Source organism: Leptonotus elevatus, chromosome 10 (assembly GCF_054856555.1).
Source record: "Leptonotus elevatus isolate MCC_2025b chromosome 10, RoL_Lele_1.0, whole genome shotgun sequence".
NCBI classification, from domain to species: Eukaryota; Metazoa; Chordata; class Actinopteri; order Syngnathiformes; family Syngnathidae; genus Leptonotus; species Leptonotus elevatus.
In genome coordinates, this window is record NC_141248.1 from 8,434,681 (window position 1) to 8,539,070 (window position 104,390).

At 38.6% G+C, this 104,390-nt stretch overlaps 5 protein-coding genes across 8 annotated transcripts in view; 2 read left to right on the forward strand and 3 right to left on the reverse strand.

Moving 5' to 3' along the window:
* lrrn1 (leucine rich repeat neuronal 1) overlaps positions 1 to 10,700 on the forward strand; it is an 11,912-nt gene extending 1,212 nt beyond the window's left edge. The window contains exon 2 of the mRNA XM_086088147.1: positions 7,675 to 10,700. Coding sequence (XP_085944273.1) covers positions 7,821 to 9,974 — 2,154 coding nt within the window. The 5' untranslated portion in view covers positions 7,675 to 7,820 and the 3' untranslated portion in view covers positions 9,975 to 10,700. The remainder of the gene's footprint in view (positions 1 to 7,674) is intronic.
* An 18,051-nt stretch (positions 10,701 to 28,751) lies between these two features.
* On the reverse strand, positions 28,752 to 31,916 carry avpr2b.1 (arginine vasopressin receptor 2b, tandem duplicate, 1). Its single transcript, XM_086086865.1, has 2 exons — positions 31,049 to 31,916; positions 28,752 to 29,008 (listed from the first exon to the last, which is right to left on the reverse strand). The coding sequence occupies exons 1-2, from the start codon at positions 31,914 to 31,916 to the stop codon at positions 28,752 to 28,754; spliced, it is 1,125 nt and encodes a 374-aa protein (XP_085942991.1).
* A 324-nt stretch (positions 31,917 to 32,240) lies between these two features.
* On the reverse strand, positions 32,241 to 42,040 carry trnt1 (tRNA nucleotidyl transferase, CCA-adding, 1). The gene is made up of 8 exons (XM_086086937.1): positions 41,895 to 42,040; positions 41,588 to 41,717; positions 39,553 to 39,746; positions 37,961 to 38,099; positions 37,761 to 37,887; positions 37,474 to 37,667; positions 34,866 to 35,119; positions 32,241 to 33,462 (listed from the first exon to the last, which is right to left on the reverse strand). Exons 2-8 carry the CDS (start codon positions 41,715 to 41,717, stop codon positions 33,217 to 33,219), a joined length of 1,284 nt encoding a protein of 427 aa, XP_085943063.1. The 5' UTR covers positions 41,895 to 42,040; the 3' UTR covers positions 32,241 to 33,216.
* Positions 42,041 to 42,047: 7 nt separating this feature from the next.
* Positions 42,048 to 44,599, forward strand: arl6ip5a (ADP-ribosylation factor-like 6 interacting protein 5a). The gene is made up of 3 exons (XM_086086939.1): positions 42,048 to 42,283; positions 43,704 to 43,921; positions 44,048 to 44,599. Exons 1-3 carry the CDS (start codon positions 42,105 to 42,107, stop codon positions 44,212 to 44,214), a joined length of 564 nt encoding a protein of 187 aa, XP_085943065.1. The 5' UTR covers positions 42,048 to 42,104; the 3' UTR covers positions 44,215 to 44,599.
* A 3,485-nt stretch (positions 44,600 to 48,084) lies between these two features.
* Positions 48,085 to 99,795, reverse strand: frmd4ba (FERM domain containing 4Ba). Of its 4 annotated transcripts, XM_086087110.1 has the most exons (25): positions 99,595 to 99,795; positions 97,990 to 98,275; positions 76,871 to 76,936; positions 76,446 to 76,540; positions 76,250 to 76,342; positions 75,970 to 76,054; positions 75,145 to 75,201; positions 74,865 to 74,887; positions 70,347 to 70,430; positions 69,160 to 69,225; positions 68,274 to 68,331; positions 67,996 to 68,082; positions 62,962 to 63,038; positions 62,334 to 62,472; positions 59,384 to 59,525; positions 59,172 to 59,305; positions 58,729 to 58,845; positions 58,229 to 58,457; positions 58,068 to 58,124; positions 57,837 to 57,972; positions 57,225 to 57,389; positions 54,990 to 55,750; positions 54,773 to 54,899; positions 53,045 to 53,201; positions 48,085 to 49,053 (listed from the first exon to the last, which is right to left on the reverse strand). In XM_086087110.1, the coding sequence occupies exons 3-24, from the start codon at positions 76,934 to 76,936 to the stop codon at positions 53,072 to 53,074; spliced, it is 2,928 nt and encodes a 975-aa protein (XP_085943236.1). In that variant the 5' UTR covers positions 97,990 to 98,275; positions 99,595 to 99,795; the 3' UTR covers positions 48,085 to 49,053; positions 53,045 to 53,071. The 4 variants fall into 4 exon arrangements, with proteins under 4 accessions (XP_085943236.1, XP_085943234.1, XP_085943233.1 ...); XM_086087108.1 differs by lacking the exons at positions 97,990 to 98,275; positions 99,595 to 99,795 and adding an exon at positions 79,546 to 79,795 and having other exon boundaries at positions 53,055 to 53,201; XM_086087107.1 differs by lacking the exons at positions 97,990 to 98,275; positions 99,595 to 99,795 and adding an exon at positions 79,546 to 79,795.
* Between the last annotated feature and the right edge of the window lie 4,595 nt (positions 99,796 to 104,390).

The following is a 104,390-nucleotide window of genomic DNA, read 5'->3' on the forward strand; positions in this document are numbered from 1 at the left end:
CTTTTGCTTACAAGAGTATGAAAACCTAGAAATGTTTTTTATTATACATTTAGAACAGATATCATATGCATGATTAATTGTGAGTTAACTATTGAAGTCATGCGATTAATTACAATAAAAAAATTAAGAAAAGATTATTAAAAATTAGGAGCGTCAGGCGATTACATTTTGTTATCGTAATTAATTGCATGACTTCACGAGTTAACTCATGATTAATCACAAATTTTATATCTGTTCTAAATTTACAATAAAAAAATATAGGTTTTCATACTTTTGTTAACAAAAGTGGAGAAAAAAAATTTAACTAATAGAAATAGTTCAAATGAATATTTCACGTCTATAACCGTCAATGGCAGTGAATGAGTTAATCATATGCGCTTTGCAAGCAGGTGTCTGCATCTATTAGGATGTTAGGAGGCAGCAGGGCTCATGGGGGCTCCAACTCCCAATTCTCCCTATACTGCCCCAAGCAGCATTTAGGTCTCAAGGGTGTTTGGCAGAGAGAGATAACAGTATGGTGGGGGAAGCTGGGTTATTGAGCTAAAGCCTCTAACCATTATTCATATAAGAAGGGTTAAGGTATTAGCCTCTTTGTCCTCTGTGTGCTTGAGGTCTCAGAAACAACAGATGTAGTTAAAGTCCAGTTCAGATCATCTCTTTTGGCATTAATGCAGTCATTCGAATGGTTAGATAGTAAATACAGGATGGTTTCTATCCGCACTACACGTGTGTGTGTGTGCGTGCGTGCGGGGGTGTGTGTGTGTGTGTGTGCGTGTGTGTCAGTCCCATCTGGCTCAAAAGGTGTCACCTGTGCTGATGTTTGGTCATCGGTTAACAAGTGTCTGGGTGGTGTGAGTCAAAGTAAATGGTACTTTATTTATGTAGCGCTTTACATTCAACTACTCATAATGCAACATCGAGAGCAGCTGGGGGTTCAGTAACTTGCTCAAGGATACTTCGACGTGGTCACAATGGCATGGGATTGAACCCACATCTTCTGGATTGGGAGACAAGCACTCTACCACTGAGCCACACCACCTCAATTTTAGTATTTTTATCTTCATTCATTGTAATGTCTTGTGTTTTATAATACAATAGTGAAATATATATATATATATATATATATATATATATATATATATATATATATATATAATGTGTGTTAGTGCTGTGCAATATATGGACAAAATGTTATATCCTGATGTAGGCAAGTGCATACAGTACCTTGATAACAATATATCCCAATATTAAGGATGAGTGCTTTTTATAAATAACCGCCAACAACCCTCACACACACACACAAAAAAGACAGATAATTTTAAAGAAAGACCTATACATCTCACTATAGAATTTTCCCTAAAATTGCATGAAATCTATGGCAATTTTCTATTCTTCTGATTTCAAATATAGTTCCTAACTGTAAAATGGCCACAATAGAGCTGCTGATACTGGTTTTGTCGCTAGTACGGATATCTTTACATAAGGCATTCGCTTATCCCTACCCAATATTTTCCTTCAAAATTGCATGCTATTAACCTATAACCCAACCCAAAAACCTATAAATACGTTTTTAAAATAATTTGTCCTGCACTCCCAAAAACGTATTTATGCGTTGTTGTTTTTTATGCTAGAGCATACAGAAGACCTTGATGCAGCTTCTGACATGAATAGGCCGCTTAAAGCAATGGTAGTTATCACAAACAACAGCCAGCAGGTGGCAGAAGAGTATAATAGATCAACCAGGGCCATGTTGCAACAAGCTCTTTTCCCAGTGTTTTCAACAGGCTTGTGAATAAAACTTAGCTATATTCTACTGTAATACTAATTGCTGCAAAACGGAAACCAATACAAGTATACTTGTTTTTTTTCCTGATGAAAGAAGAGAGTTTTCATAGCAATAGAACACAATATTCTGTGGGCCTTGCAAAATCAGTCAAAGTCCAGTACACAGTTAGGCAAGGCAGGTGCGCTCACACAAAAAATATATATATATTAACAAAAATGTAAAAGGAAAACAAGAAGTTTTGGAAACACTAATAATCCAAATTAACCAAAGTAAAAAAAATAAAAAAATAAACACATTTAAAATAACACTCAGACTAAGTAACATGAACAGAGATGAATAAATGAATTGTTTTAGTCAGCTGTGATATCTCCAAAACACTTGTGACTCTATTGTACATAATCAGTTGTACATAATCAGAAGATGAATGGATGTAAATTTAAAAAGTAAAACTCATATACGATATCAATTTATTGAACACAAGGAAACTTTTCAATGCAGCCATTCATACCTAATTTCAATATTCAAAACCATTTTGATTGTTTCGAATGTAATATCTTAAAATTATACATTGTGGGCTCTCAATAAATATAAACTATAATCATCAAAATAACAATTAAAAAAATCTGTATTTTACTCTGTGTGTAGTAAACTGATATAATGTACATTATATAAGTTCCACTTTTGGAATTGAAATAATAATAATAATAATCATCTGTATATTTTTTATTATTATTGTTTAAATTTATAATTACAAACCTTGACTGAAACTTTGCAAATGGTATCTTGGACACTCAAAGTTTGAATGTATTTTCATATTAAATATTAACTGTTCATTTTTAGTGCCAGGAAATCTTGATCTTGACACTCTTTGACTGGTATGTTATTCACTTATAGGTTCATAAATAAATGAACAAGAGCAAAAGAGAGCTGCCAAACATTGCTCCATCATCAAACATTAAATTGTCTTCAATATCTCAGACAAACTAGTTACATAAGACAATCTGGAAGAAACATAAAATAAGCACTATTTTTCTGAGATTTGTTTTGTTTTTATTAACTAGCACACATGCATGCGTAAGTACAGTATGTAACTCAAAAACATCACGCATGCTGTACTTCCCCACATTAGTCTACTGAGACTGTACGCTTTATAGTGAGCAAGGCAATTAAGCAGCATATAATCAATAGCATGAGTGTTGTTGATGGTTAGTGGTCTTGTTGTCTTCAAGCAGCGGGATTTAATTGCAGTCACGTGAAAGATGGGAAACTTTGTTCTATGTAATGAATGTAGGCTTGGCCAAAAGGTTCTCTTATATAAAAATGATTTTGTACAGATATACAGTGACACACTTTAAGATTGAACACGACTTCTATTTATTTTTCAGTGCGAATTGTATACTGCAGTTGACATTGTGTCTAAAGCGTCAATGCTTTACCCGAGTTAGGTTAAAAGCATCTATTGTTTAATTTAAACCTCTGTGTTTTCAGTTTCCTGCCTTTGTGTCTTTGTGTGATGTTGTTTACGTTTGAGTATTCTGTCACCTGCTCTGTGTTTAAATGTTTCCTGTGGCTTTGGGAGTTAGATCACAATGGACTCGTCATGATTTGTTTTTGCGAAATGACCTAATTGGATATTTCAAGTACTTGCAATTGAGCTTTTGTTGTTGTTGTTAAACTATAGTTCTATCTGAAACATGTTTTTTGTTTGTCTAATATGCTACTGAGTGGGTTTGAAGAACTTTTTAATGTTCTGCTGTATAAAGGGGAGACAAATGACAAAATATGCTGCAATCGTTTATCAAATATGGAGAATATATGATTAACCTGTTCAAGGTTCAAGGACGCATTTGTCGAGGAAGGACACATCTGTACTTGCTCCTGCACACGCTTGTGACTTCTAACTATTTTGTTGACATTGGGATTTTTAACTACATTGCTGCAATATGCCTGGCAGAAAAAGAGAGGAGATAAAATCTTCTCTTGCAAAACTCAAAGAAATGGTCACCAAAATACTTGAAATGAAAAAGAGCATTGAGCCACTTCTGCAGGAAATTCAGCAGTTGAAGAAAGAGACACAAGAAAAAGATCGACGTATTGTCACCTTGGAACAAAAAGTGGATGATTTGGATGTGATAGTTACAGGTATCCAGATTAAACCGCGCCGCAGCCCTCGGGCGAGAACTGCGGCCAGCGCAAGTGCAGTTGATTCTGACCAAGTTTCAGCGAATTAAACTCTGAGATTTGGGATTAATTGTGGATCCAGCGCACATCCAGATGTGCTTTTCGCTTCCAACTGGGGGGACACGACCACCGGCAGTTCTGATCAGGTTTGTTGACAGGAAGAAAAAAATTGCTCTTTTGGGAAATTGCTACAAGTTTAAAGATAAACATGTCTACGTCAATGAAAATCTCACTAAACGAAATGCTGATTGCCAGAAGGGCGCGACAATTAAGAAAGAATGGATTTATCGAGAACACATGGACAAAAGACTGTCGGATCTTCATCCAAACAAAAGAAGACTCATCTTCTCAGAAGAAAATACGGATCGTGAAAAGAGTGGAAGAATTGGCGGATTTTGAGAGACAATAACTGCTATAAGTAACTCACATCATTAAATTTAGGATTATGTCTTACCCAAATGAAATTATTGTAACATATTACTAATTAACCCAAAACTGGAGCTGTCATGATTTGAATTATGTAAATATAGCATATGATTACTTGCTGACGCTGCCAAGGTTAACTCTTGCTTATACACCTGCATTGATAACATGTATTGCTGTTCCTGTAGCATTGAGAAAAAAACTGCTGAAATGTAGTTTAGGAACAATAAAGTCAATGCATTCCAATTTGTAGCCATTAGCACATTGCTAAGGATGACCACAATGTATGTTTTGGATTTAATTATCCATTTCAATATGTGAGTAGATAAATTCAATGTGTAAATTGGCAACCTTTCTGGTAAATTGGTTTATATTTGAACACATAAAAAGTTACTATAAATCCACATGAAATGTGACTAAGCTGCACTTGACACAATTGTTTACACATTTGCTTTACTTTGTTCCCGCTATTCTTAAATGCATTGTGTATGCACACTTCCTATCCTGATTTTTATGAATCAAACCAAAAATAAGCCTCTTTTATGTTGGCATATGCATGCCACTGCTATATACCGGTATCATCTTTGACTAATAAATTGTAACATATTAATGTTGGCCATTTACTTACTTGAAATATTACATCACATGTCAAAAACAATCCCAAAATAGCTAATAGCTCTGATTTTAATTGCATTATGCCACACACAAAAAAGAAAGGAAAAAACTAAATAAATAAACAACAAACAAAACAACTCTGCTTTCAATTACAGTAAAATGTGTCCGGTTTCTATCCTCTGAGTTTGCACCTTTTACATTTACCTAATGCAAAGTCGCAGTAGCCTCACAACATACTGTACAGCCCTTTAGCTTGGAGACTAAGCACGTCACCAATGCTGCTCCTGCTCCCATAGGGACTTCCGAGTGTGTGAGGTGACTGCTCCGGCCTTCCTGCCGCTGTTGCCAGGCAGGTTCCATTCAGGAGAATTAGTCAGCTCTCTTGCTGGAAAGCCTCTTAAGGACTATCTTCTTAAGATTACGTTAACCATGGGACTGTGTTGCTGCGTATCTACACTGCACTGAGAAGGTTTGCTTCTTTAGTAAATACACCTCACTGAGTAATGAGATCTCTCAAGTGTTGCTGCTGTTAATGCAAGCACAGTGAGTTTGTTAAAGATGTGCTGGTAACCTAATGGGAGCATATGTTGTTCTGGAATCTGAATATACCTTTCTGTGTTGACGATGCCTTTCCAGATGCGGACTCATGTGCAACCCTATACAGATGCAGGCTTATAAACTGAGTGCTGATAACAACTTGGGTTGTCCTTGTCCTTGTCCTCCAGTATAATATAGCGCCCCCGTTTTCCACAAAGAACTTGGAATCGTGATTGGTCTGACCACAAAAGAGGTTTCTTGGTCTGCTTTAGAAATGGCTTCTTCTTTGAGTCGAGTTTCATCTGGCACGGTGGATTGTGTTCACCCACAATGTTTTCTGGAAGTATTGCTGAGCCCTGTCTGTGATTTCTCTTACAGTAAGCATTCCTGTTTGCGGTGCAGTGCCGTTTAAGGGCCCGAAGATCATGGGCATCCAGGATGATTTGTCGGCCTTGACCCTTACACACAGAGATTGTTCCAGATTCTCTGAATCTTTGGATGATGTTATGCACTTTTTTTCACAACCTTTTTTTAATTTTTCCGCTGGTAAACACCTTTCTGATATTTCTCCGCTATCTTTATGCGCAACATTGGAGGAATTGGTGATTCTCTACCCATCTTTGCTTGTGAGAGACACTGCCACTCTGAGAAACTCTTTTTATACTCCAATCAAGTTGCCAATGGACCTCATTAGTGGTAGATGGTCTTCCAGCTGTTTTTTTTTTTTTGGTTTTTCAAGTTCAATTGACTTGTCCAGCTTCTTATTGTTACCTGTCCCAACTATTTTTTAGATTTGTTGGCACCATGAAATTTACAATCAATATATTTTTCCCTTAAAATGATACATTTTCTCAGTTTAAACTTTTGACCTGTCATCTATTTTCCATTCTGAACGAAATATTGAAATTTGGCACTTCCACATAATTGCATTCAGTTTTTATTCACAATTTGTATAGTGTCCCAACATTTTTGGAATTGGGTTTGTATATTAATATTATTAATTATGGAATTCTTCTTAAATATCAAGGACATGATAAAAACATTGAATTAGAAATAATATTTTGCGGAGGCAATAACTGGTTAAAAATGATTTAGTTTATTAATGAAACCAACATGTGTTACACAAACATTGACATCAGTAAGGATGAGATGAAAATATGTTCATAATTATAATTCAATAATTGTAAATATAAATTAAAAAGATTTTGAATGGTCTTAAAGTGCAATAAGTCAGGTCTTTCATAAATGTAAGAAAATACTTTTAAATTCACGTGAACAGTAAATTTCAAGAAAACAGTAAAATACAAAAAAAAATTGGCCTTAAAATTCTATTTTCTTGTTAATTTATGAGAAAAGAGATATTAAAATAATTGATTCACGGTTTTATGAATCAATATCAGCCTTGAAAAAGAAAATCTATTTGATATTTGTTATTCAATGTATTTAAAAACCCAGTCCTAATGTTTATCCAGATGGGAATTCAATGGAATTACTTTCAATTATATTTTTTAACACATATTGTATAAAAACATGTCATCTGTCTAAATGACGTATGATATTCCTTCTCTAGTATTCCTCCTGTTAAAAGCCCATCCTCTGTGAACCATAAGCGCCAGTGGCAATGCCGCTTATTTTGAACTCTTCAAATTCAAAATCACAAAAAGTTACAATGGAAGTTAATACTTATGCATGAAATAATCCAACACATATTTTTTTCATATTGCCCTAAATTCTGTACTGAAGCTGTTGCATTCAAATTTTAGTTTTGCATCTTTTCACGCTAACGTCTTCTGTGTTTAATGATGTGCAGTGTGGTGGTGATGTTCAGCTCAGAAGTTAATGATCAAGTCCTTATGGGCCTGCTGGATAGATGAAAGCTCTCAAAGGATTTTGAGCCATTTCCAAGTAGTTCACAGCAGTGTTTTGCACTTGCATCATAATGAGCTGACTTGCAGTCTCAAAACTGTTGATGCTGCACATAATTTATTGACTTACAAGGAAACTGGGGTAGCAGTTGTTCTTCTTTTCGCTACCTGATATCCACACATGACATGCTTGACTATTCAATTAATTTTTAATTAATTTTTTTTTTTAAATCACCCCAATTCATATCTATTTTTCTTTCTTTTCAGATTATTATTCTGCATAATCCTGCTATTCAAGACATCAATTGGCTTCACCTCCTGGCGCGTTCACTTGACTCAAAGACATATTCAGTGCAAGTCTGGTTGATGACCGTTAGGTACTCTCTTCAAAAGTCATCTGCCCCTCTTGCAGCATGGCTAGATGGGGATTGGGGCGCTTTGGTCCAAGCCAGATGTTTGCTGTCCTGATTATGGTATCAACAAGTATATCCCTTGTCCAAAGTAATGACTGTCCCCAGCTATGTGTGTGCGAGATCCGACCCTGGTTCACCCCACAGTCCACATACAGATACGCTACCACTGTGGACTGCAATGACCTGCACCTGACACGCATCCCTGCCAACCTCTCGAGTGATACTCAGGTTCTCTTGCTGCAAAGCAACTATATTGCCAGGACCAGTGAAGAGCTGGAGCAGCTGTTCAACCTGACAGAGCTGGATCTATCCCAGAATAATTTCAGTAACATTCAAGATGTTGGCCTCACAAATATGTCACAGCTCACAACGCTTCATTTAGAAGAGAACCAGATCACGGAAATGCCTGATTACTGTCTACAGGACCTCAGCAATCTGCAGGAGCTCTACATTAACCACAATCAGATCAATGCTATTTCTGCCAACGCTTTCTCTGGACTCCATAATTTGCTAAGGCTTCACCTTAATTCCAATAAGTTGAAGACCATCAGCAGCCAGTGGTTTGAATCTACGCCCAATTTAGAGATCCTTATGATTGGGGAAAATCCTATTGGTGGAATTACAGATTTTAACTTCAAGCCTCTGGGCAACCTGATAAGTTTGGTCTTGGCGGGTATGGATTTGACAGATATTCCTGGAAATGCCTTTGTGGGCCTTGACAAGCTAGGAAGTCTCTCTTTATATGATAATAAGTTAGAGAGAGTGCCTCAAAAAGCCTTTCAAAAACTGCCTAACCTCAAGTTCTTGGATTTAAACAAAAATCCAGTGCACAAGATTCAGGAGGGAGATTTCAAGAACATGTTGAGGCTAAATGAGCTGGGTATAAACAACATGGATGAGTTGGTTTCTATAGACCGCTACGCTCTGGATAATCTTCCTGAGCTCACGAAACTGGAGGCAACAAACAATCACAAGTTCTCTTACATCAACAGTCACGCCTTCCGTGATGTCCCAGCCTTGGAGAGTTTAATGCTGAACAACAACGCGCTAAATGCCCTCTACCAGACCACCATAGACTCGCTTCCCAACCTGCGTGAAATCAGCATCCACAGCAACCCCTTTCGTTGTGACTGCATTATCCACTGGATGGGCGCTAACAAGACTACCGTTCGTTTCATGGAACCTTTATCCATGTTTTGTGCCAGGCCGACGGAGGTCAAGGGTATGCTCGTGCAGGATGTTATGCAGAAGAACCTAGCAAACCAATGCTTGCCAATGATTAGCCATGACACTTTCCTCAGTCACCTCAACATAGACATTGGCGCTAGTATAGACTTGGACTGCAGAGCCATGTCCCTGCCCATGCCAGAAATCTATTGGGTGACACCAACGGGGACCAAGGTCATGATAGACAGCCTATCTGATAAGTACAGCCTCAACAGTGAAGGCACATTGAGAATTTCCCACATTCAAGTTGAAGATTCTGGCAGGTACACCTGTGTGGCTCAGAATTCACAAGGAGCCGATACAAGAGTTGCAGCCATACGAGTTAACGGCACTCTGCTCGACAGCACTCAGCTCATGAACATTTACGTCAAACAGACGGATTCCCACTCAATCCTGGTCTCCTGGAAGGTCAACTCCAACGTAATGACCTCGAACCTGAAGTGGTCATCTGCCACCATGAAAATAGACAACCCGCATATTACGTACACTGCCAAGGTTCCTGTGGACGTTCATGAGTACAACCTGACTCATTTACTACCAGCAACCGAGTATGAGGTTTGCCTCACCGTCTCCAACATCCAGCAGCAAACACAGAAGTCATGCGTGAATGTAACGACAAAGCAAACCGCCTTCCCTGTGGAAGTGTCTGACCAGGCGACCAACGTGGCTCTGGCGGCAGTTATGGGGACAATGTTTGCAATCATCAGCTTGGCGTCCCTCGGTGTGTATGTCGCTAAGCGCTGGAAAAGGAAAAACTATCATCATTCCCTGAAAAAGTACATGCAGAAAACCTCATCCATTCCCTTGAATGAGCTGTACCCCCCTCTTATCAACCTGTGGGAGGCGGACAGTGAAAAAGAGAAAGAAGGCTCCTCTGAGAGCAAACCGAGCCAGGTGGACACCACACGCAGCTACTACATGTGGTGAGAGCGACAACTCTTTTTTTTTTTTTAGAGACATGTCCGAAGCACATAAGTGCATGTAGAAGTGAACTACCTTGTATTTTTTATTCTTTATTTTGCTCTTTGGATCTCTCAGACTCAACATTTCAGCTCCTTAGTTTCACATATTGTCTTTTGAATTCCTGTCTTTTTCGACAGACATTGGCAGCTTTCGTTGTCCTACTTAATGAAGTAGACACTTTGTTTTATTATGTTTATTTATGTTTTGAGAACACAGCATGAGTATTGTCACAGATTCAGTAGATGTGCTAAAGCCACACTATTTTTTTTTTAACTTGTTTCTCTAGCAGGAGTTTAAAGATGTAATCATTCTCATGTAAATCTGCTTCACTATTGACTGTTGTGCACTGAAATATATCTATGAACTCAAATATAAGCTGACAAAGTATGTAAAGACTTTATATACTGTCTATTGGATAATGTTAGCTATTTCTATGTAATGTTGTATCAACGATTTTGTTTACTTTTTGTACATTGATAATCACGTTTGATTTACACTTTGTTTGCGGAGCAACTACCGTAAACCAGCAATAGAAACATGAATGTTTGAAACTAGCTAAATTGATGTAAGGCTTTCTACATTTCTTGACTACTTTTTATCTTGCTAGAATATGTCTACAATCACTTGCTTATCATTGTTTACACACATGTTTATTGAAGAACACATGAAATAAAATTTTCTTTCATCTTATTTTTCAAACCCTGATTTCAACATTATTTTATTGTACAAGCACCACACTGTCTGTTATAGGGATGGTACATACACATACACAGGGTTCCCGCCGGGTCTTGGGAAATCTTAAAAGCATTGAATTCATGAATTTGGAAATAATACCATAACTCATTCAAACCCAAAAATTTATAAATATGTTTTTTAACCGTTTCTCTTGCACTCCCCAAAACATATTTATACGTTGTTGTTTTATTTTAATGTTTGTTTTGTATGCTAGAGCATACAGAAGGCTTTGATGCTGCTTCTGACCTGAAGAGGACGCTTAAAGCAATGGTAGTTGTTAAAAAAAATGACCAGCAGGTGGCAGCAGAGTATAAGAGATCAACCTGGGTCATGTTGCAACAAGCTCTTTTTGCCAGTGTTTTTAACAGGTTTGTGAATAATGATGAAAGCTATATTCTAATGCTAATTGCTGCAAAATAGAAACAGATACAAATATACTTTTTTTCCTGGTGAAAGAAAAGGCTACATCTTTTCTTATGATAGATTCCATTTTTTTATAGCAATAGAACACAATATTCTGTGGGCAAAATCAATCAAAATCCAATAAACCAGCTGGGAGCGAAGGGTGTTGCTTCAGTGAAAATGGCTGGGAGCGAATGAGTTAAAAAGGCTTGAATTCTGATATATGTGTCTTAAATTTGATGCTGTATGGGACTTTTCCGCATCACATTTCTCCTCATAAGTGTCATTTGTCATTTAGTTTAAATAACGTAGCCTAAATAAACAGGGTGGAGGAGTCCATCATTGAGAACACAGCCCCAGGTCAAAACGAATATTCACTGAAGATCATCACTACACAGATGCCATTTTTTTTGTTTTCTTATTTTTCATACCTTGCTGATATGGCTTGGTATTAAGTTTTAATTTGTTTTTGTAATGTCTTAAATAGGTCCTAAGTTTTAACTTGACGAAACCTGTAGGAACCCTGCCACAGGAAGCAAGTGGAGGTTTAAATGCTGCAAACATTACAAACATATTTTTTATATCTTTATAGTAATGTGATGAGAGTAGCTGAAGGTGCCAAATTACAAACCAAGTTTTTATTGGAAGAGAGGACTGAAAGTGAGGACCACCACATGTTTGTCTGCATAGCAATTATCAGTGTACTTACAATATTCTAGCCAATGCAGGAATATATTATGCATTATTTCTCAGAATACTTACTAGGCCTCGGTAGTCAACATGGTTGGCATTTGTTGACATGGTATAATAATGAATTGGTATTTCCAAATTTTACTTTTCAAGGGAAATTCAACAATCCACATTAGACTCAAAATGACACAGACCGAGGTCCGTGTTAAAATGTAGACCAGTCAACTTTAGCAAAGGTGGATTGATTTGCACCCAAGCAATGTTGGAGGGCCATTATTGTCCAAGTGAGAGGAGGAGACTCCTTTGTAGGAACACAAGGTTGGGATTTTTTTCTTCCATCAATAAACAATTTTGAATTGCTGAAACCCATTAATGTCAAGGTCATTTCGCGAGCCAATGGCTTTTCTTATTGCAATTATTTCGACTCCATGCTGCTCCTTGCACAGAGTAGCTACGACAGATGGTGAACCAAAATAGTGACATTAAGAGCTACTTTCACACTCATGCCACACAGTTTTTTTGTTACAAGCTTTAATAACAAGGAGACAAATAGTACGATCAATTAACTTTTTATTATTATTGAACGCCAAAAAACAACAAATGGTTCATAACTGTCAAACGGAATTATTCATTTTCCAACTCAAATGAACCTGGAGCCTGGAGTACTTGTTGAGGTGGCAAAATGGCAAACTTCCTTTAATTGGCTCGAAGGGGGAAGGATTTCCCCATATATTTTCGGAATGCTGTGCAGCGCTTTCTTCTCTGTTTGAATATTAATCTCGTGCTATCAAACTTGAATGAAATGGTCCATTAATAGTCCTAATAATACATATCGTCACCCTCTTAAAATAATTGCCCAAGTCATTTTTTTGCACACAAAAAAAAGATTTAAATATATCATAAATATCGAATAATTCAATTTTTTGTTTCCTGACAAATCTGTGGGAGGGGGGGGGGGGGCTTGAGTGATTATTTTAAGGTGTCAATATGATTTTTATTTTTATATTTATTTAACCTTTTTTTAACCAGGTAAAATGTTTGAGATCTAATTCTCATTTACAAACATGACCTGGACAAGAAGCCCAAACAGAGCACATACATCACAATACAAATAAAACAACAAAGCACAACATAATTATAAAAAATAATAATAATAAAACAGGAGAAGGGCACTTATACTTATAGGAACAAGAACAGGTGTCGACTACAATTTCCTGAATCTTGTTTTTAAACAAAGAAACTGTCGTCTGTAAGATGACTCTGAGTTTGTTCTGTAGGGTGTTCCAATCATTTGCTGCTGCGAATCGAAAGGAATTACGGCCAAATATAGTAAGTGTTTTTGGAGGGGTAAACTTAATAAACTCACTAGACCTAGTACTGTAAGTATTCTGAGCAAGATGAAGAAGTGATGACAGGTAGGATGGTGTCATGCCAAGAAAGGTTTTATAGATAAAATACAAACCAGTGATAAAGCTGCAGTGTTTGAAGAGATAGCCAGCCCGCTAATTTGTAAAGATCGCAATGGTGAGTCTGAAATTGGGCATTTGTCACAAATCGGATAGCTGAATGATAAAGGGTGTCCAGTTTTTTAAGAGTGGAGTTTAGTGCTATTCTGTAAATAAGGTCTCCATAGTCAAGATTAGGCAACAATGTCATCTTCACTAGCATGCACTTTGTGGCATAAGTAAATGAGGCTTTATTGCGAAGATAATCTGGCTTTAACCTTAGCTTGCAAGTTACTGATATGTGTGGCAAATGACAGTGATGAATCCAACCAGATACCTAAATATTTATAAGAAGTGACAAATTCCAAATTTGATCCGTCAGCACAAGTAATATTAGGATGACTATTTTTTTCAAAAAGAAATCTTACTTAATTATAAAGAAATATAGGCCAGGTAGTAAGCTCTATCGCGCATGCTGTTACTATACAAAATTTGAATATTTTGGAGTGAAGCCCACCTACTGCCCAAGTGGGGCCCAACAAAGAAAGCCCACTCTAAGCCCATGCCCAGCCAAAGCCCAACTAGACCAAGTGGTGCCCATCTGGGCCCCAACTGTACGTGTTTTCTGGGAAGTAGCGTTGGGTTGCCAAAGATGAACAAAAATGACAAGAACAAATAAAGTTTGAGAGAGCACAGTACAGAGGCCACCATCCACAGCACCATCATTTGCTGTCTCTGGGTTCCATCTTAAGAAAGCATGGGATTTATTTCCATTACTATGCTGATGATATACAGTCGATGTGTGGCATTAAAGAAGAACATAGCATTTTCCTTCAAACTGCTTGTATTGTGTCTCTTATTTAGTCTTTGTTTAACCAGGTAAGGTTAATTGAGAACAATTTCTCATTTACGTTCCCACCCTGGAGGCCATTCAGGGTCCAGTGTCTTGCCCAAGGATACGTCGACAGCAGACAGCTGGAGCTGGGATTCGAAGCATTGACCATTCTGTCACTGGATGACCCGCTCTACCTCTACCAACTGAGCCACAGCTGCTCCTGTCTTGGAGACATTGAAACTTGGACGTGGATGGCCTTGCAACGTAACGTACTTTGGAGTCAGCCAGTCCTCCCTCAAACTTCTCTACTTGATTCAAAATGCTGCAGGAGCACATACACAACTCCTATTCAGACCCCCCAAGTTCATTTTAAATCTATAACGCCAAACGTATCATATTCAATGCAAGACAGTTTGAGTCCTCTATTTTATGAGTATAATATTTTTTTTCCATTAAAACCCTGACATATATGATCTGACTCATGCATTGCACGGATAATCCATTAGAGGGCAGTATCATCCAGCTGATGGCTTTTCCAGTGAACTTGCAAGATCGCCCCAATTGAGAAAGGAGAGACACCTATGCTTATTAATAGTGGGAAATGTTCTTTCTGATTTTTGCAAATCCCAATATAATTGATATGTCTGTTTATTATAATATTTTTGACAGTTACAATGTACAAATTTAAAGCATTGTAACCGGATGTATCAAATATGACATAATCAAAAGTCATATGTCAAAGTTCCATCCATCCATCCATTTTCTGTACCGCTTGTCCTCACAAGGGTCATCGAAGGGTATGTCGAAGTTGATTCTTAAAAAATTAAAATAAAATAAAAAATAAAAAATTATATATATATATATATATTTGTTCAAAAGAACCATAAATACTCTATTTACAAAGAAACTGAATTTCTCTCTTTTATTTCATGGTTCAAGCTTTATAGAGTTAAATTTTGCTATTTGCGTTCAAATCTCATGACTTACCCAGTGTCTCATTTGTTTTTACTGCTTTTTATTTTTAAATTATGTTGTGTCTTATGTTGGATTAGTGTTGCTTTTAAGTGCTCTAAAAATTGAACTGAGTGTACAGTATTATTGCTGTAATGGCCTACTTCACCTAATTGTGTGGCCACTAAAGCCATACAAAATGTGACCTCAACAGTTTACCTGCAAGTCTCCGCACGAACATGCACTGATGATGCTAAGTAGTTATAAATTCTCTTTAATGGGATCATTTAGTGTGCAGCCCACAACAGACCATAAAGATCATCTCCATGGAGATGTGGTGGGCACGGACCCTATAAATCAAAGTGGAACAAAGTCACATTAGTGATGCTTAATTAGGTGATGGCAATGGCAGCTGCAGAATTTCATGATTTTTTTTTTCTCCCAATGGTGAACTGTATGTTTGCAATTCTAAACTGAAGCCATGTATTGAATTGAAGAGAACAACGTGAACAAGCATGACTATATGTAGCTTTCACTGTATAAAACATGTTTGTTCTGAAAGACACCCCGGCAGGATGCGCTCACTGACCGCCACCTTGGCTCGCCGCCTCTCAGGAAGAGGAAGCAGCATCCAGGAGGCTTCTCTGCGAGGATGATTAATTCTGAAGGCACCTCCTGTCAGGAAGACCTTTCTGCTGATAGAAGCAACGTGTTCTGTCAGGCCTTTGAAATTCAAATGGCGTCTTTCACTTTTAGGTCTCGCTGACGCCTTTGAAAGTCCTCATAAAAGCAACACAACGGAGATGCGGACGACATGGGCTGAATGAGAACAAACAGACATGATCCCATTCCAGCCAAAAATAGATAACAGTGACAAAAGATGCAAACACGTAATCATCAAACTATTTGGCACACGTGTTACTAAAATAGATGACTAGGACTATTTTTGCGCAAATACTGTCATGTTTAATATATAATTTTTTCTGACTCCCCTTTTTATTTTTGAAGTGGGAGAATAAAGATGTCCCAATAAAATATAAATAGCTCACAGACATGAATTGGAGGAAGTAGCTGTATTCTTGAAATGTGACTTATGGACCGGTGTCAGCTCATCATGGCGCTATGGCGCTGCCCTACTGCTCAGCTGGGTCACATTAGCAGACAGGGAATTGATAAAAAAGTTTTTGCTATTTGGTATGGTGCAAGTTAGGTATATAGGCACAAGGTTTCCCCCCCCAAAAAACCCACCACAAACAAGTTGGGATTGCCCCCTAGTGGCCGATATGCACAAAGTTGAAAATGGCCGACAATAAGGATGAGAAGATCATATCTCAGCAACCACTTTATCTATGGACTTTGGTGTAATAAATTGATTCCTGAACTCATTATTCTATTTGAAGGTCATCGTCAAGGACATTGGCTATTCTCTCTGCACATATTCAAAATTTAACGTCAAACCCAGATGTTCAGGGCAAAAAAATAAAGTACTTTCCACATACTTTTGGGTGGAGCGCATGCATCACCTAACGTTAACCTCGTTCTGCAATAACTTCACATTTTTAAACAACAATAACAATATTCATACTGGGAAATGACAGGGTTCAATGTCAGAAGTATTGTATGCAGTAAATCAAAAGAATGATCACCTCACAGCATTTCAACCCTTAGCCTTGTAGAATAGATTACATTATTGTTGAGTTTTGCATTTAAATGACTTTAGGCTTCAGCATATTTCATGAAATAAAATATTTGATATATGGCTCACTCTTCCCAATAAATCAAACAATAAACATGACTTTGAAAATTCACTAAATCACGTTGATTTAATGAGCTGTCATCCTCCATTTGGAATGGATGTGCAACTGTGTCAACTGTGCTGTCAAAGTGTAACATGAATGGCATTTAGATGGCTCAGTGAACGATTGGTTTGCCCTCTATTAATAAGATGGCATGGTTATGCCATCTCAATTATTCTCAATGATGGTCTGTTTGTGCAGCATCTACGTTCACAGGTTTAGTTCCAGGATACATGACGGACAAATTGCCAAGCCAGCTCTGTGGCACATCATTTATATAAACATGCATTTATATCTATATACAGTATATGGAGAGAGCCATATTAGAGGTGGACGATACGTATCTTGATACATGAGGTGTACTACGATTAAAGGACTTATTTCAGATCACTTGTGGTTGTGATTCATGAATAAAATCCAAATCTTAAGAAATGTCTGATGCCACATGGAAATGTAAGAAATGTCCTAGATTAATTGGCAAATAGGAAACTCATGGTATTCCAGAAGAAAACAATATCACCTTCAATTATTCAGCAAGAAATTTGACAGTAAATGCAGTAAGTGATGAATTATTTATGTTGCCATTTATGCTGCGCGCATGAGTTGGCAAGATGGAACATTCATTGGACCATTGTTTCCTTTTGTTTACTCAGCATGAACAAGCACAACTTGTATCGACTCGGTAAAATTAGTTAGACCCAATACAAGAATTGCATACAAAATAAATGAATCTGCCTCTTACTTTCAACTGACACTGGTGTTTTCATTTGACCCATTGAGCAAATGTAACCACAGCGTGTGTTTGTGTGTGCAGGTGTCCTCTTGGTACGGTTCATTTTTAGGGATTTGGCTGTCCTCTGTAAATGTGCATTAAGGCTAAAAAATTATTTAACAGAGGACCATCCTCACTACGTAACGGCCTGAGGAACATTAGAGTGGTTGACAGATTTGAGACGAAGCGATAAACATTCTTCATGGTCGTCATCGCGATGACAACATTAAATTGAGGGTGCTCAGTGCACGTCAGCTTTTATTAACAAATGAAGCACTTTGCTCTCCTCCACTGTGACAATACCAAAAGTCACTCCTGTCACTGTACCCCATCACTCATGTTTTGAATGTCTGCTGTAAAACTTAGTGGCCCCAAAGCCACTATCGGTGTTAGCTTGTGTAGAACACTAAAAACCTTTTTTCATCACTTCTAAATAGCCTATCCTCATTTTTTGCTTGTACGGTTCAAGTACATGTCAGAGCATGCACTTTTTTCCCCTTTACTTGAGTACGTAAGTAACTATTTGAATTAGTACTTTACTTTTGTCAGTACTGGATGTCCGTATACTTTCCATCTCTAATTGCTGGTATATGTAAAAGTGAAAAAGAAAAAAAACAGTGGTCCACAAAAAGTTTTGAACCTCAAAGAACTGCAATACGCAGTGGCGGCAAGTGGAATTTCCGGCGCACACGCGCACTGCTAGCTAGCTAGCTAGCTACTGTGATGCCTCCTGTTTTTATGGTTAGTGTTTATTTCGTCTTGGAGAGGTTTGGTGAGTCCTTGCCACAAAATTCAATCATCTCTTTAAGTGCACCTCTGCCTTATTAACGTGATTAAAAACAAAAACAATGAAATATAGCCCAAATTATAACAAATAATAACTTTATTAACCTGTTTTTTTTAATGGCCATTCCTCAATATTAAGAACACAGAGTACGTTCTTGTGACGCAATGAATAGGGTCTTGGTAAGCCCGGTCTCAAGAACGTACTTCCCAAGCACGCATATCTCGCTGGCGTATTTCCGTAATTCATCGCAGTTATATCATGTGACTTGTTTTCAATGAATGTGCTACTATTTCAATGTTTCAAAATGTGTTTGAACAACATACAACGGTTAAAAACCTTACTTACGTCCTTGTGATTTCGTGATACGTCATCAATGGCGGCCAAAGTAATGTTCCAATCGAAAGTATGCATAAGCTGGATGTCATTCTTTTTTACTAGTTTAAACCAAGGATGCATCGTTTGTTGCTTGGTGAAGGCTTGGCTGGGAAAATATCCCAACATGCATTTCGTACTTCAAGGAACGAATGGCAGCGGAGGAGCATCACGTTTGTTCTTCTTTCATTTCCTGCAGACATAAGCACGGCATGTGCATTGCTGCAAGTACAGTATTCCCTCCCCTTTTATGAGCGTAAATAATAATAAATATTTAATGTGTAAAGTACATCTTTATTAAATCGAGTCCTTTTATTTACACAACTTGGTTTAAGAACTGCAATTTACAATATTATACATAAATATATTAATATATATTAAATATGATTTACTATATATTCAAAGATAATTTTTATAGATTTACCACATATTCAGGAGAATTTAGAACAAAACCTGCAACTCACATTGGTGTCTTTCTGGAACTTTTTTACAATATAATTCCAATTCCAATATTTCCAATATAATCCTAAATTGGATAAATCCCATGTATAATTTCAAATGATACTTCTTTAATATATGATATAATTATATAACATTTAGTCACGTGGTACACAGTTACGGCAAGGAAGCTCGCAGTAGGAATAACATCTGGGTATTCCGCCCGTTATTTGCTCTACCTTTATGGCTTTTTGCGTACTTGCAATTGATGACGTTTCATGAGATCACAAGGACGTAAGTGTGGACAAGAATGCATATTGAGAAACGGCCAATATATCACAGAAAATATTTGAAGTGCATCAATTTACCTCAAATTTAACAAATAAATAAATGAAAGCGCCATTGCCATCTGCTGCAGTGGATGTGCACAATTGCACTTTATTCTTGCGTTTGGGAGGAAGTGGGGGGAAGTTCCCCTGGTCACTTGATGAACTCGTGAGTAGTCACTTGATAGATGAGACAACACTGACACCTTCTGGCTGTTTCAGGGAAGGCCACCTTCTTGAGCACTGTTGCTAGAATCAACACTTCAAATAATTTTTGCTACAATTAAATGCAAGTGTTTTATATTTACACCAGTGGTCTTCAGTCAGGCCCTGCAAGACTTTTTTTTTCTGCTGGCCTAAACAGTATCAGCGGTACAAAGTCCTGACTTCTTTACTTGAAGAGGGTTTTGGTCATAATTCAGAAAATAGGCAGGAGTGTCATAAAAATAAATGTCACTGTGGTCTTATAATTCACTGCTTCTGACATCAGCTGTAATTGTGTAGCCTACTATAGTAATTTGCATTTTACTGGTACTTCTTGAATGTCGGTGTTTAAGTGGCTGTCTTCAGTTTCCATGGTGAGATACCCGTAAATTAGACTTGTTTGATGGAACCATTAGTCTTTTCAATCCTTTCATGACAAAGGTCACGAATCAATGCATGTTTTTGCAATGAATTATTTTCTACAAGTGTATTTATAGAAAAATGAGGCGCAGCAATTGAATTAACCCTCTTTGCTTCAAGGTCAACATAGGATAATTGACACAGAGCAATTATTTTCATTTTAAAGGTCATTATATGCTTCACATAACCAATTTCCCCTCCCTAACTAACCATCACATTTTCCACCATTAGATTCTCTTCGCTGATGGAGAAGACCGGCCTCAACCACAGGTTGTGACCAATAAACGCAATAGTGAATAAATGAACGAGATAAATCAAAGTGCAGAAATATTATAATTACAACTGAAATCTACACAATTCTAAGATTGAAAAAGGATTCTTTCAACTGTTCAGTACAGGCGTGTGGTCAAATTGCACTACCGCCATCATTAATATTCTTGCCACTCTTCCGACTGTGGCCGTTTATTGAATATTACGTCCACATGCTGTTAATTTATCTCCAGCTGTGTACAATTGGCTCAAAGAAAAAAAAACAGGCAAAGAGCACAATGAAACATGACATCTCGGATTCCTTATGATGGGGCTGCAGCCCATCTGTAAGAGCCAGAGAATGGTGGGTTTGAGTCCCCTTGTGGATAAAAATAGCAATTAGTTGTTGCTCGTTTGCTTGCTGGCTTCTGCCAAGGTGCCCTTAAGCAAGCCCACTTTTTGGTGGTGGAGTGGTCAAATCGAGGTCTTCATCCCACATTGCACAATTACGCACATTCGATTAATTGTAGACTCTAAATTGCCTGTAGGCATGAATATAAATTATAATGTACTCATTACTGAACATGAAATGATGCACAGTACCAAAAGAGCACATCGGATACTCTTTTATTAATTTAATCTCCTGCTAGGCTTCCAACCTTTTTTAAACTCTATTGGATCATTACCGGCTGAGAAACAGACCCTCAGAGACGAATCACTCAGTGTTTGGACAGATATTTTTTTCTCCCCTTGACATAGACCATATGGACTGTATACATTCTCTGTATATATGCTGATGATGCTGGAGGGCTACTACATTAATAAAAACATCACGCAATCATACAGGTGGGAATCAAAACATGCAGCACACTGCCTGCACAAAATCTGTAAAGCATGTAGCACATAGGTCACACATCACAAACAAAAACGCGCTATATTTGTATTGATTATAATTAAATTGAACAATGGACAGATATTCATGACCTATGTAGGCTAGAAAATTAACTCATTCACTGCCGTTGACGGCTATAGACGTAAAAAATTCATTTGAACTATTGCTATTAGTTTCACATTTTTCCCACTTTTGTTAACAAGAGTATGGAAACCTAAAATTACATTTAGAACAGATATAAAATTTGTGATTAATCGTGAGTTAACTATTGAAGTCATGCGATTATTACAATTTTTTTTTTTAAATAATCGTCTGACGGCCAGAATTTTTTTATAATATATATTTTTTTTATTAGGGGCATCAGGTGATTAAAATGTTTAATTGTAATTAATCACATGAATTCACTAGTTAACTCAAGAGTAATCAAGAATTTTATATCTATTTTAAATGTACAATACATTTTTTTCTAAGTTTTCATACTATTGTTAACAAAAGTGGAGAGAGAAAAAAAGTGAAACTAATAGAAATAGTTCAAACGAATTTTTGACGTCTACAGCCGTCAATGGCAGTGAATGAGTTAAACAGATCCCATACAAACACTGCAAGAACATTAACAGTCTACTTGAGGAAGAGTTCATCATTAATACATAAATGACTAATATTCATTTTATATCTACATCTTCAAGTATAATTTTTTTGAGTGCCACTAAAAATCTCATCCAGGCGTCAGAGTTACTCTGATTAATGGACCCAGAGAGCCTAGAATGAATGAATAACACGATTCCTGGGAACAATTATTTTGAGGTGAGGAGTCTGAATTAAACATTGCTTTCGTCATCTTTGCACATTTTGAATTTGCAGGACACACTTAGGCATTTGTGTAAACCAGTGAACATCAAGTTGCTCCCATCTTATGATGTGCAAATTGTGAATGTGAAAATCACTTGCGTCATTCCAGGAATATGGCGTGACATGTTTGAATGTTCTTCATTTACCATAATTTTTTTAAATTATTTATGGACCGCTAATTAATGCCACTGAGAAAGAAATAAGAGGGGGGTGGGGTGGGGTGGGAAGCATTTGCCAGCTAATTCTTATAAAATGTCATTGAATTACTGTAAAAATCTATTACAGTATATTACTTTATAAAGTAAAAAAATATAGTAAAATAAGAAAATTATTACTTCAAATAAGCAAAATTATCTGCCAACTGAACAAGAAAATTGTACTTAAATTTACCTGGAGGATTTTGAAAAATAAGGAAATAATACTATGCCCATATCAACCACAGCGGTCTTCCAAAAAGTATTTTTAGACTAAAAACAAGTAATATTTACTTTTTTCAAGCTGTAATAAATATAACTATTTTGTGTCAAGCAGGTGTAACAGGTCCCATTTTCACTGTCTTTGGTATGACGCAGCCAGGGCTTGAAACCCACAACCTCAAAGTCTGAGGGTAGGCACTCTACCACTACCACTGAGCTTGCACTGAATACAGGAAAAAAAGAGCTCAGTAAATATAACGAAAATAACTGGCTGTTAACACTCAATGCCAAGACTGCTTGATCAAATAAGATAATTAAATAATAAATATCTTAAAATAAGCACAATACAATTTTATTTTAAGTAAAAATAACTTGTCAAAGCAAAGTAAGGAAATTTTGGTTAAATAAAAAAATATATATCTTACTTAAGATTTCAGTTTTTGCAGTGTATATATATTTTTTTTTACAAGTATTTACTGTATATAAATTACAGTTACTTACTGTATTGTTATGTATGTACTGTTATTTATTTTTTTAAACAGCAGTTCACTGTAATCTAGTTTACAACTGTTTCTTGTATTCTAATTTAATATAAAAATGACATTATGTCATCAAATCCATCCATTCATTTTCTTAACCGCTTATTCCTCACAAGGGTCTCAATGGTGCTGGAGCCTATCCCAGCTTGCTTTGGGGAGTAGGCGGGTACACCCTGAACTCAACTGGTTGCCAGGTCGAAGGTCACACAGAGACAAACAACCATCCACACTCACAATCACACCTGGGACAATTCAGAGCGTTCAATTAACCTGCCATGCATGTCTTTGGATTGTGGGAGGATAACCCGGAGAAAACCCACACAGGCACGGTGAGAACATGCGAACTCCACCCCGGACTCGATCTCACGCCTTCAGCACTGGGAGGCAGATGTGCTAACCAGTCATCCACCACAGTAATGTTGCCTGTTTATCAGAGAAGTACGATGTGAAGATGCTGCAGACTGCCCCCGCGCTAAAATATTTCTCACCAATTCGCTGAATTCTTGTCCTTGTTCCATTGACAGTCCAGGGTCCTCTATTTGCGTCTTCTCCTCTAGAGAGTTTTACAGTATTTACATGTAATCCACATATATACTGTACATGCCAAAACATAGTTGCTGTCAAATTTACAGTATTTGACCACTACTTTGTTATTACCCATGATGCACTTTGTTTCACCCGTAATGCATTGCGGTTAATATTGTAAAATTGAAAAACAAGATCATGCTGTAAATTTGTACTGTAGATTTTACAGAAAATTGTTACAGTGTAAATCATTTTTTTCTTATAGTTGAATATACAATAATTACATTAATTAATATTTTTAATGTGGTTTTTTTCCCAGCGCAATACCTATATAATACATATTTCTATTACCCTTTTTTTTATTTATTATTCTTTGTGATTTGTGGGCAGTAGTCTTGCACTGTGTGCCAGCCACCACTGCTCTATTTATAACAAACCTATTTTGAAGCATAAAAATCAGGGGGGAAAAAAACGATTTTTATTCAATGTACTGTAAATTCCTATATGTTGTCATTCAAAGTGTAGTTCATCAGAACACCAAATAGTTGTGCATTCAAACTTCGACATGTGTCGGGTTCAAGAACATTTCAGAAAACTATTGACAGTAGCACAGTTCCGCAGGTAATTTGTAATTGTGTTACCACAACGTCTTTGAGTTCTTGTTAATTTATTCAAATGAGTTTGATGAAGTATGAGTTTGATGAGCCACTGTAAAAACAACACACCCCCATTTGACCAACCAATCAGCCTTGGTTAGTGCAGCCCGCCCCCTCAAAGTTCCAGCCTGGCTCAGCAAGACCCTGCTGCTGAGATAATACTGGGATGCCCCCTTGGGGAATTTAATAACCCCGGAAATTGTTAGTGGTGGAAAAAAGCACAAACTGAACTGACTTACCAAGGTAAATTGAAAAGTTCTCCAAAAGTTCCGGCGGTGGTAAAGCCCCTCTGAATTAGATTGTGAAGACGTTTTGCCTCTCATCCAAGAAGGCTTCATCAGCACAGTTCAGTTGATTAAGACTGCGCTAGTCTGCATTGTCACTCGCCAAGTTTTAGTTGAAGTAGCATGAAATGTCAAATAAAAGTACTCACGTGGAGGAGAAATTGTAGAAATCGGACTTCAAATGTCGTTTATTCTTTTAAAGTTCTATCGTGAAAAAAGGTAACAACGATTTTTTTTTTACATCTTTATTGGTGTAGATCCACAACATTAAAAATCTGATCATTGCTACGTCATACATACAGAGGCCATAAAAGTGCAGAATCCAAAAAAGCAAATCCACAGGTGAGAAACTAATAAATAAGATAAAAATCATATGCAATATAAATTTTTAAGACTAAATCCATTTTCTTCTCTTTTTTTTTTTTGACGAGTGACATGACCAATGAGGTTTTTTAAACTTGATCTGTCCATTTTTCATGCTTTGACTTGTGAACAAAATTTTTTGATATGCATTATTGTGGCAGTGAACTCAACTCACTTCACACCAAGCAGAAGTTTGGTAGCTAGTGAATAATTCTTAAAAAATAAAAAATAAAATATAAGGAGGCTTCAAGTTGTTTATTTCCACTCCCAGTTGAGGCTTGCTTTAAAAATAACATAACACAAAGAATTACACATCAGATTTAACTTAATATAATATATACATTGCAAAAAAACAATTTTTTTTCTGACAAATACCATCGGTATTGCTGTGTTATAACCAGGGGTGGGTGCGTTAATTAATTTTGAGTGTCCATCATTGGGCAGTCGTCAACGGTCGGGTCGGGACACCCTTCCGTCATCGTTAATATTTCAAGCCGCCGAATCAAATTGTAATTGTCAATCCATCGACGTAACCAGGCATCTGTCATTGCTAAATTAGAACAGCTATTTTAAAACCGACAGTAAATTTCATGGGCGCAGTCCGTCAATCGTCAGTCTGTCCACGTTATTTTAACCATGCTTCCGTCACGCTAAATTACATTTTGTCACCACTATGTTTTATTATTAGTTTCCTCACTAATTAGATGTCCTTTCAAAATAAATGTTATTACAACGAATGCTACTATCTATAGGACATTACAGAAATTGAAATTTTCACTTTTTAAAAATTGTTCATTCGCAAAGAAATTAGGGTAAAATTATGAATTTTTACAGTTAATTTCTCAGTAAATTAAATTTTTACATTTGATTCCATTAAATAACATTTAAAAATTTTAACAATCAATATATGTATTTCCAATGGAGGTTTTTTTTGTAAAAGAACAGAAATATTGTGTGTTTTTACAGTTACAGTGATTTTATGTTATTTTACATTTGACATGTAAAATCAGAGTTTATTTTTGTAAATTAAATGATATTTTTAAAATGCAGGAAAAAAACGAATATTCTGTTATATTACAGTTTTTTTTTTGTTTTTTTTACAGTGTACAGTATGTGGACACGGTCATTAACTGCCATGAATAATGTCACACATGGCCAACAGATTAAATACTTCCCCTTTTTAGGACCCTTAGCTGTCCAATAATCTGTTTGATGGAAAATGATGCATAGATAAACACTCGATGTCTCATCCGTGCTGTGAGCCAATGGGAAGAAACGTAGTGCAGGGCGGCCATCTTGGGACAGAGCTGCTCGATCACTCATAACATTAGTCAACGGTGCATGGACTTTAAAACCACTGTAGATGTCTCAACTCTACCAAATTCTCAACCAATTTTCATTTTTGTTGTTAGAGATGACGCGAACAACTATTCCGTGTTTTAAAGAATAAATACATTTAAAAATTCTGCCTGAATCATAGACACTCTAATAAGGTTTGTAATAAACCAATCCGTTTTTAAATCCGTCAAGAATTCAGAAGGACTAACTTACCACGTAAACAATTTCAATCTACACTTGTAGCCCTTACTATCGCAAAATCGGGCTGGGGGGGGGGGGGGGTTGTCTGGGGGTTTGGGGGCCTGGGGGCGGCTGGAGCTGGGTTGTGGTGGATGGGGAGCGGTGCGGTCGTGGGGGGAGCGGGGGCTGTGAGCCGGTGGGGTGCCTGGCGGGCCGGCCGTTTCCCGTCCTGCTGCGTTGCGTTGGGGACGCGGGCCGTGTTGGGGTGGGGGGTGCTCCTGGCTCCTGGGTTTGCTCTCCGGGGGTTGTCCCTTGGCGCTGCCGTGGCCTGGGGGGCCCTGATGTATTGTGCTTGCTCTGTCCTGGCCGGGGTCGACGGCTTACCTCTTTGGTGGAGGTTTTCATGCATGCCAGATCCACCACACCAGCATCTATCAAAATTCAAACACAATCTGCTTCCTCCCCTGGCCGTTGAATCGATGTAGGCTGGCGTCTGTGGATCTCACTCTGCTTCGTTTGTCCTTCCTTCCTTTCCTCAGTCTGTCCTTTGGTCTCTTGAGGTCTCCCTAATTTGTTGGAATTTAGATGTTTCTGGGGTTGGTGAAAGACTCTGGTTGGTAACCCGGTGGGTAGTAGGTAATGTCTGGTCGCTGCTGGATTTCACTTTCCTTTCTTTTCTTTGATCCTTCCTCGGGTCTCCTGACAACCTCACGACTCTAGCTGGATTCTGAAGTATTCAGTTTAGGGGAACGGTATGGGATTTTTAATAGGTTTTAGGTGAACTAATGATTACACGCTCACACGCACGCACACGTGCACACACACACACGCACGCACAAATGCACACACGCACACGCACATACTCACCACGAAAGAAAAAATAATAATAATAAATTAAAAAAATTACAAAATTAAAATATTTTAAAAATTGTTCAGAAGGACTACTTAGCTGTAACGTTACGTGCCTGATGTAAAATGAGCACTAAAGTAATAATTGCATACTACCTCAGTGACTGTTATAGATTTTTTACATTGTTGTGTTTTATATTTCCGCACTTTTTAAGACTTGTAATTTGATGATACAACACTATGTTATTTGACACTTTGTATGTTGTTTGTATGCAATTTTAACTTGCTCTGTTATCTTATTTTATGGGGACTACAGATGGAAACTAGCATTGTGCTAAATCTGGTGCAGCCATCTTCTTAATGTTACTGCACACTGTCCTTTTAATAAACTCAAACTTCCGGCAATGCTTTTTCTGTCAATTGTTTGAAGTTTCTCGTCATTCGTTAATTATCAACAAAACAGATGTCCGTCATTGATGGATTGACAGACCTTCCATCACTATTGACGGAATACCCACCTCTGGTTATTCTTCTTCACGCAACGGACATTTGAACACAAACATTGGAGCAATACATATAGACAGATTAAATAACAATACACATATTCTTTAGCTTCTGCAAAGAATGGCCGATATGACCCGAAGGCGCACATACCAGGAGCAGCACAATTTCCATTGAATCAAAGCAACAAATTTGGCAAAAAAAAATAAACAAAACTGTTCAATTCTTTGCGCTTTTTGAAAATATGTGTTCTTTTTCTTATTAACTCATTCACTGCCAATGACGGCTATAGACGTAAAAATTTTATTTCAACTATTAATTTCACTTTTTTTCCCACTTTTGTTAACAAGAGTATGAAAACCTAGAAACATTTTTTTGTTAATTTGAACTGATATCAAATTTGTGATTCAGGTGATTAATTACAATTAAAAATTCGAATTGCCCCTAATTAAAAAAAAAAGAAAATAAAAGATTATACAAAATTATACAAAATTAGGGGCGTCAGACGATTACATTTTTAAAATTGTAATTAATCGATTAATCACAAATTTTATATCTGTTATAAATGCACAATAAAAAAATCTAGGTTTTCATACTCTTGTTAACAAAAGTGGGAAAAAAAATATGAAACTAATATAGTTCAAATGAATTTTTGACGTCTATAGCCGTCAATGGCAGTGAATGAGTTTGATGGCATTTAAATTCATTACATTGACATTTTCCTTCTGACAATGTCAATCAAATTGAAATCCTTAAGCATTTAATGTATTTGTAAAGATACACTTTACTGAAGCCTAACCTAATTATACCGCGCATGGGTGGCAATCACATCATAGTCATTGTTGCCATGTCATAAATCAGGAAAACTTCTAAATGACTTTACAAGGTTGACAATGTGTGGTATAGGCTTTAGACGTTGTTGTAATATTACATGATCCCTTGTTGTGCTGCCACAAACACGTCTGAGCAAGGTAAATATTTGGAGTCTGGTAAATTCTTGAGATTGATGAAAACGGAGCTGACCATTGTGGCTTCTTCCTGCATGGACTCCCGCCGATGAGACTGGCCTGTGGACAATAGGCCCGACAACCTCTTGGGAAACTTCACACTGAACATCAGGTAGATGCAAGGATTTGCGCAGCTATTGAGGCTGGCAAGAAGCATCAGGATGGTGAAGGTGGCATCTGGTAGCAAGATGAAATTCAAAAAGTAAACGTGACAAGGCAGCTAGCTACGCATGCTGTAATTTGTCAGGGTCATATTTTATGGATGGCTATTCCATTTTTTCCCCCTCTTGAGTAGTCACCGATATTAAGTCAAATTAATCAGCTAAATCCGATACCATTAGAACCCCCCTATAGGCTATCCCAATATATCAATCAATTAGTCTTTTTTTTTATAGCCTATCACCTTTCATACATTCTAGGTACCAGACAATTTAAATGTCCATAATACAATAAAAAGAACCCCCCCCCTCCCCCCAACACACACAAAAAAAACATGGCGGGGCACAGAGAAACCATGTGAGGAAAGGCACCCAGGAAACACTGGAGCTAAAAACTAAAAGACAACAAAATAAAAACAGTTAAAGGCAAAAAAAATAAAAAATACAGAATAAAAGGCAAAACCAAAGTTAAAAGACAATATGACAAAATTAACTGGGAATTAAGAAAAACAAAATAAAAGCTGTTAAAATGATAATTTAAATGCCAAACTAAAAATGTATCTTGAGCCTCCTCTTAAAAATATCAATAATCTCTGCGGACCTTATACCATGTACCATTTCCTTAAAATTGCATGAAATTATTGGGAATTCTCTATTCTTCAAAATTCAAATTTCTAGCTCCTGATTGTAAAATGGCCACATGCAGGCGGTCGACACTCTGGTATCTGTTGCAAGTACTGATACCTTCAAATAAGCCCGGGTTTCGGACCGAATTTATTTAAAAAAAAAGAAGAAAAGACGTGCAAAGAAAAAAACAAATCAACAACACATTTGGAAAATCCCCTTTGTGACTTTGTGGCCCTGTGTGAAAAAAAAAATGTTTAAAAAAATGGTACATTTCCAGCAGCTGGGGCGCCAGAAAAATACTGAAAAATACCAGAAAATTAAATTCTCGTAAAATTATAATTAATAATTAAAGTACAGTTTTTAACTGTAATTTTAACAAGATAGTATGGAATATAACAGTATATGACAAAAAAATAAAGTGATTAATCTTAGATATTGGGTTTAAAATTGCAACAGTTAACTGTTAGGGTAATTTTTACCCCTTACGAAGCTCTCAAAATGCTTTACTTTTTGAATACCAGTAGTCACCCACCTTTTGATGACACAGCAATAGGAGTTCAGTATTCGCTCGATGATAATTCACCAAGGGGATCGATCCCACAACCTCAGGGATACCAGACGGCCACTCTACCACTGATTCAATGTATAGTAGGTAGTGCTGATTACCCAGCAGAAGTGGCATTCATAAATCCAATTGATTTGCGTATTCACCCTCTCAAGCTTTCTATTACCATTTTCTTTTACAAGAAAGTAATTGTCTGTTATTTCACAGTATTTTTCTGGCGCCCCAGCTGCCGGAAAATTACCATTTTTATTCTTCTGTTATTTCATATTAGCGTTTTTTTTTTTTCAAGAGAGAAAGTAATTGTTTGTTATTTCACAGTCTTTTTCTGGCGCCGCAGCTGCCGGAAAATTTAAATTTTTATTATTTTTTTTTACAAAAAAGTAATTTTCTGCTATTTCACATTAGCATTTTGTTTTTGTTTTTTAGGAGAAAGTAATTGTTTGTTATTTCACAGTATTTTTCTGGTGCCCCAGCTGCTGGAAAATTTAAATTTTTGTTTAAAAAAATGTACAAGAAAGTAATTGTCTGTTATTTCACAGTATTTTTCTGGCGCCCCAGCTGCCGGAAAATTGCCATTTTTATTTTTCTGTTATTTAATATTAGTTTTTTAATTTATTTTTTTCAAGAGAAAGTAATTGTTTGTTATTTCACGGTATTTTTCTGGCGCCCCAGCTGCTGAATTTTTTAAATTTTTGTTTAAAAAAATGTACAAGAAAGTAATTGTTTGTTATTTCACAGTATTTATGTGACGCCCCAGCTGCCGGAAAATTGCCGTTTTTGTACGTTTTTTTTTGTTTTGTTACAGTGTATCTATTAATTAACTATGTTATTTATTTATTAGTTTAGCCTATTTAATGACAGCCTTACTTCCCGTGGGCGCCTCTTGGTCCCACACGGACCACAGCTGCACGGTGAAGAAGGGCGTCCAGCAGATGATGTAAGTAAGCACAATGACCACAGTCATCTTCACAGTTTTGGCCCTGGCCTTGGACACTCCTGCCCCGCTGCAAGATCGGGAAGACATCCCCTTCGTGCTCGCGTCTTTTTCCACGACGTACTGCGACTTGAAGTTGGAAGAGTAAACGGCGAGACAAATGCGCACTTGGCACACGACGACGGAAAGAACAGGTAAGACAAATATGACCAAAGTGGTCCATGTCACGTAGGCTCTCAAGCCCCACGGAGTGACGAATCTGGCCCAGCAGTCATACACGCCCGGAGCCACTTCGAGTCGAGAGAAAATGAACACCTGAGGGATGCCGCCAAGAAAGGAGACGCACCAAGCGGCGCACACGGTCCTGTTCCAGCGCGCCCGGTGCCTCTGGAAGGTGACCATGGGATGGCAGATTGCTTGATAACGGTCAACGGTCATGGCGACGATCATGTAAGTGGAGGCAAACATGCCGACAACCTGCAGGTACTTCACCGCGCGACACAAGGCGTCCGGACCCACGAAGCGGTCGGTGATGTCCCACATGAGCTGCGGGCAAACTTGGAAAAAGGCGACCACCAAATCGGCGACGCACAGGTGGAAGACGAACACGCGCATCCTGGAGAGCTGCTTCCTTCTCTTCCACAACACCAGCAAGAGCCCGAAGTTGAGGACACCGGCGCTGATGAAGATGACGGAGAGGAGCGCTACTTCTACTCGAGCCAAGCGCTCGTCCCTTGGTTCGTTCTCAGGGTGCGACTTGTCCAAAGGGAGTTTGGTGAGGTTGTCGCTCGGCCAATCCATAGAGGCGCGTCCCAGGTGACCGTATATGCGTCAACTGGATTAGGAGCGGTCAGATCGAGTGTTGCGCATTTTCAGTCGACGCATAGAGAAGTGATAGAAGATGACACATCCATGTTTTATATCTTCTCTGCAGGTTGGAGGAGGAGCAATGCCTCACAATCAACTGTTTGTCTCTCTGAATGAGGATTTACAACATATATGTTGCTCAATTTACCAAATCCTGCGCACCGACAGAACTGGGATTGTTTGTGGCATTTGCAACAGGAAGAATTGCAATTATTTATTTGTTCATTATTGCTTTATTGGTATATACTGTTTTGATCAATCCATATCAATTTCACACTTTATTTTACGATTTAATTTAAGTGTGAAATAGAAAAAAAAAATACTACCTATTTCCGAGCAAACCACGCCAACTTCCGGTTCAGGCCACGCTCCCGCCAAATACATACAGATAATTTTGATGTATTGAAAAGATACAGTACTCGCTCATCCTCAACATTAGTTTCTAATATTCTTTATGAGAGGTTTAAAGGACAAATTTGAAAAAGCTCATAAATCTAATAGACGAATGGAATGACGAGAAATCCATTGATAAGGAAATAAATATGTTGCTGTGTAAAACTACTCATCAAATAACACTATTCAAATTAATTTATCTCAGGTGCAGGACTGTAGTGACAGCAAATGACTTATATGCTGCCACAAGTTTCACTTTTCTTTTGGACAAATGGTCATCAATAAATTTAGAAATGCAGATAGTTATCAGTGTCCTCGAGGACACATTCTAAATTACACACAAATAAATACATCAAATAAAGTTGGCCAACAAAAATATTTCCAACAACTGATGGATAGAACATATTCTTTATAAATGTCAGACTATTTATAGTATAAATCAAACACTGGGCTGTGTTGAGTATATAGCCTGTAGAACACGAGAGTGGGAACAAAATCTTTACAATGATGCTTAAAACATTCAAACTAACCATTACTTGCCATTTAACGAATTGGAGGAAACGGTAGACAAATATGCAAATTAAATGCAACAAAAATTACCAGTAATGTATTCTGCACTGTGATGCTGTTTGCTGCATTTTTATGTGGATGTATAAAAGCCGCCCTGTGGTATCATTATGAATGAAATTGCATTCATCAATAAGGATGCATGTCTCCGGTAATGTTCATTTGCCATATACGGGAGAAAATTCAATACTAAATGCAAGCAGTGCCATTACGGGCTTGATTTGAAAGATTTCAAACTGGTATTGTCAGTCACAGACGCACATCCATGCGCACATTAGGACTCCACGTAACTGAGAAGTTCTTCCTTGTCCATCTGATAATGACTTTTCTTCCAGATGTTGCGAAGCTTCTGTAAAGTTGCCCCGATCTCCTTGCCCGTGACGACGCCCATTTTCCTGAGATCATGTCCGCTGATAGGGAAGCGAGGGACGGTCCACATTTGGAGTTGGGCCAGCAATTTGGGCTCACCTTGATATTTTAGCAGTTCACACACTTTGCAGCGAGTATCCAGTTCGCGGCTCTGTAAAAAACGGTGACAGAATTCCATCAATGAAATTGTTCTCAATGGGATATAAGGCACAAGAATGAGATTTCTACATATCTTTCACAATTAAAAGCTCTCACATTTATTTCATGCTGCAAACGCCGTCAGATCGAAATGCTATTCAAATGAGGGGGTGGTCCTAAGCGTGTTTTGGGTTGGGCTCCGCTGTTGCAAACTGCCGAGAATGAGCGGCTCGGCAAACAAGAAAGTCTAGCTGACTTGCATGGAGAGCTCCAGCAATGGACGACTATCTTGTCTACTGTCACCACAACTTGTTGTCGAGCAACTCAAGTCGCAAGTCGTGGTGACAGTGGACAATATAGTCGTCCATTGCTGGAGCTCTCCATGCAAGCCAGCTAGACTTTCTTGTTTGCCGAGCCGCTCACTCAACCAATGAAAGGCAGCTTGCAACGGCGAAGTCCAACCCAAGACACGCTTAGGACCACCCCCTCATTTGAATAACATTTTGACCTAACAGCGTCTGCAGCATGAAATAAATAAAGTGAGAACAGCGTGTTTTTATTTATTGATTGATATTTAATTCCATTTATATATATTTTTTATCTCGTTTTTATTTTTTTATTCAGGGATATATATATATATATATATATAGTTTAATTCTATTTTTTTTTATATCCATTTTTATTCATTTATTTATTTTTAATTTTAGCAGTTTTGGTCCTTCATACCTCGCTGCTTATGCAATTCCAAATCTAAAATGACACATTCGAAATTATAAAACATGCTGCATTTGTAATTGCTTATCATCAACGTTGTCAGGCTGAAACATCCTGCGGCGATTTTGGTCAATTCCAAAAAAAATTCACAAATCGATACTACTGGTTAGTCCCCAAGCGGGTCTGTTATTTTTACAAAGTACTGACCAATCAAAATAGTTGAAAATGGCTTTCTCTCTCTTTGACTCTGCAATTTGATGGCTCAACAAACATGCCATTGTTTTGTTTTCCTGAAAAGTGTTGCTTTTGGAGATGCGGGTTTTCTGCATGACGTCGGCAACGTATATAGTCATTTGAGTGCACTTCCGTGAGAAATCCTAGTGCAGCATAACATCTCACTGATATAATAATAGTGTTCACTCATCTCCCTCTGTGCTTATTTTTCAAGCGCCGTGTGGCAAACCGCTACCGTACAACTGAAATGAATTTCAAACAGATGATATGCTTCATGTTTGTGGCAAACTCCACATGCTTGACAAAACATGACAGCAGTGAGACACATGAAAGCCTGAAAAATAAATAAACAGACAAAGAAGTGGATAACGGAATGGTGGCCACATGAGGCAATACTACGATATAAGCAGACATTTGCAATGGCCTTTTGTCGCACACCATATACTATATCAAGAAGCTCAAACTTACATCTATAATGAAGTCTGTAAAGGTTTTGAGGCCATCTTGCTCGTCGTCACTCTTGCAGAGATCTTGTCTGTATTTGACCAGAAACAGAGCCAGAGTTTTCTCTTCTTTGGACACCCGCAGTCGAACGTCCATCTTCTCGACCTCCTCTGAGCGGCGGCAGAGAGCTGCGAGGATGGTCATGGGTTTGGGAGCGTGACCGTTCGCATTCTGCCACACCCGCTTCATTTCAGCAACGTTGCCGTCAGGAGGTAAACCTGAGGACGGACAGGGAGGAGAGTAATGATCTCTTCATCATCATTAGGCACAGTGAACGTCTGCTTTTCACGACGGGGTCGGGAATGCGCCCTAATGTTACCATTTTTGAGCTCAGTTTGAAGAACCGATGAAAACTGGTCCTCTTAAACCACATCTGACTAAAGTGTGGAGTAAAGACAGTTTTTAGGGCCCAAAAAGATAATGCACTGAAAAGCACTTCAGCTTGAGGAATGAGAATTGATCCACTGCTCAGTCAGTCCCAGCTCCACTCAAACGCCCACAGTGTGAAGAAATGCGGTGCTCAATTGATTCCTCCAATTTCGATTCAAATGACACATGCCGGTTTCATTGAGTGCTTTTAAAGAATTTTTCCATCACTTAATCAAACAATGCAGCTCCTTTCAGAGTGAAACTAAATGAGTGTAGGACTCGACACCGTTCTATTACACTATTGATTGTTGACTCATTGCTTTAGAGCTCGTTTCATGGGCACGTGTCATATGTTTGAATCTTATTTGATTGCCTTTTCAAAAATTAACCAGATTGTACAAATTGGTGCATCCAATTGGGTTAAGCAATTAGGTTAACTTTTGTTCCCATGTTTTGCCTGATTAGGAAATTACATCACCTCGTTTAAGACCGTTTCTTTACTTTATCTTTTGTTCTTTGTTTTTATTTCCTACCACAGTAGTTAGAGTTTTTCTTCTTTTAAGTTAAGTACATTTTCCCAAATTGATTAGAAAATGAACATGCACAAAATCAAAACCTGATTGTGCACTGTGTTTGTGTTTTATCAATTTATATTAACCTCTAAGCTGAACAAAGAACTCACAAATTGTTAAAGGGCACAACCTTCATTTTTTTTTTTTTTTAAACCTTTTGTCCTTTTTAAACCTTCATTTTGATGACTGATGTATCGAGGTTAGTGTCTGTTATCCTGATAAAATTATCCAAAAAATGATGTGGTGCTCTGCAGATTAGCTCAAAATTTATTTAAATATTAAATTTGAGTCTCCGACAATAAATGCATCAATTAAGTATTATTAGATAATTATTAATTTAATAATTAATTGAACCGATTTACCCTACCTATGGCAGATTAAATTCTCCTGGCAGGTTGATGCAACATTTCAAGAATACATACTTGAAGGCACGAGTGCTACATACAGTAACTGGCAAGAGTGAGACTTAACCAAATCGCTTACGCCTAACACAAAAGCTGCAGTATATCCCTAACTTTTTGTGAGCAGTTTGTGTCACCGTAACCAATTTTTGATTACCTTGCTCCTAAAACAAAACCTTTGGACGAGAATAGTTTTAAGCAGATGGCATTTGGAAACACATTGCTTTTATGCTTAAACGGAATAATTGGCCATTAAGAACATTTTTGCTTGACCATAATCCGACCAAATCATACATATTTTATACATCGTTAAATAAATAAAATACTGCATAACATTACAGCTCTCTTAAGAAATTCGAGCAGTACCTCCATATTTTGCAGGAAGGTTATAAATTGAATGCATGTTTTCATTCAAATGAATCAACACGAACCAGAGATGACAATCACAAAAGTTATATTTCAATTAGAGCTGTCAAATAATTAAAATTTTAACCAGATTAATCACATTTTAGAATTTTGATCAATCACGATTAATCACTTCATTAAAAAGGCTTTTTTTTTTTTTTAATGTGGCCGCCAAATTTAAAGAGCACCTGTTATGTGTTAATTTTTTCGGCATTTATTGTTATGAGGATGTCTTCAAAAATGTGTATCCACTACACACGCTCATTCTCTTTTCTAATCAGTTAATTGTGCTTTCTGCATTCCCTCATATGTCATTCGGATTTGTATTCTCCACGCTTTTTTGCCATGCAATAACTCACACATAATTCTTTGGATTTACACCGTTCAAATTTAAAATTTCTACAAAAATTCAAACCATCCTGGGTATATAGATCGTCTGATTCCTCATTACTTACAAGTTTTCGCACAATTGAACGTTAAATATCAACTTTTCCGCATTCATTTTCAATAGGACAGACATTGAAATGTTTCTGTTCTTTCCAAGCCCACTTCCATGCATGCAACTTATCATCATTACCAGCTGTCAAATACTGCTCAGTGGCGCAATTGGTAAAGTGCATTGTCCAGTAGGTCATGGGTTCGAATCCCACGTTAGACTGGCTGCAGTTGAAGTTTTCCTTTTTTCATTTATCATTCAACTACAATTAATAATAATTTTCACATCATTTATCTTTCAATTTACTTCACAAGCATTCCACATGCATTAAAATATTAGCATTCAGCTATTAGCATTCATTAATGAATTAGTATAATAGTACGTCTCACCAATGTAATGTGCCAGCCCCAAGCTGTACATCATCTCCAGCAGCTCAGCAGCATGGTGGCCAATCGCAATCTTTTTTAGCTCCACCCAAATCCGTTCCCCTGAAATGCCGGCGAGCCCAATGCTGTGGGCTCGAATGGCCTCCAGCGTCTCAGGTTCATGCTCATCGGGTGTCAGAGCCACCTTTCCATAGAATCTGTTAAGAATATAGACAAGACAAAATAACTTCCTTATCGTTTTTCATACCATGCGTATGACCAACATGCCTCCTTTTGTTAATTTCAATCACCTGAAATAACGCAGTATTCGTAAGTAGTCCTCTTGGATTCTCTGTTCTGCACTGCCAACAAACCGGACTGTTCGGTTCTGGAGGTCATCATATCCTTTAAAGTAGTCATATAACGTGCCATCTAGACCTACAAATGGATGGCAACAAGTCAACAAAACCAATGTGAAATTTCAAATCCAAAGTATAGACAGACCAATAACCTAAAAACATGGAGTTGATCGTTAAGTCTCGTCTCTCAGCATCTTTCTGCCAGTCAGTGGTGAATTCCACTTCAGCATGACGGCCATCTGTCTCAACATCCACCCGCAATGTAGTCACCTCAAAATTCTCATTGTGTAGCTGGAAAAAAACAACAACAAATGAACATAGGAAAATTAAGTGCTGGCGAAAGCATACCAAATGTTGAGGTCCAATGATAATTAATTCTAGGGCATCTTTAATCAGCAAATAAAATAAAAAAAAGGCGAAAGTACACATTAACATGAAATACATTTGAATTTAGTAAATGAGTACTTCCTACCAAAAAAAATGTGTTTGTCAATAAAGACTTTAGGTTTGCAGTTTACTAAATGTATAGTTCATTTAAATGCTCTAATACAGGAGTGGCCAAGTTTGGTCCTCGAGAGCCACTATCCAGCTTGTTTTCCATGTCTCCCTTCGTCAGCGCAGCTGAATCCAATGATCAGCTCATCAGCAAGCTTTGCCGAAGCCGATAACGATCCTGATCATAAATCAGGTGTGTTAGTGGAGAGAAACATGGAAAACAGGCTGGATAGTAGCTTTCGAGGACCGAACTTGGCCACCCCTGCGCTAATAGATTATGCAATTAATTACCAGGATCATTTGGAAGGTTAGATGTGAATATTTTTAATAAAATGGCAAATATTTCTCCCAATATACAGGATACTTTCATTTGTCCAATTCCAGCTAGGAGATCGTTATAGGGAAATAAAAGCGATTGGCTGGCAACCAGTTCAGGGTGTACCCCGCCTACTGCCCGAAGCCAGCTGGAATAGGCTCCAGCGCCCCACGCAACCCTTGTGAGGACAAGCAGTTAAGAAAATAGATGGATGGATTATTACTATTATTATTTTATTTTTTCCACATTATTCAGCAATTTTGAGTTTTGAAAATCGTTTTCTTTCTTTGAAGATGCAATGTCAATGATTGCGCAAACGTCGTTTTTGAGGATGACGACAACACAGCATATCAACAAAACTCATTGCTTCATCACCGCAAGCACGATCCCATTTGGCAAAACAAAAAGCAAAAGACAACTATAATAAGTAACAAAATATAATAATGTAATGATTCCAAATAAAAGAGAATGTAATTCATAATGAAAGATAACTCTAAAACATTGCATATTATATATTAAAAGTGCTGATTTCATCACATTTATTTATGAAATTTGTAGGTCCATTTGTATTTTTGTGTCCAGACTAAACACTGGGCTGTAGAATACACATTAAAATGAATTTTAAAAACTAAATACGCAAGTAAAATGAAAGAAAATATCAAGTCAAGTATATAGTATTTCATTTTGATTCATATTTTATTTATATCTGTTTTTATCTATTTATTTATTTAGTTATTTATTCCTTCATTAATTTTTTTCTTTTGGCAGTTTCTGTCCTCCATTCAGTTTGGAATTTGAGTTTAGTTTATTAAAAGGACAGTGTGCAGTAACATTAAAAAGATGGCTGCACCAGATTTAGCACAATGCTAGTTTCCATCTGTAGTCCCATTTTGCCAGGCGATGAACAATTTCATAGTGTATACTGAGGCTTACTCTTGCTGTAATGGTCCCATGCTTCTCTCCTTTATTGTTGATCATCCTGATTCCCGCAGCTTGGAACATGCGCTTCATCTCCTCAGGTGTAGCAATGGTGGCAAAATCCACATCCTCAGGCTGCTTTCCAGTTAACAGGTCCCGTACAGCACCTCCAGCTATTCTCAACTCATATTTGTTCTTTTTAAAAATTTCTGAAAAGATCAAACACAGAAAATTATACAGGATGGTGTAGATGTTGGCCAACCCAACCATACATCTATGTATTTGCTATGCTGCTTGTGAGATTCATGTTTAAGCTTCAGCATATCGCAGCTGACACATCAACGTTTACATGTATGAGTAATTTAGAGCTAAACATGAGAATACTGTACATGATTTACTGTATGTATTTTGAGTGGTTATATTAATTAGCTGCTATTTCTAATGTTTGAAGGTTGATGAAGGAATGGAGAATTAACTCATTTGCTCCCCAAAACATATAATTACGTTCTGTTTTAAATGTTGTCAAAAGTGTCTCAAAGACGTGTTTATATGTTTTTATACAGTTTTTTAAAATACGTTTTTGTTGCAGCCACAACTGCAAAGAACGGATGAAGAAATGGTAGTTATTACACAAACGGCCAGTAGCTAGCAGCAGAGCAAAGGAAATAAACCAAGGCCAAGTTGAAAAAAACCTCAATTACTCACAATTCTAAATAGATTTGTGAATAATGATGAAACTTAGCTATATTCTAATGCTAATTGCTGCAAAACGGAAACAGATAGAAATATACTTCTTTTTTTTCTCCATGCCTTTTCAGGCTAAATACTTTATTTTAGTATGTAAACATTTTGAAAATGTTGCTTTAAATTTTTGAGTAGCCCACTCTGCAGGTATGTGAAAATTGAGCCATATTCGTGACGCCATTTCAAGTCAATTTGATCTCCTCTCAGAAAAATGTGCTCAGGCTGGTTAAAAATGGGTTGTCCATGTCAAATTTAAAATTTTAGGTATGACGTACAAGAGCATCTCCTCTGTTGCCTCTTTTTCCATTTCATGAGTTGCAAGCAATACTATGATAATATCTCTCCCAAGCACTGTTTACTAAGTTATTTGAAAAAAAAAAAGTGTTGAAAGGTAGCTTTTTATATATATATATATATATATATATATATATATATATATATATATATATATATATATATATATATATATAAACATATCAACTAATTTTGATGTACATTGTCCCCTCGTTTTTCGCTGGGGTTAGATTCCCAAAAATACCTCCAATAAATTAAATCCGCAAAGTAGTTAGATTTATGTTTCACATTTATTATAAATGTTTTTTCTTTCTTGTTTAAACATTCTCAATATTCAAACCTTCTTAAATTTTATAAAATAGGTACATTACTGTCAAAAATAATGCATGCAAAATTGCACACAAAAATCTGCAAAACAGCGACGCCGCGAAAAGTTAACCGCGTTATAGCAACTGTACTTGTACAATATATTTGAGGACATGCTTAAGAAGTTTCCTCCAATTTGTACGATGCCGACAAAAATGGTACAATGACAATATTTTTGATCATATCATATATATTGTTGACAATAGCATATTTAACAAGATGACGTCTTCATTATTCTACTTTGCGTGACTGTTTTTGTGAGACCCTGGGGAGATGTGAGGGCCTCTTGGGGACAACTCCTGCTAGCGATGGTATGGGAGTCTATTAGCCAAATAGCTTGTAAAATCAGTGCCTCTTTTTCATAATTCGGTCCACATTTAAGGAAACGGTGAGCTCTCAAGGTCTCGGAAAATTGATCACAGGACATTCTATTGTTTTCAATGTGAATACAAGGGGTCAATTTTGCCCACCTTTTGAAGTCTATAAAATGTTATAGCTTCCTTAATTTTTTACATATTGCCAAAAAATCATTTATTCAAGCTGTTTTCAGTGACATTATTTGGTTTAGTTGATTATTATTATTATTTTGTCACCTCACTACATTATGTGTGAAACAGCCAAAGACCACATGTCCTGACTGTCTCACCTGCCAGTTCGTTCAGTCCATCGGTGAACAAAACCTGGAACTCGCTGCTCTTTAGTTGCATCGTGAAAAGACTCCTCCACCAAAAACACGTCCTACCAGTCACGCTTGGCCTCAATATTCTGCTCCACATCTGTGAGAAGAAAATTACAAAGCGTGTTTGATACTGGATTAGCAGCGGGGGCAGCACGTTTGTAGTCATGCGAGTGACTTTTGGCAGTCACCCACACAAAATACACTACTTTCACTCAAAACCTTGAAGACAAATAAAGTGTCTACATGTATGCGCATATTAGAACAAATTGGTTACCTGAACCGAGCATTTAAAGTCCTTCACGCTCAGTAGTTTGCATCATATTTCGGACATTTAGCCAAACAGGAAATGTTGTGACGTACAGTGACCACTAACCAATAGCAGCGCTTACTTGGAGGTCTCAATAATCTCGCGATACCAGAGTTTTTTTTTTAAACGCGAGTTCTCGTTGCTTAGCTGTCACATTAGTAAAGTGAGTAGAGTGCAATGGCAAAAGTGGAATTGACGCCGCTAAGGTCGTGGGACGACTTTTTCCCCGGGCGGGATAGATTTGCCAAACCCGATACGAAAGATATGGTCAGATGGAATAGCAGAGTTGTTAGCAACTTGCTCTACTATCAAACTAATTATCTCGTGGTGTCTATTGGCGTTTTCCTTATTGTCGGGTAAGTAACGTTGCATCTGCTTAATCGTGGAAGCAATCAAATGCGTCTATATCTATTATGTTACTCTAACAAAGTAAATACTTAATAACTCAATAAGTCAAATGCCACACCAAGTGTTTTTGTGATGACAGCTATATGTTACCCATACATATATTTTCTATTACGCGTATCTGTCGTCATTTCCTTGACGAGTGACCTGCTGGACGCTTTCCCAGCATGACTTGGGCCAACTGGCAGTCGATTTAGAGTAAACTAGTATCCTATCCTTACCTAACGTGCATTTTAAAGGGTGGTTTCATTTTAAGGATTAGGCGAATTCGCTTAAGGGCTTTACCGTTAACACGGTAAGTTATTAGTGTAAACAAAAATCGCAAGACAGCAGCTAATTACGGACGAAATACAATAGTCGTTAATCTACATTTACGAAAAGCATACTCATCTACGACGTGTTTCTTACATTAAGGTAGCCAAACTATCACATTGCCTTTCAGAATCACGTGATTCTGTTCAACACCACTTAAAACTAAAACCTCACAGAATTACGTTAACTAAATGTTTATTTGTCAGACACATGAGACAAGCAAGCTCTTGCATTATTATGAATACAATTTACATGAATTCTTTATTTCAGCCAAATAGCCTCAACTCAACATTATTTGTAGAGAACTTTTAAAAACAAGCCTCACCTAAGAACAATTAAGAGTCTTCAGTAACATGCATGCTTTTGCAATGTGTGAGGAAGCCAGGGTATCTGAAGAAAACCCAACAATTCAAACCTGGCCCTCTCGAATGTGAGGCAGAAATGACCACTTTTCACACCGTGGTACCATAAAATAACCTGCCAATAAGTAATTCTCACTCAGCGTTAAACCAATTATAGCATAGCAATATATTGTGCAGTGTGCTTTGGATTCAAGTGCATTTTTGTAGTTGCATTTATTATACTGTATAAAGCTATCTTCTTGGCAGCTTGGCTTAAGTCAACACTGTTAAGACAAAGTGTGGTCTGTCAAGCTTTGTTTACCGATATGATGACGGTGCTCTTAGCAACACCTGTGAATGCCTCATACGTTATTTATTTAGTCAGATGTAAAGTATGAGTGATAGAAACAGGTTGCTTCACCTATGGCACCATTCCTATATTGAGCAATCCGGTCAGTGAATCAAAATTGAGTGGCTTTCGATGTGAACACCAAGATTGAACTTTGACACAGTGACCTTTTAATCTCTAATCTTCTTTAAACTTTTTTTTCCTTCAATTTTAACAAATGATTACAACATAGTCGACGTACCGGCTGTTGGTTTGTTGTTGTAATGTGTCACTCTCACCACTTAGTAGCGCAAGCGACCAAATTACAATCCGCTCGTCAGCGAGCAGAACTGAGCAGCAGTGTCTTTTCTGTCTGTGTCTGCACCGCAGGCTCCTGAACCCTTCAGGGATGTTCACCGCCGTGGCTGTGGTCTCGGGGGTCTTTCTGTGCTCAGTGTGGGCTGGAGATAACGGAAGCATCATCGGGAACTTCAAAAAGCAGAACCCCACAGTTTTTGTGATTGCTGTCATGGTGGCCAGCTGCGTGTTAATATCCATTCTGGGGAGCGTCATGGTGTTCATGACAGCAATCACTTTACCACTCACCTGTAAGTTACAGACAGTCATTACGATCAGCGTTTCCCAAACTTTATTGAGTCAAGTTTTTTTGGGTGGGGACAAATGTTTCAACAAAATCAAGAAGTTAACTCTTTTCCCAACTCTGACCCTTCTAGTGATACTGGCCCATTCTTCTTATCGCCTCCGCAACATGAAGAATAAACTGGAGAATAAAATAGAGTGCGCCGGTCTCAAAAGGTCACCAATGGGCATCATCTTGGAGTGTCTTGGTCAGCAAGAGGAGAATTTACAAAAGATCCAGCTCTTTCTGGAGTCCAAATGAATGAATGAGTGAAATGAGAGAGAGAACAACACTCTCCTGTTCATCTGTTGACCAAAGATCTTGACTCACTTGTGTCTATCTTAACCGGAAAAAGAGAATCAAACATTATGCTATACCCAAGGGGTATTCCACTCCTACTAGACTGCTCCCTAATTCTAATCTCTCTTGTATTACTGACCAGCAGATGTCAACCCTGGCAATTTTCCCTTAAGTAAAACTTTACTACAAGGCACCAAAAATGCACACGAGACACACTTCTCCGCCAAGATACTCTTAAGGACGGTATTGTTTCAAGTATTTGTAACCCCACATCAAGTTTGCCTTAGTACTCATGTGAATAGCGAGTAGCCAAGCTCAGATTCTTTGCAATAAAAGAGAAAGTACATTCTTTGTTTGGAGCCGTGATGAATAGAAAACATGAGTCACATCACTGTGTCAATGTTTAAAAGTGAAGACTTCAAAAGGGTCTGAGGTCTTAAGCCAAATCCATCAGTATTCCTTCTGCACCCCCGAGTCTTTCATCTTGACAGGGCCCTCTGGGTGACTGATTAGCTTGGCTGATGTTAGGCGATGGGCTCCTCCACATTTTAGTGCAGAGCAGTGATCGGTGTGTGAATTCATAAAATGCACCTCCAAATGTCAATGGTACACTGTCGGCTTGTTTATTCACGATGACTAGTGTCGAAAGGCAGTGTTAGGGTGACACTGACAGTGTTAAATGTTTTACTCCTCATATTCAAAATTTGTTGACACACTTTGTATGAAAAGTGGGGCACAGTACATTTTGAATCTTTAGTTCACACTCAAAAATACTTTTTTTTTGGTATTTTATTTATTGCTTCTCCAAATACAATGACATTAAAAGGTGTGAGCCATTTTACTGGTCAAGAAGAGAGCCCCCCCCCCCCCCCCCATTTTTGTTGTCTAATAAATTCATAGCTGTGGAGTCTTTTTACTTGCAGTGGACCTTCGTTTTCCTTTCCTAATCATTTTCCTCCACGGAACATTATTTATTGACTTTGTAAAAGTAGGCACGTTCAATATGATAAATTGTGTATGTGTAAAAACACTTAATATAATATGTTGCGAAACTTACCTTGCATGAATGCAAAAGGTGATGTATAACAATTTAGTTATTGTTATTATCAATACAAAACAGCAACAAAAATAAGCAGTTGAAGGGGAAGTCAACCCCCAAATTTTCTTTACAATAATATGTTCTATGCAGCCCCACTAGTATGAATAGAATATGACTAAAGCACAAAATCCACCCACATTTGTCCACCTGTGGGTCAGCCATTTTGCCACTTGCTGTAGACAGAAATTGGCATCACAGTTGCTCAGGGTTCAGGTTAACGACCAATCATGGCTCGGCTTGTGAACATCACATGATGACCCAACACAGAAAACAGTGTTAGTTGAATTTTGAGTGATATGAGTTTTATAAATAAACACAAAATACAAACTGCAGGGATGAGTCTCATATCTAATCTTTATTAGGGGTCATGGGATACTATGTGACTAATGTTTAGTTAAAAAAATAAACTAAATCTCAACCACGAAGTATTCCAGTTGAAAGTAATTCGTTTCTGTGGACATGATGGTGAATTTTGGGTTGAGAGATACACCAAAAATGTTTCAAGAAATAACTGCCCACTCCAGCTCACAGGTGGTTAACAACATGAACCCACCAACTGTTGTTTCTCTATGACGTGACGTCATCCATATTGTGCAATTTGCAGAAATGAAGCGCTGCTGGCAAGAAGCTCAAGTAAAGTCATGTCCCAGCCCAGCACAGTGGAGGTTCTTGTTCTCTTTAGTACAGCTGCTCACGAGCCTAACAGCACGTGTGTGGTGCACGCCCGACATGTGTCTTATATGCACAACAGTGCATGACAGTATTCTACTGCACGATATAACTCGCACTTTGAAATAAAATGTCAACGGTAGTAGTAAATTGCTCCAAACCCTCAACAGGGTGCCTCTATTCATCAGCCCCAATAGCTTCAAGGTTATTACTCTATTAGAACAAACTGATATATCACAATGGATTTATTTAAGTGTTTGTAGTACTTCAAAACGACCCTGAAAAAAATGGTTTTATAAATATTTTTACCGGATGTTTCCTACGTCAATTTGAAAGATATTAGCTAATGGAGCAAAAATGACCCTCATATTTACGGGGTTTTCGAATCTAGCCAATTGCGCGTCATGTGATAGCGTGTCGTAAAGCCAATCACAGGCTGGGATGTATGGGACAGTGTGAAATGCTTCATATGATTGGCGGAGCCAGGATACATAGATGGCTGATTTTTCTTTCAGGTCAAGTATTTTAATCGTTTTCATGTATTTAAAAACAAAAATAAAGACCTTGTTTTGAAAATGTATCGAGTAAAAAGTACAGATACTCCCGTTAAAATGTAATGGATAAAAGTAAAAAAAAAAAGAATACTCAGGAAAGTATTTCTTTTTGGGTTTGTCTCTCCTTGTTTTGGTTAGTTTGACAAATTTATTTTTTTGAACATTTATATTGTGTAAAAAGACTGAAGTAGTAGATTTATAGGTGGGACTGTACATGTGGTGTTAAATGAATGTACTAGACTACGGGTATATGTTTACATGTATTAATTCATATATTGTGTGTATGTAAGAGAAGGAAGGAAGTTTTACGTAATTTACTTAAAGAGAAGGGGTGGGAGTAAATAAGTTTGACTTTTTCTCACTCCTTTTTCAATATCCATTGATTGTTTTCTTTTCTATTGCTTGTTTTCCTTAGATTTTTATTTTCTTTCTTTGATTATTGTCACTTATTCATGTGTTGAAATGTCGAAATATTCAAAATAAACATCTCAATCAATTAAAGTACAAAGTACTGATACAAACTACTCAAGTAAAGTAACAAAGTATCTGTACTTCGTTACTTCCCAATCCATCTCTGATTGTTTTCAATGTAATAGACGAGGGGAAGCACATAATAAGTCCTTGTTTATGTAGCGGAGGGTCAGCTGGAACAGCCCGCCAAGTGTCTGTCTGCAGCTGGTATGAATCAGTCGAGGCCCAGAGACAGCTGGATGCCAAACGCGATCCCTGTCACTGCCTCTGGGTAAATTCAGGGAGCCGGGATTGTGCGAGACCTCCCTTGAGCTCCATCAAGCAGTATAACGCTCAGGGCCACTACAATCCAGTCAAGCTGCTCAGCAGTGTCAACCAATTCACACTTGTCGCGGTGGAAAACGTGTGTCAGTTTGGGAGGGAAATGAGGTGAAAGGTTAGAATGAGAATGGGGGAGGATCTATACATGTGTAGAGCAGATTTCTGCCTGAAGGGAAGGTTCGGTTCACGAGCCTGTCATTCACTGGGAGGACACACTAAGTGCTTAATGCCCAAAGTGGGTGTGGTGAGTTTTAAAGACTGGTTTGGTGGGTTATGTGCTGAAGAACACAAGAAACCAGCCTGGTAAAACAGCGGCGTGAAAAGAAAAGACAACAATCAAAACACAGCTTTTGCTCTAGAACGGAAAGACAAAGATTTTCACATTTATCTTTGCTTCTGATTGAAGTAGGTCGTCTTTCACGATCGCAGGTTCAAACTAATTGAAGAATAGCTTGTGAAAAATGGATTTCCTTTCTTAAAATCAATAGAATGCCGGAACTGAGAGTATAGGGTTAAAGCCAATATAGTGAGCACCTCCTTTTCCGTGTGGCACCACTAATTGCACATTTTCCAAGCCTATTTAATTAACTAGACTGGATGAACAGACATTCAATTAGCTAATTTAATGGATTTAGAATTAATCCTGCATTCCACCCCCATTCGACTGGATTAAATTAGTTTTTGTGGATCCGTGGGTCCTCTCAACCAAACAATGTATTGTAGTCCAAAAAAATCTGATTTGTTTTATTCAAACAGGTGAAATTATACAAAATCCTAAGAACCAGCTTAACATTTACAACATATATTACATGCTTTTCAAATTCAGATGCTCTACAAACAACCAGTGTATCAACAATAAAAACGTGTAACATTCTCTTGTGAGAAATCAGGAGCACCAGTCCATGAGTTCCAGCATGGATGTCAAACAGCCTTATTATATATTTTTGTTCGTTTCTCCTCTTCAAAGTCCAATATTTGTGTCATAGTGTGGCAGTAATCTTTGTTAGATTATTGGGAGTAATACTGGTGTTAAAAAAACACAAGATAAGTGACTCAGTTGTATTTTACAGTAAAGTAAGGTTATACTTTACAAAACGTCAAGGTCACACAGACTGAATACAAACTGAACATAGAAAGTAGTGTGGTGTGTAAAAGCATCCAGAGAAAAAAGTTAAAACATTATCTAGTGGCTGCACAATGTTCCAGGTTAGAGCCGTTTTTTGTCCGGTACGCTCCTAATGAGCTCCTTCATTTTTGATCAGGTTATATCAATCCTTCATGGTTATGTTCACACGTGGCAGGAGAAGATGCGATAAAATTGTTCATTGCGGCTCAACTCGGCAAAGTTTCAATCTCTCCACAGCAGAGCTGCGTACTTTAAAAGTTTGCAGTCCACAGCAGCTCCTTGGACAGTTGCGGTGCACAAGTGCCGTCCCTCCAAACACAAGGTCCCTTTTGGCATTTGTGTATGTCAATTCCTTCATTCTTTGATCTCCTTGCTCGGAAAAACTGGTAAGTCCAGTCTAAGGCACAGTGAGAACTTGTCATGCTCAACAGTGTTGAATGACAGGCAGCTAAACTATTGTTCCTGGTTTTGAGTCTTCTTTCCAGTGTATCCGATCGTGTGGGTCCATGCTTGTTTGCGTTTGGTTGCTGATGTCTATTTGGTTGACATCTGCGTAGGATCTGAAAAAAAAAAATAAAAAAATATATATATAAACACAATCATACTGGAACAGCTAATTCTCTGATTGAGGAGCCTCTTTCACACGTGCACAGCAAAGTGGAACATTTATTGTCACGTCACTATCATCCTCAATGAAGATCATTTCAAGTTGGTCCAAATGCGTCTGACGAAAAAATTCAATTTTTTCATCAAAAGGTTTATCCACATTTGAGTCTCCATACATGCAGTGTCTAGACCAGGATTGGCCAACCATTCAGACGGCAAGAGCCACGCGGGCACAAATACTGCCCTCGTCCCATCACCTCACTCCCTAACTCTCTTTTGCATGTTTTGACGTACTCCCCTTCATTTGATACCATTTTAGCCCGCACAATGTTCCAAGCAAGTTGATAGCAGTGCTTCATACGTTTTGGGAAAAACTGCCTACTTTTCTGCCCTATCTTTCAAAGTGAGCAACCTGTGCTTGCGAAGTTCAGTCCCCCTTGGAAATTTCCTGATTGATGTTTGCATGGAGTGAACTGAAGGGCTTAAAGTAGCACTAAGGAACTTTTCAACCTTAATAAAATATTTTCATAAGTCTTCTGATGAAATGTCGACTTAAAACTAGTTGAATGGTACCTTTGCTATGGCCTGAGGGGGTCTGTATCATTTTTACTGACAACTTTGAGGAGGATGGTAGGAACACTGCCACACAAAAAACTACAAATCCCCATTCGTTACAAAGACGGAAGTCAATTTGGATGTCGTGAGCTAAAAAATGATGCAATGCGCTTGACCTCATGAGAAATGTGGTCTTCCTTCAGGCATAACGTTACATACTTTGTCCATATGGCGGCGCCATAATCAATGTAAACTGACATAGCGCTTGCTTTAACATGTAAAAATGTACTGTGTTTATCTTCATAATTTTTGTTTGGTATTTCTTTCCTCCCATTTTGAGAGTAAATTTGGTAGACCAACACTACTCAACGTTTTTTCCCAACAAGCAATTTACGTCATTACGCCGTTTTATCACCGCGTTCGAATAAAAGCCCTCACACACACCGCACTTGCTTACGGTAGTTTAAAAGGTCCGCGCAACGGTGTGCCCATATTTGGAAGTGCTGAGGTAGCAGCCTACCAGGAAGTAAATAAATAGGCTTTTCCCACCGGTGTAGACAAGAAGTAGACACCACCTGGACAACATGTATCTTTCATTGTTGCAAAAGAAAGCTGTATAAGCTGTCATTTGTAAATAAGTCATCCAAAATAGTAGTAAATTGCATCGACAAGTTGGCTGCACGATATTGGAAACACATGCGATATGCAATATGGGTGTAGAATATCGCAATATAAAGAAATTATATTTTCATTATCTAATTAAATAAATAAGCTGTGTAATATGAGCAGACTGTGTACAGTAATGTGATCTAAACATTGTTATTGAGGCTAAATTTATGAAGTGCAAACACTTAGCATAAACATGTGAGGACCAAAAGTGCAATTTTACATGCATTTTTTTTTTTACAGTAATGTGCCTATTTAATAAAATTCATGAAGGTTTGAACATTGAGAATGTTTCAACAAGAAAGAAATGTGAGAAAAAGTAAACGCCTCAATGAGAAAACTGTATAAACTGTGTGGTGAGGGGTTTTAGAGCCTTAAAACATGTATACTATATGTAAAACATAAAGCTAACTACTTCGCAGATTTCATTTATTGCGGGTATTTTTTGGAACCTAACCCCAGCGGAAAACGAGGGAACACAATACTCCTAATCAGTTATTTTATTCAAGCATAACCATGGGTAAGTGACAACCATGAAATTCCCAAGAGCTTTAGCATGACTGGTAAATTAAATAATATATACAAAAAAATATATAATAATAATTCTTGAAAACAAAGTGCTTAAGATGCAAGTCTTCCTGTTTCAACGTTACAGTAACCATTACACACAAATTATTCAAGGTTTTTTTTTGCCAGGAAGACCAGCAAGCTCACTTGTGTCTGTGACAAGTCATGTCTCCTGAAGCCGAAGTGGTCCCATATTGCAAACGTGCTATTCTTTTTAGGCACAAATAGGTCATTTCTTCCTCTCCCGCGTCTGCTATTTATTTTTCCTCCGTCCACGGCTGCGGAGTTGCTAACAGGACGCCTGTGGTCTGCTCCAGCCAATAGGAGAGCAGTATCTAGGGAGGTGAGTGGCGATGCGTATTTAAGGTCGCATCTGAGTGCTCGAACTTGGATAAACGCTAATACGTGCAACGAAGCATACATTACCAAAACAAAAGTTTGAATTTATCGCACGTTTTTGCGAAGAGCATATTGCACGAGGCCATCATTGCGATGACGCTATTTTTTCGATATATCGTGCTCCTACCGTCAACTCTGTTTTCTGACGACACGGCGATACGGCTCTTGAATAAATATATTAGGGATAGACCGATTATCGGCCTTTTTACAAATCTGAAGGCCAATAAAGTTGGTATCTCACTGAGCGGGGAATGCTTGCGAAGCTAGCAAATTTAGGGTTTTCATAGGTTTTCATAGGTTTTCATAGGATTTGTAAGATGTTCATAACGAACATATTCAGACAATTTTTCAGTGTCTGCGAAGATCTTTTGGAACCTTTAACGAGCTATGACGAAACCCCCAAATTAGCTACATTCGCATGCATTTGTCGCTCAGTGGGATATAAGAACTTTTCATTTATGGATCTATTTAAATTTCCACTTCATAAAAATTGATGCTGACACTGGGAACTCCCTACACATTTATTTTTGAAAACAACAACAAAAATGTTAGAATTAAGAAATTATATTGACATTTTGGAAAACTTTATTTAGCATGATAATGACCCTGGAAGCACCCTGCAATTTTTGTTATAATTTTTAAACATAGCTGTCAATAAATTAAAATTGTTTTTATTTTTATTTTGATGCTAATATTTTCTCTTTTACTGCAAATGAATATCGGCTTAAAATATTGATTATTGTTCTCCTAGACTACTAATAAACGGTATCGGCCTTGAAAAAGCCATATCGGTCTATCACTATAATATATTTTTTTATTTGAGGTGACTTGCGTTCGCAGCAGACATTTTACAGCTGTGCAGCACTGCCCAGCAATTATTCATGTGTCCCCGCCCTTACCCCATACACAATAAACAAGGTTGATGACAGATGCACCCATCTAAGTTCAGTGTAAAAAGGGCTTCAAGAGCAGCATGAAACCGGCTTTCAAGCCGCGGGTTCGCCAGGCCTGGTCTAGACATCAAGCGGTCAACGCTGGACTGTAGCCACTCAATATGTTCCAGGCATAGCACACTCGAGATGTCTCAGCTCGTGGTCAAACATTCCCGTGCAGCAAAACAGCAGATAGCACACAGACACACACATAGCAATGAAATCCAACAATGCTCAGGGGCCACATTTTCCCTCTGCCATTTGAGTGCTCCCTCACCTCTAAACACACTCACAAGACTAAATGAGAAATAAGCAAGGATTAAAAGACTTGGGAGGATTCTGCCAATCACACACACTAAAAAAAATCAGGTCCGACGGACCCTGACTATCATTTGGGTTAAGTTCACATTATTGTCTCTCATCATTTTATGGAGTGACTTATTAGTGGGAAAGTACATTAAATTTCCTGGGCAGTAATATGGGTACGCCGCTAAACTTGGGCCTCACAGGGCCTATAACTCCGCCACTAAAACACTGGGAGAAATCTGCACATGTGGGCAAAAGGGTGAATGGCAGCACGTGGGCAGCGGACCTCTGCAAAAAAAAAAAAGAAGGAAAAAAAAGCACACCGCAGAGGAATGTGACCTCTGGACGACAATTACAAGAGGAAATAGAGCATGTTGTAAGACAAAGCCATGCAACTATCTTATCATGCGTGACACTGAGCAGTCAGTCAAACATCTCAGGTGCAAAGTTCACGTTAGAACATTTATGTACGTCTAGAAAGCAGCAAACGCACAACCTCTGGCTATGGGCGCCTACTTACTATGAGCTACCTTTAGCAAGGAGCACCTTACTGGGGCCTTTGCCCTGCAGAGGCCTGAACCTCCTCGGGGCTGGAGATCACTAGTCGTTGCCAGCCAAGGGAGACGGAAGAGGAGGGGGAGAATGAAGAAAAGACGCAGCGTCCCCGGCCATCAGGCCTGTGCCAAGAAATCGCAAAATGCTGTCAAGAGCCACATCTACATGAAAGCCAGCCCGGTTGGACTTGTAAGAGGAGAAACATTTTGAAGATCTGAGGAAACACTGTTGGGGGGAGTGCGGTGGCTGCACAGATCCTACAATCCCACTGCTGGGACAGACATCTCTTGTTGTTAAATGGTGCTGTATGTGTACATGACGACAACACCAAACCTCAGGTTCTATTTGCCAAAACAGTTCATTCCCAATATTTAAAATGTTGCATCTCGTTCTGAGATAAGGAGCAGTGTTCGTACACGTTTTTCCAAGGCAAAATTCAAGCACTTTTTAAGGACTTTCAAGATCAGTTTTCCCAGTACCCTTCAAAAGGTGAAAACCAGTGTGAATCAATAGCCTTTTGTTTGAGGTCACCAAATGCTGTCTGTAGGAAAAATACGGGAAATCCGCTTTAACCTAAGCCTAACATTGAACCAGCAGTTATCATTAAATGAATGGGGCATAAAAAATGAAACCGTGTTTCTGTATACTACTCAATGTCATTGGTGTTTGCTCTTTTTCTTACTTACAAGAAAAAGCATTCAATGACATCAAAGAGCACAGATTGATTCACACTATATTTCTGCTTGTAAACTGCATCATGTGATATAAATACACAAACCTTAAAATGTCAATTTAACTCATTAACAAAACTGTTTCACATTAATATAATGGTAATAAATCAAAGGAAAACATTTAGTTTGTTGACCTTCGAGCTCTGGCTTGTTTGCATTTGCCATAATACATTTATCACAGCTACTAGCGTGCTGGCGACATTCAATAGCGTCCGTTTATTACTAGCTTTGTTTCCGCGGCGCGTCAGCTCCCACTAATAAATAAGAATACGAGTGGACCGAACCGAACATGCCGTACCAAAACGTGTTAATACACCCACGTATACGATACACCCTTACCTTAGGCATATTAAGCGCTAACATCAGTTGATTGCATTTACAAGCACTTCACCCAAAACAACAACATTAAAATCCAAGCATTTTCAAATTTTTTAACTCATTCATTCCCAGCCATTTTCACAGAAGCAACCTCCTTTGCTCCCGGCTGTTTTACTGGATTTTGACTGAAGGCCCACAGAATATTGTGCTCTATTGCTATGAAAACATGGAACCCACCAAAAGAAAGATTAGAGTCTAGAATCTGTTACCGTTTTGCAGCACAGTGCAAGCTAAGTTTCATCATTATTCACAAATCTGTTTAAAACAGTGGGGAAAACAGCTTGTTGCAACATGGCCCTGGTTGATCTCTTATACTCTGCTGCCATCTGTTGGCCGTTTTTGTAATAACTATCATTGCTTGAAGCGTTCTCTTCAGTTTAGAGGCTGCATCAAAGCCTTCTGTATGCTCTAGCATACAAAAACATAAAAAACGTACATATACGTTTTGGGACCATGGTAATATTTAAAATAGAACGTATTGATGCGTTTTTGGGAACAAATGAGTTAAGCACCCGTACGAACCCTGAAGGAGGATCAGGGAGTGGCAAATGGGATGACGAAGTGAGATATATTTTGCTTCATACCTGCTGTGGGTGGAGCGGCTGAACGGAGCTGTAGAGTAGCTGTAGGCCGGTGGCATCTGCTTGGGCATGTCACAATCCACTCTCCCATGACCACTAATATGGCCGTGCCAGTTTCCATTGGAGGAGGCTGAGAACATTGGGAAATGTCAGAAGTTAATACTGAACAACCTGTAAACATAGGATTAGCTGATTGCTCTGGCCTAAAGACTTGTCTAACCTGATGAGTGGGCGAGGTTCCTGTTGTTGTGGCTGAAGGGTGCAGGAATCGTCTGGTAGTTCAGACTCTGTTGGGAGCCTTGGTCATAGTCGTAGCTGTATGCAGCCTGCTTGTAAGCAGTGTTGCGATGGTACCAGCCTTTCAAGTGCTCAGCCACAACCGCCTTCTGATAATTCCTCGATATCTGCTCTTCACTCCGGGGAGCCGGGCGGTTCCTGGGGGGCCGCAACGTTGCGTACAGGTTCTGCGGCGTGCCGTCTAGCTCGTTGTTGCCATAGCGACTGCGCGTATCACGGGCGCGATAGGCTGCATGGGTAGAATGGAATGGCGGATTGACGCTGTAGTGTCCCTCCATCTCATTGTCGTACATATAGACGCCATTAGAGTAAGGCTCTGGCTCCATATGGTTAGGATATCCTGTGATGTAGAAGGCAGTCGTGGTGGGGCGCGTGTGGGACTGGTAAGCATGACAGTGGGTCTCTGGCTGAGCCAGGTTGGGCATGCTGCCTGTGTTGGCGTAAATATCTTTCCTGTGGCGGCCACGCACTCGACGGCGGTTGTTGTGGTTACCAGGAACTGCGTACTCCACACTGGATTGGCTGGTGTAGGAGGAGCCGTCATCCAGTACCTCGGTGCTGTTGCTGCGTCGGGTTGGGGAGAAGTTGAATGTGGGCACGCGTGGTTCGGGCTCTGGTTGAAACTTAGACTGGGACTCCAGACTCCCGCTACGTTGGCGGTAAAGCTGTGGTGTCTCCTCCGATCTGGAAGTGGCAAACAGAACTCAAATTAGGGTTTCCGCCAGTGCTTTATAAGCCTGGCAAAGTTTTTCTTGCCCCCACCTTCCCCCGATAAATAGTACCTGCCACATGTTGCCAGCTGGCACGCACACTCCCCTCCCCCGGTTGACGAGCAACGCAACCACGGCCCTTTCCCATGCTGTTCGTCATCCGCGCTGGAGAGGTCCCCAACCCTACTTTAACGAATATTTACCCGGCCTGAATTTTGTTCCCAGCAGGGTTATTATAGTTTTGGAGTTTTCATTTTAGTTACTTTTATTTCGTTTTGAGTTTATTTTATTTTAATTAGTTAGTAAATCTAATCCCCCCAAATTCTTGACAATAATATGTTATATGTGAGGGCTAAACAGTCATTTAAGTCAACCCAAACATTTTCTTTACAATATGTTATATGTGACCTCACTAGCCTTAACATGACATTCTGATTAATATTACATTTGTGGAATATGAGTTAAGCAGCAAAATCCAGCCATTTTTATCCATCTCAGGTGGCGGCCATTTTGCCACTGACTCAAGATGACATCACAGTTGCTCAGGTCTCAGGTAACGACCAATCACAGCTCAGCTTCAGAAAACAGGTGAGCTGTGATTGGTCATTGCCTGAGCTCTGAGCAACATTGATGTCATCTTCAGTCGACACCAAGTGGCAAAATGGCTGCTCACTGAGATGGACACAAAGGGCTGGATTTTGCTTCATAACTCATATTCCACAAATGTAATATTAATCAGAATATCATGTTTAGACTCGTGAGGTCACATATAATATTATTGTCAAGAAATGTTTAAGGTTGACTTCCACTTTAATGAGTTTTCAGGGTGGTTCTGTTAATTTTTAATAGTTTTAGTTATTTAAAAAAAAAAGCTTCATTATTTGTTTTTTTATTTAAAAAAAGTGTAATACTTTTGTGCAAAGTTTAATAAAAACTAGTTTTGTAAACATAAAAGTAGTTTCAGTTAGTTGTTTAAATAATAATAATATTTTTTATTTTGTTAACAAAATTCCATCTATCCATCCATCTTCTACCGCTTATCCGAGGTCGGGTCGCGGGGGCAGCAGCTTTAAGAGGGATGCCCAGACTTCCCTTTCCCCAGCCACTTCAACCAGCTCCTCCGGCGGGATCCCAAGGCGTTCCCAGGCCAGCCGAGAGACATAGTCTCTCCAGTGTGTCCTGGGTTGTCCCCGGGGCCTCCCGCCGGTGGGACATGCCCGGAACACCTCTCCAGGAAGGCGTCCAGGAGGCATCCGAACCAGATGCCCGAGCCACCTCAGCTGGCTTCTCTCAATGCGGAGGAGTAGTGGCTCGACCCTCGGTCCCCACGAAACGTTAACAAAATTGTTTTTTGAATTTTGTTTTTTTCCCGAAAATGCACCCGTAGTCACAAGGTTTTCAATCAAATTGGCGAAGAGATGCTATTAAGAAATACAAAAATGACTTACTTGAGCTGGGTACTGCTGTAAGCATTGCGTGTGAGCAGTGGAGTGGGAGGCATGCTGCGGGAATCGCGTGGCTGTCTGGAAGCTGATTTATATGGACTGTTGGGGCTTAATAAGGCATCATGGTGACTTTGGTGGAGTGGTTCCTGGATTTGACTGTAAATTAACCTGGAACACAGATAAGAATTATATGTCAGCTCAATATATAGCAAACACTCCTTCCCTCTTTTCAGACTGGACAACTGAAGAAAAACAAATATACTGCAGCGTCGACCTGAATACAGCATTTAGGTCGTCTTAGATCGTGACTGCTTAGAATTCGTTCTGAAGGCAACACAGCAACTAGAAGCTCTCTTTAATGTTTCGCCTCTCTTCTCTGCTACCATATGGGGATTGTTGGTTGCTCTGTGTTTCTCATTCTATTTTAAAAACTGGTGTATTTGGGCTGATAAGGGGGGAATTTTTCGAAGGAGGGAGAAAGCTATTGGCAGGAATGCGGATCTGGAGCAGCTTCACAGGTCTGGACAAGCTCCATAACCACACAGAAGTGTGCAAAAGTGCAAATATGAATACCATGTAGACCACAGGTGACAAGACAGATTCTATATACTGCACCTGCTGTCTGTGTGCTGGTCATTAGCCGAAGCTCGTCTCTCATTGCCGTAGTGGATGCTTAGTGTCTCTGCATGGTGGGGTCTCGGGGAGTACTGGACTGAACTTGAGCGCTGCCTGTGGGAGCTGAGTTCGTCATCTGGGAGGTCAAAGAGGCTTGCGTGAACCCGATGCATAGCACAGAAATAGACATTTAAACCCCACGTGAACGCTGATTAAAAAAACGGGTCATACCTTCATCCAGTGTGAAGCTGTCAGACAGAGAGCTGAGGTCTGACGGATTGACATCGTCTAAAAATAATATGAAGAAAATGAGTATGCTGAAATTCTGAAAAAAGGATTTTCAACAAAAGAAAGGTCCAATGTTGTTTTACACTGTGGGTGGTTTATTCTACCTGCTAAAATCAGTGAAGCTCTTTGGGTGGGTTTCTTTCCTTTGCTCATCCTATAGGCGTTGATCTCCCCCTCAATCGCTTCCATTTTTCTCATTGCATCCAGGCAGTTATGTTTTCTCTTTTTTTTCACTGTCTTGCTAAGATCTGTCTCGTTGGTTAACTTGATGGCTGCTTCCACAATCTTCTGCTGCAAGGCAAATCGGCTTTCCAGATTCCTCAAATGGGGGTCCTAAAGGAAAATGTGCAACAGGATTAATTGAAAATCTCCTTTGGACTTTTCAGTTCAAGTTTCAACAACTACCTGTGAGGTGTCATGTAGTTGGGAAAACACACAGCTATGCTTGCCAACAGTTTTAGCGCACGATGCAATGTACTGACAGCAGAAGTGTTACTGTGGTCATGATTAAAGTGTCATTTTGCTCAATGGGCCAGTATTGTGGACTGCTGCAGCAAAGCCAACAACACATCAAACACCAACAGAAACAGTCTTTTGGTCCAACCTCATTATGGGGGAAAAGGTCATCAAGCTTGAACGCTGTCCCGACACGTCTTCGAACATGAGGGGTCTTTTCGCCAGTTACCAAGGGATAGTCTTTCGGTAATCTGCCTGTAAGTTCCTGCAAATGAGAACAATCAAGTTACCTTACAATTTTGATGCTTTACTACACAGGTGTCTTTTTAAAAAAAAATTAAACCTATTTCTTGGTTACTGATTAACGCAAAGGGCTAACAGTTGACATACACTTGTAAAATAAAAGCTCAAATTAGTTATCATTATTAATTAATGACATTTCTCTATTAAGAATGATTTAACAAAGCATGAAAAAGACTCTTATTTACATTTTTAATAATTACATCAACCACAACATTCCATCACTGTGAGCTATGTTTTTAGAAACTGCCCACGAGCTTCTCACATGGTCAAAAAATAAAATAGACTAACCGCTTCTCGCATGCAGATCTTCTTCAGTTCCTCAAGTTTCTGTGCAAGTGTGTCTTTAAGTTTTTTCTCTTTTGTTTTCAACTCGGTCATCTTCTCTTTCTTCTGCTCCTCAGCAATGTCAGAGTCAGCAGAACCTATAAGAGCATGTATAAGTTACTTAGAATGTAAGCGTTGAATCACCTGAGAGCAGTACAGATGAAGCTGCGACTTACCGGCCGAGATGAGGCTTCCACTGCTTGCCATGATGAGATGATTTTTGCTTTCATGACCTGGAAGTTTACTGATCCGCTGGGCGCTGATCTCCGTCAGATCCATGGCAATGTCTCCCGAACTTCTTGTTGTGGTCATATTTGACTACATGGAGAAAACGGGTATATTTAAAAAATGGACGCCAGGGGGAAATCAAACGGTAAATTAAGGAGGGATTGAGCGCATTTCATTTGAATAATGCACTAAGATAGGGCTGTCCTATTTGGATGCTGGATAAATCCATTGCTCTCTCATCTATTAGGTTAGGTAATCTATTCCTGTCTGTACATATATATGCCAACAGCCTTTCAGACACAATACATGGTTCTCTTGAAATGAAAAAAATTCCATACTTTTTTCAGAACCTAATTTCCTGTCTTCACAGAGAATTTATTTTTTATTTTTGAGTAAACAAACGTGTATCATTCTGAATCTTTATATGCCAATATGTCGCCAAATAATTGTACACATCAGGGTTAATTCCTGACAGAGTGTACAATTATCAGGGATTAATGTACAACATGGAGGCGAGAACAGACATTCAGGGGAGGAGGATTGCCTCCACAAAGTCCATTAATCCCTGATAATTGTAAACATCGGAGGGCATTAACTCACGTATACCGTGGTCACATGCCAAGAAAAATATTTACTTTAACTCCCAATTCATAATTTTGCACATTTTGTATTCAAAATAGAAAGTTTTTAGTAAACACTAGGTGGAGGTAAGGTAAATGCTATTCAGCACTCCAGCAAAGTTTTTTTTTTAGTTTGACAATGTTACAGTTATGACAATTAAAACTAAAACATTTTTTTTAATTAGATTAATCACATTTTAGAATTGTAATTAATCACGATTAATCGCTTAATTAAAAGGCTTTTTATCAACATTTTTTTCCCGCCAAATTTGAAGAGCACCGGTTATGTGTTAATTATTTTGACATTTAATGTTATGAGGACGTCTTCAACATTTTTGGATCCACTGCACACACTCATCCTTCCTCTTTTTCTAATCAGTTAATTACTTGCATAATTTACAATGGGAAAAAAGTGACCCCAATATTTTGAGATGAACAAATATTCTAAATGTGATACGCAAACATTCATTAAATGCTTTACTTTAATGCATGTCACGCTAAAGGATAATCTATGGTAAAAATCAATAGTGCGGTTAATCTGCGTTAATTTATGATTAATGTGATATTTTTTTGTGATTAATAAATCAGTTAACGCTTTAATTTTGACAGCACTAGTTTTATGACACATTCCGTTTATTCATATGTGACGTTTGATGCAAGTTTTGAGGCTGGCAATACTGCATTCGGTTAGTCTGACTGGACAACAGCAAAAAAAAAAAAACTGCTGTAGGGTATCAATCAAAGCATTTATGGTCAGTTTGTATTTGTCACTTTTCCTGCGTTTTAGTTGATTTGTCATCATCAATCATAAGGAGTGTACTCTGTGTGCAGCTTAATTATATTTTTCCTCATTATTCCTCAGCAGCATCTTAGTCATCAAAGGTGTTGTAATAATGACAAAAATAAAGTAAATGAGCTAATTTCCGTCCTCAGAGCACATCATGTTTACTTGTCAGAAACTCTGACTGTCAAGTTGCTAATTTATAGAACAGGACAGAACATTTCCAAAACTGGAAATTCACATAGGAGCAACATTCTCTATGTATCTAAATTGCAAAAGCCATCAGCCCTCATTGTGTGTTAGCTCAGCAAATGTGCCCAATGAAGTACAAATACATAAAAATTGTGTATTTTGCATCTTTGGGTAATTGGACAAGCAGCTAAAAAACAAGAGAAATCTCTTTGCCATGTTGTCATGATCTTTGCCTCGCTGTTTTCAAAGCACTTATCCATTCTAAGATTCACTCTCCATATTTTATGTAGAGTCTGCATTTCCTTTCGAGCCTCCTAACAACCAGGATAAAAAAACAACAACAAACAATTCTACTGATTCACCGCTCAGCCAACTCAATAGACTGAGAAATAAAATGTACGCTCAGCACAGTAAACAGCTCTTGCGCATCAACAGTTCTAACGACTTGAACCTCCCATTCTATTCGCATTAAGCTTAAGTGCAGACAACATAAAAATATAAAACATGGGAGCCATTTACTATCATACTGCAGAACAGGTATATACACGCATGGACAAAACTGTTGGCACTCCTCTGTTAATCAAAGAAAAATACTAGTACTAGTAAAATAGTACTGTAATGTAGGGGTGTGCCAAAAAATCGATTCTCATAAGAATCGCGATTCTCATTTAGTACGATTCAAAATCGATTTGAAATGTTTAATACTGTCTTGCCTTTGTCTGTGTGCGCCTTTATTTGGAGCACTGTTCATGTTGTACCCGATTTGGCCACTGAGGGGCAGTGTGGTTCCACGCGGTCTAATACACTGTTAAGTTGTAGCCACATTAGAGAGAAGGACAAAGTCATGATCAAGTTATTCCAATAAAAGTTTTTTTTCCAGCGTGAAGCCGTTCTTTTGAGTGATAAAAGTGCTGCGAGTAGCGCGCTAATTAGCATTAGCGAGTCAGACTGGAGTAGATCATTACAATTCCTTGCACATCTATAGATTGAAGCCAAAATCATTGCCAATCAAATCATTTTGAAAAAAAAAAAAAAAACTTTCTTAATCGAAAATCGATTCAGAATCGAATTGCAGACCCAGAAATCGGAATTGAATCGAATCGTGAGACATTCAAAGATTCCCACCGCTACTGTAATGATACAAATCTAATCAAAAGTAACCAATAAAAATCAGACATTGCTCTTGAATTGTGGTTCAAAAGAATAATTTTTAAAAGAACTCATGAAAAAGGCATGGACAAAAATGAAAGTAAAAACAGCTGATGTTGAGATGATTGTAACAGAGACTAAGAGGCAAATACTCACTCGACTTTGCTTTCTGTCCAGGTAGAACTGGTGTTGACTGATGGCCATCACCCAGATAGTTTTAATTAGAGAATGACTGGCATACCAGGAGTGAATGACAAGGCCACTTTGTCCAAAGGTCCGCTTGCTCACTGTTCGACTATTGAAGATAAAAACATAAATGTTCTTTTTCATGCCCAAACACAATCCTCCAACAAGTTTTGTGAATCCTTGTCACCACAGTGCATGCAAATTAAATTAGCCTCATTGAGCTGCAGGCAAAACAAAACAAATGTTTAATTATTATGGCTACATACACAAAGCTTAAAAATCTATCCTAATTTAGAATAATAAATTATGGAGAAACAGCACTTTTTTTTTTAAGCCAGCCAGTTGTTTTTAATTAAAACTCTGGCGTAGGTAAGCAAACATCTAAGATGTTGTCAAGTGGCCCACAAACAGCAGGAAAGCACTTGTTTAATAGGCAAGTTTCAACCATTAACAAGATGCCCTACATTGCCCACTGAAGAAAGACACCTTTCACAGTATGCAAGGATGAGAACATCCATGACAATGACCACTGCGGCTATAATAAAGAAATCACAGCCAAGACAAAAGATCAAAGATTTGTGAGGATAGGTGAACTGACCTCTGTGGGTCGTTTACTTCCACAGCAAATTTCTTCTCTCGGAAGTACAAGTTCTCCAACTGCTTCCACAGGAACAACTGCAAAGAGAGACATTGAAGATAATGATTAGGGATGTAATGATAACGGCAATATCGAGATATCGTGATATTAAAATTGCCACAATATCGTCATGTCACGATATTAAAAGCAGCACATCTGTTAAAAAAGTCAGATTGATTTCCATTTGTGCAGTTCTAGCGCCCTCTGGCAGCCAGTTCTTTAGTGCAGTTTAATTTTCACAAGGCATGTTTTGGCTTTTCTATGTTAAAATTCACCCTAATGGTCAGATGACCATTTGAATATCATTTCTGTTAGATCATTGTAGACTTACATTACGTTAGATGACATGTTATCTAATATATACACATAAGTAGGGGTGAAATCGATTCGGCAATATATCGCGATATTACAGCGCGCAATTCTCGAATCGATTCGATATGCAGCCGAATCGAATTTTCAACATCCATTTTTTATGGGACTAGTCAACAAAGGTCTTACTTGGGGTTAGGATTCTCACATTAAGCATGGAAGAATGTTATATTAATGGAACATTAAGCCTTAATATTTGATTTCAGTGCTGTTCAAACATGAAACAGACTGCAACCTGTTTGTTAAATGCAGTGGCTCAGTTATAAGCCTGAATTTTCAGATAAATAAATACATTTTCATACAAATCTTACAGTTTACATGTACAAGTTTACTGATAAATTTTTTCTAAATTTGAGCAAAAAAATCGCAATAATCAATTTATAGATTAGTATCGGGATTATTCGGTATTGAATCGAATCGTGACCTATGAATCGTGATACGAATCGAATCGCCAGGTACTAGGCAATTCACACCCCTACACATAAGATTTCATTTCTTCAGATAATCAAGACTTGGGATTTCATCCATCCATTATCTTATTAAGCAAAAAGAAATAGACAACAATATTAAGTGGCTTGCTTCAGTCAATGCTCTTGCGGTAATATAATAGCAGATGTGAATGCCCTGGCAGGAAATTCATGTGGCGATAACACTGCGGCAATCATTGTACTATAAAACTGTACTATTACAAGGCTGATGCATGTCATTTTGCATTTCATTAAAATTTTATAGTCCCTCAGGAGAAATCCAATTTACACTCTGCTGTATATTTATGTTGTACAACGCACAGAGAACCAAAGTGAATTGTGTCAGCATTCATCACAGGTTTTAATCTGCAGGAGAGTGTATGCATCAGAAGAAGAAAAAAAAACTGCTCCTCTGCTCATTAAAGTGACAAACTCTTTCAAACAAACACACTGTATTTCAAAACCTGAACGCAAAGTTTAGGTGGATGTGATAAAGGCTTACCTTCAAGGTTAAGTTTGGCTCATCGCCGCAATAGTCCTGTGTATTAAATCCTACTGACTTTGAGTTTCCCACAGGGTTTGAGCTCTCTTGAACAATGCTCTTTCTTGTCTGTTCTCAGGGAACCAGATAGGTGTTGCAAGAGTTTCAGCTGAGCCACACCCCTTAACCACCCCCGTTCTCTGACATCACACACACCTCCACCCTCTGCGTTGCACCACTCTAAGCTTCTCCCTCTCTCTCCCTACACATAGATATTCCTTTTTAGTCCGACCAGACAAACTGGTTGTGTTCACGTAAATAATAAGAGACAATTTTGAAAAGCGGCAGACAGACAGACAGATAGATAGATAGATAGATAGATAGATAGATAGATAGATAGATAGATAGATAGATAGATAGATAGATAGATAGATAGATAGATAGATAGACAGACAGACAGACAGACAGACAGACAGACAGACATGCACACATGAGTTGTGTCATAAAAGTTCCAGGACTGACGGGGAAAAAAAACATATTTCAAATCCAAGCTACTATTTTTTCCTAATTTAACTAATTGTCCTGGAATATATAACAGCGAACTCTGCACTGTGTGCCCAATAAAAAAAAATTCCACATGCTTTTTAATTATTTTTTTTAAACATCCTCTTTGGCAGGTCATCAAGACATGAGCAGAATGAGTGATGATGAGCCCAACGAGACTGGACTTGCTAGGAAAAGTCATCACCGCTGATGAGTCAGGGATCTATGGGTATGACCCGGAGACCAAACTTTCAGTGGAAGAGACAGTACGTGGCTGCTTCACCGTGACAACATGCCTGTTCACAATGCTCTGAGCATCAGACAATTCCTGGCCAAAAAGATCACAGTTCTGGAGCGACTTCCCTACTCTCTCTCTCTCTCTCTTAGCAGATGTGTACGTGGAACAAATACCTTGATACTAAAAACCAAACAAACAAGGAAAAACAGCCAGGGTGCTCATTGGTGGTCCCATGCCAATTCACACCTGCTTGACACCATCGTCCATCACTAAGCATCATTTACATAGACACAACAGATAACAGTGATTCATGAAAGTGTTTATATTGCATGAATTGGCACAACTTGGCCTGATTTACAGTTTAAGTTTCAAGTGAGACAATTCCGATTTATTTGTGTCTAAGTGGTATAATCCAGATATAGGCTATAAAAACAACAACACAAACACATGGGATCAGATATTCTCAGATCTGATCTAGGCTTTTTCCAAATATGGATCCAATTCTCTTATGAATCCCATATCTTCCAATGCAACAGCACAGTAAACAGGCTGAATGTATCAAAGCGGTGAACCTTGTGTCATCATAATACACTAATTTGTTTGTTTATTGCTTTAAAAGATATCCCCCTTGAGATGCATCCTCTCATTTTCAAGGGGGTCCGTCCGCAAACAGCACAAATGTCGTACATGTGGTAAACCTAAACAAATGAAAGCATAGATTGTCTAAATATCATAGATCAGAGATACACAAACCATGAAATAAGGAAAGCAATTGGCATGGCAGCTAGTAGAGTAATGTTGAGGTTACCTGCATTAAAATCTATGAGCAGAGAGTTTGCATGTGTGCTAGCACAAAGTATAGAAAGAACACTTCACAGACTGCTTCTGCGGCGAATGTCAAAATATGTTTGGGATGTGACACACCTCAAACTTTGCAAAAGGCAACAAGCATGAGACTACAAGACATTTTCTTGCAGATCCCTTTATAACGCCTACAGACGTTTTACACAGCTTCGACAGTTGATAGAATAAAAACCAAGTTGCTTATATTTTCATTGTAGCATAGGCTTATCCTGCAGGTTTAAATAAAGAGTTATGTAGTGCTTACGTGAACATTGTTCCCATATCTCTCAATACATATCGAGATGCCTGTGGTTTTAGTCTGGATTAGTGTTTTTACAATCAGTAAAATCCACAATCCAAGCACCTGGGACTACAAGTAACCAAAAACAAGACCCACACCTCAACGGCGTACAAAAAAAAGCTTGGTCCGCTCCACCCCTTGTAAACTGTGTTGTATTTGGATTGGTTTGCTGGCAACTGTACATTTCCGTGTGATACATTGAGTAACATCATGAAAATATAACCTTTAACAGTAAAAGTGACGAGTACATTGATATTTTCAGTTTCTCTTTTCTATTTTTGGGGCTTATTTTCTATGGAACGTGACTCAGAAATCTTTAATATGATTCATTAGTTTAAAAAATAATAGGCATTCTTGGAAAATATTGGCGCTTAGTTTCTATGGAACACGATTCAGAAATCTTAAGTACAATAATAGACATTTTTGGAAAAATCACAGTAATGACATCATATGAAGGATCCAAAAGTCGGACAACACTTGAGGTTTGCCTTGATAACCCCTATCCAAATTCATCAAATGCCAAATATGTTTTTCAAATCAAAAAGCAAGACGCAGCAGACTTGCAATGATTATGAAGGTCAATAAGTGTTGTACTGTCATTTTAAAAGATACCGTGTATTCCCCCAACAACAGGAAATTATGAGTGTATGTTCTCAAACTCTTAACACCAATTAACACAGCTGACTGAGTGCCAATGCCACAGAGGCCTGTTGCTTACTATAGAAGACAACTACCACACACGTGACAGCTCGCTAATGTTTTGGGAACCGGTGTAACAACAGAACCTGCACCGTAAACAGGTTTCAACGTCATAAGGCCAATACAACCAAATTCAAATGCATGAGTTTTTAGATGGAGACAAAAAAACAACAACTAATGAAATAATTTCATTTCATTTTACTTCTCAGATTTTCACTTTAAAAGGTACTAGTGCTTGTACAATTGAACTGAAATTACATTCAAACATACATTTAAAAAGGCTCCCCTAAAATTATTGGGGTCACTCAAGCTTAATTTTGCCTTTGTGGTGCACTCCCAAATAATCTATGGGGTAAACCATCTGTACTGCATAAAGCACAAAATTGTTGTCTCCACCGCTTTTACTCCTGTTGCCAACATAATTAATAATCTGCTCGATGGAGTGCAAACAACTTAACACCAGCTATTTGGGATATTAGTAGAAGTTTGACTTGATGACACACGCATGCCCACCAACAGCATGCACAATCTGTTAGTGAACACATAATATGGTGTTCTTTTTTTCTTTTCTTTTTTTTTTAATAATATGGTGTTCTATCAACAAACAAGATTGTCTTCACCAGAGATATATTTCACAATAGTTTGACGCTCTAACAAATGACATTAATTGCAGAATACCTATTTGATCATCATACATCAATCCCGCACTGTAATATGGCTCATTTGAACTGTTTAATGCTCAGATACACTTCATGTTATTGTTTTTTGCTCACTTTTTCCTTATTGACCTTAACCATGACTGTATCCCACCAAACCCGATAATGTCTTTCCCATCTACTCTGCTTTCTTTTGACTGACATGAGAATGGAGATCTTAATTACACATTGAACAGATCATTAACCATTGTCAGGGCTAACAAAATACACCTAGCAAAGGGTTCATAAGGAAGTACTGTTCTAAAAAAGTTAAACCAAATAACTTAGGTGGTAATAAACATTGTAACATGTTTTGGAATGGCTCAATCCATGGTATGCATTAGAAGGAAGTACTGTACCTTTCTTGGTTTCAGCTTGTCTTGTAAGTCATACTGGCCAACTCCTTTGTAGCTGACACCAAGCCACCAGGGTATTCCCTGTTTGTCCTGTAGGAAAGCATAATTTGCCCTATTAGTGACAGTGTGGCAAAAACTATTGTCTCAATTAGGCTCTCTGCCACAGGAAAACCAGAGATCATATCTCTTTCAAATTTGAGCATCATTAGGTCAAACATCCCTGTATGTTCATGAGGATTTCAAGTTTACACATGTGGAGCAGTGAGTTTTACTGATATTACCTTTACTGGGTAATAATGGACTCCATATGTTGGCAGGGACTCCACCAGGGTCAGATACCTTTAGAGAGAAAGAGAGAGGGGCAGGTTAGAAGCAATACACTCACTTCCACTCTATCAAGCTGTGGCCTTTGGACAGCCAGCAGAGTTAAGTCTCAGTCATTGAGAAGCTGCAGTCATTTACAGTGGGTAGCAAATCAATCCGCTTCCCACTGTAAATACAGAAGAGAGTCCATCGATCCGTTCAAGGGCACAAAACATCACTATGTAAACGACCCAGGGTTGTTTTTCACTTTTTTTAGACCGATACCGACAGTCAAATCTTTAGTACTCACCGATACCAAGTGGCCTTACCATTAGCATTAATGATACATAAAAATATAAAACAATGACAGAATTTTTTTTATTATTACATATATATCCTAACTATAGCAAATTTCCTTAAAACTGCACAAAATTGATTATTAAATATATTTTTCAATTTGCTCATGAAAGTCATTTTGCATAGATTATACAATAAAATTAATTAAAAAAAAATAGATAAATAAAATGAAACAAATGATCCAGTGGCCAGAAAAAAAAGTCCCAATCAAAATATGTGGTTGTACAAATCTTTTAAAGGAATACAGTGAAGTGCAAATAATTCAATTCAATACAACAGGGCTTCAAGTAATTCCTTAAGCTGTTTACTGTGTGATGTTTAACTATATTTTGTTTTGAAATCCATGCTTTTAATTTGGAAGGTTACAACAGAACAAAGCTACTGCTTTGCTGGCTGAGCACCCCCTGTAACGACACATTGTGGCCTGGTGACAACAACCCACTCGTGTATAACACACATCAAAATTCACTAACTTAGAACAAGTACATTTGAACAACTGATACTTACTTCACAATGGCCTGCCCCCTGGTCAGCCCCTTCAGTTTCTTGTAATGTTCAATCACTTTGTCCTCACTATTGTGAAATAAAAACATTTAATGAACAGTTTTATAATCCCTAAGGATAGGGAGCTCTATTTTGCACACACATTGGAACCTCTCATGAAGAAAATAATCTGCTCTCATAATGACTTAAATCTACAGTAACCACTTCCCAATAGGGATGTAACGATATGCAAACATCAAGATACGATATTATCACAATATGAAGGTCACGATACGATAACTATCACGATATTGAGGGGAGGTTGGTGATACAAAAAAAAGGTCACAATAGTGTAAAAAAAAAAAACTCATGCTAAAAAAAACCCCCACACATATACATTACAAAAATGAAAAATATTATACACATTTTATTTATATATCAAAAAATATATAAATATAATATATATATATTGAGGCACTTACTTGCTAATGCAAGCAGACATTGAGTTCCTACACATATTGACCCGCTTCACAAGTCACCTGACTATTAGCGTGGATTTTAAACATAGAAGGGCCAAAACATGCCTTGTGAAAATTAAACTGCACTAAAAAACTAGCTACCAGAGGGTACTAGAACTGACTTATTTTTTAACAGATGTGCTGCTTTTAATATCGTGACATGTCGACAACGATATTGTGGCAGTTTTAATATCACGATATTGCCATTATCGTTACATCCCTACATCCCAAACTAATGCATTCCATACAAGTTCACCTTCCGCTTAAAAAAACAAAACTGTTCAGGCCTGGAGCATTCTTACTAAAATGGTGCACATTTTCATTATTTAATTATGCACTGACCTATTAATATTCCAGGTATGCGATGACCCCCTTCCACTACCTTCTAAAACTGACTCCTTAAGGCTGCATGCAAACACTGTTCACACTGCAACTAAATTCAATTTTTTTTGGCTTATATGCGACAATTGCGACATGTATCTATTTTTTTTATGCTGTGTGGACAGAACAATACTTTTTTTTCCAAATCTGACCTGGATTACTAGGACTACTAGGTATGTGGATATACAGCTCATTGGATATTGTTACATTTTACTTTACATAGACATTAAGACAATTGACATTTCATACAATTATGTAGGCCCTTTAACATGCTGCTGTTTTCGAAGACCACCAACTGCTCAGATAACTTACCAATAACTGAGAGACGGGTGTTTCCTGAGAACTTGTGTGGGTAGAACTGGGAGATGCTTTAGGTTTGCTTTGGCTGTTTCTGTACTGTATATAATTGATAAAAAAAGAACAAGAACAATAATGAATACATTTTAAACAAAAGTCCTTTTTAAAACTATTCTGAAGTAGGAATAATGTTTCTCATGTACAATTTATAGCACGGACAGCCAATTAACTCATTCAAACCCAAAAACCTGTACATCCGTTTTTAATGCTTTGTCCTTCACTCAAAAAATTTTTTTTATACGTTTTTTATTATTTCTTTTTTTAATGCAAGAGCATACAGAAGACTTTGATGCAGCTTCTAACATGAAGAGGTGGCTTAAAGCAATGGTGGTTATTACAAAAAACGTCCAGCAGGTGGCAGCAGAGTATAAGAGATCATCCAGGGCTATGTTGCAATAAGCTCTTTTTGACAGTGTTTTCACCAGGAATATGAATATTGATGAAACGTAGCTATATTCTAGTGTTAATTGCTGCAAAACAGAAACAGATACAAATATACTTTTTTCCCGATGAAAGAAGAAACTCTAATCTTTATTTTTGGTAGGTTCCGTGATTTTATAGCAATAGAACAGAATATTCTGTGGACCTTGTAAAATCTGTCAAAATCCAGTAAACCAGCCGGGAGCGAAGGGGGTTGCTTCAGTGAAAATGGCTAGGAGTGAATGAGTTCATAATCAAATCAAAATGATCAATTGCTCCCTTCATATAGTCTTCTTTAAGTAGCACACAATCTTTTGTATCTGTTGGCTATGTAATTCATAATGATCAATATAGAAATGACAACATTGCATATTTGGGCTAACTGAAAAAGTATTGACCCTTTCTTTTGCTTACCCCTAAAATAAACATATGAATGTTCTCCTTGCTTGAGTGTGTAGGTTCCATGTTTTTATAGCAATAGAACAGAATATTCTGTGGGCCTTGTAAAATCAGTCAAAATCCAGTAAAATAGCCAGGAGCGAAGGGGGTTGCTTCAGTGAAAATGGTTGGGAGGGAATGAGTTAAAAAAGCCCCCCAATTATACTTACGGTAATGAATTACAAGCTCTTGACATGACAGGAAAATCACCGGCAGCTCTTCTAAGGCTTAAACATTTGTCGAGTAATGCTATAGTCATATTTGTGCTTCCAGGTGAATTCAAGTTCATGTTAGGGATTGATAGCAACAATAATAATCAAGGTGATAAACCTTTAGAAAAAGTGCAGTGTTAGAAACCTGTTTCGTCTCTCTTATCTTCCATACAAGGACAATCATACACTGTGTGTTCCAAGACTAAACTTAAGCTTCACTGAAGTCTTGCCAAACTTAATATATATATCACACAGGGAGCCATACAGAGCATTTAAAGACCTTCAGAAGACATATTAAATCGAATTACCCAATGTAAAAACAGACAAGCCGTTTCAAAATATTGTTGGTTCACTACAGCCAATTGATTTACTGTACCTTCGCTTAGTAGTCAATCAACCGTGAAAGATATAACAGATAAAGTCCAGTGATCGCTGCCAAAAATGTCAAGAAGCCTCCAGGTTTGTGAAAAATGCACAGACTGGCCATGTTATCGGTTCAGACAAATGGCAGCGAGTCAGTCTGTTGCTACGTCATGTCGGAGATAGCAAAACACTGCTGAGCTGAACAAAAAGGGAGCTTGGCTTGGCCGGCCAGTCCTATGGGCACCTGAACAAAAGCTACAGAATTCACAAACACCTGGCTTACTATATTACACTGGTTCAAAGGTTATGTTGAAGTCAGGGGACTGTCAAAAGAAACATGCGGCATCCAACTCAGCACTATAGTATAAATGAAGCTAACTAATCTTATAACAAGAACCGCGATAGGAAAATAAAAGGATTGGGTTTTTAGCTCATAGGCCATTTGGCCTTGAATTGACTTTTATAATTGCCAATTTAAGTCTATTTTTACAAGAATAATTTAATTTAAGAGCATCCCACAGAGTAGGACAGATATACAACAATCCAGTTATGTGGACTAGCTTACAAATCAAAAAGAAGGGTGAGCTTTAGCAAGGGGGGAGGCGCTCACTGCTCCCGGCTGCGACTACCTCTCCCAGGTTGACTGGGTTTTGCTGCCACGGCACTTTGCCGTGTGTTTGATGGCGTACGTTTTATGAGGAGCTGGTGCCTGATGTTGTCCGGGTGATCTACTCCACAGCCTCATTGCCCTGTCAGCAATCTGGAATTCATTACTACGTCTGTTATCTCCCCGCAGCCTGCAGTGTGAAGCCAATTCCTACAGCCCAGCCCAGCCCAGCATACTCAGGATATAATACTCCTTTATCAGCTATTCTACACAGCCGAGATGTAGTGTCTGTGGTAGAGACACCTCGAAACGAATTAACCATCAGGCAACACTCACAAATACAACAACGGATGATTAGTTTGATTGAAGCTATTTTAAAAAGCAACAACAAAAATTGAAGCACAAATAAAATAGCACTGTGAACTAAAAACTTACCAACTAAATGTCGCAATGATAAGCTTTTGCTTTCAGTTAGAGACAACACTAAACATTATTGAATGTTTTCACCCAAGTACCAAAAATATTTATAATACAGTAAACCTAATAGTGCATGAATTCAACTCTCAGCAGGCGGGGTTGGCCCATTCTGCCACAACTTGACTAAAGTTGTCTACCATTGGACAGTGGACCTTGTTTATCCCTCTTAAGGCAGCTAACTGTGGAGGAGGAGGTCTCCAGCTAATCTCACTGCTACAGGGCCCTTTGCTGATACAGCGTAGAGGAGACCCGTTTATACTTAAGGGATTTACTGAGCCTCTTCATGAAAAGAAGCAGAAACAAAGGGGTTCATTGACAAGAAAGAGAAACACTGCCGTGTGACAACGAGGGATGCGCCATAGTTGAACTCAAGTGATATGTCCTACTGAGACAAGTTTATGATATAGAACTTTGCTTCACCGTTTTCTAATCTTTATTTCAAAAGTGGCTCAAACAAAGCTTATGTTTATCATAAACATTGTCAAATGTTGTATTTATATCATTCAAATATAGTAAAATAGATATATATTTAAATTGCCTTTAAAAAAAAATGTAAATGAAACTTTGAAACAGTCTAACTTTGTTAACTCAATAACTCCTTGACTATTTCATTTAGTTTGCTACACAAGGAGCCCCTTCTCTGATTGGCTGACAAGTTTCAGATAAAAATATCCACCAGCAAGCTTCTACGTATGGAATTCTGAGGGTAGACAAGTCAAAATTACCGTTATATTTCAAAACAGTGTCACTTGTCCTACAAATACCACTTAAATAGCACACATGGAAATTTTTTTGAGAAGAGCATTGTGATGCTAGTTATAGTGCACAAACAGATATTACAAAGGTTTGATGTAAGAGGGCAAGATTATACTATACTTAAAAAAAGAGACTGTATTGCCATGAGCAGTCATCCACATCTCATTTCTTACAGAGCACAACTATTTGTGTTAGCAACAATGACAGAGGCCATTTTAGAGGCAAATCATTTGGACAATACACTAGTTTTGCAGATCTGCCACACACTGCGAAACAGTCTTTACCAGTCCCAGCCAATGAATGCCCACCATTCCTATGCCTAGCAAAATAAAACAACATACCTTATCAGCAGGTCAAGCCTCAGAGGCCCACTAAGCTTATCTCCATTGGTGGACAGATTAGGGAGACAATCTCTTAACAGTCTCTCTCTCTCTCTCTCTCTCTCTCTCTCTCATTAAAATATTGCGCAATTACAACACATGTAATTCTGCATTTATACTATAAAAATATTTTTTTGATTAATGTGGATGGATGCCAGAAGGCCAGTTCCATGCCGCATAATGAATTCAATTAGTTAACTGAGGGAAGTAGCAAGAACTGATCCAAGCTGGTTGAACATTACCAACTGTAAAACAGTCATTGCACTGTGACCAATAACAACTAATACAAATATCCTGCTTCTGGACTTTGTGCAAAATGGACATTTGCCTACAGACTATTGTGTGCTGCACTAACTGATGTTACTTTGTTGAAATATTGTATAAAGCTTACGTACCCCTAAATGTATAAATCAAGTATATAAAATACACTTAAATTATAAAAAATAAAAAATAAAAAATAAAGAAGAAGTATATTTTGGCTACATTCATAAGCATTCACTAACTCGATTGGGACCTTTAAAATCTAATGAGATCCAATACAGGAACAATAAATTTTGCATGAAAAAGAAAGGCTCATTTTATAATTAAAATGTCAGAGACGTGTTAATTTAATCGTTAGCATATTATTGTGGTTGTAATTTGCAGTGGTGTAGCTCTGCATTTGCTCTCCGTATAGTATATATAGGTGCACCGACGTGTCCCCGCGAGAGTAGATCCATGTACAATAATATGCTCAAATTTGTATGCATCTAAAAACTCCTTGCACATGCCTTTTCAGAAGCACTTAAATTAGTTGGTCTTAAGTATAAAATTGTCTTACCATGTGTAGTCACCGTTGACCTCCTAAAAAAAAAAGACAAATAGTAAGTAACAACATTATAACAAATTCTACGTTCAGCAGATGGTGGCGTTTCAGACACTAGTCAGCTAGATTCCAATCTAACAAATATTTGTACTCACTACTCAGTACTATATGATAAATAATGAACAATAACAACAGTGTAGAGGTCTTCCACCAGTTTTGGCTCATATGAGACGCATTTCAAATGTCGCTCGGGCCGCCCTCCACACGGTTAGATAAAACTAAACGTTTTCCTTACCTGTAATGAGAATGCAGCTAACTTGAAAACGTGTTCGCTCTCCACTTCGATGTCCTCCTGTTTTATTGTGGAAGAAACGATGGTTAATGTTAAACAAGTTTCTACACGCGAACACAAAGTGCAGTTGCGCTATTGAAATAATTCACCGTACCACGGTCCTCTCGCTACCGACTGAACCACTAATAACACGGATAAAATATTGTACTACAAACCGTTGATAGGCAGGTATCAATGATTGTTTTACCAACACTTCATGTGGTGTGTGTTTTTTTAATTGATAAAGTTAACACAATTGGGCGTATGGTAATTATTTGTGAGCTGCTAGCCAGAAGACTCAACCCCCCTCAGATAAGTGGTACAGTCCGAGCAGGTTCAACAGCCTCCGTCACCCATGGTGATCAATGTTGCGCCCCGCGAGGGGGGGGAAAAAAAGTTTGACCGTTTGTGGCATTCACGTGTTCCTCGGATTTCTCTACACTGCCCCTCCCTGGTTAAATACAACGTGGGAGAAATTCACTATCAGAATATAGGCATGATCAAGTAACAAGTAAATACATTGTTGCTTTTGTCAAGTCACTTAAAATAAATATGGTAAGTACTCCTTTAGATACTTAAAACTGGGAACGGAAATTAATAAACTTCGGCTTCATCGCGCCAGCCCTTTTTCTTTTCAAGTAGTCCGAAAGGAAAAATAAAAAATAATAAAAATAAATTTGAAAAAAAAAAAAGCGTTAAGGGTAAACATATCGTCTTGCATGTGTATAAATACAGTATTTAGATTCATATTATAACATTTTGTTCAAGTATATAAAATACAATACTTACATTAAACACCAGAGATTTTGCATTCAGGAAGAACAGCTCCACAGTTGTGTTTTCTTTTAAAAAGGTGATCTTCTCAATGTAAAATCTGTGAAGAGTTCAAGAGAGTCAAGTATCAAGTTAAGTGCACACAATTTAAACGCATTCCACGCAACCTTGAGGAGGTGTTGTTGACACAGTTACATGACTGCCACCTGCTGGTCTATTTCCGTCTTAAATTAGGGCGCTGTCACCATGCCCTAAAAGTCCTTTAGAAAACAACCTTCTACACAAGCTTGCTTACCTTACAAAGAACTTGATTTCCAGTTTATCTGAAGACTTGGAGAAGTCATGATCAAGGACTTTTCGATCAAGCTGAAGCCAGTTATTCTGACCACTAAAAGTGAAGAGAATAAATATTGCATCAGGCATTTTCACCGGGATTGTAATAAAAAGAAAAAACATTTTATGATACGAGTATATTTTGTGTTTGTACTTACGTGTCATCTATGAAGCAAAGGCCAAAGTATTCCTTCTCCTTCAGATTAAAATGTGATGCCACCAAATCCAACAGGTCCCGTGATAAAAGCTTTGGCTTGAAAAAAGAAGTTAAAATATATATATTTATCTTAGGTTATTACTACATTACAGCTCTTACAACTCAAGATGCTTCTTTGCCATGATATATCATTATCAGGGGTGTTACCAGGGATTTTAGAGGTGCGGGTATCTAAAAACAAAAACACTTTTTTTTGCAGTCAGCTATATGTCAATGTAGCATATTCAAAAGGGCCTCTTGTCATTCACGGGCCCTTGGAATGATCATCAGCTCCCCCCCCCCTCACCTTACTACGCCCCTCTTTCTAATAATCACAGTAATGCAGGATCATATGGCCAAATTAGATAAAGATTAGACAATCCGTACCTGGACCAGCAGCTCCAGCTTCCGGCCGTCGAGTAGGTGTACCTGGCACTGCCGTCCCTCGTTCATCTGAAGGAAGAAAACAAAACTTTAGACAGGGCAGGTTTTGCAACCTGATGCCTTCATTGCAAAAAAAATTTCTCCACCACCACCCATGGCCATGTACTGTACAAAACGCCATGCTTCCACACTTATAGCTGGGGGTAAAATGTCTGTTTGACTTTTGTGAGGACGAACAGTGATTCCCCTCAGTGTCATGTTTGCCTTTGTTGTGAATTAATAGGTAAGTTGAGCCGCTAGCCATATTTCCACAGGGAGAACATCATACTTGCAAACGAGATACAATGCAATAGCGTGATTTAACAATGGGCCAAATCAACCACAACCTTTATATTTACCATGCATGGTTTTTATAAAAGTGTTATTTAAACAAAGATGCTCTTCTACCCACACAGTTCCGCACACTGTGTTGTCATATATCTTTCCTCTGTATCCGCACTGGTCCCACTCTCATGAAACATCAACATTTCTTGTTGTTTCTTGTTTGTCTTGTCTCTTAAGAAAATCAGAGGAAGATTTCTTCCTCTTCCAAAGTTTAAAGAAGGTCCCCATGTATAGTTCAAAATGAATTGTTCCAAGATGAAATGTGTTGTATTTTGCAGAATTGATCTGTGAGGGAAAATCTAGTTGTTAGTTCACTATAAATGTAACTTTAGTACATTTATGTGCTCTGTTTAGTGTAGACTGTAGAAAATGCTATCCATACCTAGAGTATATAACATGTATATTGGCCACAATGGACAGTGTTAAACATTTTAAGCAACGAGTGTTACCAGGACAATAACAAGTACCGTAACATTTGGAATAAAAAAACACAGTGAATTATAAAAATGGTGACTTTGGTACCTCTCAGTGGCCATTGATGGTATTGAAACAAGTGGTCCAGGTCACTTTCTCCTGACTGGAGCCACTGTCTGCTTTCAGTTGGCTACAATAAGAATGCTGTTCTTATTAGGGAAAAACAATCTTATGCCAATCTTTTCAGTCACCTTTAATTAAATTAATGTGAATGTTTTTTTTGTTTTGTTGGAAAAAAAAGGGAAGTATTTCATATGGTTTACGTAAAAAAAAAAAATAAGATAAAAATGTAATTTGCCTGCTAACTAACCTGTAAATGATTTTTTTTTTAATATGCCTAATTTTCCCTCTATATGCCTATTTAGAAACTAGACATTAACATATAATACTGATGGAGTCTATAAAACAAAAGATGATAAATGATTATATTTAGAAGATCAATTATTACAATAATTTCTTGAGCTTTATTGTTTTTGCTCTAATGAGGTGCTGAAAAGCTGCTGAGGAGGGGACCCGAATGTCAGAGCAGTCTTCAGTAAACAACATCAGGAAAAAAGAAAAGGAAAAAAGAAAAGAAAAAAAGAATTATCAGTGTCGTCAGAAATCTCTTTTACCCGGTAATTCATTTTTAACAGGATTCCACACCACTGACTGACCTCATCCTGCAGCCCAGACTGAGTCATTTAATTCTACCACGTCATGGGCTTTCCTTCAGAAAAAACGTCACAAAGCAGGAAAAAAAGCATGGAAACTAAGTACACGTACTCTACTCACAGAAAAGAGGCAGGTGTACTACAAGAAAACCTGATTGGGAAACAATAGGAGCATGGCAGACTTGATGACACAGACTAACATCAGCAGCAGTGCCCCCAATGCCTATTCATCTTTGCACATTGAACATTTTATTTGACCTTGTAAAGATCATGTGCACTTCAAGCATCCTTGCTGCATTTGTATTTTTTGCATGTTCAACATGTGAATAAGCATCAGTCCCCCTTTTGTTCGTTTGTGTGTGTTAAAAAAAAAAAATCTTACTGTATTTAGTTTTTCTATTGTTTATTTCCACTCATCCTGGGACTTACTGGGCTAACCTGGGACCTCTGCCTTTCGGGTTATATCAAGTGGAAACGTGTGTTGGCATACAGCGGTGGCAAATCCAGGTCCAGAAAGTAAAAACCCTGCCACAGTTTGGCTTTAGCTCCTGGTAGCTAGCTCCCTAACAGGTAAACGAGCACCATGGAAGCTAGCTAGGGAGCTAGCTAGCTAGCACCTGGGGCTAAAGCCAAACTGTGGCAGGGTTTTTACGTTCTAGACCTGGATTTGCCACCTCTGCAATACAATTCCTTGAATCCTTGAAATTACACAAAAGTTGATACTAGTAATAACAACACAAGCAACACACACTGAGGGACATGAGCACAATCTAACTAGGAAATAATCTAAACAAGATATCCTACATGACAAAATATCCAAAGAACAATAGTTAACTTAAAATTCTATATCCTAACAGAAATACGAAACCTAAAATCACTAGCAAAAAGAATAACAATTCACAAAGTGCATAATTGCATGGTGTGTATACCCCACACATACGGTATTACGATGTTCCAGGAATAAAATCCTTGGCAACTTTCAACGTTCTTTATAGAGAGCCATGTGTGTTCAGAGAAGCAGTCAGTGCATTCACTAAAATAAACATACTTTGTGACTGACTGAATGAAGCAGGCTTTTCCATTGACCGGACGCTAAAAATAATCCATCCAACAAATAAGCATTTGTTATTAATTATTATTAAGCCATTAGCCAAGAAGCTGCCATACCTGGTAGTCATGTCCAATCCTAAACCAGGCCACAAGAAAGTGCTGGCATGGCAACAGCGCACGTTTGTACCACCTGCTCAAGGTCTCATGTGCCACACTCCAAATGAGCTGGCTGCTAGATGCCACTCGGTCCTCCATTCCTCGAATCATGCGCACAGCCATGACCTTGTGTCTCGGAGCAATTCCTACTTCAGGTGGTCACAATTCACAGATCCAGGGGAAACAATGTCCTGCAGCACGCTGGGGTTAGTTCAACTGAAAGAGCTGTAATGTGATAAAAGCTACGATTCGAAGGCACAAGCACACATTGTGTACTGTCGGCCCAGTTGACGTCATGATGCTGGGAGTCATCAGAGAGCAGTCCGTATCAGGCATGACTCTTATCCAAAGATTGATGGTCTGAAGCTCAATTGCAGAAGATTAAAATGAACAGTGAGATCCGATTAGCAGTTTTAGAGAAATTTAAATATTGTGAATTTGAATTTTCAGTCATCTCAATGACATCTTTATCTTAAAGAGGAAGTCAGCCAAACATTTTCTTTACAATAATATGTTCTATTGACACCCACTAGGCTAAGCACAGAACTCTGATTAATATTGTGTTTGTGGAATTTGAATTAAGCATTTTTTAAAATCCATTTAAGGGGGCGGCCATTCTGCTACTTGCTGTTGACTTAAAATGACACCACAGTTGCTCAGGGTTCAGGCAGCGACCAATCACGGCCTACCTGTTTTCTGAGTTGGGTCATGTGGCGTTTGCAAGCTGAGCTGATTGCTCGTTACCTGAGCAACTGTAATGTCATTTTCAGTCAACAGCAAGTGACAAAATGGCCACCCCTGAGATGGATTAAAAATGGGTGGATTTTGCTACTTAAGTCATTTTCCACAAACACAATATTAATCAGAATACTGTGTTTAGACTGGCGGGGTTGCATAGAACATATAATCGTAAAGAAAATATTTGGGTTGACATCCCTTTCAATCTAAAAAAAAATATTGATTCTGAAAGCAAACCTTGGGGTCAACACTTTCACGGGATGGGAGCATCGTAAATAAACACAAGGTTCACTCCAAAATGTATGGTAATATTGACGGAAAAAGAAAACTTCGGAAAAGTTGTTTACAACATAACCAAGACTTTTGCACAATATATTCAATTATTAGACTATTGACCTCATTCTCATATTGTGTTGTGTCACAAAAAAGTGAACTGGCTATGAGTTTGTCTAGGATGTGGGAGCAATTTCCTGAGGAGTCCAGACATTCCCACCCATTACATTCTGCAGGAGTGTTAAAAATAATTGGCTGGGTTTGGATCAGCGAGGGTGGTACAACTGACACGGCACATTTGAAAGTGGAATGGTGGTGTTAAACTTTCGGAAAGCTTTTGATGTTAAACTCTGGGACATTAAAGTGCTTTCAAGTCATTGCCAGATGTTTTCTGTGACTAATAAACAAATGTGCACACTCTGCAAACCTGACTCAAATAAGTAACAGAACACAAAGGCAGTTATGCTGAAGAAAAATAAAGTGATGGAACATTTGTGAGCAATGACATGGAAACAATAATATGTTGTTTGTTTAGTGTGACCAAATTTCAAAAACCAAAACTGTTTACAGAAGAGACTACAACCATATCAACTATCCATTTTTAAATGTCATGCTTTTTTCCCTCCTATTAAATGTGAGATTAACTGTTTTGTTTTGAAGTCAGTTCCCAGTTAGATGTTTTGTTACCACATTATGCAAATAATAAGCACAAAGCAGTGCAAATTAGGATCAGTCATGCTGACGGCACGTCATGGTAAATGACGTGCCGTTTGTTCTAATACACTGTACGTGTGCTCAAATCCCCTCCAAACATTCATTGTGATAATATCATTTACGCACAATCAAGTATTAAATTGGCGGCACTGATCATACCTGATATTATAATTTTAAAGTGAAAAAAAAATAAGATGAGCAATTTTTAAGGTAAAATGTTCACATGGCTATATGTGGCATCTTTGTAAAAACGTTACATTTAGCAATTCGGACTACCTTAATCAAATACAATAGTACACAATCACAATTTAGCAAGTCATGGTAAATAACTCCTGGATTGAATTGACTTGCTGTACCAAATGTTTTAATTTACAGGTACAGTGCGTAGAATTCAGTGCCATCTAGTGGTGAACTAATAGAATGCAATTATTTTGAATCACGCGCACTACGGTGCCTCAGACAGACCACACTTTACAACCCTACCACCAATTACTACCAGTTATTATTTGAAGTGAGCGAGCGAGCAAGCAACCCGGCAAGCAGGAGCTACTGTGAGAAGCGAGCAAGAGTTGTTAGCAAGAACTCCTGGAGCGACTAACAGGAGCGGCTAGCAAGAACTTGCTGGAGCATCTAACAAGAGTGGCTAGCAAGAACTTGCTGGCGCAGCGAACAAGAGCGGCTAGCGGGAGAAGCTAGCTTAAGATAGCGAGAGCAAAGTAAATAGAAACAAGCGGCAGGAGGCCGAATAGAAGGTGGAAGGTAAATGGCGGTTGACTCATTGGGTCCAACAGGAGCTGAATTACCACCAGGGGCGAACTTCGTGAGCCTCCTGTAAGGCACGGTGCGACCTAGTATGTAATAGCTATTACTAGACCTATCAATAAATACATATTTTTTAAATGTAGGCTGATGTGATAGATCATATATATTTTTTTGCATATTATTGAAATTAACAGTGGGTATTTAAAATGAATGAATTATTAGTTCACCACTAGAGGGCGCTAAAAATGCACACTGTCCATTTAACAGAACTAAAAAATTAAATGTTTTAGATGGTGCTCAACAATATTATACAATATAGGATTGCTAATCATTATCAAATATTTTTATAATAGATTGTCCTATTAAATGTGTCAGGATGAAAACAATTTGGTCTTATAGCAGTTACTATTATAAAACATGCTATTCAACAAATACGTACAATTCTGTCCTTTTACTGCCACTGTGATTAAACGTCATCAGGGGCCATTATGAACTGACAGGGCCACTGTAACTAACTAACCTTGGTAAGAACAGACAGACATGAAAGGCCAAAGCTTCCTGGGCTAACAGCCAGCCATAAATGCGGTGAAAACTATCCACTGTTGATCACATGCAAGAGAGTCACGTCTCAAGAAGAAATGCAATTCCAGGCCCACATTTACAGTACGTACATCTGATGATCAAATGTGTGACATTCATTTGGAGAGATAAAACAAGAAGAAATATCTCAATTGTGATTGGTACAATTTGTGTGATTGATGTCAGCCCAAAAGGCTCATGATGATGGATATATGTATAATGTATACTCATACTAAAAATTATGCGACTGGCATTTAATATGCTGATGCAATAAAAAGCTACTCAATCAAAAATTATTCTGTAATATTTGTAAAACTACAATGCCTATAATTTTCACGCCAAAACCTGTTACGGTTATCTTGGGGCACATGAACATTGTCAAAACTCACAGGGACAAAAATGACCGAAAACACTTTCATTTAATACCATTTGCATCAATACCAACCAGCTGCTTGTCCTCCAGATTTTGGTCCAAAAGCATATTTTCAAAACACTAATTGCCGGCGTATAGTTGTCTTCAGTTATGCACACTAAAAAAAAAATCTTTGTAATAACCTTATTTGTGTTTATTTTTTATTTTTGTATTTCTTTATTTATTAATGTATTTATCTTTGACAACATATTAATTCCTGTAGATGTTTTATATGCTTAATTAATGTTTTGCACCTCAGTAGCTCATTCTCCACAGCTGCTAACAAAATGTCAATGTCCCCCATCTCCAGCCTGGCACTAGGACGACAAATGCTATGACCTAATGCCATTTGATGTCACTCTTGGAAGCAGTCCTCTATGCAGCTCATGTGCTGCGCTGAATACAAGAAGCAGACAATTTAAAGGTCCATTGTTTTCAAGCTGTTGCTTTCTTTGTCCTCAAATGCACCACTATCAACTGTTTGGGGGGAGGACTGCATTACCCAATTAGGAACACCAGATGGGGAAATTTAGCTCCTCACTTACCATTTGAAAAAGAAATGGCAAACCAATAAAGTGGTGAATAATAATACCCCCCCCCCTTTAAAGAAAAAATAAACTGCGTATCTAGATGTTCATTTTAGTTCATCCACGCGCCCTTATTTCACTTGTGAGACCTGAACATGAGAGCTGCTCCAAATGTAATCACTCCTTTGTCTCTCAGTCTCTCGAACGCCTCTAATAAAGGATCTTAATCTGTTGAGAATACAAGGTAGGTCATGCCAGGGAGGTGTACTGCCAAGATCATCACACTTCCCCGTTCCCAAAGCTCATCTCCACATAGGATGGCAATTAGCATGTAGCGCAAGTGGCAGATTAATTGTTTCAAAAGAGGGAAAGCCGCGTGTGAGAGAGGTGCAGCGTGAATGGAGCATAGGACAGCTGTCATCCACACGAGCCTGCAGCTGACAAGCTGGAGCACATACTGAAACTACAGCTGACAGGCTGAATGCAAGACATGTGTTGTATGCCTGACACACTCACGCAAACACACGCGTGTAAGACGGTTCACTTGCCGCACAGGACCTTGTTTGCACCCATTTAACAGGAACTGGTGAAAGGCAGCAGAACCCAGCTGTTAAATATCATGATCCTGCATAGGTGGACAATTTGTTGTCATACATAAATAAAAAGAACAGAAAATTTAATATGAAAGTGGGCCATTCCCGCTCATGCATACGTCAAGCTGTTTCATGGGCTTTAATGTTAGCAACCCTCAAGCAGCCACGATGAACTAAAAACCTAAAAACAAACAATTTACTATATTCAGGATGGCCAGGACAAGTACTTATTGTGAGGGCTGCCACGCGCCTTATATGCAGAGTACGCATAGTGCGCAGGGCACCATCGTCCGTGTGGGGCCCCATTTGCCCGCGGGCATTGAAATATCGAGTGTGCACGTCATTAGTGAGCTTCTGACATGCGCTTGTCATGTTGCTCAAACATCCGTGAGCACTCGTGCCAGGGGGTGGGGATTCACTCGTTGCGCGTGCATTGGATGCAACATTTGTTTTCATATAAAGACACAAAGAACCCACTTTCGAGTATTGTGATTGTCAGTTACACAAACAAGGTTTTGCAACAAAAAAAAATTGCTTAAATTCTACGATCCAGAGATGCGTGGAGAGAAGCAAAAGCAAACCAAGCACGTCATTCACGTTCGGCAGTAAACTCTGGTTGCGTTCAATGACCACTCATACAGTCGGATAGAAAAAACTCATTCAATGTATCAAACAGAAATAAATACTACTTGAGCACATTGCAGGGGGTACTTGGAATCATTTTATAATTTATTTCCCAGATCAAAAATCTCTGTCATAGACATACCAAAATCAGAACAGCCGCATGGCAACCTACATTTCTCATAAAACTCAGATTTTTTTTCTCGAAGCATACACAGCCTCAAAATATCCCACACTCTGTCTATTACTTTCCAAAGGGCAACATAAATAGGGCATGATTACAAACATGTGATATCACAATGACGTGGAGCTGGGAGAATCAACGAGTGATCAGACGCGGTGGAATTATGCATGACATCAGCCAATCAGAGTGCAGGTTTTCCTTCTCTTCTGCAGTTTGCAAGTTGAAGGCGTAAACAGAAAGTAAAAGAAACAAGAAGTAAACAATGACTGAACGCGCAGCAAAACAAGCCATGACTTGGTGTCATCTTCCCAAGATGAAACGGTTTCGACAAGATCGTTCCTCCCTGTCGCTTTTGGGGCGGAATTTCGTGGAGTGGATGAAGACGTTGTGCAAGGTAAGTACTCGAAAACAGCTAACACAACAATCCTGTTGAATCATTAGAACAAAATAGTGGAGCAACATGCAGAAAACATGCACAGGCTGCCGACGTACCGTTAGCGGTTTAGCCGCTAATAAGTAGCCGTGCAGCCATTAGACCAAAGCAATCAATCGCATCATCTATTGATCACCCCAGCCCGTGTGAATTGCGAATGATTGTTGGTCTGCGAAAACTTGTCTGAACCAGTCCGTGGCGCAACAAAAGGTTGCCCCCCACCCCGCGAAAAAAAAAAATCGGGGGCACGTTCACACTTTTAAGGCCACTCAACTGTGTTTGGCAAAATTCTTGCATATCTGTCAAATGACTACTTTAAAGTACATAAAAGAAAAGGGCATCTTGCTTGAGTTTGCAAACACCGCTTCGACCACAAAAATTGGTTGACACAAAAGAAAAGATTTAAAATTTTAAAACTATATTTGTGACACCCGGCCCGCTGTTGGCTACGGACATTTGTTGTAGTCTTTAGATGCATATCCTCTGCCAATGGGGACATGCCTGCCAATGAGGAAAGAAAAAGACGAAAGACAGACGCAAGAACACATCATGTGACTATAACCAGGATGCTTTAAGGTCAGAGCAGGGAAGCATGTGGAGGCAGTAACGTCAGCCAGAAGAAAGCACCATTCAAAACTTTGACCTTAGGGATTCAGAAAGATTGTAAATCTGCATTTTTGTCAGGGGAGCAGAATAATAACAATAATAATCACTTGTATCATTAGTGCTATATATCCCAAATGAAGGGGAAATGCTCTACTGTCAGTCCAAATGACACAAGCAGAAATCTGTCCACATGATTTTGTTTGATTACCTTAACCATACTTCACTCAACCATAAACACGCATGACCCACACATTACTAAAAATAAGAAAAAAACAACCCTGTTGATTCATAGTGCTGTGGGCTGTCCTTGCCCCTGAAATATGTAAAATTGTTAATCATTTTCATGTTAAGATAAATGAAATAAGGCCATGTGTTTTATTTTTGCCATAAGTGGAAATAAAGCCCAACAGCTGAGTGCGTGGGCCATCTGGAATTTCATTCCCGATAAGCCTCCTTATTAGTGAAGTTGAAAAAATATATAGTTGTAATGCTGATTTACACACTACATAACAAATTCAACTAGCTATTTGTGTCAGACACGGTCCAACATCACAAAGTGTCTTGATGCAGACTCTTTCAATTTCAGTGAGCTTTTACTGTTTGACAATTTTAAAGAAGAACGATAAATTTCAGAATTCAGTTAATTCTCCAATTATTTGGCTAACTGAGCTTCTCTGAGAAATCAGAAATGAGTCAAGATCAGCATTCAAATGCTAAAACCGAATTTTCTGATCAGTACTGCAAATGAACACTTCAGCATCTTATTTACTATTCTTATGTAAAACAGTAGATTTGAATAGAAGTAGATACACAATAATAATGTTATTTATATTTTAGCAATTAAAATAGAATTTACATTAACTGAATTAAATTAGTTGTACAAAATCGATGTATTAAACAGTTAAAGAAACAAAAATAGTTTTGGTAATTACAAATCACTAGCACAAGGCAGAAACCTTACATCTCCAAAACCAGCACTTTTTAGGAAACAACTGCCCCCCCACCCACAAAATTAGCATGAATGTTGTTGTGTGTGTGTGTGTGTGTGCGGTGGAGGGGGCGTGGTGTGATGCCAGAGAGGGTGAACATGCTTTTCCCCCCTGCCGTACAAGAATAAAGTGTTATTTCACATCCACTACAGTAGGTGGCAGTGGTGCTGTCATTGTCGGAGTGTGCACAGCAGAGGTTTTTTTGTTTTTTTTGCACTGAGCATGTGCACATGCAGCACACACAGAGCAGGAGATATGAAGTGCAGTGAACAGACCCTTAAGAGACACCATAAAGAAATACTGTATATAACACTGCTGAAAAGAAAGGTAGAGAGAGAGACAGAACTGCACAAGGTGGTTCCTCTATGTTGAGTTCACCTATGATTTTTGTTAATTAAAAATCGTAGAGAAAGAAAAAGAGACTAAAAACAATGTGATTATTTGCTGTCAGTTGATCTATACATATTTATATTTTCTTTATAGTTTTCTTTAATGTTTATTAAAATAGGGATTTGACCCCATGGCCTCAAAACTGTAAGGCAGATGTGCTAACCAGTCGGCCTCAGTTCCTATGTGTAATCATCATAATAATAATTAGTAAAGAGACCATATGTCTCTCATTCCAGTTTGCTACTTAGATAATTTGAATCAAACAGCTGTGAAGATTCATTAGGCCGGACCACACAACATCCAGATAACGATCCAGACAGTTCCTGTATGGAAAACTGCTACAGCTCTGGGACGACAACTGGAAAATTGGTTGAGGTTAGTTGGCCTTCGGGACTGTGGAAAAAGTCAAATTGTCTTCAACAGTAATTTATGTGGGTTTTGTTTGCAAGATTATTCATGTATTAGCCAATTATGCGAACAAAAGCCTGTTAAATCCCTCAAGCAATTAAAAAAAGATAGCAACTGAACCACTGTTGGCTCACTGTGCGGCTAACTTCATGCCTCAAGGTCATTATGACCATAAATAAATCAACAATAATAGAGAGATGCAGAAAGTGATAAACGCTCTCAAAAGTTCAGTAATTGATAGTGTCATGTCTAGAAAATTTCTGTGTTGCTAATTACCGGTAGTATTATTCTACCGGAAAAAGTTAATTTTTTATTTTTTCTCACTGCGAAAAGTAGGATTATTTGACTAATTGCTACAAAACATTGACAATGACGAGAAACGCCAGCTAAAAAAAAAAAAAAAATCGAATTATTACTAATGTAATTACTAAAGCAAATGTTTATTTTGGCGTGTGCGTATATGTGTGCCTTTTTGTTGTCGACATACGCCGAAGTGTATACTGTCTATTCAAATCACTCTTACCCATATGAACTGTGAAGCTCTATCTGGGTTAAGTAGTATTATCAGAGGGGTTCCACTAATTTCATTTTAGCCACACAGACCATCAGTCATCCGGAGAGTTAAACTAATTACACTGTGATAATCACAGTAGCATATGCTCAACTGTTACCCACAATGCATCAAAACACTAAACCATGAAAAATGAAGCCACAGATTTCTCCTCTGCTACATTTCCTAGACACTATGTACTATGTGCAGTTTACTTCCCTGTCCTTGACACTTGTTCAAAGAGAGAAGACGTTAGGGGTGGCCCGATCCGATATTGATATTGGAGGTCGGTCCGATATCAGCCAAAAAAACCCAGTATTGGATTATTATCTACATCCAAAATCTCCAATAACCAATACTGTATTTATTAGCACTCATACTTATACAAGCAGTCAATTCCAGACCCCATTCCTGCTCTTCAGCAGCATCTGGACTTAGCATGCAGAGCCCACGTGTAATGTTTTAGCAATGTCAGTTCAGACTTCCATCGTAAGAAAATCTTTTCAAAATGGCAGAATTTTTCCAATAGAAAAAAACTGATCAGCTCCTCAAAACTGAGGTACTTAACAATACAAAAGTTATCTGGATGCTGTTTCCCCCCACCTTTTTGTATTGCATATTTAAATTTGTTTTTTAATTTAATTACATTTTTTAGAAATTCGGTGTTGTTTCACTTGAAATTAGTTTAGCAGGAAAAAACTTTAAACAATTAAAAGTTCAATTTCAAGTTAAAGGATGTTTGTGCAGTTTGTCACTTTGTTTTACTCGCGACTGCCACCTCTGGCCCAAAGCGTAACTGCAACATCTGTGTCATGCTCGTTCATGGTACGCAGTCGAGTATGTGCACGATCTTAAAGCGACAGCCACAGTTGACAAACGAAAACATGACTTCAAATGAGGTAGGAAAAACTTCGCCCCTCGCCTCCCCAAAGAAACTGTGGAGTTTGCAGGGTCTGCACACTCTACTCTAAAGGGACGATAAAAGCTCATAGGTGCAGTCAGAGTAAAACAGTCAGGGCTCTTTGTAATCATCTAGGCATTGGTGGAGCATGCATGATGTAGAAAAACCTTTAACATTACCTTTTTAAATGGCACAATGCACCTTTAAGGGTTTTTTTGTACTCTAAATTATTTTGTAGCCACACATACAGCTACAGAAGCTAGCTCTTGGGACATGGAATGTCACCTCTCTGGCGGGTAAGGAGCTCGAGCTGGTGTGTGAGGCAGAACATTTTTGACTAGATATAGTCGGACTTTCCTCCACACACGGCTTGGGCTCTGGTACCAATCCTCTCGAGAGGACTCTCTTCCACTCTAGAGTTGCCCACGGTGAGAGGCGCAGAGCAGGTGTGGGCATACTTATTGCCCCTTGGCTTGGCGCCTGTACGTTGGGGTTCACCCCGGTTGACGAGAGGGTAGCCTCCCTCCGCCTTCGGGTCGGGGGACGGGTCCTGACTGTTGTTTGTGCATATGCGCCAAACGGCAGCTCAGAGTACCCAACCCTGGGGACTCCCTCATTCTGCTGGGGGACTTCAATGCTCACGTGGGCAATGACTTTGAGACCTGGAGGGGTGTGATTGGGAGGAACGGCCCCCCTGATCAAAACCCGAGTGGTGTTCTGTTATTGGACTTCTGTGCTCGCCACGGACTGACCATAACGAACACCATGTTCAAACACAAGGGTCTCCATATATGCACTTGGCACCAGGACACCCTAGGCCGCAGTTCGACGATTGACTTTGAAGTCGTGTCATCGAATTTGCAGCCGCATGTTTTGGACACTCGGGTGAAGAGAGGGGTGGAGCTGTCAACTGATCATCACCTGGTGGTGGGTTGGCTCCGATGGCGGGGGAAGATGTCGGGTCAGACCTGGTAAACTAAAACCTATTGTGAGGGTTTGCTGGGAACGTCGTTGGAAAGGTAGTTGGAAAGCTCCTCGGTGGCAGGGCCCCGGGAGTGGATGAGATCCGCCCGGAGTTCCTAAAGGCTCTGGATGTTGTGGGGCTGTCGTGGTTGACCCGCCTCTACAACATTGCGAGGACATCAGGGACAGTGCCCCTAAATTGGCAGACCGGGTTGGTGGGCCCTCTTTTTTAGAAGGGGGACAGGAGGGTGTGCCCCACTATAGAGGCATCACACTCCTCAGTCTCCCTGGTAAGGTCTATTCAGGGGTGCTGGAGAGGAGGGTCCATCGGGAAGTCGAATCTCAGATTCAGGAGGAGCAGTGTGGTTTTCGTCCCGGCCGTGGAACAGTGGAACAGCTCTACACCTTTGGCAGGATCCGTCGAGGGTGCATGGGAGTTTGCCCAACCAGTCTACATGTGTTTTGTGTGTTCCTCGGGGGGTCCTGTGGGGGGTACTTCGGAAGTACGTGGTACTGAGCCCCCTGATGCGGGCTGTTCGGTCCTTGTACGTTTTGGTCTGCATTGCCGGCAGTAAGTCGTATTCGTTCCCAGTGAGGGTTGGACTCCGCCAAGGCTGCTCTTTGTCATCGATTCTGTTCATAACTTTTATGGGCAGAATTGCGTTGAAGGGGTCCGGTTTGGTGGCCTCAGTATTGCATCTCTCCTTTTTTCAGATGATGTAATGCTGTTGGCTTCATCAAGCTGTGATCTCCAACTCTCACTGGAGCGCAGCCGAGTGTGAAGCGGTTGGGATGAGGATCAGCACCTCCAAATCCGAGACCATAGTCCTCAGTTTAAAAAGGGTGGCGTGCTTTCTCCGGGTCGGAGAGGAGATCCTGCCCCTAGTGGAGGAGTTCAAGTATCTTGGGGTCTTGTTCACGAGTGAGGGCAGGAGGGAGTTAGACATCGGCAGGCGGGTCGGTGCAGCGTCTGCAGTGATGCGGGCTCTGTATCGGTCTGTTGTGGTGAAGAATGAGCTGAGCCAAATGGCGGAGCTCTCGATTTACGTCCCTGACACAAGTGGCCGAAATTAGTTTCCTCCACAGGGTGTCCGGGCTCACCCTATGAGGTAGGGTGAGAAGCTCTGTCATTCGGGAGAGACTCAGAGTCGAGCCGCTGCTCCTCTGCGTTGAAAGGAACCAGTTGAGGTGGCTCAGGCATCTGGTTTGGATGCCACCTGGAAGCTTCCCTGGAGAGGTGTTCCGGGCATGTCCCACCAGCGGGAGGCCCCGGGGACGACCCAGGACATGCTGGAGAGACTATATCTCCCGACTGACCTGGGAAAACCTTGGGATTTCGTCGGAGGAGCTGGTTGAAGTGGCTGGGGAGAGGTAAGTCTGGGCTTCCCTCCTAAGGCTGCTGCCCCCGCAACTTGACCCCAGATAAACGGTAGTAAATGGATGGATGGATGGACATACAGCAAATAAATAAAGGAATAATTTTGAATACATTTTATTTGATAAAATTACATTAAAGCATAACTATTTGAAATAAATGTAGCTTCACTTCTTGACAAGAAAATATAGTTTGCTTCTATACACAATGTGATTTTAAGAAACAAAAACTATTGATTCTAGAAAAAAAAGAAAACCAATTGATCATTCATTATGTTGTCACATTTTTATTGTCTAATAAAGCCTCAGTTACCTGCAATTAACCTGCATAAAGAAATTGCTCCTCAAAGTTAGAAAGTTGCTCCTCAAATCAAGCCTTTGATTCACAAAACTGCTACGCAAAGAAAAGAAAAATCGAAACCTGACTAGCATGTCTGCAAATGATTACATTAAACTTGCAATTGACAGTTTCATTCATGCTACCTTTTACTCATGTGAGCACATTTTTTAAAATTCAGCAATATGACCCTCGCATTCAACCCATCCTGGGTAATAAAAAAAAAACAGCACTCTTTGGGCCAGCAAGTCAAGCTTTTCACCCAAAAAACAGTTTAACTCAAATGAAATGAATGGTTTCCAATGACATGGTTTCCTTCTCCCTATTACGTGGCAAAACACCTTTCCTCATCGTCATCTCATCATCTTCATCTTTCCTCTCCATGTTTGAACCTCAGGGTTGCTTGGTTTCGGTCCAAAGGGCAGGTGATAATGACTTCTCTCCCCCCCAAATGCACCAAATCGGTGATTCCTTATATATATAAAGTATATGGATGTGTGTGGGCGGGTGTATGTATTCGCAATTGCAGGTGTTGGTTTCTAGCATTAAACCGCTGAAGGGAGAGGCTCACATGAGACTCCATGGATGATAAATCCTTAGCACTAACAGACAAACAAGCTCCACCCACACAGACACCGAATGATGCCCACGCACATACATGAAAAACCGATGTCATCCAGACAAAAGTAAAAAAAAAAAAAAGAGAAAGAGACTGGAGGGGTTCAAGACTGAGAACATTGGCCTCGTCTCGAGGGTGTCTCTCAACCTGGCCTCCATCTCTTCTGGCACATAACGTGAGAAACACTCACAAGAGGCTTTAAGCTTTGCGCTGTATTGATTGCTATCAGATCAGAGGCAGTGGAATACTTATTTTTTCTCATTCATAAGAAGGTAATAATAGCCGCTCATCCCATTGCATTCCCTTTTGTACCTGTGGGATGGGGTGAGACAAACACATGAGTAGGTGGGTGGACAGAGCAAAGCATCATAAGACATGCCCACCTTTTCTGTCGCTCACAAACCTCCAAGGCAAGTACTATTCTCTCTACTGGTATTTTCATTTCATTGCCTCACTGCAATTAGGTGCATCCAAAGCTGAAAAAGGCATAAACCTACTGTACACACAGTAGACATACACCTACGTACGCGAATGCATACACATGCATGCACAAACAAGCAGACACGGCCTTGCTGCTCTCGATTCTAAATTTGCAAAATTATAGTATGCTGGTTTCAAGGCAGCCACCATATCATTTCAGAGTTCAGACAGAAGAACTATGAATATCTGAATTATGGTCATCTTTGGTTCAGTGGTAGAGTGGTCAACCCGCAAGCCTGAAGTTGTGGTTTTGATCCCAGGCCATTGTGACCATGTCGAAGTATCCATGAGCAAGATATTGAACCCCCAGTTGCTCCTGATGCTTCATCAGTAGGTGAATGAGTAGTCAAAATGTAAAGCGCTTTGAGGGCCTTGTAAGTTGGAAAAGTGCTATATACAGTAAATGAAGTACCATTTACCATACATACACAGTATATTTGTCTGTGCAGAGTTCACTTCATTTCAATGTACTGTCTAATTAATACAGTACAGCTTTTGACAGCGAAAAAACACCTACTCCTTCTTTAATAATATTGTATACAAGTGGAGTGGAGTTTTTGTTAACATTTGTCACAGTAAACAATGTCAATGTATAGTTCATGTCTTTTTACTTCATTCAAACCCAAATACTACTATAATACTTTGTGCTTCACTTACAAAAACGTATTTATACTTAAAAAAAAAAGTTTATGTCTGACATAAAGAGGTCGCTTAAAGCAATGGTAGTTATTATAAAAAACGGCCAGCAGGTAGCATCAGAGTATAAGAGATCACCCAGGGCTATGTTGCAACAAGCTCTTTTTGCCAGTGTTTTCAACAAGTTTGTGAATAATGATGAAACTTAGCTATATTGTAATGCTAATTGCTGCAAAACGGAAACAGATACAACAATATATATTTTTTTCTGATGAAAGAAGAGACTCTAATCTTTCTTTTGGTAGGTTCCGTGATTTTATAGCAATAGAACAGATATTTCTGTGGACCTTGCAAAATCAGTCAAAATCCAGTAAAACAGTCAAGAGCGAAGGAGGTTGCTTCAGTGAAAATGGCTGGGAGTGAATGAGTTAATAATCAAATCAAAATTATCCATTGCTCCCTTCATACAGTCTTCTTTAAGTAGCACACAATCGTTTGTATCTGCTGACTATGTAATTGATAACTGAAGAAAATATTTGACCCTTTCTTTTGCTTTCAACACCCCTAAAATAAACATGTGAATGTTCTCCCTGCTTGTGTGTGTTTTGTCTGTCTTTCTCCCACATTCCAAAAAACATGCATATTAGACTAATTGAATACTCAAAATGCATTACATCAGACTGGTGGTCATCTTTGTGTTAAATGAAAAAACATTTGCTTTTAATTTGGAAAATGATCAACAGTTTTGCCTTTTTTTTTTAATGTTACGGACCAAACTATTAACTGAGTCATAAATAATTTATGTTTGTGCACTTTCTATACTATCAATTTGAAATAATGGTGATGAAAACATAAAAAAAAAATCTGATTCAACGATAATAATTCACAGATTAAATAATTATTTAAATAATTAAATTTTTTAGTTGCAGCCCTGCAGATGAGCTTTATGTGTTTCACCTGATATTCTGCTGTAAATCAAACTACAATTTGAAAGGAGTGCATCCACAAGCAGATTATTTTAATGCAGTGTCCATGATATAGCAAAATGCTCCCTATTTTATAGTGGGAACTAAAATAAACGCAACACATTTTCATCACAGTATTTACTGTATTTCTCAGAAATCAAACAAAACCACCATTATGAAAGTCTTACAATTGACTCCGAGTAAGATATTTATTGTTTACAAGTAAATGTTGTTATTGAGTCATCATCATGCGCGTGTTTGGTTGACTCTTTGTTTAACTCAGGATGTCCTGTCTGACAGGACAAAGCAGACATGAAACAAGCAAGAGCAAAAGGGTCTGCACACTGCTGAACTCACAGAAAATGAGGAACAGATTCCTGTTGTCACAACTTTATATGTGAACCACATTGACTGTGATTACATTCTGGACAAGCAAAATGAGACATTTCGTTGCTGATTACAAAAAAACAAACAAAAAAAAACTACAGACAAGCCTGTGCAAGCCACCCCTTTCCTTAACACTGTATGTAACACATCAAACCAAAAATCTAACATAAAAAAATAGTGTTTTGCATTTTCTACATTGCCAATTTGAAATAATAAATATCGATTATTTATCCTCACCTTGCAAACATCACGTCGAAAATCAGAAAAAAGGTGATTGGTCGCTATCTGAGCTCCAAGCAACTGTGATGTCATTTTCAGTCGTGGATTTTGAGCTGCTTAATTCATATTCCAGAAACACAATATTAACCAGAATACCGTGTTTAATAGGGGTGGGGTGGGTATTATGGTAAAGGCAATATTTGACTATACTTCTCCTTTAACTGATAAAGCAATATAAATAAATTCACAAAATATTCTATTTTAATTTTTTTTAATTTGTAATTTATTTAAATTTTGAAGAAAATAATTGAAGCAACAAAAAAAACAAGGGGACACTTAGGAGTGGAAAGAGCCACCTCTTTTTAGGAAGCTGGGCTAAAGAAGTGGTTCAAAGAGAAGAGCCGAATTCCGTTGAGATTAATGTGAGTGATCAGGACGGCGATTCTACGAGAAAGCATTTGGTAGCAATCAAGTAGGTCGACAATATTTTGGATTTACTGTACTTTTAATGTAAACCACAAATGGGAAAAGGGATGGACTGGCCATCGGGCATTTCGGGAGTTTCTCAGACGACCGGTCGCTGCCCCCCACCCTGTCGTTAATTATTAAACGTAATAATCAGCGCATGTCGCCTTGCACACCCCCTTCCCCCCGCAATGAACGATGAATAGTAACCGCAGCGTAACATCCACATTTTTTAAGTTTGCTGGCACCATCTAGCACTCATGTCTCACATTTTTGCACACAACTCGTGACCCCCCAAAAAATCGCCCTTATAAGTTGGGTCAGTCATAGGTATCGGGCTGATACCAGCTTTAAGGTATCAGGTATCCATGGTGGCTGACAATAACCTCTGCAGCAGTTGGCGCTATACTGCGCTATTTTGACACATCTGTGAATCATCATCAGCTTCAGAAAGAAACTTGTCCATAATTTTTTTGAGTTTGAAATTTTATGTGTCAAAGGTATTGAGTACTCAAAGAGTGAATATTGTACTGGTATGGGTCTGACATCTGTCATAACCAGTCAGGCAAGAGCAGTATTCTTGCTGATGCATTGAAACGTATGGACCTGTGTGACAACAGTATCATGTAACCCAACTGACAAAATCCCTCATTTAAGCATGCATATAGTTGAAAGTCCTCAAAATGTGTGGGAAAGAAAAGGAAAATAGGGGTGATAACCGTAATTGGAAGCATCTATTCTGTCCCATTGTTGACAGTATCTTAACTAAAGGTGTGCCAAAAAATTAATTCTCATAAGAATCGCGATTCTCATTTAGTACGATTCAGAATCGATTTTAAATGTCCCAAAATCGATTTTATTTAAATTATTTTATACTGTCTTGCCTTTGTCTGTGTGTGCCTTTATCTGGAGCGCTGTTCATGTTGTACCCGGTTTGGCCACTTAGGGGCAGTGTGGTTCCACGCAGTCTAATACACTGTTAAGTTGTAGCCACATTAGAGCGTAGAAGGAAAAAGTCACAATCAAGTTATTCCAATAAAAGTTGTTTTGTTGCAGTGTGGAGCCGTTCTTTTGAGTGCCGCGAGTAGCGCGCTAATTAGCATTAGCGAGTCAGACTGGAGTAGATCATTACAATTCCTTGCACATCACAATCGAAAATCGATTCTGAATCAAATCGCAGACCCAAAAAACTGAATCGAATCGAATCGAATCAGGAGACATTCAAAGATTCCCACCCCTAATATTCACTACATAACCTTGTTGAGACAGCCCTTGGCTGCACTTTAGTGTTTTTAAGCAATACATTCAATGTAGAACAGGTTGACGGTTGTCGCTCACTACATTGTCCAACTAGCTTGTCCAACACGGGCTGCACAGTATGGACAAGGATGTTAATGGACCCTGATTGCTAAATACTGTATCTTTGTCGTGCCTCACTGCAATGCTGGAATATTCCAGGGGTTAATAGCTTTATTGAATCGGAAGCGCTGACCGCATTAAAATCAGCTGGACATCCCAGACTAAAGTTGACACAAAGCTGCGCTTAATTTGTAGTCTGTTCACAAGTATCACAGAGAAAGCACATGTTGCTTTCATGAGGAACAAACTTCATAGAGTAAACACAAACAAGCCTGTGCCTTTGTTCCTCACACCTCTTGTCCACTGGACGTCCTCAAGATAAGTTTCATTGTCATAACAAATGAAAGCATGTTAAATTATAAGTTGAGAATCTCACTCAAACTTGGTAAACACCTCTGCACCACACTAGTTGTATTATATATTATAAGTGACACGAGAGCCATACAGGATATCATGTTCCTGCCTGTCCATTGTTTGTTTTGCCCAGGGAAACAGGATATTCACACAGTGCAAACCAGCTGACATGACATGAGTAGTCTGAAAAACCTGGATGCCGGTTAAAAAAGAAAAACAAACTCATATTCTGACTTGCGTCTTTTCTGGCTGTTTATGTTGCATTACTCCATTCACATGAGTGTAATTGACAAACTGCTGTCAGTGTGTAAAGCACTGATGTTGGCATGTCAACAATTCCCAGCTGACAGTTCAACACACCTCTCACAATCATTATACACAGTGAGCAAAAGCACATTTAGTTTACAATTGGCACCTTTTGCAAGCATCCATTTCAAACAATAGAGATAAAAGTCAACAAATGTGCGCAAGATTGAGGCACTTCATTATGCGGTCGTATATTGTTTTTTCCAATTATAACCAAAGCTAAATATCTATATATAATATTATGAGGAAAACGTCTCTCACCTTGTGTCTTTTGTTGTCCTCGGATCGCCCCCGCGTGTTATTGTTTGTGCTCACGAGGTGTCAGCCGGCCGACCGGCGCAGATCCGAAGCAAACTCCACGCGTACAATATTGTGAGAATGAACAAACGAGCGGAGTTCATTGTACTGTAGATCGGACTGTTAGAACAGAACTGACAAAAGATAACAACGATAGCGCTCACTCCAGATAGCCGGCCGGTCCCATCGTCAATTCGCACTGCCCGCCTCCTCCTCTTCCTGATCCAGCTGGTTGGCCAATAGAGGAGCGCTGCGGGACCACCATCAATTGAAATAGCTAGTATACAAGACAACAGTATCATGTAGACCTATACTTGGGGTAAAAAATAAATTAATAAGTTCATTAATAATAAGAATAATGATAATAATAATAATAATAATAATAATAATAATAATAATAATAATAATAATAAAAAATAAATAAAGTGATGTAACCGCGCCCCCCCTACACACACCCTTTTTCCCATCGAAAATTCAAAGGATTATCTGATATTCAGTATACCTTTGTAATCAATCAACCTGTGAATACCCATTAATCATGAACATGCATAAAATAATGGCACTTAGTGTAAGAATGCTACAGTGTGTCACAGTTTTTTGTTATTTCTTTTCATAAAGCAACAGTGTGTAGGATTTTGTGCCATCTATTTATCTTCATTTGAAAAAAACACTATTGATTTCATGCCCTGCGATTGGCTGGCAACCAGTTTAGGGTGTACCCCGCCTACTGCCCGTAGCCAGCGTCCACCGCGACCCTTGTGAGGACCAGCAGTTAAGTAAATGGATGGATGGACTATTGATTTCAAAAATATGCAAAAAATCCCATCAAAGTACATAATATATATATATATATATATATATATATATATATATTAGGGATGTCAAAATTTCAAGTTAATTTCAAGTTCCTTTAACGCCACTAATTTTTTAACGAGCGATTAATGACCTCTCCTTACTTGGAACGCCTGTACTCGGGGAATTGCAGTCGCAATGCAGCACGTCCACATCAAATTTAATAGTAAGTAATAAATGTAATAATAAATAATAATAATAATAACGCATACATTTGTGGAGAGTCTGGAGACTGGGGTAAAGTTGTATTTTACAATTTAAAAAATGTGCAGAAATTCACAAGTTACTAAATGCACAGAGCTGTCACCATCTTACAATTGCAATTATGCCATTAAGTGGCAGAATAATGACCTCAACACAAATCAATATCACACTCATTTTTTATAGTACAGTACATATTTTTTATTTTAACTCAATTTTGTGAATTATTATGAAATTACTGTATCAATGACTAAAGATGCAGCCACATTTCTATTAGTTTAACATTTCCCCCCTACTTTTATGTTAACAAGAGTATGACAACTTTTGTACATTTTATTGTCGATTTAGAACAGATTTAAAATAATTAAATATATATATAATCACTAGTTATATTACATGCATAAAAGAGGCTGACATGTGTTTTTTTCTACGGATACTTGAAGGAGAAGAACTTCGTAGTTAGCCTCTGGTGGTGTTTTAGCTAGTGTCGGACCCAATGTGTCGACTGCCTCTTACCTTCCACAGCTGTGATCTGCAGGTGGTCATCGCTGAGTCCCCGCTTGTCTCCTTCTGCTTTGCTATTACAAGCTTTTGCAAACTTCTCCCGCTAGCCGCTCTTGATAGCCGCTCCAGGTTTCTTGCTAGTCTTTCTTGTTAGCCCATCCAGCGAGTTCTTGCTGTCCACTCATGCTCGCTGCACATGCTACTTCCTGCTCGCCAGGCCTTTCGCTCACTCCATATAATAATTGGTGTTTGGCTTGCGAAGTGTGGTCTCTCTGAGGCAGCGTAGTGCACGTGCTTCAAAATCGTTGCATTCTATTATTTCACCACCAGATGGCACTAAATAATACACACTGTCCCCTTAAATAACACAGGATTTTGAACATATTGCTGAGTTTGCAAAGACTGCACCGTAAGGGAAAGGGAAGGAAAGGAAAGGAGTGCCACTGTGATGAGGTTTCAATGTTCTCAGAACAATGGGAAAGCCAACTAATCCACTGAAACTGCAGGAGCAAGGAAATGGGAGGGATAAAGCAGTCCACTTTGACTGTACAGCACTTGAACTGAGGGGCACAACACCTTCAGTAAAAGACGGTCCCTTGGCTGCATTGTAGTTTTTAACTGTGCTACATAAAATAACTAAAGATACAATATACGATATTGATATCTTTATTTCTGGGCGGTGTGGGTGAGTTTGTGGTGCAAAAAGCTTTTATCAAAGCATGAGTCACACCAGCGACTGCGTCCCCCTCCCCCATTGATGACGATTTCTGCAAGCTGTGACGAGGCTTACCCCATGAAGTGCCATGTGTGCACCACCCCACAGACACAGAAAATCTCCACTTGCCCCCTGCTCCCACTGAGATTGGCTTTTAGCTATTTTTCCAGTGACACTTCATAAAAAATATCTTATCAAGAGTGAAAGGGACATTATAAAAAATATTTGTGGGAATTTTTAAGATATGGAGGATATTTGCTTTCAAATTGAATTAATTCAAAACACAGAACAGAGCAGGTATAGTAAAGTTATATGAACAAATACAATCATCATGGATCAACCGTATCATTTTTTAATTTATTGCCGATGATGATTCTGTAGACATTTAAGGGGATTATGCTGTGTTCATGTAACAGATGTTAACACAGTGAGGTCAATCCTCCTGAGGGCCCCCTGATTGACACGCTGTTCCAGAGTTATTGGCCTATTGTCAGTGCGCATGTTGTCCTTTGGTCTTTAGCTGCATAGTACCCCACACCCCTCCAGGGCAGATTAACTATGTCCCCTTACCATCAGCCTTGACCTTGATGGACTATTAATGTAATTTTTCCTTTGTGTGTTGACTGACAAGGACTCTACGAAAAATCCATTCACACTACAGGAAAGGTTATGCATTTATGAGCTCATACAAAAGGGGAGTTGACAATGTGTTGCATCGAAAACGAGTGAGTGCTGACCTTCATCCCCATCATATGCTCTCACTACAACTCAAAAGCAGGTCAACTGTTCTGTCACCAGCCTTTGTGGGTCCCAGTCATGGTCTTTTTTTGTGTCTAGGAGTTTATATATATATATATATATATATATATATATATATATATATATATATATATATATATATATATATATATATATATATATATATATATATATATATATATCGATACAAACGCCCTCGTGAGGATAAGCGGTTTTGAAAATGGTTGAATAGATGGACGGATGGCTGCATGATTTCCCATTGGCTTTTTAATGACGCCCTCTGGTGCCCATTTTTTGTAATAGCATTGGCCTGGAAAAATAACTACAAGTAGTTTATCCAAACAACTGAAGCACATGTAAGGCGACAACGCAGTATTTGTGGTCTCGTTAATTAAATCACTGTACGTAAAAGTGCAAATAGTCCAGAAACCACATTTTCCAAACCACAAGTGTTCTTTTATGTGTGCTACGATGTTTTAGTGTGTCATGCTGGCTCAACAGTGATTGCACTCTATTTAAAATGTAGCAAATGTCTTACAGACACATGTACAGAATTCATAGTGCACCACATGTGATTGATATAAACTCACCATGACAGCTCCCACTTCACAACTATTGTACAATTTTCCACAAATGATACAGGACAAAAGAACAAAACAACAAACAAAAACAAAAAACACAGCAGTGCACCTAATCAACATTACACGCTTTAATTCAAGCCTCACTGTAAACTACACTTAACCAACTAGCCAGGCTTTTCCATAAAAAATCGTTTTCAACTACATTTTCGACAATGAATCTGTGTTTTTTGTTTTATTTATCATAACCTAGAAGTGTATTTCAGCTCATTATCTTCATCTTACCCTAGCAATTTTTGCAAAGTCAGTAGTAAGATTTTCTTAATATTTGTGGTAAGTAATGTACAAATCAATAGCATTAAATGCAGATTTGTTAAGCATCAGCATGGCCGGAAGCTTAAGAAGACAAGCCACATGCTACAGACTGACAGAAATTTCTCACATGATAGTGACTGGAAGACACTATTTAGCTTACGAATCGTTGTACTGTCTAAAATACAGATTTTTGTTTGCACTGATGATGAATTAATGTAGCAGTAGGTGGGGACGTGTAAAATTCATTTGAACCATTGTCTTTTCAAAACAGCGTATAATAGTGGGGGAGATGTAAAAATGTAAAGCTTGCAGTTTAAACATTATTAGCAGGGCTTCCCAGTCAGGCTACAATGGCACACTAATGTGCCATTGTCAGGGCTACTGCAGGGAATTATGCAATTTAACTTACAGTAATCTGTCTAAAAGCTAGTTTTTAAATACACATATATGTTTGTTTATCTACTTATACCAGCAATTCAATGTTCTTCCATTTAATCTCATAATCTTACAATAACCATCTATCTACCTGCTGCAACACATACAGGATAAAAAATCATCTTGCATTGCATCCAATTAAACAAGCCGAGATTTCACACTGAGCAAGCACATTTGAGCATAAACTGGGCCAAGATCATCTTTATTTTCATAATTTTTTTAAAGTAATAAGCAACCCGTGTAATCTGTCACAGTGAACATGCAATTTACAGACGGCTGTTTTAGTATTTTTAATAAAGGACTTGTGTCTCTAAGATTGAAATGCCTCAGGAAGGCTGCCTGGAGGGACTTCTCTGTTCAGGCTGCTGCCCCTATGACTCAACCTGGATAAATGGAACATCGATAGATGGATGTAGCAATGTATAAAGGCGAAATTGTAAACATTTGGTCATTACTTTTGGATGCAACTTTAGGAATTATGAGACAAGTTATGACCTCAGAAATAGCTCAAAGTTGTTGCTTTTCCCACAATGTCATTTCTGGTTATGGTGCAACATTAATGGTTCTCACACACACCCCCGCACACACACAATGCTAAAAAATACACAAATATCTGTGTCTAACATTTGATCTTTTGAGTAACTAATTATCATGGACAGGGAACACAACATGAGGCTTTGAATTTCCTTGTGTGCGTGAACAAGCAGCCTTGTAACACGTTGCATCCGTGCTTATCAATCAGTAAAATGCATTTGCATGCTTGCAGTTATGAAGCTGAGAAACACAAGGCGGGACATTGGGGCGGCTGTCCTGCTTGAAGCGAAACACATTTGACATGGCTCATCTTTTTACGCCACACAATCCCTGCTGAATGCTTTTTATTTGCCTGTCGAAACGTATGAGGCTGCATTGACCCCGCAGTTTTAATTACAAATGAGAAATAAGTGGCTGCCAGATGCTGTAAAGTTAAAGTGGAAGTCAACCTTAAACAATTCTCGACAATAATATGTTATATGTGACCTCACTAGTCTAAACACGACATTCTGATTAATATTTCATTTGTGGAATATGAGTTATGAAGCAAAATCCAGCCATTTTTTATCAATATCAGAAGGCGGCCATTTTGCCACTTGCTGTCGACTGAAGATGACATCACAGTTGTTCAGGGCTCAGGCAACGACCCATCACAGTTTACCTGTATTCTGAAGCTGAGCTGTGATTGGTTGTACCTGAGACCTGAGAAATATTGATGTAATTTTCACATGACAGGAAGTGGCAAAATGGCCGCCTTCTGATATTGATAAAAACTGCTGGATTTTGCTGCTTGACTCATATTCCACTAACACAATATTAACTAGAATACCATATTTAGCCTAGTGGGGCTACATAGAACATATTATTGTCAAATCTTTTTTTTTGGGGGGGGGGGTGGGGGGTGTTGACTTCCCCCTTAAAGACAAAAATAAAAATAAATAAATAAAACATTTTGATTTAATTCTCCTGCTCAGAGGCGGACTTACGCACATTAAATATGTTTTTGATCCAAATCATTTCGCTAAAATGCCAGCAGAAGGCTTCTTGTATAGCATGACTCTTGACTATTTTCCAAAATGGCCCAGAGTGATTTCTTTTTAAAAGTTTTGTCTTAAGAAGTCACCCCGCAAAGGAATATTCTTTCACTTTAATAAATAATAATTTTGTCGGTTTTCACTGAGCAGGAAGTTTGAAATATGTAACCAGCAACATAATGTACAGTGCTCAGCGCAAAAGAGTACACCCCCTTTGAAAAGTAACGTAAACAATATCTCAATGAATACAAAAACAAATGGGAAAGTGTTTTTTTTAAGTAACACCCATTTATAATCAACTGTCTGCTTGACACCTGTGTAATTAATAATAAGACTCACCTGTAAACGCTTGTAGTCGAGGGCCCTGTCCAGACGGAAGGAAGCAAAGCCGGCTTCGTTCCTCAAACAAATCTCGTACACACAAAAGCATTTCAAGAC

What these genes read in the sequence shown, in the direction of transcription:
- frmd4ba (XM_086087108.1), bottom strand. Translation starts at nt 79,707, where the DNA reads ATGGCTGTGCGCATGATTCGAGGAATGGAGGACCGAGTGGCATCTAGC. An exon ending in CAAAATCTCTGGTGTTTAAT is followed by an intron (nt 75,202 to 75,969) that starts GTAAGTATTGTA and finishes ACAATAAAACAG; the next exon opens with GAGGACATCGAAGTGGAGAG. An exon ending in CACCCGTCTCTCAGTTATTG is followed by an intron (nt 69,226 to 70,346) that starts GTAAGTTATCTG and finishes ATTTCACAATAG; the next exon opens with TGAGGACAAAGTGATTGAAC.
- avpr2b.1 (XM_086086865.1), bottom strand. Translation starts at nt 31,916, where the DNA reads ATGGATTGGCCGAGCGACAACCTCACCAAACTCCCTTTGGACAAGTCG. An exon ending in CCAAGAGGCGCCCACGGGAA is followed by an intron (nt 29,009 to 31,048) that starts GTAAGGCTGTCA and finishes TCTTGCTACCAG; the next exon opens with ATGCCACCTTCACCATCCTG.
- trnt1 (XM_086086937.1), bottom strand. Translation starts at nt 41,717, where the DNA reads ATGTGGAGCAGAATATTGAGGCCAAGCGTGACTGGTAGGACGTGTTTT. An exon ending in ATGGGACCATTACAGCAAGA is followed by an intron (nt 38,100 to 39,552) that starts GTAAGCCTCAGT and finishes GTTTTTTTCCAG; the next exon opens with CTACACAATGAGAATTTTGA. An exon ending in GGGGCTGGCACATTACATTG is followed by an intron (nt 35,120 to 37,473) that starts GTGAGACGTACT and finishes GTCCGTCCTCAG; the next exon opens with GTTTACCTCCTGACGGCAAC.
- arl6ip5a (XM_086086939.1), top strand. Translation starts at nt 42,105, where the DNA reads ATGGCAAAAGTGGAATTGACGCCGCTAAGGTCGTGGGACGACTTTTTC. An exon ending in GGCGTTTTCCTTATTGTCGG is followed by an intron (nt 42,284 to 43,703) that starts GTAAGTAACGTT and finishes TCTGCACCGCAG; the next exon opens with GCTCCTGAACCCTTCAGGGA. An exon ending in AATCACTTTACCACTCACCT is followed by an intron (nt 43,922 to 44,047) that starts GTAAGTTACAGA and finishes TGACCCTTCTAG; the next exon opens with TGATACTGGCCCATTCTTCT.